The 139,369-nt window shown below is 39.7% G+C and overlaps 16 protein-coding genes and 3 long non-coding RNA genes across 49 annotated transcripts in view; 8 read left to right on the forward strand and 11 right to left on the reverse strand.

The window, feature by feature from the left end:
* The first annotated feature begins 4,727 nt into the window (after positions 1-4,727).
* LOC135672383 (bidirectional sugar transporter SWEET4-like) lies at positions 4,728-6,714 on the forward strand. The gene is made up of 5 exons (XM_065180854.1): positions 4,728-4,848; positions 5,201-5,237; positions 5,304-5,682; positions 5,941-6,060; positions 6,405-6,714. The coding sequence occupies exons 1-5, from the start codon at positions 4,800-4,802 to the stop codon at positions 6,579-6,581; spliced, it is 762 nt and encodes a 253-aa protein (XP_065036926.1). The 5' UTR covers positions 4,728-4,799; the 3' UTR covers positions 6,582-6,714.
* An 8,091-nt stretch (positions 6,715-14,805) lies between these two features.
* On the forward strand, positions 14,806-19,411 carry LOC135644567 (uncharacterized). Of its 2 annotated transcripts, none has more exons than XM_065162265.1 (3): positions 14,806-15,046; positions 16,527-17,475; positions 18,629-19,411. In XM_065162265.1, the coding sequence occupies exons 2-3, from the start codon at positions 16,706-16,708 to the stop codon at positions 19,110-19,112; spliced, it is 1,254 nt and encodes a 417-aa protein (XP_065018337.1). In that variant the 5' UTR covers positions 14,806-15,046; positions 16,527-16,705; the 3' UTR covers positions 19,113-19,411. The 2 variants fall into 2 exon arrangements, with proteins under 2 accessions (XP_065018337.1, XP_065018330.1); XM_065162258.1 differs by having other exon boundaries at positions 14,807-15,046; positions 16,474-17,475.
* A 138-nt stretch (positions 19,412-19,549) lies between these two features.
* Positions 19,550-30,574, forward strand: LOC135644579 (uncharacterized). Its single transcript, XM_065162284.1, has 7 exons — positions 19,550-19,856; positions 20,022-20,145; positions 20,812-21,878; positions 22,821-23,560; positions 25,438-26,247; positions 26,326-26,444; positions 26,532-30,574. The coding sequence occupies exons 5-7, from the start codon at positions 25,797-25,799 to the stop codon at positions 26,985-26,987; spliced, it is 1,026 nt and encodes a 341-aa protein (XP_065018356.1). The 5' UTR covers positions 19,550-19,856; positions 20,022-20,145; positions 20,812-21,878; positions 22,821-23,560; positions 25,438-25,796; the 3' UTR covers positions 26,988-30,574.
* A 6,354-nt stretch (positions 30,575-36,928) lies between these two features.
* On the reverse strand, positions 36,929-38,587 carry LOC103981630 (transcription factor bHLH87-like). The gene is made up of 2 exons (XM_009398377.3): positions 38,454-38,587; positions 36,929-38,295 (listed from the first exon to the last, which is right to left on the reverse strand). The coding sequence occupies exon 2, from the start codon at positions 38,271-38,273 to the stop codon at positions 36,990-36,992; it is 1,284 nt and encodes a 427-aa protein (XP_009396652.2). The 5' UTR covers positions 38,274-38,295; positions 38,454-38,587; the 3' UTR covers positions 36,929-36,989.
* LOC135644584 (uncharacterized) lies at positions 37,543-38,868 on the forward strand. Its single transcript, XR_010498514.1, has 2 exons — positions 37,543-38,274; positions 38,386-38,868. It is a non-coding gene; the product is annotated as an uncharacterized LOC135644584 (long non-coding RNA).
* A 1,551-nt stretch (positions 38,869-40,419) lies between these two features.
* On the reverse strand, positions 40,420-51,521 carry LOC135644590 (uncharacterized). The gene is made up of 4 exons (XR_010498516.1): positions 51,298-51,521; positions 41,563-41,701; positions 41,289-41,485; positions 40,420-41,017 (listed from the first exon to the last, which is right to left on the reverse strand). It is a non-coding gene; the product is annotated as an uncharacterized LOC135644590 (long non-coding RNA).
* A 225-nt stretch (positions 51,522-51,746) lies between these two features.
* Positions 51,747-58,368, forward strand: LOC135644586 (single myb histone 4-like). Its single transcript, XM_065162292.1, has 6 exons — positions 51,747-52,063; positions 53,235-53,431; positions 54,122-54,206; positions 56,824-56,907; positions 57,762-58,038; positions 58,137-58,368. Exons 1-6 carry the CDS (start codon positions 51,914-51,916, stop codon positions 58,166-58,168), a joined length of 825 nt encoding a protein of 274 aa, XP_065018364.1. The 5' UTR covers positions 51,747-51,913; the 3' UTR covers positions 58,169-58,368.
* A 942-nt stretch (positions 58,369-59,310) lies between these two features.
* Positions 59,311-62,047, reverse strand: LOC135644600 (uncharacterized). Of its 2 annotated transcripts, XR_010498521.1 has the most exons (3): positions 61,116-62,047; positions 60,905-60,998; positions 59,311-60,009 (listed from the first exon to the last, which is right to left on the reverse strand). It is a non-coding gene; the product is annotated as an uncharacterized LOC135644600 (long non-coding RNA). The 2 variants fall into 2 exon arrangements; XR_010498520.1 differs by having other exon boundaries at positions 59,311-60,998.
* Positions 62,048-62,118: 71 nt separating this feature from the next.
* On the forward strand, positions 62,119-67,994 carry LOC135644594 (casein kinase 1-like protein 2). Its single transcript, XM_065162310.1, has 14 exons — positions 62,119-62,592; positions 62,713-62,753; positions 63,474-63,543; positions 63,633-63,781; positions 64,196-64,291; positions 64,392-64,462; positions 65,339-65,400; positions 65,569-65,632; positions 65,724-65,808; positions 65,895-66,021; positions 66,150-66,232; positions 66,310-66,370; positions 66,565-66,707; positions 67,620-67,994. Exons 1-14 carry the CDS (start codon positions 62,517-62,519, stop codon positions 67,902-67,904), a joined length of 1,413 nt encoding a protein of 470 aa, XP_065018382.1. The 5' UTR covers positions 62,119-62,516; the 3' UTR covers positions 67,905-67,994.
* A 1,177-nt stretch (positions 67,995-69,171) lies between these two features.
* Positions 69,172-71,613, reverse strand: LOC135672384 (IQ domain-containing protein IQM1-like). Its single transcript, XM_065180855.1, has 9 exons — positions 71,190-71,613; positions 70,986-71,100; positions 70,836-70,901; positions 70,655-70,743; positions 70,461-70,548; positions 70,226-70,363; positions 70,040-70,132; positions 69,813-69,914; positions 69,172-69,617 (listed from the first exon to the last, which is right to left on the reverse strand). Exons 1-9 carry the CDS (start codon positions 71,594-71,596, stop codon positions 69,174-69,176), a joined length of 1,542 nt encoding a protein of 513 aa, XP_065036927.1. The 5' UTR covers positions 71,597-71,613; the 3' UTR covers positions 69,172-69,173.
* A 2,912-nt stretch (positions 71,614-74,525) lies between these two features.
* Positions 74,526-76,492, reverse strand: LOC135672047 (cytochrome P450 724B1-like). The gene is made up of 7 exons (XM_065180501.1): positions 76,284-76,492; positions 75,883-76,210; positions 75,650-75,802; positions 75,305-75,562; positions 75,059-75,224; positions 74,859-74,965; positions 74,526-74,777 (listed from the first exon to the last, which is right to left on the reverse strand). Exons 1-7 carry the CDS (start codon positions 76,490-76,492, stop codon positions 74,526-74,528), a joined length of 1,473 nt encoding a protein of 490 aa, XP_065036573.1.
* Positions 76,493-77,298: 806 nt separating this feature from the next.
* LOC103981634 (putative pumilio homolog 8, chloroplastic) lies at positions 77,299-80,215 on the reverse strand. Its single transcript, XM_018824701.2, has 5 exons — positions 79,215-80,215; positions 78,970-79,132; positions 78,314-78,477; positions 77,501-77,759; positions 77,299-77,406 (listed from the first exon to the last, which is right to left on the reverse strand). Exons 1-5 carry the CDS (start codon positions 80,213-80,215, stop codon positions 77,299-77,301), a joined length of 1,695 nt encoding a protein of 564 aa, XP_018680246.2.
* Positions 80,216-87,245: 7,030 nt separating this feature from the next.
* Positions 87,246-92,058, forward strand: LOC135644602 (UPF0400 protein C337.03-like). The gene is made up of 7 exons (XM_065162329.1): positions 87,246-87,736; positions 88,155-88,402; positions 89,884-90,042; positions 90,143-90,299; positions 90,406-90,548; positions 90,649-90,684; positions 91,131-92,058. The coding sequence occupies exons 1-7, from the start codon at positions 87,661-87,663 to the stop codon at positions 91,929-91,931; spliced, it is 1,620 nt and encodes a 539-aa protein (XP_065018401.1). The 5' UTR covers positions 87,246-87,660; the 3' UTR covers positions 91,932-92,058.
* On the reverse strand, positions 90,885-102,915 carry LOC135644606 (UBP1-associated protein 2B-like). 19 transcript variants are annotated; one of them, XR_010498525.1, is made up of 9 exons: positions 101,397-102,915; positions 100,529-100,702; positions 95,518-95,732; positions 94,497-94,762; positions 94,100-94,406; positions 93,838-93,976; positions 93,675-93,761; positions 92,437-93,122; positions 90,885-92,354 (listed from the first exon to the last, which is right to left on the reverse strand). XR_010498525.1 is itself a non-coding variant. In XM_065162393.1 (2 exons), exon 1 carries the CDS (start codon positions 102,855-102,857, stop codon positions 101,397-101,399), a length of 1,461 nt encoding a protein of 486 aa, XP_065018465.1. In that variant the 5' UTR covers positions 102,858-102,915; the 3' UTR covers positions 100,944-101,279. The 19 variants fall into 19 exon arrangements, 1 of the variants encoding a protein (XP_065018465.1); XR_010498534.1 differs by having other exon boundaries at positions 90,885-93,122; positions 95,518-95,688; positions 100,529-100,629; XR_010498530.1 differs by having other exon boundaries at positions 90,885-93,122; positions 100,529-100,629.
* A 6,380-nt stretch (positions 102,916-109,295) lies between these two features.
* LOC103980991 (serine carboxypeptidase II-2) lies at positions 109,296-114,465 on the reverse strand. Its single transcript, XM_009397552.2, has 10 exons — positions 114,163-114,465; positions 113,442-113,549; positions 112,889-112,984; positions 112,692-112,784; positions 112,513-112,598; positions 112,121-112,387; positions 111,760-111,893; positions 111,567-111,662; positions 110,956-111,061; positions 109,296-109,645 (listed from the first exon to the last, which is right to left on the reverse strand). Exons 1-10 carry the CDS (start codon positions 114,440-114,442, stop codon positions 109,481-109,483), a joined length of 1,431 nt encoding a protein of 476 aa, XP_009395827.2. The 5' UTR covers positions 114,443-114,465; the 3' UTR covers positions 109,296-109,480.
* Positions 114,466-120,383: 5,918 nt separating this feature from the next.
* LOC103980992 (serine/arginine-rich splicing factor RSZ21A) lies at positions 120,384-126,080 on the forward strand. Of its 7 annotated transcripts, none has more exons than XM_065162421.1 (7): positions 120,384-120,504; positions 120,952-121,054; positions 121,611-121,643; positions 121,996-122,084; positions 123,633-123,858; positions 125,376-125,492; positions 125,783-126,080. In XM_065162421.1, exons 2-7 carry the CDS (start codon positions 120,966-120,968, stop codon positions 125,802-125,804), a joined length of 576 nt encoding a protein of 191 aa, XP_065018493.1. In that variant the 5' UTR covers positions 120,384-120,504; positions 120,952-120,965; the 3' UTR covers positions 125,805-126,080. The 7 variants fall into 7 exon arrangements, with proteins under 7 accessions (XP_065018493.1, XP_009395828.2, XP_065018501.1 ...); XM_065162429.1 differs by having other exon boundaries at positions 120,393-120,504; positions 120,942-121,054; XM_065162437.1 differs by having other exon boundaries at positions 120,500-120,621; positions 120,942-121,054.
* A 1,454-nt stretch (positions 126,081-127,534) lies between these two features.
* Positions 127,535-130,770, reverse strand: LOC103980993 (nuclear intron maturase 4, mitochondrial). Its single transcript, XM_009397557.3, has 2 exons — positions 130,076-130,770; positions 127,535-129,917 (listed from the first exon to the last, which is right to left on the reverse strand). Exons 1-2 carry the CDS (start codon positions 130,158-130,160, stop codon positions 127,585-127,587), a joined length of 2,418 nt encoding a protein of 805 aa, XP_009395832.2. The 5' UTR covers positions 130,161-130,770; the 3' UTR covers positions 127,535-127,584.
* Positions 130,771-131,061: 291 nt separating this feature from the next.
* LOC135672385 (fasciclin-like arabinogalactan protein 2) lies at positions 131,062-132,594 on the reverse strand. Its single transcript, XM_065180856.1, has one exon. It carries the CDS (start codon positions 132,414-132,416, stop codon positions 131,208-131,210), a length of 1,209 nt encoding a protein of 402 aa, XP_065036928.1. The 5' UTR covers positions 132,417-132,594; the 3' UTR covers positions 131,062-131,207.
* A 944-nt stretch (positions 132,595-133,538) lies between these two features.
* LOC103981635 (serine/threonine-protein phosphatase 2A 65 kDa regulatory subunit A beta isoform) overlaps positions 133,539-139,369 on the reverse strand; it is a 10,781-nt gene continuing 4,950 nt past the window's right edge. For all 5 annotated transcript variants that reach the window (XM_018825491.2, XM_018825489.2, XM_018825486.2 and 2 more), the window contains 6 exons: positions 137,945-138,049; positions 135,756-135,938; positions 135,461-135,553; positions 134,172-134,311; positions 134,028-134,094; positions 133,539-133,928 (listed from right to left, as the gene is read on the reverse strand). In XM_018825491.2, coding sequence (XP_018681036.2) covers positions 133,809-133,928; positions 134,028-134,094; positions 134,172-134,311; positions 135,461-135,553; positions 135,756-135,938; positions 137,945-138,049 — 708 coding nt within the window. In that variant the 3' untranslated portion in view covers positions 133,539-133,808. The remainder of the gene's footprint in view (positions 133,929-134,027; positions 134,095-134,171; positions 134,312-135,460; positions 135,554-135,755; positions 135,939-137,944; positions 138,050-139,369) is intronic.

Consider the following 139,369-nt stretch of genomic DNA (forward strand, 5'->3'; position numbering starts at 1 on the left):
GATTATAATAATAGTTTAATATATTTTAAAAACTAAAAATATTAAGTTATTTTATTTTTTATAGTGGTACTTCCTTTATTACATTCTTATAAATATCTTTATATTTTTAGATTAAATTATTGTAAATAACTTGAGTATATACAATTTACATGGAAAAAAAATAAAGGATTATATGCTCACATATATGAAATAAAAAAAATAATATTTTTAAATATTTATTTTGTAAATTATCTCAATAGTAGAAAGTGTAATTTACAATTTATATTTATGTTAGTTAAAGGAGCAATTTGTAGGAAAAAATATAAAATAATATATTACTATATTATTAACAATAAAAGTTAATTTTGTGACATGTCTTGATGCTAATAATTAACCTTTATAATTATGAAATCATATATGAAGACTTTGTATGATCAACCATAGTTGATTAAAGTACTTAATTATAAAATACTTTGATCAACCTCAGTTGTTAAGTTATAGTTCTTTGGTATAAAGTACTTAATGATTAAATAAAAATAATTAATATCAATTAAGAATTTGAGTTCTATATTTTTGAACCTTACAACTTAAAGTGTTTGAAAGAATATATTTTTATGATTGAGTTTGTGAGCAATAAGTAAAAGTTCTAGTAAAACATATTTAAGTAGATTTTATAATTGATATTAATGTTTATGTAATTAAAGTTATTTATTTTTATAATCCTGCTAATATTTATATATATACATATTATTATTGAATATGATAACATCTTGATAAAATAAATTATAAATATTATTTTAGATGTTATTATAAAGGGCTAGCAGTGTTATACTACATAGGACGAAATATGATATTGATGACATACAATGACTCATATTAGTAGTCAAACTTAATATGATTTATTATGTTTGTTGGACTTATTTTTTTTATTTTATAAAATTCATGCACACGTGTAAAATATGTTTTTGAAGTTTTAAAATCTAATTAATTAAAAAAAATTAATATTTTTTATTTTATTTATTTTAATTTAAATATTTTTATATATCTTACGAATTAATAGGTCAAATGAGAGAATTTTTTATTACATGATATATCTAATTAGGTAATATATATTATCAATATGATTAGATTTTAATTATAATTATTATTTAGTAAAAAATAAATTATGATATAATTCCTTAAGATATGAATTTAATGAGAGTGACTCTTTTAATTATTTATTATAGATTTTAAGGTTCGTTTTCTGCATATTATCTAAAAAATGCTTCATGCCTTGCTGCCAGAAGTGCCTGTTCATTGGTCTTCCTGTGAGTCTACCTCTGTTAATGCCGGCTACTATGTAGTGGAGACGAAACAATGCTTCGGATGGGACACGTCCCTTGCATCCACCACACCTAAATTGCAATATGTTTTTAGTGGGGAGCAAGCAAACGGGAATTATTGACCAATTGAAGTTGGTGCAATTGACTTTATAGTTAATGGATTTGATCATGATTGTGCCGAGCAATCGTGAAAGCTGGATCATGTATGCCAAGGTTTTGCCAAGACATTTCCAGTGCCACTTCCAACCATAGAGGAGGCCTTCATTTCCTCTTGAAACAGTAGCTACAACCTCGCCGGTAAGACTTCATTATCATCTTGCTAACCTCAAGTTTTCTTGATTCATACTGGACAGTGTGTGACAGTGACCGATTACCTCTTCTTTGCACTTTGCAGAACATGTCGATCCCAATCGATGAGTTCATGAATGGGAACTCGACAAGGCTCTTCCCTGTAGGAAAGCCTCGTCAGACACATCTGTACGTATGGCAATGGACGAGGCCATGCCTGGAATCGTGGGGGTCGGTCCATCGAGGAAAACTACGGAACAAGGTGAGGCATCGGAGTCAACCGACAATCCATCTCCTTCGTGAGCTTCAGGTCTAGAGGAGGAGGAAAGCGTTGCCAGTGGAGAGAGTATTCCTGTGAGTACTCTTGCCACAGTCTCGCACGTAAGTATAGAGTTTTACGTGCCTATTTGCACTACGGCATCCCTATGCATATCATTCTTATACGCATGCAGGTGCGAATGAATATTTTCTTAGCTCGGCACTGTTCATAGAGCTTTACATCTTACATTGATGCGTACGACTTGACTAAGACTCCAGTCAGCAAATCAACTTTACCTCACGTTTCTCTCATCGCACAATCAGCAAATGGACGAGAATACTTTTCCACCACACAAAAAAGAATGTTGTAGTGCTCCTTCCTGACTTACGCGTAACATCCTTTTCTACGATGGTTGAGTCAGCAAATCAACTTAAACATGCGCAGGTAGCGATCCATACATTTTACCTTAAAATATATATATAAGTGCACCAAGCACTTACGGTTACGTCATGTGATATTTAATTAGATAAAATATATTATTAATTTAATTGGATTTGATTATGAGTTAATAAATATTTTTTTTTTAATTATGATATAAATTTTTAAGAGATTATTATCTTAACTTAATAGAGGAACTCTCTTAGTTATGTCACATAGATACAACCTCCTAAAGATGAATCATCAAATATTAAGATTATAAATTTATTCTAATTTTTTTAGTTTTTATTTTTATCATTCGTAGATATTTAAGAGAAGAAAAGCACACGTCAAACTTTTGCTTTGACGCGACTCGATATTCACCCTCGAATGTAGAAGAAAAGCACTAGAGAAGCTGATGCATATGGAATTTAATCACGTATATGATTAGATGATCGACAGCATTGGCATCCCTTCTCTCCGATTGCGACGCTCTTTTCTCGCCTACTGCTTCTGTCGGCTCGCATGATTTAGGAGAATATTCGAAATCTAATTTTCCATCTCTTAGCTTGCCTAATCACATAAACCTATACGTAAATGCAACACGTGTCCAGAATTTGGAACAACATTTTAGGTAGAATGGCTGGCCACGAAAGATAAAGAGGATCCGAAGCGATAAGAGAGAATAGAAAAAGCATTACACAAGGAAGCCATCCTCCCACTCATGTCTCATCATTCATTCGATATTTGCTTTACGCAGATGCCAACAAAGAGGAGTCGATCGGCTCCACTCAGCAATGTGCCACCGGATGAGAATCTAATGGAGTGCCCGAGAACAGTGTTTCTCCGTTTCAGGCCATGCAGGCGCAAGTGTTTCATATGCCCTCCTCCTTCACCAGACCAATATAACGTGAGAGTTTGGAGCAGCGTCGCTTTTAGGTATATAGCAATTTCTGCCATCTCTTTTGGCACCATGCATCATCATCATCACATACGTAAATCTTGCTGTCGCAAATCCCTGCGACGTCCTGCACCCTCCACCCTCATGATATGTTAGCTTAGTGGCCATGGAGTGGGACATCGCAACCACATGCAACGATGCACCACAAAGCCGAACAGTAGCCGCGAGGGACCATGTAAGTCACTACGGAAAGCTGGAGGACTTCTGGCTCTTCTCCAACCTTCCAACATGTGAGCTGACATCACGCGCGGTGCCTGCAGGAGTTGCACGACATTATAGTGCTCTCCTCTGAGGAAAAGTAGATGAACTCCACCTTGTGGAGGAAGACGAAGTTATTCACCCAAATCACCACGTAACGAGCACGCATCTCTGTGTCCTCCTCTTTCTTCACATGTTGCAGCACATCTAGATGAGTGCATGCGACCCAAAGCCTGCCTGCGTCTGTACTCTCTGCGATGGAGAATCGTGTACAGTTCGGAGTTTAGGTTACTGCGGGAACGCACAGTAAATATTCGGCACTTCATTGTACCTATTGGGGATTCGGACTATACATATATATGCTCAGCAATCTAAGAAGGGAACTCGGCATATATTCTTACGCCACCTTCTTTCACTGACGTGCGTCATCTGTTCAGTGTAAGAATTGTGTTCGAGGATCCTTCAACAGTGAAGAAAATTCCTTGAGACGTAATGGAGAGAAGGTTGTATACTATAATGCAATTCAAACAGGAGGAGAATGCAGACAAACATACATTACTGAGTTATCAGAAGGTGCCCAGAAATTGACATGCACCAAATGGGGCCCTTTAAAATGAAAAGAGATTAAGAATTTGGAATCTCCACGAGGCACAAGAGACAGAAGGTATGCACTGTGCATTCATGTACATGCACATGGGTTGGGATCCCATGAGATGTAGCCTCTGGTGGGCATTAAACACCAGATTATATAGCCTTCTGATGGAAAACAAACATTGGTGTTGCAAATATAATTACCACGGAAACAAACAAAAAACTTTTCATCTATACCATCAACATCTCCGCGCTTTGTGCTCGAGTGAGTCGTCGGTTCCTTTAAGGTCTCTGATGAGGCATCATTCTGTGTGTTCGAGTATATGGTGATTAGTATTTACCAAACTAAGAACTACAATAAGGGAAATCTGAACCTTCACGGATCTCATGAACTTTATTGGCATTTATTACGCTGAATGACCAATATGCTCATGGTATTGTGTCACATAAGTCATGGAGACGCAAAGGAATTCCAAAGACCATTGTTGTGGAGATTAAAGCTATACACACCGAGGAGGTAAAACAAGAAGTCAAACAATAAATTAATTCTTTGAAGGCGTCTATCTTACACCGGAGGAGTTCAAGCCGTCCAGGACCACAACTAAAAGAGAGAGACCAGTGAAAGAAGCACAACCTAACACCCTCTCTCTCTCTCTCTCTCGCTATCTTTCTTAATTGACGATAATTAATTCGCGTCTATATATACTGTTCTCCGTTCGGTCTTTCAGATATCGTCGCTATATTAGAGAAGCACAGAAGTTCCTAGGTTTTGGTTCTTCTTTGCATGATGAGGATTTCAGCCGATACAATTCGCACAGTGTTTGGGATCCTAGGTTCGTGGAGTTCTTCATCCTTCCTATTGTGGCAATGGTGGTCATCTGATGATGTTTTCATGCGTGCAACCTTATAGTGCGCATTCAGATATCATCACTGTTTTGCCATCTTTGTGTCGAGTGAACACCCCATTGATTCCATTGGCGAGATAGAGAGAAGGGGAGAAGGCTGTTCTCCACTGTCTGGCCACCATTACATTCGTTTTGTACTTTCCTGAGAAGCAAAAAACACCCCCAGTCACAGTTTTCTCTCCCTTAGCATGGAAATAGCATAATTTGTAGCCTATTTAAAATCGTTTATGTGCTATGCTATTCTGCAGTCATGTAATTGCTGCCTCTTTGGCTTCTGCAGGGAACGGAACCGCCCTCGTGCTGTTCTTCTCGCCAGCGTAAGCACAAGCACTACCCTTATATAGTTTTGTGCCCAGTAACTTGACTCGATCTCTTGTTGTCAGCCCAACATTCCGCAGGATATGGAAGAGCGGAAGCGTGGAGCAATTCCACGCCACCCCCTACCTCGCCACCCTTCTCAACTGCATGTTCTGGATACTGTACGGCCTGCCCATGGTGCACCCCCACAGCACCTTAGTCCTCACCATCAACGGCTCCGGCCTCGTCATCGAGCTCACTTACGTGCTCATCTTCCTCCTCTACTCCGAGAGGAACCAGAGGCTCCGCGTGCTATTGGTGCTGATTTTCGAGATCCTTTTCGTCGGTGCAGTAGCCGCGGTCGTCCTCACCATCGTCCACGGCTACGTGCGGCGCTCGTTGGTCGTCGGTGTGCTCTGTGTAATCTTCGGAACCCTCATGTACGCGTCTCCCTTATCCGTGATGGTATGTCTTCGGAACTGTAATATACGCAGTTGCATGCATCTCCTCTCTCTCTCTCTCTCTCTCTCTCTCTCTCTCTTTCTATATATATATATATATAGACACACACACACACACAAATAGAAGACAGCATAAATGGCTTGCCTCATAATGCATTCTCCTTCTTCCTAACTAATAGATGCCATTGTTGCACTCTCGAGTAGTTAGGCTAATGAGAGGAGTAGGATTTGTGCTGAACTACAAGTGTTTGCATGGGTACAGAAACAGGTGATCGAGACGAAGAGCGTGGAGTTCATGCCTCTCTTCCTTTCGCTTGCTTCTTTCTTCAATGGCATATGCTGGACGATCTACGCTCTCATTCGCTTTGACCTCTTCATCACTGTAACTCTCTCTCCTCCCACCGACACTAAATTTCCCCTTTTGTTTTGCTGAATATAAATATATATTTTCAAGGAAAATAAAAATAAAAAGACCCCTCGTGGTCAACTATCGGTTGACCACTATCCATTTGGATAAACAGCGGGACCCACCTGTGGGGCCATGGCAAGCAAGGTAAGTAGTCGGGTCGAAAGAGTAGCTCAGAACATAGATTTCATTCCAGATTAAGACAACATCATCAGGTGATTAATTTTCACAAAATAACGATAAATTATATACTAATTAATTAAACCTTGGATCATAATGTATTGCATAATGAGTGCCTAAAAAATGCTTGCTATCTTCAGATTCCAAATGGCTTGGGCGTGGCATTTGCAGTCGGTCAGCTGATACTGTACATGATGTACCGTGGATCGACGGTGCAACAGATGAAAGAACGGAAGCAGAAGATGGAGATGGGACTCGTGAATACGAATGGAAGCTTAAAAGACGACCTGGAAAACGGGACCAAGATCGGAAATTGACGAGGCCGGCGATGTCTCCCGATACCAACAATAATAACCCTAAACCCTAAACATGGGCACATCAAGCTGTGTGTTTTGTTAGCTCCACTTAATCCTTCTTCACCTCTTAATATACGAGCGAAAGGTTACTTGATGATCAGAAAAGTTTGAAAGTGCTTTAATATCTCCACTTTTCGATCAAAGCCTTTTGCATATTTCTTATTTAAAAAAAATAAACTTAAAATTTGATTGATATTATTTATTTAAAAAAAATAAAAAAAAATGAAACCCATGACCATTAAGAGCTTTGAATATTGACAAAAGGGAAATCTCCGATGCTGCAAGCCTTTGCAATCAGTGGTTGAGACGATCGAACTTATTGTAGTGGCAGGCCCCCCCCATGCATTCCATTGGTTCATTCTCACTTCCCACACCAATTTTATTTTCTACCAAGACTTGACATGCTTTGACGCCCCACGGTAGAGAATTCTGCTGCAAGGAACACCCGTTTGAACGAACACTTGGTTTGTGATCAATTAAGCATCCTTTGACGCTAACTCCATGGGCCATGATTTGGTTGCACGGTGCCACCGACCCCATTGGATCCTCCGAGTTATGGATTCGGGTCAACTCGAATCGACAAGAGGCAAATGGCCCCTGGATTAATCAACCATCTAGGTTACAATTTTGCACATCCTTAAACCAATCAATTAAGGATATTTATAGCTTTTACTGACGTAATTTCATTTAAGGGTGAATTCTAATAAAAATATCTAACTTTTTTTTATAGAAAACATCCAAAGTTTAAACAATTCAGATAAAATATTTATTTTTAAAAATAATAATTTTACCCTATCGGTCATCACCCCACTCCCTTAGGCACCTATGCCTTGAGTTGGTAATGTTGATCGTCCCCCACCTTTTCCCTCATCACTTGTGTCTTCGTGCATGAGCTAGTTCCATCGATTACTCCTCTTCCTCCCCCCTCCCTTCACGACCTACTCCTTCATGCACGAGTTGGTAGGTAACATCGACATCTCCCCGCTTGCACCTTCGCATGAGTGCCGACGGGCAAGCCAACCATGAGCAAACAAAGGCGCGACTAGGACTAGGGCCGCAATGAAATTTTTTCAAAATTATGGGGATAAAATGATCATTTCATATATTAATTTTTTTCTTTTAAACTTGGGACACTCTGCGAGAAAAATCTGAAGTTAAGAATTTTTTTTTTCAAAAAATCACCCTTCGTTTAATTTACAACACATTAAACCTATATAGAAATCATATTATATCATTAGTGGGGAGACATGTATTCGCTGGTTATATGTCATCCATGAAACATTACTTTGGATTTTAATGGATATTTATTAATGAATATTTATTAAAAAGGCCTTTCTAATGAGTTTTTACTATATTGTCATGAATAAATCTATACATAGGGTATTCGATATAATGTTTCTATGTATTCATATATTTTGGTTTTATTCATGCTTTACATACAATATAGAGGGCTTATAGTAGGCTTGGTAGCCCTATTTGGGTTGACTTTTATAGTAATTTTAGTTATGTAAATCCATGTTATGTGCAATCATAATATAGAGATAAAATTGTCCAAAAATAAGCTATCCAAGCGATCATTTTGGGAGTTTTCTAACTCCACATAGTAGTACAAAATATCAATCAGTAGAATACCATAGAACTACCCGGGTGGCAAATGGTTGGATGGGTCTTTGGTATAGTGTATAAGGCTGGTTTATTGTCTTATTTCCTAATAGTATCATATAAGCATTTGTGGTGACTTTCGATCATAGTGGATATCTTTAGACTTTTTTTTGACTGATTGTTCAAAGTTTACGATTATAATTTATATGGTCTATCAAGTTTTTGCTAAAATATTTAGTTGTAGGATCTCGAGTTAAAGACTTCTTTAAACCCTTCACTTTTAAAGGTATTCAGGGGATCATAAAAGGTTTTGGAGAGGTTCATACTTTACGAATGAACACACAATGGTGTCGCACGACTTAAACAAAAATAATCAAGCCCATCATATATGGTATCATAGTAGAACAAATACATTTGAAAACATTTGATATACAAACGTAGAGGGACCTAGTGGAGCTACGCTATTTGATGGAAATAAGCATAGAAACGTAGGGAATAATCACTCAAAGGAGCGAGCATCTGAAATTGATATTTAGAGGACTGTCTAGACATTCATACAATAGGCACTATGAGGATAAGTGAATTGAAAGGAACACATAACACACAAAGATTAAGATGACTGAGTTCGAGCTATAGCTCAATGTTAGTAACTAAATCCTGATGGTGCTAAAGGTAAGCGGGAGCGCGTAGCAAAAGATGAGACCATATAAAGAGGGATGAGTTTCTCAATGATCGAAAAAGTTACATAAGGCTTATAAATGTAAGAAAAAACTTTAAAAAATTAGTACTAATGCAAGAGCTTGTATGCGAGTGACAACCTATCAATGACCATCCCAAGATGATCGAAACTCTCTATAAAATATGAAAACTTTTTCTTTAGTATAGAAAGGATATGTTTGTAGGAAGCTAAAGTGTACAACAAGTTCAACACATTTTTAGGCCTTGAGAGGAACATAGGAAGCTGTGTTTGTGAAGAGTCGCAATATAGCAAATGCATTTGTAATGATGAAATAATGCATGGTTTATTTAGTAAAGCAGAATGGTCTAAAGAGATGGTAGTCTCTAAAACTTCTAAAGGAAAAGATATAGAAAAGAAAATTGCTCTAGAAGGATAAATCTTAGTTCTCTAGAAGGAGAATCATATTCAACTGACCAAAATGTTGAGGGAGGTACCTCAAGATGAAAGTTCTACAAAGCTTAACAAACTAAGCAAGTGACAAGAAGTTATCACATAATCTAGCATTAGGTAATGCATTGGTAGATACATTGCGAAATCAAATAGGAGAGTGACCCAAGGTAATACTAAACGAAGGTATACTTAGAGTCAATGTGGAGATCAATCTTAATGGAAGATTGGCCGGCCCATGGAGTGGTGGATGCAAGGCTACCATCATCTAAATGCGAATTGAGGAGAGTAACAACTTGGGTGAAACTTACTAAGTATCAAACCACATAAAAGGTGCTAACATAAAAGACAAAACATTAAGCAAATATGCAAAGCTTTCCTTAGACACAAGTGAAAAACATAAACTTTTATAGAGAAGAGTGGAATCATATCATTCTATGAGTTCCTCATTCTGATAGAGTTGGCTCATTTTATATAGTGCCAAAGTCGAGGAGCTTCGAGGCACATGCACTTTATCTTGGTGAATCAATTGATAAAGAGACTAAGGTAACTCAACTTGCAGAGTTGAAGTTGGAGTTAAAAGGCCATAGCTCAGGATAAGAGGATGCAAGAGGCAGATATTCTTTAAGAATATATCATAGTACTATCATTTAAATTATCACAAAGAGAAGTTATACATAACGAAGATTATGCTTGAGGTAAAGGCCTAAGATCCAGACAATAATGCACTAATTTTAATAAAATTGATAGATTTCGAGAGTTGTTAGGTGATAAACTATCAAAAAGCTGTACTTCATTTGTGTGTGATCCAAGAGGGGGTAGACAAAGGTCGACTGCTAAAAGAGTATACATAATTGAATATAACAAAGGCCCTACGATATGTTAGCGGATGCCATATATGAAGCAATCATAGTTCGAGTTTATCACACAAAAATTAAAAATTCAATGAAAATGTCATCAATAGGTGACAAGGTATAGCGGATCATTATAGAATAGTTCGAGGTAATTTAACAACACTGGAGAAGTCTCATAAGAGACTTGTTCATATGGAGATATGATTAAGAGTTATTGGGAGCTCCACTTTGGTGAGCAACAAAAAAACAAGAATGATTATGTATTTAAGGTGTGAATGTCATGATATCATAAAGATATGTTTTTTGTATGTACCATTGAGGGAGAATTTTACGTGCAAATACCAATGAGTTTCATTGGGGGACTTGATCATACATAGGTATGATCATAGTGGCTATAGCATTGGACTACTCTATAACTCATATTCATTTGAAAAAGTACAATAAGTCGAAGGACAAGGCTAAGCGAGTGAACATTTCTACCAATGATGTAAAGGAGAATAGAATCAATACTAGCCCTACAACATGATGGCATAGGCAATGCATGAGAGTTAAATACATTTTTTCATCAACCAAAGGGAATTACTTGGAAAACACAAAAGTGTTGAAGCAAGTGGTTGAAAGAGGCAAGAAGGTAATGATGAGTCTAGAGGAACTTAGTTGTCCAAAACTAAGTATCGGTTAGAATGAGCATGTATTCAAAGAAGGGACATGACACCATAGAGGTAAATTTATTGAGTGCAATGAAAAGGAAAACGGATGCGAAGTAACGAATAGTAGAGCCATAAGTATAGAAGCACTCTGGTACCATAGAGATGAGACTTCCATGGAGTTATCGATCTCTTGTTCTCATTAAGGGAGAATATATGGTTGTGAAAAGAGTTGAGGAGGTGAAGAATATAAAGCAAATACTAAATACTAAGACAAAATAAAAGGGTAGAGGTTAAGAAACTTTGTAAGATTGGTGTTGGTAGACTTCTCATCAAAATAATCGAAAATGAGGGACTTTGGGTTGATGCACGAGTGCTCGACCAAGAAACGAAATAGGTAGTATATGGTGTTGTACCCTTTTTTCTTAGAGGAGTAGATAATAAAAATAATAGAGAATGTGATATGATCCTATGTGTAACCAAAACCAAAGAGACTTGCTCCAATCAAGGCAAAATCTTACTCTTTTGGAGTAAAATTCTTGCATTCTAGAAGTTTGATTGTAATGCAAAGGTAAATACTAGTAGCTAATTTACACAAAGAGTGCAAAGATTTTAAGTGTGAGCGAAGAGTAAGTGAATACTAATAATTAGCTTGATACATGAAGTATAATTCTCGAGGAGGTAAGCGAAGTCAAGTCACATTTATCTTTTTAGCTCTTAATAGAATGAGTGAGCTATTCACTTGTCAAATACTCTTAGTTATTTGGCAGAGGAGCTATGTAATTATTCAAATACTCTTCGAAGAGACATAATGATAGATAACAATTATCAAATCTTTACCAATAATAATTAGTTCTATCGAAAATATATTGTTCACTTCATTTTCAAACATAATATCAATCAAAATGAATATTAAGCATAAAAGAAATCAATGGACAAATTTTATGGAAAAAAAACTTTAAAACTTCAAAGTCTGCAAAACGAAACTCGTAAAACTCGAATAGGCACCCATCCTGTTTAGTCGACAAAGATGTTTGAGGAATTAGTACATGATAGGAAAAGTATTTTTCTTTATCTAAGGGATTCATAAAGAATCAACAAAGATTAGTATAACTCAATCAATACTACATCAAAATTAGAGTCACTTGTGAGTTGAAGCAATGTTGACGAATCAAAGTTTGAATTACTCAATAACAATGATAAATATCAATTGAGAGTCTAAAGGCACGTTATAACTAGAGCAGAAGATTAAAGGTAAAATGAGGTAGCATCCTTAAAGACTTCAACGAAGATATTGAATGAATAAGTGAGGGAAAATGGTATGGACAAGTTTATACACAAAGTGTTCGATATAATATTTCTGAGTATTAGTGTCTTTCGATTTTGTTTATATTTTGCACAACATGTAGAAGGCTTGTAGTAAGCTTAATATTCTTATTTTGGTTGGCTTTTATGGTCGTTTTAGTTTTATAATTATAGGTTATGTGCAGTCATCGTATATAGGTAAAACTATTAAAAAATAAATTATCCAAGCAGTTATTTGAGGAGTTTTCTAGCTTCACAGAGTAGTATCAACCAATACAACACCCTAGAGCTACACAGGTGCCACATGACTTGATAGGCCTTTGAGATAATATCTAAGTTTGAATTGTATATCAAGTGTTTGCTAAAATATTTCCTCTAACTCATCTTCTCTTTTACAGATCCTTAGGGGATCATAAGAGATTTTAAGAAGATTAATCATTTGTGGATAGATATAGAAGTGGATCGTATAACTTAGATAAATATCGCTAAGTCCGTGATAAGATAACGCCTCCTTATTTGATTGTTACTAAAAGGTACTCTTTTTTAACTTTGATCAAAATACCATCAATAAAATCATAAAAAGATGATGATTATGTATCTATCGTTTAACTCAATTTTTTAGAAATAAACTAAGTTTTTAAAGATGAATCATACCATATCGATTCAATTAAACACTAGCTATTCAATTTAATTGAGCAATAGATTGCCCATTGAATTTTCTAAATTATCTCATACATCCTCCTCCCTCATTGGTTTTCACCTCCTCACCCTCTCCTTAAGTTTTCTTTTCTTCCATCTCCACTTCTCTCTTGGCTTCCTCCTCCTTCGCCTCCACTTCTCTTCCTCTCCTTTGTCAACCCCCTTCACCCCCTCCTCCTCCTCATCAACATCTTTTTTCTTCTTATCCGTTGCTCCTTCCCTCCCTCTCCTCTTCCTCCTTCGCCTTCTCATAGTTTTTCTAGATTAGCCATTACACTTAAATTACATTTGCATTTGAGTTATGCTTGAGTTACATTTATTTATAGAATATATTAAAAAATATATTAATTTTTATATAAAAAATATCTTAAATTTATAATAAAACTAAGAAAACTCAAGTTATCCTAAAAAATCTATTAATTTCTATATAAAATTATCATAAATTACCTAAAAAAGTCATCACACTAAGTTAAAATCAAGTTATACAATTTCATAGAATATATTAAAAAAATATCATTTTTATATAAATTTATTCTTAATATATAATAAATTAGAAATATATCTTAATAGTCGGAGAGAAGTTTGGATTTATTTGATGAAAATTAACTCAAGTTACACTCGATTTACATTCGATCATATATTCAACAAAAAAAATTTCTCAAACGGATGGTGATACCATCCACTAGGTAATGTATTCAGCCAGGCATCCAATACGATTGCCTAGGAGCGATTGTATCACATTTATTAGGAGGCTAATATTCTATTTAAAAATTTTAATCATTATATATTAAAAAATTGATGCTAAATATATTATAATAATGTGTTAGTAATTTTGGAGAAGTTTGGATTGGTTTAGTAAAGATTAACTCCAGTTATACTCGATTATATAGTTCATCCAAAACTATTCTATTTAAATTTTTAGTTATAAAAAATTCATAAGAAATTAAGAGGAATGATGTTATATATCTCAGAATCATTATTAGTAATTTCGGAGAAGTTTCAATTAGTTTGATAAAAATTAACTTGAATTATATTCATATTATACTCGATCACATATTCAACACTAAAATATCTTATTTCAAAAATTAATCACCCTAAATTTATTAAAAAATAAAATAATACTAAATATATTAGAATGTCAACCTAAGAGTTCATGATAATTTTCGATAGGTTTGGTGAAAATTCAAATAATTACACTCAATCACATATTCAACTAAAAAATATTATATTTTAAAAATTAATACTAAATATATTATCATCTCACCTTAATAGTTCTAAATAAGTTTGGATAAATTTGAAGAAAAATTAATGACTTATACTCATCACCAATTGAACCTAAAAATAATATATTTAAAAATTATTCACTCTAAAATCATAAAAAGTTAAATAATTTAAAATTATGTTAGTAATTTTAAAGAAACTTGGATTGATACGATAAAAATATATTAATTATACTCGAGTTATTCTCACATTACACTCAGATTATACTTGTTTACAGATTCAATAAAATTCGATCTAATATATTATAATTGGACTCGATCCAATCAGAATCGATTGAATCTGAATTGTGATGCTTAGATCAGATTGAATTGGCTCAGGTCGTGCTTAACTCGATTCAAGAGTATTATTAAAATTAAAAAAAAATATTTTTTTTCTTAAAAATTAAGGTACCAGATAAAAGTTCAATACTAGATATTTTTTTGATAAATAATTTTTTTTAATTCCTATTATCTTATTGTATGCTGCGTGGCATTTGGGGAAATTTAATCTCAACGTTATCTACAGAAGATATCATTGGCGGGCCCACCACCGAGTAAAAATATACGTCTGGCGGGGCCCGCGTGAGAGGCCATTCGAGCGACGGGTGTCCTGTTGGCGCGATGTCGAGTAGCTTAGAGGGAAATGGGTGGTTTTGGCCGGTTAAAAAAGGGGCATTAATTAGAAGAAAAAGAACAAGAAATAAAAGAATAAGGCTGGGAGAAAGCGGAGGGCGTTTGGAAGTGAGGAGGCCGATCATTCCTCGTGTTTCCTTTTTAATCACCACCGTCTTATCGAGGCAGCGATGAATCCGAATTCATCGAGGAAGGATTTTTATCTCCTCCTGCTCTCTGAGCCTCCGCGCTCGTGCAATTCTGTAGTACGCCTCTTGGTCCCGACGATCCCTGGTCATTAGTTTCCGGAATTGCTTGCCTCGTAAGCTTCCTTCTTCTCTTCCTTATTTTTCCGGTGAAGATTTCTGGTCTCGATTTCTTGTTTGTCTGGTGGTTTTCTTGAGATTTAGAGGTGTCGGCTGTGATCGTAGCCTCTGTGTTCTTTTTCTTGTTGGAATTCTTTGGATTTTGTGTTGTTTCAATTGGGCAAGATGTCGATGATTGAAAGGTAACTAACTTAATCTGGTAAATGATTCTGTTTTGTTGAGAATATTTTGTTTGTCTTCTTAGCTTGTGTCCTCCAAATTTAGTTCATTATTGCGTGTTCAATTGCCTGATTTAAATGATTGCTGAACGTTTTTTGTTTCTGTTCTGTTGATCACTGAAGCTGCTAGTCTATTAGATTTCTAGGGTAATGATGTTACATAGTAGTCTTCTCCTTATTGTTTGTTGTAGTATCTTGGCATAATATTTGGATGTCATCAAGCTGAGGAAAACCTAAACCCTTTCTTGACAAGGGAGGTTTTGGACTATATCGTTCTGTAGATTAGTCTCTTGAGTGTGTACTTTGGATCACTTGTAATGGTAGGGATCTTTTCTAAAATGAATATCTTGAAAGAAGGAATATCTATGTACCTACATGTATCAATAGAGAAAGAGAAATACAAGAGAAAAAATTAATGAGTGTCCATGAACAAATTGAGGCATCTAAACCAAGATTTCAATGAGAACATTAGTTATAATCTAAAACCATGTAAAAAATTATATGATTTATTACAGTACAAACTTGTTCCAATCAAATAGCTCTGCTCTTGAAACTGACAAAATCTAGCTCATATATTGGTGGCTTGGTGAAAAATAGATGATTCATGGTGAATCTATTCGGTCTATGATCAAGTATTACGAAAGTGGCCCAAATTTGAGCTATACTGGTATTAGTTTAGCCTAAACCTGTTGTAATTCCTAAATCTATATAATGACTTCTGAACTGCACAAGTTAATAAATTCATGTGTGAATTTAGTATATTATGTTTAAGTATGATTGAACCAATTAAATATTTGACTAGCCAATTTTTATTTCACCTGACCTTTGTGTAATTAACTTGAACCAGACTGAACTGCGATAGATAGGATTTGCCATATTAGTCCAGATAGGTCAATCTGAATTTGTTGATCCAGCCGATCTTTAATTGGGATTTGTCTTTTCATTTTGGTTTGGACATGTTATATTTTGGTTTGGACATGTTATATTTTGGTTCATTCTTCAAGCCGCCTAAAATTATACCAAGGATATTATTTATGGATCCCTCTAAGAAAATTTCTTGAGTCTTTGTCTTACACCATTCTGTTGCTTTCGCCTGTGTTGTATAACATGGAGAATTTGAGTTCTGCTGATAGACTTATTTTTGAGAAATTATTCAATTTTTCTCATAAATGGAGACATAACACTGACTTGTTTGCCTATGGCAGATAAATTATATAACAAGTTATTTGAGGTAATTAGCCACTAATGGCAGCTGCAGAAGCGAGGCATGCTTGGCAGCGCACTTTAAACCGTTGCCTAGTCCAGGAAGATGCAAAGCGAGCTCCAAAATTAGCTTGCTGTCCATCATCAACACCACAAACTGATTCAAGCAATGGGAATGCAGCAAGCACACATGATTGTCCTGTCGCCAATTTCATTCCTTTAAACAGGAATCAAATGAATCCTAATTTATCACCTGAAACGAAATGGTGGCTTCAGATCCAACCCAACTATGTATACCACAAGGATTTTATCTGTGAGCAACTTTGCTTCTCACGAGATGAAGTTGATGAGAAGGACATGAAAACTACAATACCAACATCAAAAATGGATGGGGACTCTTCACCAGTTGACTCTATCAACCTTGTTCTAAAAAATGAAGAGAGTTCTATGGAATCTCCTTGGATTGTATCAACAGCTTTCATGAAGCATGGACCTGAAACAAGTGTCAAAGAGATGAATATTATGGCCAGTTCTTCACAGCATCCACTGAAGCGGAAGACAGATATGTATGATTATCTCTATAACGAGGAACAGCTTCTTGATTTGAAGTTAGTTGATCGATTAATTTCGAAGAGGTTAGAGAAGGATTCTTTGGATCTTGAAACACCTCGGGCTGGAGTTAATAAGTCTGAGCCGTGGTGGCATATTGCTGACAAAGATGAATTGGCTTCATTGGTTGCCCAAAAATCACTACAGCATATTGAAAACTGTGATCTACCTAAACCCACCCAGACCGTTCATGTTGCTAGGGACCCATTTTCTTCTCCTGATAATTTAAATACTCGTGGAAGACTTCAATCATCATTTAGTGGAAACATAAATGCTGGCATATGCAATGCCAATGAATATTCTGATAATACCTCTTTTTATGGGATCTCTGGCAACAAGAACCTTTCTTCTGACGAAGGAGACCATATGTGGATTGATTCAGACAAAATGTCCAGGCAAGACACTGTGCAGCTTGTTCTCTGTTTTTATCATTCAGCTGAACTTTGTGATTGTTTTGTGACTGCACCATGTCATTTTTCTGTTTGCATTAACCCAAAATTTAGTCACTATTTGCTATGGTGTTGAATTAACAGTTAGCCTTAAGATGTTATCTATTTCTGATCAAAATGGAAAAGTTATATAGAGTATCTGTTGTTTGCAAAGAACATTGTCTTGATTATGTGCTTGAAGTCTGGATAACCATGACCGTCGTTTGAAACTAAGTTTTGCAAATTGTGGAGAATGATCAACCATATAAATTGCAACTGTAGCAACATCAGTGGCAGTATGGAAGGCATAATTTGACTTCAGTCTAACGAGTTAAAAAAACATCAGTGGCAGTATGGAAGGCATAATTTGACTTCAGTCTAAAGAGTTAAAAAAACGCTATTTAATTTGTCACTAAAATGGAATAGGAATGGGAGGTTGATGAAGACATGTTCATAAAACTAAAATGGAATAGTCAAATGGAGAGGGGCATTTAAAGTGTGACATTGAAGTGACCTTATATTTAAACTATAAATTAGAAGAGTAATCGTGAAGGAAAATCTCTTTATGATAGTTAAGGGTGGAAACACTATGGGTTAGGCTTGTTTCTGCAAGATTGAGATGCTTATACAAAGAAAATTCTTTTCCAAACTCAGTCCTTATACAAAGATAATTCTTTTCAAAAATCAATCTTTTTATGATCATGTCAATACTTTGAACCTATACACAACCCACCTGATGTATTAGTCATATGCAGATTAATTTGAGAGAAAATCAATTAAGACGATATGATCATTCCCAGATAAGTACAAGTTCACTAATATAGCATATTGAGTTAGCTCGTCTTGGAGACTCTGGATTATTTGATTGGAAACAGTCTCATGGTTTTTAAATTTCCTAATTCCATTATTTTTTATCAAGCTCAGTTGTCAGAATCATCAGTATAGCTAACATTCAAAAACTTGGAAACAACTTGTCCTTATTTGTTTTATTAATTTGGAACAAAAAATAAGTTTTTGTTACTAACTACAGCAACTTTTGTTGTGCTTTCTGTTTTGAATAAATGTTTTTGTTGGTAACAATGCTTACTGAAGTATCTTCTGATAAAGCAATCTTATGCAGCCATGCACAAGGCCGTGCAAATATGGAACACCATGAAATCAACCAGCCATCCGAGAGTGACCGTACGAGAGCTCAGCTGCTGGACGCACTTCGCCGTTCCCAGACCCGAGCTAGGAAAGCTGAAATGGCAGCTCAGAAAGCATACGATGAGAAGGAGCACATAGTCAAGCTGTTGTTTAGAGAGGCATCTCATCTATTTGCATACAAGCAGTGGCTACTGATGTTGCAGCTCGAGAACCTCTGTCTGCAGCTCAAGATCAAGGACCATCAGCTGTCGACACTTGTTCCTGTGTTGCCACGGATGCCATCGAAGGAGAAATTATTCAGCAAAGATAAGATAACCAGCAGGAAAGTGAGGAAAAAGCAGGACTGCAGTATGTGCAAATATGCAGTTCTTTTTGCTGTCGGGTTGGGTCTGGTTGGTGCAGGGTTGCTCTTCGGCTGGACCATTGGCTGGTTGTTCCCACTTAATTGCACTCTATAGTTACATGTAACCCGGATTTGGATTGGGGCAGGTAAGATCACGTATTAGGCCCATATTTTGTGGGTTCATGTGATAGCTTGGGTTCCATGGAGTGGCACAGATCATGTTCACCGGGGTCATTCCTTATGCAAGACAAGTTTTCTGCTGTACATATAAAGGTGTTGAGACCAAGGCTCACGTGCAATTCTTATGTACACGAAGGCTGGTGAAACTCTATGGAAAGTATGAACAGGAAAAGAAAGAAAATATCTTCATTCCTGCATGCTATTAATTTAATCATGCATGGGGGGATCTTATCAGTTTGGCCGTGCTTTCTTTTATACATCAAGTTGACAGTCTGCAGCGGTTGAGAAGCGCAGAATAGTCGCCAACTGAAAAGTGGTTGTTGTCAAGATACAAAAGTACTAATGAATATTACACCGGTAATCATCCATAACATTAAATAACATTGCCGGAGGGCCAGAAATTTTTTGGAGACTCGGATACTCTTAAACTGGACTTGGGTATCTTTGGAAAGCCCGGCTCGGCCCACGCTTTGTATTCACTTGTTTCTTCGCTCGCTCGCGGCCTTGTTCCTTGATTTCTTGCTTCCAATCTTGTATCGAGGGTTTGTAGGCCACCTCGTCTGGCATCGATTCGGTCGATGTGGGAGTGGCAGATGGAGGGAGGGCATGCCTCTTACGATGCTGTTCGAGGAGGCCTCGAAGATTCCACTCCATGGCTTCCGAATCCTCTGTCGATCAGGTTCTTTTCTTTTGTTTTCCTTCCTAAAAATACATCGATTTCTTTTCCACGGCGTCGGTTATTTCTCCTCTTTCGAATTTGGAATCTTGGTTCATTTTTTAGTGTTACGGTTGGTGCAATGTTTTAACACCTTTTGATTGAGAATTGGAATCATTCGAATTGCAGGAGGTTCTGAGGAAGGGAATCCAGGCGTTGCGGCTCTGTGACGAGATGATAAGCAAATTGGGATTGTTCTGGTCGAATGAGGCGAAGGGTGATGTTAGCACCTCTTAACCTGAAGTACTTATTGGTAAGTGTTCCGTTCAGGTATATGACTTAAGCTTTTGGATGTGTTGGTAGTGGATAAAAATCTAGGCCATTCAGCCCATTGATGCTTATTGCTGCATGACATCCGAACAAAGCAGCCCAATGCACGAGATCCTCGTCAATGTTGGGTCCATGGGGAGTCAACGTATACAGCTTTACTCTTTAAGCAGAGATGTTGTATCCATGATTTCAACCTTCATCACCCAGGCTGCGAAGCAGCAACCTTACCGTGACACTATGGCTTGTCCTATGATGCATCATGTGTCTTGATGACCAAGATATTAGTCACTACCTAGATTATCATCTGCATGTTAACAGTCACATATACGTTTTCTCTAAAGATAGACTAGTGAAATTTATGAATCTTTTATTTCAAGGATTTTATGGTATTCTCTAGGTCCCATTTTTTATTGGAAAACTGACAGAAAAAGTTGCTGAAGATGACAGAACAATGGTTCTCAAAATTTCTAAGAATCATTTGAAGGTAGGACCCAACTTTCTTAAGTGCTGGTATTGGAGACCTTATTAATGAACATTCAGATACAGCGTCAATTTCTTTTGCTTGGTTACCATCTGCTTGTTGTTAAGGTAATACCTTTTTTCATATTCTGATGCTACTTTGATTGTTATTTTGTTTATGCAATCGAAGGAGTTCATTTCAATTTGTGAAGCTTTGGAGCTTGTCCCTGAAAAGGAGTTAGAATCTTCTAGTCAAGGAGGTGCTGACACTTGAGCAACTCAAAGGGCAAAAAAGGTGAATCATTGCCATTTCTAAAAGTGGAAGATAAACATGTCTTCACCCGTTGCAAGTTAGAAACAATATGATCTGCTGGCTTATGATTTCCTTTTTCTCTAACATTTGCTTCTTTTACCAAGTTATTTTCATGTACTGAGCTATGGGTTATGAAACTTTTGAAGCTTTATGATTTTCTTTTCCTTTACATTATCCAAAATTAATTAAATTTTGAAAATTGTGGAATGAAGGCCATGATGAATATTTATATAACATTTGTGATTTCACCACTTTTTAATTATATTGATGACTTTTGCCCAAAAATGTTTGTTTATGCCAATAATTTCCTGTTTCCATCTTTCCAAAAAATGGAAATTTATCAGATGTTATTGACTTTGTTTTTTTGTTACTCATTTGTGCATGTGTTTGACAAAGGGCAATTGTGAATTAGGGCAGGCACATTAAACTACTTGTTCCTCCTTGTACAAACCTTTATTCCATTTCTTTAATGATCTACATTAAACTTCACAGTCGATTGTTTGTTTCTTCAATCACTCGTTCAGTCTAAGAGCTCTTACAGTTGTGGGAAACATTATATATCATTATATCTGATACTGCAACAGGTTGAGTTTATAATCCAGTTGTTCACCATTCAGCTTGCAAATAACATTGCAATCATTTATATGTAGCTTAGTTAATATGTTATATAAACAAATGATATTATACACAAATGAAAAAGTCCCTGCCTCTCCAGGTCTATCTTCCGATGATGCTGTTTCTTTTTTCTTTTGATCAAATCAATACTAGAATGCTCATTTCAAACTCCAGAGAGGTGCAGAAGCAAAGCTGCAAGAAATTAAAGAAAGAAAGGAGAGGCGTCAGCAGTCACTGAGGGAAGCAAAACTCCAGAGAGTTGATTGTCTTCACCCGTTGAAGCTAGGGAGGAAGATGTACTTGATGATGATGGCGAGGAGGAAAGAGAGGTTTAATTCCTTGTTTGGAAAGTGAACTATTCAAATTTTCTTTAATGTTTCTTTGACAATCAACAAAATCAGGTTGATGTCTATTATAAGCTTTTTATCTTGGTTTGTTTGCTTTCGCACTCTTACAGACTCTTCATAACCATGAAAATCTTAATTTCTCGAGATTGGTTTTGGACAATCTATTTTGAGATTTAAAATCCACATGAAATTTATTAAATGACATATTCAAAGTTTAGGTGTTATTACAAATTATTGTCATACTAGCTGTATCCTTGTGGTTTAATTACATGTTCAAAATTAGTATTTAATTGATGCCTTATAATTTGTGGTTTATACATAGTTTGGGCTGTATTTGATGAAGCATGAATCTAATTCTGGATTAATTAATTACATTTTTTCATTAAACAGACACTAACTAGAACAGCATCGGTGTAACATATTTCTCATAAGTGTCTGATGTTTGCATTTGCATGTTTAGTCTTGTTAGTATCTTTTAAATATTTAAAATTTATGTCATTGGAGAAAACTTCTTTGAATTTTTACAAGAAACCATGTTTTTTTTTTCTAGATGCAAAGTTGTTTACGTGCATACGTGCTTCCAGGAGATCACATCCCTTTTTAGTAGTCACTCATTGTTTGCTTCAGCCGGCACTTTTCTTTAGCCAACGAACTGATTTAATATTTAGGTTGCTGTTTTGGAGCCTTTTAAACAATCACTATATCATTTTGAACTGTTGCATTTAATCAGTACAATTGATAAATTAAGAGTATCAATAGAACTGATGAAGTAAGAATACCAGTAAATCTGATAAAATAAGAATGGCAACATAGTTTTCAAGTGTCACTTAGAAACAGTTGAATTTATATTCTTTTAATTATTATAGCTGGGATTTTTCTCATCTCGTGAAAGGACTGACTTCACTGGTCTGCGCAATTTTTCAGCTTTGCTTAGGGAATTACATTGGATGGCTTTCCAAAATTTTGTCTAGAGGATCATTTTGGACTACTTCAACATTGAGGCAGCTTCATTCTTACAGACTTCTCAGTGGTTGCTTTAATTTTTAAAGCAGCATCTCAGATTATTTCTTAGTAAAACTACAGTTATGCTTGTTATATCTGAATTTAAACATTCATATTATTTTGCTCCTGCAGCAACACCATTAATGCTTCCACGAGTTCTAAATGGTTGTTAAAATAAGAAATTAGTAGGTTCTGTAATATCTATATTTAATGGTCATTATATGTAAATCATTGTAGGTGGTTTTCAAGTTTCAACCATTTTCATTTTTCATATATCACCTGTATCTGGAGTCTCCAGTGCATTTTTCATCAGTCTACTGGTTTTTATGCATTTTACCTCAATGAATTTGTTGAAAAGCTGTTAATAAATGATATAAGCAAATACCCTTTATATAGCACCCAGATGTTGATTCTTTGTATTAACTATTAAGTTCTGAGTATCAGTTATGTTTATATTTTCAGGCATGACTCACGAGTTTGGTCAGATCAGAAAATTTCTTTATTTTGTCTATTTTGCAATGCCCTGTTCCTGTTAATATGAATAGTTGATCTTGTATTTATGGATATTTTTGGAATTGCCTTACTTTCAGGCTTTTGATCTCTTATACATGCTGAAGAAAGAGGAAGCAATGCTTATTGCTGCAAAAGAGAAGCAATCAAAGGTAATATCATGCAACAGGCACACCTCCTAGCTGGGTATAATTGATATGATTTGTTTATTGACATGATCAGTGATTGCAAAAGGCGCTCGGGCGAGGCGAGGCCCGAGCGCCTCGCTAATGTCCCAGGCGGCGCGCTTCAAATAGGCGCCGCCTGGGCACTCGCCCGAGCCCAGGCGCTGGGCGCTTCGGGCGAGCGCCTGGGTAAACCAAGGCGACCGAACCAGAATTTTAGGTCTGGTTCGGTCCTGGTTCGGTTGTTAGTTGGTTCAATCGAACCAACTAAACCGATATAACCCAAACCCTAACCCTAACCCTAACCCAACACTAACCTGCTGCCGCTGCCGCTCTCGATCCCGATCCCGATCGCGATCTCGTCGCTCGCTGCCGCTGCTCCCGCTGTCGCTGCTCGCGCCTCCCGCGAGCCCTCCCGCGAGCTTTCCCGCTGCTCGCGCCTCCCGCGAGCTCTCTCGCTGCTCGCGCCTCCCGCGAGCCCTCTCGCTGCTCGCGTCTCCTGCGAGCCCTCCCGCGAGCCTTCCCGCTGCTCGCGCCTCCCTCGAGGCCTCCCGCTGCTCGCGCCTTTCGCTCCCTTTCCCTTTCCTGCTGCCGCCGCTCGCCGCTGCCGCTGCCGCCGCCGACGCTGCTGCCGCCGCTCGCCGCTGTTGCTTCCTCGTTTCTCCTCAGTATACTCTTAATATTAAGTTTATTTAAATTTTGAAATGATTAATTTTCTGTTAATAGATTAATAATATATTACTTTGATTTTAATGTTGTTAATTTTTATTTATTTGAAATTATTGTTAGGTTTCAACAAAAATGGCAAGTGTAGAGAGCAACTCAATAGAGTCTCCAATGGTATCAAAAAAAGATCCTGCATGGAAGTATAATTATTTGAAGGATCCGAAAGATCCTAATGCAGTGACTTGCATATTTTGCGATAAGACTACCAGAGGTGGTATTTTTCGTGCAAAACAACATCTAGTAGGAAATTTCAAGAATGCAGCAGCTTGCAAAAAATGTCCACCTGAGGTAAAAGAAGAGTTGCTGAATTATATGAATGAAAAGAAGACACAAAAGAATGAATCTTATGAGAATTTACCAGAAGACAATGTTGAACATCTCAGGGATGAAGAAGAAGATTATTCTGCAAGTATTAACCCAAGTGAAAAAAGAGTATACGACAAAAAAGGAAAAGAAGTTATGAGTACTAAGAAAGGTAGAAAAGGACCGATGGATCTATATATGCTTCAAGGATCCCAGAAACAACAAGGGCAAGCAGGAGGCTCAAAATTGAGACAAACAAATATAAGTGATGCTTGTGATAAAGAAATAAGAGGAAGAACAATTCAGCACATTGCTCGCTTCTTCTATCAGGCTGGTCTTCCCCTTAGTACAACTCGTTTAGACAGTTTTAAGGATATGATTGAAGCTATTGGAAGATATGGTGCAGGATTAAAACCTCCAAGTTATTATGAGATGCGAGTTCCATTGCTGCAAAAAGAGTTGAATTATACAAATGACTTACTAAAGGATCATAAAGAATCATGGGCAACACATGGTTGCTCTATTATGTCAGATGTTTGGACTGACAGGAGGCGCAGGAGTATAATTAATTTTATGGTTAATTGTTCTTTAGGGACTATGTTTGTGAAGTCAATAGATACTTCATCTTTTGTAAAATCTGGAGACAAGATATATGATTTACTTGACAACTTCGTGGAAGAAATTGGAGAACAAAATATCGTTCAAATCATAACCGACAATGGAAGCAACTATGTTTTAGCTGGTAATATTCATCGTTTGATTTTGTTAATTATTTTATCTTCAATTAAGTGTGTTAAACTCTTAAGTCTTATCATTTTTGTTATCCTTTGTCTCAGGTAAATTGCTTGAATCAAAAAGACAACACTTGTATTGGACTCCATGTGCAGCACATTGTATTGATTTAATGTTGGAAGATATTGGAAAGATCTTAAAAATCAAGAAAACCTTAGAAAGGGTAATTTTTGTTGTTGGATTTCTTTATAATCATATTGGGGCTTTGAATATGATGAGAGAATTTACAAGGAATAAAGAATTAGTGAGACATGGTGTTACCTGATTTGCTACTTCATTCTTGACATTACAGAGCGTGCATCGTCAAAAACATACTCTGAGAAATATGTTTACCTCTGAGAAATGAGTGACAAGTAAATGGGCAAAAGAAGCAAAAGGCAAGAGGGCTGCTGATATCATCTTAATGCCATCCTTTTGGAATCATATAGTTTATATATTAAAGGTAATGGGCCCTCTTGTTCGAGTCCTTCGGTTGGTGGATAATGAAAATAAGCCTGCAATGAGATATATTTATGAGGCTATGGATAGAGCAAAGGAGACGATTAAAAGATCTTTTAATGAAAATGAAGAAAAATATGAGAAAATTTTTACGATCATTGACGAAAGATGGAATTGTCAACTTCATCGTCCCTTACATGCAGCAGGATATTATTTGAACCATGAATTCTTTTATAAGATTAAATCTGTTGGATTTGATGCAGAAGTTTTGGGTGGGTTATATCAGTGTGTTGCAAGATTAGTTCCCAGCATTGAGGTTCAAGATAAGATTATTCATGAATTATCTTTATATAAAAATGCTGAAGGTCTTTTTGGAATTCCAATTGCCGTTCGATCCAGGACAACTACCTCTCCAGGTATTAATAATTTGATATAATTAATTTTATATATATTATGTTACTATGTTATTGCTAATAATAACATAAATTTTGCAGCTGAATGGTGGAGTCTATTTGGAAATTCCACCCCGAACTTACAGAAATTTGCTATCAAAGTACTTAGTTTGACATGTAGTGCTTCGGGTTGTGAGCGAAATTGGAGTGTCTTTGAGCATGTAAGTATTACTAAATATTTTTATTTTAATTAATTTATTTATTTAGATATATATATTAATATATTTTTAAATTATATGACATGACAGATTCACTCGAAGAGAAGAAATCGGTTAGAACATCAACGATTGCACGATCTTGTTTACATAAAGTATAATCAAGCTTTGAAGACTCGTCATGATTTGAAAAAAAGATTTGATTCAATCTCATTGCAAGATATTGATGATTCAAATGAGTGGTTAGTAGGAGAAATGTGTGCTAACTTGCAAGATGCTGAAGACAAGCTTGTATTTGAAGATGATAGATTGACGTGGGGAGATGTGGCAAGAGCTTCAAGTGCTGGAGAATTACAAACATATACAAGACAGATGTCAAAGAGAAAAATGAGTGCAAAAGCATCAAGCTCGGCTCCTACTATTGTTGAAGACATAGAGAATGAAACATATCTTGATGAAGAGGAAGGAATCGAAGAACAAGAGGAAGAAGACGAATTCAATAAAGATGATTTGTGTGAAAATGACGATAATATTGATTATGATGAATGACTTTGATGTAAAATTTTAATGTTTTGAATTTTGAAACTTTTTGTTAATGTGACATTGTGATTTTGTATCTTAGATTTTCTTAATTTAATAGTATATTTTTATTTAAAATTTTAAATAATTATATTTATTAATTATATTATATATTTTTATATTTTAGCGCCTCGCTTCGCTCGGGCGAGCGCCTGGGCGAGCGCCTAGCGCCTCGGGCGTTTTTGGACCTTGGCGCCTTTTGGCGCCCAGCGCTTTTTAAATCACTGGACATGATATGAGTGAGTGAGAGCATTGAATTTCTGTCCTGTGTCTGTTATTATATCTTTTCAGTTGTCTTTGAGAATTAAATCCATCCTGATAGCAGGCGATGTCTGTTTACCTTAGCCTTTGATCATTTCTTCCTTTAGTCTAATATTAATCCTGAGCCATGGAATCATGCTTACCGCCTGGATCAATAATTTCTGTTTTTCCCAAGTCATGTTTAATGCCTGCATCGCTGACTTGCTGAGTCATGATGTATTTTAATGCTTCTCATGATGCACTTCTTAATATGTTATCTGCTTGTACAAAACAGTTCTGGATCTCTTTAATTAACTTTTCATTAATTTGATAGAGCAAATTATCGGTGATATGGCAAAAAATGGTAAACCCCACTCCCGGCAACGCCCCCCGCACGTGGACAGGCGCGGCGCCCCAGGGAGAGCAACGAGGGCAACGGTCTGCGTCCGGACGTCAGCCTCACTGAGCCCACAGCCCCTCAGTCAACCCAGCACAGTAGGACGAGACAGAAGTAGGTAGCGGTTGAAGCTCGCCCATACCCTGCGATTCCCCGATCCCATACGCAACATCCTCGGCGATGTCGGACGCCATCAGAGATACGGCCCCGACCGACGGGATGGCGTGCCCGATAATGCCGAGTTCCCCTATAAACGTCCTCGAGCCAGAGGGAAGAGGGCAGACTGGACGCCCAGAACAACCGCCACATCTTTCTCTAACTTGATCGTCGGAGGGGTCGGGTCGAGCTCCCGGCCCGACCTGTGTGCAGGTGCGAGACGGTGTCGCCTCTTCCCAAAGCTGCAGCGGAGCTGTCTCACGAACCGAACCACCGACCCGACCTGCCGAACCGACCTCCCGACCCGAGCCACCGTGAGCGGCCGCCGGGAGACCAAAAAGGGCGTCTCCAGAGATCCCACCGTCATCCGAGCTCGAACCAAGCCGTGTCGGCCCCGAGGCCACGGCTAAAAAAGTTACTTTCCGTAACATATTGGCGCTAGGAGGGCCCGGAATGACGGTACGTTGGTCTTCTCCTTGGTTGCTCCACTGCAGCCGACCTGCACCAGCAGCAGCGACTTCTGGGGTCGGTCTCGGCTTCCTGGCCAAACTCCCCTCTGTCCCACGCGCGCGGCCAACCCGCGCGCCTCACGCGCGGCCAAACCACCCGCGTGCCTCACGTCCGGCGAAACCGCCCGCGTCCCACGTGCGCGGCCAAACCGCCCGCGTCCCATGCGCGCGGCCAGCCCGACCGCGCCGAGCGTCTCGGCTACTCGGTCACGCGCGTGGCTCGGCGACAAGCACCTCGACCCCTCGGTCCCACGCACGCGGCCAACCCGCGTGCCTCACGCGCGGCCAAACCACCCGCGCGCCTCACGTGCGGCCAAACCGCCCGCGTCCCGCGCGCGCGGCCAAACCGCCCGCGGCCCATGCGCGCGGCCAGCCCGACCGCGCCGAACACCTCGGCCACAGCCTACCCGAGACCTCCCCGGCCACGGCTTACCCGAGACCTCCTCGGCCACGGCTTGCCCGAGACTTCCTCTATGCATGCGCAAATAGCTCCTCGGCCGCGGCATGCATGAGGAGAGATATGGCGTCGCTCGAGAGACTTGGCCCATGCGCGGCCAGCACGTAGCCTTGCTGCCTCGCTGCCTCAGCCACTCGGCCTCGTGCGCAGCCAGCGAGCAGCATCGCTGCCTCAGCCACTCGGCCTCGTGCGCAGCCAGCAAGCAGCATCGCTGCCTCGGCCACTCGGCCTCATGCGCAGCCAACACGCTGCCTCGGCCACTCGGCCACATGCGCAGCCGGCAAGCAGCATCGCTGCCTCGGCCACTCGGCCACATGCGCAGCTGCCTCACTGCCTCGGCCACTCGGCCTCGTGCGCAGCCAGCACGCAACCTCGCTGCCTCGGCCACATGCGTAGCCAACGTGCTGCACGCTGCCTCGGCCCCATGCGCGGTCTATCCGCATACACCGAGCACCTAGGCCAATCCCTATCGAGATCCACCTCGGCGCGGCCCGACCGTCTGTCGTGTTCCTCGGCCGCGTGGTGCCCGAGGCCACGTCCTCGCGTCCTGCCTGCCTGATCGTGCTACTCGCTCGCATGACCCTCGCGACCACGCCTGCGCGGTCACCCCGCCTGCGTCGTGCTCCTTGGCCCCATGTTCCCGAGACAGACCAGTGCCGCCAGTACGCCCGCGTCGTTCCCCTCGGCTCCATAAACCCCGAGACACGTCTGCACGGCCAGCCTGCCCGCGCCGAACTCCATGGCCCTATCCACCTGGTTCACGCCCCTCGGCTGCGGCTTGCCTGCGCCGAACCCCTCAGCTCCATGCTTGCCAAGCACACCACCTCGGTCGCAGCCTGCCAACACCGAGCACCTCGGCAACTCTCTGCCGAAATCCCACCTCAACGCAACCTGCCCGCCTGAGCGGTGTCCCTCGGTCGCAGCCTGCTTGCACTGAGCACCTCGGCCAATCACTGCCGAGATCCACCTCGACGCGGCCCGACCGCCTGTCGTGGTCCTCGGTCGCGTGGTGCCCGAGGCCACGTCCTCGCGTCCTGCCCGCCTGCGTCGTGCTACTCGGTCGCATGGCCCTTGCGACCACGCCTGCGCGGTCTGCCCGCCTGCGTCGTGCTCCTCGGTCGCGTAATGCCCGAGACCACACCTGCGCCGCCAGCCGCCTGCGTCGTGCTCCTTGGCTCCATGTTCCTGAGACAGACCAATGCCGCCAGTATGCCCGCGTCATGCCCCTCGGCTCCATAAACCCCGAGACACGTCTGCGCGGCCAGCCTTGCTCGCGCCGAACTCCTCGGTCATATCCATCGCCTTGCCCACCTGGGTTACGTCCCTCGGCCGCAGCCTGCCTGCGCCGAGTGCCTCGGCACCATGCTTGCCGAGTCCACCACATCGGTCGCGTAATGCCCAAGGCCACCACCTCAATCGCAGCCTGCCTGCACCGAGCACCTCGGCAACTCTCTGCCGAAATCCCACCTCAGCGCGACCTGCCCGCCTGAGCGGTGTCCCTCGGTCGCAGCCTGCCTGCACCGAGCACCTCGGCCAATCACTGCCGAGATCCACCTCGGCGCGGTCTGTCCGCCTCTATCGTGTACCTCGGCCGCATGGTGCCCGAGTCCATGTCCTCGCGTCCTGCCCGCCTGCGTCGTGCTACTCGGTCGCATGGCCCTTGCGACCACGCCTGCGCGGTCTGCCCGCCTGCGTCGTGCTCCTCGGTCGCGTAATGCCCGAGACCACACCTGCGCCGCTAGCCGCCTGCGTCGTGCTCCTTGGCTCCATGTTCCTGAGACAGACCAGTGCCGCTAGTATGCCCGCGTCATGCCCCTCGGCTCCATAAACCCCGAGACACGTCTACGCGGCCAGCCTTGCTCGTGCCGAACTCCACGGCCCTATCCACCTGGTTCACGCCCCTCGGCCGCTGCTCGCCTGCGTCGTGCTCCCCGACCTCCGGCTCTCGGGACACACCTGCGCGGTTCACCCGCCTGCGTCGTGCTCCTCGGCTCTTCGGCTTTACGCCACCGAGACCACGCCTGCGCGGCCAGCCCGCCTGCGTCGTGCTCCTCGGCTCTTCGGCTTTACGCCACCCGAGACCACCCCAGCGCGGCCAACCCGCCTGCGTTGTGCTCCTCGGCCCTCGGCTCTACGCCATCCCGAGACCACACCTGCGCGGTCACCCCGCCTGCGTTGTGCTCCTCGGCCCTCGGCTCTACGCCATCCCGAGACCACACCTGCGCGGTTGCCCCGCTTGCGTTGTGCTCCTCGGCCCTCGGCTCTACGCCATCCCGAGACCACACCTGCGCGGTCACCCCGCCTGCGTTGTGCTCCTCGGCCCTCGGCTCTACGCCTCCCGAGATCACGCCTGCGCGGTCACCCCGCCTGCGTTATGCTCCTCAGCCCTCGGCTTTACGCCACCCGAGACCACACCTGCGTGGTCACCCCGCCTGCGTTGTGCTCCTCGGCCCTCGGCTCTACGCCTCCCGAGATCACGCCTGCGCGGTCACCCCACCTGCGTTATGCTCCTCGGCCCTCGACCCTCGGCTCTACGCCATCCCGGGACCACACTTGCGCGGTCACCCCGCCTACGCTGTGCTCCTCAGCCCTCATCGGCTCCATCGGCCCCGAGTCTAACCCTGCTCGGCTTCCTGACTGAGTTGCGCACCTCGGCCCCATGTTGCACGAGACACACTGGCGCGGTCGGCCCTCCTGCGCCGAGCTCCTCGGCCACAAACCGCCGAGCCCACCTCAGCGCGGCTTGCCCGCCTGCGTCATACTCCTCGGCAACATGTTGCCCGAGACCACCTCTGATCGGCTTGCCCGACGGAGTTGTGCTCCTCGGCTGCGTGTCGATCGAGACACGCCCACGCGGCCACCCGCCTCAGCTGTTCCGCTGACAGTGTAACCCGCGCGCCTCGACCGCTCGCCCTATGCGCGGCCAGCCTCGCTGCCTTGGCCAATCGGCCTCATACGCAGCCAACACGCTGCCTCGGCCACTCGGCCCCATGCGCAACGAACACGCTGCTGCCTCGGCCCCTCGACCTCATGCGCAGCAAGCAACACGCTGCCTCAGCCACTCGGCCTCATGCGCAGCCAGCACGCTGCCTTACCACCTTGCTGCGTCGTGCTCCTCGGCTCTTCGGCTTTACGCCACCCGAGACCACGCCTGCACGCCCTGCCCGCCTGCGTCGTGCTCCTCGGCTCTTCGGCTTCACGCCACCCGAGACCACGCCTGCACAGCCTGCCCACCTGCGTCGTGCTCCTCGGCTCTTCGGCTTTACGCCACCCGAGACCACGCCTGCGCGCCCTGCCCGCCTGCGTCGTGCTCCTCGGCTCTTCGGCTTCACGCCACCCGAGACCACGCCTGCGCGGCCTGCCCGACTGTGTCGTGCTCCTCGGCTCTTCGGCTTTACGCCACCCGGGACACGCCTGCGCGGCCTGCCCGCCTGCGTCGTGCTCCTCGGCTCTTCGGCTTTATGCCACCCAGGACACACCAGCGCGGCTAGCTCGCCTGCGTCGTGCTCCTCGGCCCCTCGACTCTATTCTCCCCGAAACTGCATTCGTACGGCCAGCCCGCCCGAGACGTGCTCCTCGGCCGCATGTCCCCGAGACCACCTCCTCGGCGCGACCAGCCTGCCCGAGACGTGCTCCTCGGCCGCATGTCCCCGAGACCACCTCCTCGGCGCGGCCAGCCCGCCTGAGACGTGCTCCTCGGCCGCATGTCCCCGAGACCACCTCCTCGGCGCGGCCAGCCCGCCCGAGACGTGCTCCTCGGCCGCATGTCCCCGAGACCACCTCCTCAGCGCGGCCAGCCCCCCCGAGACGTGCTCCTCGGCCGCATGTCCCCGAGACCACCTCCTCGGCGCGACCAGCCCGCCCGAGACGTGCTCCTCGCCCACATGTTCCCGAGACCACCTCCTCGGCGCGGCCAGCCCGCCCGAGACGTGCTCCTCGGCCGCATGCTCCCGAGACCACATCCTCGGCGCAGCCAGCTCGCCCGAGACGTGCTCCTCGGCCGCATGCTCCCGAGACCACATCCTCGGCGCAGCCAGCTCGCCCGAGACACATTCCCCGGCCTCATGCCGCACTAAGCACCTACGCAGCGTGGCCTACTTGCCCCGGACCTGTGCCTCAATCGTGAACCACGAAGAACACCGCCGCTTACCGATCAAAGCCACGCCTCGAATCCCCACCGTCCGGTGCCGAGCCATGGCTTTCTTTGGGGGGGGGATATGATATGGCAAAAAATGGTAAACCCCACTCCCGGCAACGCCCCCCGCACGTGGACAGGCGCGGCGCCCCAGGGAGAGCAACGAGGGCAACGGTCTGCGTCCGGACGTCAGCCTCACTGAGCCCACAGCCCCTCAGTCAACCCAGCACAGTAGGACGAGATAGAAGTAGGTAGCGGTTGAAGCTCGCCCATACCCTGCGATTCCCCGATCCCATACGCAACATCCTCGGCGATGTCGGACGCCATCAGAGATACGGCCCCGACCGACGGGATGGCGCGCCCGATAATGCCGAGTTCTCCTATAAACGTCCTCGAGCCAGAGGGAAGAGGGCAGACTGGACGCCCAGTACAACCGCCACATCTTTCTCTAACTTGATCGTCGGAGGGGTCGGGTCGAGCTCCCGACCCGACCTGTGTGCAGGTGCGAGACGGTGTCGCCTCTTCCCAAAGCTGCAGCGGAGCTGTCTCACGAACCGAACCACCGACCCGACCTGCCGAACCGACCTCCTGACCCGAGCCACCGTGAGCGGCCGCCGGGAGACCAAAAAGGGCGTCTCCAGAGATCCCACCGTCATCCGAGCTCGAACCAAGCCGTGTCGGTCCCGAGGCCACGGCTAAAAAAGTTACTTTCCGTAACAATCGACATATCTTTTTTTAATGCATTATTTTTATTAGTTTATTTGGCAACAAAATTTTGAAAACCAAAATTCTGTACTCCAACTGAACTGTAATACAGGGAGGAGAAGATTTTGATCGTGAGATCCTTGATGAGCAGACTAAACAGGCTGAAACTTGGCATAGGGATGCGGCAAGTCAAGCAGCATTTTCAAAACCAGCAGAACCTATCACATGCGCGACCTTTGCTCAGGATGTTATTGAAGGTAGAGTGAAGCTTTCACAAGCACGAGCACAAGCACCAACCGCTGGTATTTGGACCAGTGAGCCTTATTGAGAGAAAGAATGACAGCCCAAGTCTTCCAACCAGGTCATAGGTATGCCTTGTAACCTTGAGATATAATTATTTATTTCTTGTCTATTCACTATTCATATAATGTTTACTGGTAAAAATAGCCAGTGTCATTTAATGATGACCATGAAAGGTATCAGGTTAATATCACTAAAAGGAAGCATGTGGTTGTTCTTGATGGGATCCATCTAACAAAATGTTTATTGGCTTGATAGTTAAAGGAGGGAGGACATTTACTATATAAAGAACAGCCAATAGGTTGTGCACCTTTTTAGTGTGTTGCTGAGGGACAATATCTTGAAGAACATATAGGTCCTATTTTAAAGCAAGGCTCTGTTCAACTATTAGTATTTCTACTACTTTTCGTTTGAAAGCTGGTGAATGCTTTATGTGCAACTTTAGCTTAAATCCTATTTGCTTTCTTTTTCATTTTAGACACATGCGCCGCAGAATTTGATATGGTTTAAATCTTTGGTTCTTTTTGCCGGTTCATCTTTGATGTATGTCATATTGTCACGGACAAAATTCTAAACAGAATGTTTGATGTAATACTTATGTATGTTTGTGTCTTTTGTTTTGTTCATGCTTTGCACGACATGTAGAGGGACGATCGAAGGCTTAAAAGCCTCATTTTAGTTGGGTTTGGTGGCCTTCTTAGGCTTGTAAATAAAGGTTATGTCATGTGAACATTTGTGAGAGATATTCGGTCTGTAGGGGACCATTTTGACCTTTTGTTGTGCAACCGTTCAGAGTTTGTAAAGTCTGTTTGTAATTCGTATTGTCTATGAAGTGTTTATTGAAATGTTTGCTTATGGATCCCGAGTGAGACATTTTCTCTAATTCGTTTTATCTTTTGTAGGTCCTAAGGGACCATGGGAGGTTTCGGAGAGATTGACCTTTACGGACGGACACGCAAGGGTGCTGCACGACTTAGGCAAATCAGCTAAGTCCGTGACAATATGTCGTAAGTTATGATATTTCTTATGTTTCTATATCATTTACAATATGTGATAATCCTGGTATCAGTTGGGTTTGGTGTGGTTAGTGTGTACATATCATCTAGAAATGCTTCTCAATCGCCGTGAAGAACATGGGTGGTCATCTAACTCCATTTCATGTTTCCATATGGACAGATTACTGACCATGAGTATCGAAAAAGCTGGATTACACGAAATGGAGATGATGCAAAAATGGCAGGAGAGAAATTCCAAGTTCACGGAGGAAGCAAACTCTTTCCTGGCACAAGGAGGGCGGGCACCAGGCCGACGGCCGAGGACGAGGTTGCAGAGGTAGAGAAAGCAAGAGCATGGGATGATCGGAAAATGACCACCGTCGTGGTGCAGGCAATAGGAAACTCACCTTGTGGGTAAGTTTGAGCACTTGCTTCTTACCATGTAAAATTTTAGCATAAAGTTACACCTCTGTAGACCAATGAAATATTTTGGGAAATGCTCTACATGGATCATCTTCAAGTTTGAGAATTTTAATTCTTCAGGTCTTTTTGTCCCAGCATAACCCATTGCAAACTTGAATATTTTATTCTTTAAATAACTTGTCCTGTGAGCATCTTATTTCTGTTAAAGAATTAAAAAATATATATTTGTTAATGGGCTTGCAAGGAAACAACCCAACATTCTTAACATTTTCTGAAGTTTGAACAGTGGTTTCATCGCAGAAAAAGATGAGGCCATATCTTATACCAAGTTGAAGTTATAATGTAAAATACTGCAGATCGCACTATCGTCCATAAATAAATAAATAAATAATTCAAAGCAAATAACCTGTAGTTCCGTCCTTGTTATTTGCTACTAACATGACTTCTTCCAACAGAACTCCCAAGTCCCGAGAGAGCCGTGAGGTTGCCAGTGTCACTTCCTCATCAGTAGGCAACAGTTGGCCTCACCCGATGGCTGCGTTCTTCCGTGTTCTCGTTGTTGTCTTCTCTGCTCCAATAAGGTGATTCATTTCAAGTTATTTTACTGTACTCGCAAGCAGCAGCGGTTGAGGATGAACTGACATCATCGTTATCATCATTGATGAAGACAGGACAAAATAATCGACGCCTTGAGATAGAGACAAGCAAAATAACAGTGTCCAAACCTACACATGTTTTCTGGAGAAGAAAGGGGCACATAACACACAGTACTACATATCCAAATAGACATACCTACATCAAAGTGCCTCTGTCAAGGAGGATGGAAGAGAAAGACAGCCAGTTGAGATGGGAGGAGGGTGACTACTGTAGAAAGGCATGTCCTTTTTCTCTGCACCATGTGCCTGCCAAAATGTGGTGGCCTTCTCAAGGGCACGCCTGGCTCGAATTTAGGGGGACAGTCCCCTCTGCCACTTGGTCAGAGGCCCAAAGGGAATGTCTCTGCCACTGGGCTCCAAAAATTCGACTAAAAGAAAAGGGTTGAGATCATGGAGAAAGCTAAGCATAGGGTTGAGCAACCCAAGAAAAAAAGACAGATCAGACAGAGTTACAGCATAATGCAATTTGAAGTGGTGATCACATCAAGGTACTCTTGGGCTCTTAATCATAGGTGTCATGATTCCTGAACCCTTTCTGCATCAAAAGCGCTGGATTAAAGCTCACCGCCATGTTCCCCAGAAACACAAAAGGAGCACTCATGACTGTATGATAATTTGCTTTAGGGTTTGCATGGGGAAAGGCCACTGAAAGAAGAGAGACTTTTAGGCTACGACTTAAAGCCAATGATGAAGGGATGATGATGATGATGATGATGATGATGATGATGATATTACTGGCTGTTGGAACAAGACTGCTGCTTTACAAGCATGAAAAGAGACCTTGGCAAACTGGGAAAGGTGGCCAAGATAAAAAAAAAAAAAAGGCAGGAACACACTATCACTTGATCGATCAAAAGGTTTTAACTTTATTTTCAGTCTTTTGGTTGGGAGAAAGCATGTTTAAACCAGTAACAGGATTGAGTTCACGAGCCCTAAACCCCAAGCTAATGATGAAGACAATAATATGATGTGTGGTGTGCCTCACCTTTTTGACGCATGTTAGGGTTTTGGGTGGAGGAGAGAGTTCCGCATGGGAAAAGCCCGGTTTAGAGGCAGTGGAAAGGATGCTGTGGTGCTACTGCTGTTTACCGGATGGAACCTGTTACCTTGGGTTTCCAAAGCCTTGACCTGCGACTTGAGGAACTTGAGGTAGTTGGCAGCCTCATCGAGCATGGTTGCAGTGTCCATTTTGCTGCCCCCTGGGACCAGCCTTTGCAGCACCCTTAGCCTCTCACTGATCCTTTCCCTCCTATGCCTTGCAGCAACCGTCTGTGGGTCACTCGATATCCTCACATTCTTCCTCTTCGCCTTCTCTTCTGCCCCCTCCGCCACCAAACTCACCGGCCTTAAAGCCGCAGCCCTGTAGATCATCTCCTTCACTTGCGCGATGGCCTCGTCGTCCGGCTCGTAGTTGCCTTCCCGAACGAATTCGATGGTCGAACTCTCTGAGTGCCTTTCTGATCTCAGCTTCTTCGACTTCTGCGCCCTTGTGAAACTGATCTGAAGACCTCCCTCCTTAGTCGAAGAATTTGGTTCGAGGAGGAGGCTGCAGATATTGTTGCTTTCTGCTCTCGTGGACTCCACGAATTTTCTCTTTGTGCTCCTTCTTCCCTGAAGCGATTCGACTTGCCGAGCGTCTGACTTTGAGGAACCCTGTGAGGCCACATCTTCATGGCGCGATCGATGGTGATAGAGATAACCATGGCGCTCAGAATCCCCAGAAGAAATGTTACCACTGCAACTCAAACCATCAACGTTCCAGCAGCTAGAAAAGATGGTCGAGATGCCATCCTGAGCATCGAGGACGTTGCTGATGACTCGTTCTTCTTCAGATGCTCCAAAGTTCTCGGTGACTGGATGGGAAACATCGGTTCTATCAGTGAGTGAAGAAGAAGCATATGCTTGACAACAAGAAGCATCCCCGGAAGTGGTGTCCAGTACTGATCTCATGAGACCAGAATCAGCAGCCGACATTAATATCGCTTCCTGATACTGCAACAAATCCAGATCCAAACTGTTGTTCATCGAACCCAAAGCGGGAGTTGAGATTCCCACTGTCTCACTGTGTCCACCAAGATGCGAACTTGCTTGGCATGCGTCCAGAATCCCCTGGAGCTCTAAGCTTGAGCTGAGGAGAGCTTCGTCGAGTGCAAACTTATCGTTGAAGGCGGTGTAGCCTTCGCTGGAGCCTGTGAAATCACCATAGTGGTTGCTGCATCTACTTGGCGACAGGAAAACCTCGCTTCTGATGGCCGCTGGATTCTCCCAACCAAAGCTATCCATGGTAAGCTTGTTTCTTCCCGATCTACGTATCACAATTCCAAAGAACAAAGCTTATATACTTGAGTTGTAGAGCAAAAGAGAGAGATTTCAATCTGACAAATGTATTTCTCAGGAAAATAAACAAACATGACGTAGAACAACGATATATATCCAGATTTATCTACGACATATAATCTATACCTTCCGCTGATCCAGCTATTTAGAAGCCCAGAATCTGACCGATGCAGGACCCTTGATTTCGTACCCAAAGAGTGTAGCCAAAAACTAAACGTAGTAATCCTGCCTATCTTCGGTCGTCAGTCATCACTCGTGAAGACATTTAGTGCATGGAGGAGATCAACTACGACAACCTCTGCCGACTGTATACCAGGAGGCAAGGCATTACATCCCGGAATCTCCGAGTAATGCAGGATCGCATCTACAAGGAGTACAGAAGAAGTGGAAGGGCAGAGAGGTAAAGACGACGATGTATATAGATGTGTTTTCTCTATGTCTGGGTAGGCATGAAGAATGTATATGCTGCTGTGATATATGCCCAGCTCCTGTAAAGTAACCTTAAATAGAGTAGGGCAGAGATGGTCCTCGGTTGGAGTTTCATAGAGGTTCTTTTATTTAAATTTAAGCCTTCTTCTTCTTCTTCTTCTTCTTCTTCTTCTTCTTCTTCCTGTTTGGTTTTTTGGGATCTTATGGGAATTTGATGAGGGAGGGAGAATTTGGAAAGCGTATGGAACTTCTGAACAGGAGACAGAATATACAATACAACACTATATACGTATTTGATCAAACATTTGGTTCTATCAACCCTTTGAAATCCTAAGGAAGAAGAAATGAGAATATACACACACATAGACACAATGATATGCCAAAGAATATTAGCTTCTTTTAGGATAAATAAAGAAAACAGTAATGAATTCTCTATTAGAAGACAGAGTCAGCAACAAGTGGTACTGCAGTATGGGTTCCGCATGCACACATATATATATTTGTCTATGAACAGCTGAGGCGGCTTTCACATGCACGCACGCCATGGCTGCAGCTCTAAGGACTTGTGGTCTAACAGAAGTGAGATGGGTGGCTCTTTTACCTTCCTCCCATCTTCCTTCTTCTGATAGCACCTTAGCAGTCTCATTCATGGATCGATTCACCGAGTCTGTGTGAGCCCCCTTGTCGACACTGTTCTTCCTCCCATGGATATGATATGAATCCCTCGTCAACGGTGTGGGATCTAAGGAAGATCTACTAGGGTGCATTCAGCGATTCATGTGTCCGAAAGGATACATGTCGGCTCAAGAGAAATTTGACTTTTCTTTAACTCATCTCGAGACTTATTTTCGTTCGGGACACCAACAATTTCACCCTAGTGGGCCATGCCTCTGTCGTCGGCGTCGGGTGAACAAACGGGGACGTTGGGGGCGGCGAGTGAATGCCGACATGGCGGGCCGGCCCAGCGGATGGTGTGGGTCCGGCCTGCCACCGGCTCACCCATTGTGTCCTGCCGAGCGGCACGTGACTTGAAATCCCCTCGGGATGGCGTGTCGCTCTCCCATTAGTCGTTTTAAGATTCTTACCCCGTGGGATCCAAAACAATTGGGACCATCTCAAAAGGAGATCCATATAGAGAGGAATTTTGGGGTCATTATTTAGATGGTTTTATCTCGAGTTGGGACCATCTCAACTCTTTCCTAACGACGCACTTCATGCAATCAAAACAATTAGGAATGAAAGGCTTCCGATCGATGCATCTTTGAGTTTACGTGCACTTTGCATGCAAGAGATGGAAGTTTAATCTCCCAAAAAAGAGGAGGAAAAGAACAATGTCGGAGAAGATGGCCTGCACTTGAGTCAGCCATTGGCCCCCGGCTGCATTTATTGTGAGGGCCACCGGGCGATTGGTCCATAGGGTTGATAGGATCTTCTCGCCTACATCACCACTACTAATTGTCCATTTTCTTGATTTTTCGTGGATTTTTCATTTGTCCCTTTGTTTGGGTCATAATTAACGCATCTGTTTCTCGGAGCAGAAACTATGTTGTTACGATAAGAATCATTCACGAAGATCGTCTTTGAAAGGAAAATAGAGCTGATTAGCAAACATCTGAACTGTTATTTTCCAATGCAACAAATTTATTATATTAAGATTCGAAGAGTCATACTAGAAAAAAGAAATGATAAGTCTCGTTGGAATCCAAATCTAAATTTGATTACAGATCCCCGGAGAGTGTTGTCATGATATCAGCCATCACTGACAGAAACTATGCAATATGACTGCAGAGAACAACTCTCTATTTCCACAAGACAGGTGACATATCAGTATAGTTGCTAAGTCCTGTGACATCTCCATGTTCACATCTGGTGGTGATGGTATCTCTCTCTCTCATCTTTGTTCCAGCAGCCTGCTATGGTGATCATTTCCTAGGATGGATTGCCAATCACCCGATTGTACTTGCTTCGAGGAAGAACACTCTTCTTTTATGCTTCCATTGGGTCTTCTTGCATGAGTGCAATATCGATATGTCTCGAGATGCTTCTTGAGGACCACTTCTTGGCTCGAGCCACCCATGTGCATTGCTTTCCTCTCTATTCAGCGCAATCGGTCATCCTTCATGGATTGCTCATTTGAAGATCTTTATCTTGTTCCTTGCCTTTGTACACATCAATCCCATATCTTCTGTCTCGTTATCCTGGCCAGCATGGTTGTGTCCAGCCGGCCTTTATCCACCAACCACCATGGCTCCACCTGCCTCCTGCAAATAAACAGATGGCCTCAATCATCACCATTGCCAGAAATATATGTCCACCATTTCAATTCACATTTTAGTTTGAAAGAGATGTAGAAGATAAAGACAGAGACTATCAGATGATCCATGCTACTTCTCAGTAGATAATACACTGACAGGATGATATCCAACAACACTTTTACCATGATTTTGGGGTTTATTTTATTTGAATACTGAGAGGATCCAGGAAATATATTCTGTAGGATGGTGATTGAGATGGTCCTGTGACAATGCATACCGCGATGGAGGCCTCAGGCCCACTATATCCCTCCCGAAGAAATTAAAAGATTTGAGAGGTCCCCTATGCTTGAATGCTCTGTCACAGCAGATTCAGAAACAGTCACTTCCATGGCCCTGACGCTGAATGCAATCAAAGCCCAGCTCTTGCGATCTTCGCTTACTTAGCAGAGCCAGTAATTCTCCTCTTGTATTTTTCTGCATTTCCACTTGCAATGACATCTTCACTGTTACGGTATAAGAAATTATGGTCAAAATCACATGTGCAGACATACCTTATTTTCTTAAGGAAATATCAGAAGGCATGGATACATGAGCTTCACAGTCTAAATTCCACTCATGCTTCATTCAACATTAGTCTTTTGCAGCTGTGTTGCTGCTTCCAATTTGGGATTCATGGTTTGATCTGGTAAGCTACAATTAGAACATAGAAAGACACCATGTTAGATTCTTTTCACTTAAGAGCATATGCTTCTGTAGATAACAATAAGAATCTGAACATTGAGTGTACCATAAATGTGTAAGGTAAATTACGGAGAAGTGACCACAGAATCACATCTAATGATTAAGTTCATCAGAAGATATACTGTCTATCATCATTGTGAATCAGGCTTTTTTGTTTAAATCGACAAAGCAGTTATATAACAAGACAATATCTTATACAGACTTTCTTCTTGGTTTTTATACAGACTTGCTGGAACTGCCTTGCCACAAATAATTGTTATAGTGGACCACATATCTCATTAGCATGTAATAAATTAAATGATCTTGTGCAGTATATATTAATATAAAAATGAAATTTAATGTCAGAATGTTGGACCACATTTCAAACAGAACATTGAAGACTTGCATACTGCAATTCAATTTAGATGGATGACAACATGCAATTATCTTGGGAATCTAGCAAGTCGTCTTAAGTAATTGTTTTGAGTTTCCTCACCTGTTTGACAGGCCCAATTATGAATAGTTATGCTATGGGAAAGAGTTGCTGAGAGTCATTTGTCCACTTAATAACTTGTATCATCATAACTATCATTCAAATCAAAGACCAAATAAACAAGATTTCTTGCATGATATATTAGCCTCCGATGCTCCAATTGATTTCACATAGACTGAAGACAATTACTCGTCTTCTATACATTTTTACTGTTGCATGCATTCCAAATCCATCCTAAATTAGAGAAAACAGGAAATATTATGGAATAACAATATGCTCTGATTCTGTGTATTTCTTATTGTTCTGCATTAACTATATAACGTATGTAGCTGTGCTCCAAATCTTAAGCAGCTTGGTTCTTGCCACAAACATATTGAGATGATCCAAGATTTCTCAAACTCATTGCAATGATGATTTTACAGATTGATGTATGCATGTGAATTGACAACTTAAGGTGGATCACCACTTGTTTCAGAAATGTAAATAGTCAACATTAGTTTCAGAAAAGAACAAGTGAAAAATGAGCAATGAGACTTGTTTCATGATGCTAGATCAGATTTTGGAAGAAAGTATTCCAGCAAATGCACGAGTAGCAATAATCTGGGAAACTGAAACTCCATGTAATGACTCTTAAAAGACTTAGCAATGCTTCAACAGAACTCCTTACAACTACATAATGGTAATTAATGTTTGAAGATTGGCTAGTTTTCAAATTTGTGACCTTCATGTCTACTTCCTTTGCTCTACTGGTGCTGATAGCCAACAACACCTATTTTTTGAATGCCCGTTTTCCTTGAAAGTATGGGAATCCCTTAAACTGAAATTTAATATTCAATTCCAGTCCTTTTCTTCTTGGGTGGATGGATCCTGGTTAAAGGAAGGTTTTTTCTCTCCTTCATCCAACCATCTGGTTATCTTAATCGCATATAACCTCTGAATGATTTGGATGGCTCGAATGAGGCTGCATTCCATAATACTCGGATTCCCCATTCAACAGTCGCTTATCGGGCTATCTCATACTTGTATGACAGTACTTGTATTAACCAGCCTGAGGATGCAGTCCCTGCAATAGGTCATAAGCTCTATTCAAGTGTGTTGGATATGGCCGGCAGCAGAGTGGATCAAGCTCAACTCTGATGGAGCTTTCGAAGCACATTCAAAGATGGGCGGTGTGGGTTTTGTGCTAGAGACAGCACTGCCAGATGACTCTTTGCAGGATGCAGATTTATACAGGATGGCAACTCTTGGGCGAATGAACTATTGGCAGTCAAGGATGGACTCTTGGCTGCAACCCAGCTGGGTGGAAATAAACTCATTATCGAAACCAACTCGGAATGGATTGTAAAAGTTTTGAAGGAGGAACCTCCTCCCTGGTTCCTTAACTTTCTTCACGAGATTTTTGTTCTACTTGATTTGTTCATCGAGTGGAGGGTGTTACACACCTTTAGGGATGGTAACCAGTGTGCCCGCTGGTTTGCTTCTTTTGCTAAAAGGTCCAAAGAGGATTCAGTTGGATGCAGGATTAGCATCCTGACTTCTTCTCTATTTTGTGCTCCGATGAGCATGCTTTTCCTTGTAATCGCTCTTTGAGTTAATATAATTTTTTCTCTTTTTGAAAAAAAAAAGAAGCGTTTGACGTACCAGGCCCCAGAAAGCTTGAGTTTCTTTACACATTTTAGATTGAATACAAACGAAATAACAGAACCCAATATTTGTTCGACATAATTTCATTCAAGGCATGAAACTTACATGCTGAGGTTATCTACATAACCAATAGAAACCAGTTTTCAGCAATAAATCAATGTTTTATCATCATCGTATATTGCAAGCTTAACATAGTCCAACAAAAGATGCAATCTTGCTTCCAATTTTACACCTATTTAGAATATGTTATTCAAGAATAAGATATACTATAGGTTTAGAGAATGTAAAATTTTCTGATTGTATTCGATAATGATTCTTTCAAAAATTTTAGTTTATAAACTATTTAAGATAAAAAAATTTATACTTTTACATTAATTTACAAGCAATCTTAGATCATTTAGCACATTCATGTCCATCACTGAATTCAACCAACATTTTTGTCATTTGTGGATGTACATACTGGGCATTGTTTTCAGGAACATATGATTTAATACTTATGAGCAGAACAAAAATGGTCATGAAACTATCCTTGGACAGGATCATATTTGACCATAACAAATAAATCCCTGTTATGATTGATTAAATAACTCAGTTGTAACCTCCAACTTGATTGTCCTATGTAAGGTTCACGATTTCATACCATACCGGATTATCGAGCTCAGTTCACTATGGTACGATACGAGTATACCGAGCGATACGTTCTAGCGTACCACTCGAGATATATATATATATATATATATATATATATATATATATATATATATATAATAATAATAATAATAATAATAATAATAATAATAAAGTAAAAAAAGGGCGATGTTGGTTCGTTTCTTCTCCCCCGAAGCCTCGGCGTCGCCGAGGCTTCTTCTTCCTACGCGGATGAGGAAAAGTCACCGATGACGCAAAGGCCTCATCGCTTCAGACGAGGAGAAGGTGACATCTCATCTGCGGCGTCCGACGAGGGAGGGAGACGATGGATCGGGATCATCGAGGGAGAGCGGCACCGGATCTGTAGATTCTCCCTTTTCTTCTCCCTCTTCTTCCTTCTCCCTCGGCTAATACCGCCCCGTAGCAGGTGGCGACGATCAAAATCGACAATCACCGACTGATTTCATGTGGTAACGGGGCAGAAATAACCCCAATTGATGGTACCGCCCTGTCACGGACTTAGCTGGTTTTGCCTAAGTCATGCGGTACCCTTGCGTGTCCGTTCGCAAAAGTCGACCTTCTCGAAACCTCCCAGGGTCCCTTAGGACCTACAAAAGAGAAAACATATTAGAGAAAGTGCCTCACTCGGGATCCACAAGCAATCATTTCAGGAAATACTTCATAACCAATGCAAATTACAAACAGACTCTACAAGCTCTGAACGATCGCACAACAAAGGATCCAAAATGGTCCACTACAGACCGAGATCTCCCACAAGTGTCCACATGACACAACCTTTATTTATAAGCCTAAAATGACCACCAAACCCAACTAAATTGGGACTGTTAAGCCTTTGACTGTCCCTTTACATGCTGTGCAAAGCATAAATAAATCGAAGGATACGGACATACATGAGCATTACATTAAACACCATGTTGACAATTTTGTCTATGACATTCTCCCCTACTTATTCCTTCGATGTCCTTGTTGAAGTCTTTGCCGACACTGCAACTCCTCGCCTTTGCTGAGTTTTCAATCTTCTGCTCCAGTTGCAATGCGTCTGTTGGCTCCCAACTGCTCTCCGCTGCTATTGTTGAGTAGTCGAACTTTTAATCCGTCATGCTGTTTCAACTCGCCGATGACTTTGACTCTAGTATGGGGTTGGTTGAGTTGTGTTGATCTTTGTTGGTTCCTGCGGATCCTTCAGATGAAGGAAAAGATCATTTTTACTATGTGCCAGTCTCTCAAATGCCTTATGCTACTTGAACTAGGTGGATACTTGTTGGAGCTTTAACAAGCATCGCCTCGCAAACTTTTAAAGTTTTTGGGTCCTTCCTCCATAAAATTTGCCCATCGACTCTTCTTTCACTTAGTTGTCACTTCCAAGTAGGTTCGCATCACTTCCCTTTTCGACTGACATTCTGTTGGGAAATGAAGTGGATAATCTACTCTCAGTAATACTGATCACCATTGGTGAGGATTTGACAACTATTGTCTTCTATTTTGTTTCTTCGAAAGGTCTTTGAACATGTGCAGAGCTCCTCTGCTGGATAGATAAGAGAATTAAGGTACTTGGTTTCGCCCATTCTCTTAATAGTTGAGAAGACAAAGGTTACTTGACTTCGCCCACCTCCTCGAGTATTGTACTCCATGCATCAAGCTGATTACTAGCCTTCGCTTGCTCTTTCTGACACTTCTGAAGCACTTGAAGTGCTTGCACTCCTTGCGTTGAGTTAGTTACTGTGATTCACCTTCTCAATGCCATCGAACTTCTGGAATGCAGGAAGTTTTCACCCCAACTTGAAGTAAGTCTTTAATAGTTTTGGTCGCCTCTAAGATTGTACCGTCTTCTCCATCAACCCTGCCACCGTCTCCACTGAGTAGCAAAGGTACAACACCACGTACTGCTTGCTTCGTTCCTTGGTCGTGCACTTTTGCATGACCCGAAGTCCTTCACTTTCGGTTATCTTGACGAGAAGCTCATTGACACTGGTCTTACGAAGTTCCCTAGCCTCTACCCTTCAGCCTTGTCTCGGTACTTGGAGTTTGCCTCTGCATGCTCCACCTTCTCGGCCCCTTTCATAACCAAGCGCTCTCCTTCGATGAGAGTAAGGGATCGATGGCTTTACGGAAGTCCTACCTCTACGGTACCATGGCGCTGCCATGCCCATGGCTATACTATCCGTCGCCTCACATCTGCATCTCTTTCTTCACGATCGATAGGTATATCTCTGTGGCACTCCTCCGAGTCCACCTCTATTCTAACCAATGCTTGGTTTTGGATAGCTAAGTCCCTTCGGACTCGTCGTCACTTCCTCGCCCCTTTCGGCCCCCTGCTTCAACACCTTTGTATTCTTCAAGCAGTACCCCTTGGTCGATGGAAAGACAGACTACAACTCCCATGTATGGCCTCTGCCATCATATTGCAGGGTTTGCACCGATTTGTTCTCCTTAGCTTCCTTGGTAGCAACGTTCGCTTACTCGACCTCATCCTCTGACTTGCCGGACTCCCTTAAATGAATATGGGCTCTAGAGCAGTCCAACTCTCCAACCGCTCTGATTATACCTCTGCATGATCAAGTCCCTCCCATGGGACTCACTGGTACTTGCATTAGAACTTTTCCCTCAGTGGTACATAGCCCCCATATGTTGATGACCAAGGCTTTCATTCGATGCAAAATTCGATGCATGCATGGAAGACCCGCCTCTACAGTACCATGGCTTTCACTCATTGAATTCATAGCCCTTCTTGTCGTCGCGTTGTTCACCAAAGTGGAGCTCCCAATAGCTCCCGATCATACCTCCGTATGATATAGTCCCTCACGGGACTAGATTCGTGTGTATCATATTGTCACGAACTGTTCCACCACGATCCGCTACACCATGTCGCCTCCTGGTGACATCACCATTACATTCTGATCCTTGTGGGATGAACTCGGCTTGTGATCCCTCCATATGTGGCCTCTGCTAACACATCGCAGGGCCTCTTTCACATTCGATTGTGTTCACTCATTTGGTAATCAACCTTTGTCCACCCGCTCTTGGGTTACACTCAGACGAAGCACTGGTCTAGGATAGTCCGTCGCCTAGTAGCTCTCGAAATCCACCGACTTCGCTGAAATTGGTGCACCATTGTTTGGATCTTGGGCCTCTGCCCCTACTTACATAATCTCCGTTGCACACCGCATCCTTCATTGCAACTTGAATGGCAGCACTGTGGCATATTCTTCAAGAGTACCCGTCTTCATGTACTCTTGCCCCGTGCCAAGGTCTTCTGAACCCAACTTCGCCTTCGCAAGTTGAGTCACCTCAGTTCCTCCGTCAAATGTTTCTCTGAGGTAAGGTACATGTTACTCAAATCTCTCTTCGTCTTTGGCACCATGCAGGATGAGCCTGCTCCATCAGAATGAGAGACCCATGGAACGATATGATCTCGCTCTTGCCTCTACAAGAGTTCATGTCCTTGACCTCTATCTAAGGAAAGCTCTATGCTTCCGCTCCATATTCCATCTTCTATGTTAGCTCCCTTCATGCGGCTTGGGTACTTCACCAAGTTACACCCAAGTTACTTCGCTCCTCGATTTGCATTGAGTTGATAATGGTCCTCATACCTACCATTCTACGGGTCAGCCATTTATTGAGTCTAATCTCCATATCGAATCCAAGTGTGCCTTCATTTATGTTGCCTTGAATCGCTCTCCCACTTGATCTCGTAATGCATCCCCCCAATGCATTATCTCAAGCGAGATCATACGATGACTCCTCGCCGCCCGCTCGGTTCGTTAAGCTTTGTGAAGTTGTTTTTTAGGTACTCCTCAACATGTACAGTCCGTTGCACATGGTTCTCCCTCTAGAGAGCCGGGACTTATCCTTCCTGGAAATCTATCATATTGGAGCAACTTTTCTCTTCGCTTCCTTCTCTTTGAAAGTTTCGGAGACCACCATCCCCTTGGACTACTTCGCCTTGCTGAACAAATTGTACATTGTTCTGCCTCCCGTAAACGCACTTGCTAGATTGTGACTCTACGTCAATACAGCCCTCGCTGCACCCCTCGAGGCCTAGCAACATGCTGAACTCGCTGCACACTTCAGCTTCCTACAGATGAATCCTTCTCATGGTGAAGAGAAAGTTTCAATGCTCCATGGCGCTGAGTTTCGGTCATCGTGGGATGGCCACGAACACTCCATCGTTCGCATACAAGCCTTTGCATAAGTACCAAATTCTTCAAGTTAGCAATTCCCCTCACCTCTGTGAGCTTTGCATAACTCTTTCAGTTGCTGAACAACCCATTTCACCTTACATGGTCTCATCCTTTACCAAGCGCCTCGCTTGCCTTGAGCATCATCAAGTATAGTCGCTAACGTTGAGCCGTAGCTCAAACTCAACCATCCCAACCTTTGTGCACTACATATTCTTCCCAGCTTGTTTGCCCTCGTGGTGCCTCTTGCGCGAATGATTGGCCATTCCTCTGAATGCCAATCTCAGATGGCTGCTCCTCTGAGTGACTCCTTTTTCCCTACATTTCCATACCCACTTTCCCCCAAACGGTCGCGCGTGCTGGCTACCCTCAACGCAACCCCGCTAGGTCCCCTACGTTTGCATGTTAAGTGTCTCTATGAGTGCTTGTCCCACTCTGATACCATCTATCATGGACTTAGCTGGTTTTGCCTAAGTCGTGAGGCACCCTTGTGTGTCCATCCGCAAAGGTTAGCCTCCTCGAAACCTCCTAGGATCCCTTAGGACCTATAAAAGAGAAAACGGGTTAGAGAAAGCGCCTCGCTTGGGATCCACAAGCAATCATTTCAGGAAACACTTCATAACCAATGCAAATTACAAACATACTCCACAAGCTCTGAACGATCGCACAACAAATGATCCAAAATGATCCACTACAGACTGAGATCTCCCACAAATGTCCACATGACACAATCTTTATTTACAAGTCTAAAATGGCCACCAAACCCAACTAAATTGGGGTTGTTAAGCCTTCGACCGTCCCTCTACATGTTGTGCAAAGCATGAATAAACCGAAGGATACATACATACATGAACATTACATTAAACATCATGTTTACAATTTTGTCCATGACAGCTCGGTACAGGCAGTATTATTCGAAATTAAAAACCTTTCCTATGGATCTGCTAATGAATTATGCATAATAGTTTTTCAAGAAATCTCCTGTTGTTAGAATAGTTATTTCTAATAAGCATAGATGATGTCCCTTGTAGATAAAAATATCCTTTTAAGTGTAAGCCACATAAACTAGCATTGCATCTAGATTTATGATGCTTTGATATCGAAACTTATTCAAAATTAAGTTCATACATTTAGTAATTCTACAATCATCTATTGGTTGATATTACAAAGTACACATAATTCTAGATGCCTATGTAAAGGAATAGTAGGTCGCCAAAGTTTATAAAACTATATGTTATTCAGTAACTACCCATGATGTAGAAATAATTACGAGAAAATCAGTAAGTTACATGTCTCTGTAAAGGATCAGTGCATTTCATATGCAACTAGTTGATAAAAAATTATCTGTACAAAGAAATTACAAGTGATAAATGTCCATGGAACACTAATTGAATTTATAGGCAACTAGTGAAATAAAGATTGAAAATTAGTCTTGTGCCTAGAACTTCAAAAGTATTATAATTCATATTCATACTGTCAAGCTCTGGTTTATGCTTTATGACTGCAAAAATCTTATCACACAAACACATGCACATTTTAACAGGTAGCTGTTGCAACAGTTGCAAAACATAGCTACATGAATGAAAAGCAACTGTAAGTGAGAGAACAAATTAATTATATAAGTCTCCTTTTGTCAAGGCCAAGAGAGAACTGCTAAGTCAGCTTGTTGATTTACCAGTTGAGAGAGTGTATTCTTCATATACATCTTGTGTTTATAAAGGAAAAATAGAATAAATACTGCTGATGTCTGGATATCTACTGCATTGGCTAACCTAATTCTATAAATGAAAAATGCAAAATGTGACAAGTTTGAAGTGCGAATACAATATTAGTAATCAGAAAACTATGAAGAGCATTGGAAATTAAATTATGTAGAATTTTGGCAAAAAAAAAAAAAAGAATCACACAGATATTTGTCATTCCTTTTTACTATTTTGGATTTGACTTGATCCATATAGACTTATACAGTGTTTTCCCATCCTCAATAGCAAAGTTAAGTTAACCATCAAGGCTTCTGAGCCGAACATAATAGAACAAGCAAGATGAGCAGAAGCAATGACGACTACTAATCATAACCCTTCAGATTTTGATTTGCATAAAAGACCAATTTTTTACAATAATTGTTTAGAAGAGAACAATGACAAATTATAAGAGAATACTAAAGAACAGTTGCAAGTAAAGTATAATTTAAGAGTGAGGTGAAATAGTGTAAAGCCAACAATAATCATAGATAAGAGACAATTGCAACTATGATAAGATTTATGCAAAATACAAGTTCCATGTGGTGTTGTTGGTTAAACAAAACCAAAACAAATGACGATGCATCACGGGGGAGCTCCAAGATTGTAGAAAGTCATTTCATCTTTCCCATGCAGGATGAGATTTTTATGTAAGATGAATGCAGTTCAAATAAAAAGAAAACTAACGATTTTTTCCAAGGAAAAAGACAGACCAAATATTCGCAGCCGAAAAAAGAAAAAGAAAAGAAAACGTCAGTAAAGAATCAAACTCCAAATGCGAATGTTGCTGGTGTTTCAGGAGGATCGGTCGCAAGCAGGAGGGAGGGGGATCACGAGATGAACCTTGGCTCCTCCTGGCAGCTGGGGCTCCTCTCCAGTCTCCAGAACGCCGTCGACGGCCCCGGTCCAATCGCCGTATCTGAACCCTCCCATGTCCATCCCTCGACACTCGTTCCTTCGGGTATCCGGGAACCACCAAAGCTCGAATCTTCGGCCGTCTATTGATCTTTTCCTCGAATCCTGGTCGTCCATATACATGATGAGACACCCACTTAACTTGCGTCTCACTGCCGTGTCTTTGAGAATTCCCAACCACAGCCTTTTCAACACCGAAGAAATGTGGCCTCTGTGATTGGAGGGGATATGGGTCCCATCAGCTAGGAGACGGTGCTGGGCCCACGGGGAGGAAAGTGGACACGACTGGTGGGTCCAATCACACGTGGTCTTCTACGAGTTTTAAGAAATTAATAAAACAATTATATTAATAAAATTGAGTTTTCCCCCCCGTTTTCGATCCAGTGTCATCGTCTCGGCCTAAAAGAAAAGAAAGCCCTAACCCTAAAAGGGGAGCGAAGGGAGGAGGAGGAGAAGACTCGGGGGTTCGATGTGGACAGAAGAAGAGGAACAAGCGAGAAGTCGAATAAGAGCGATCTGAGGTGAATAAGGAGGAGGGCTTGCGATGGGAGCTCCGAAGCAGAAGTGGACGGCGGAAGAGGAGGAAGCGCTGCGTGCTGGCGTAGACAAGCACGGCGCCGGAAAATGGCGGACCATCCAGAAGGACCCCGAGTTTAGCCGCTGCCTCGCCACCCGCTCCAACATCGACCTCAAGGTCCTCCACCACGTCCTTTCTCTTTCGGCACCTTTTCCTTCGTTTAGGGTTTTGCACTTCGGTTATCTTTTTCCTTTATTGCCTGTCTTTTGTCTTGGTGAAGATTCTTCGAGGTACCAATAGTGTTGTTTAAGACTCCTCTCGTCACATTCTTCGGTCTTGGAGGTGCAAGTTGATAGCGGGGGTGCGAAAGTTCAGGTGTAGGTCAGGAGTTGGGATGAGAGGGTTTAGTTGGTTGGTATTTTCCTTGGCATGACAGCTACATCAATGACTATGAATCTGCCTGAAAATAGCAAAAATAATAGATGATATTCCCTGGGGGAGAACCCAAACCTAAACTAATTTAACCATGTACTGCATCAATTGAACTCTAAATCTAGGTTCTGATAACGTGGAAACAACTGCTGCTAGTTGCAATCCATTCCTTGTCATGCCTGTTTCTACCCCCTTTTGTCACTTTACATGATTGACTGTCATCATTACAATCTCACTCTTTTCTGCTTAACCTAGACAATGCTGACTACACAATAGTCCCTGTAAAGTCCATAGGTTGACTTCCCTTCCCATATCTACCATTGAGCTATTCCTTTGTATTAGAACACTCCTGGTTGTTACCATAGTTCTGCTAATCCAACTCATATATTTATTTCATAACACCCCAACTTGCTCGTTGCATTTTGCTTCAGTGGCACCTGGGGCATCCATTCTCTGTTGCTTTAAACTGCCATGTTAACGTCCTAAAAATGTCCTGTGTAGGGTCTATGGACATGATAATTGAGAGGATTATTAATGCTTTAGGTCCCTGCGTATTGTTTGTAAATGTGTTTCTGTTTATTATATATAGTAATGCCAACGGAATCTTGACAAATGGATCTAGCAAATATCTGGAGACATTTAGGTGGGGTTTTTGTTCACCTTTATCAACCTGTTCTGTTTGCCTTGTCAGAGTGCATGCATTTGTCACGTTACACTGTTAAGTGATCCTCTTTTTCATACAGGTTTAATTTATACCTACTTAGTTTTGTTTAGGTAATCATGATTTGAGTATATTTCTAGTTCATGACTTTGTAGCAGAAGTTTTCTATTTACTCTCTACGATACAAATTCTTTTTTTCCTGCTAATGTTAAATATTTTTATCATCACTCCTATCAACACACTCACCACATTTAGGACAAATGGAGGAATATGAGCATTAGCGCCAGTGGCCAAGGTTCTAGGGAAAAGATAAGGACACCGAAGGCAAAGGTTCTTCCAGTCATCCCACCATCTGGTTCTCAGAGCCTTATTGTCTCTGCACCACATAAAGATGGAGTATCTGCAACTGCAGATCCTACAAAAAGCTCACAAGAGGCAAAACTCCCTCCTAGGTGGGTATCTTCTATTTGACAACTTTTTCATTGTGATCTAGTGTTTTCCTCCCGGATTTAAATAAGGATGCTATCCAAGTTATTTCTGAATAATAATGCATTACTTTCTTATGAGTATGGATTTCCACATTGCTGCAAGTTAGAAGACGAGATAATATATGAAAACATATCAATTGGGCAGATGCTTTGTTTGGTGTGCTCGACTGCTTGTATCAAGTTGTTATGTATATTTGCTGTTGTGACAAGACCTCTGATGCAATGTAACCAATAATGTTGTCATGGTGCTGCAAATAGTATTTAGTTATCGATTTTGAGATATAGACACTTTAAATTTGCCTGAATGCTACTGTATTAAATTCCCATCTACAGAACCAATGAACATTTCTCGTTGTTTGTTCTTTTCCTTTTCCTTTCTTTAGATGTAATGTGTTCTGTAGCCATGAATTGATCTGTGGCTATAATATCTGACAATGCATTAACTCTATGTGCTAGCTTCTTTATATTCTGATTGCTTTGATTATAATCTCTCTTTCTGACCAGAATCTCAGTGGCTTATTTTGTATTCAAGATTTTACATAGACATTAAGTTTTATTCTTCTAGATTGTGCTTATTATTGATTGATATTCAGCACTTCATTCAGGGCATACGAGTACTTATTCTTACATCATGATCCAATTTTTGTTTATCAGGTACACTGTCATGATAATCGAAGCACTTGCAGCAATGAAAGAACCTAATGGATCCGAAATTGGTGCAATTTGTAGTTTCATAGAGGTTTGTGGGTTTTTTTTTTTTTTTTCATGTTAATTGGTGAAAGAAGCATCCATGATATTTTCTCATTTTGTTTGGGAGAAATGAAAGAAAAATTCACTTGTGTGGAAGAATTTTTTATCCAAACAGTTCATGTTTGTCATAGTTGGAATCTCAGATTTTATATGATGATCCCTCATAGTATGTCTGAGTTGTCATGATTTTCTGTGGTCTAAATAACACCAGAGATTGGAGGCTTCACTTATGTGCATTACATTGGTTTCCAAACTGGAACCGGAACCGCCAGTTTCAGTTCTGGTTCGAACTTTCAATTTTTTTTAGTATTTTTAATCAAAAATAATTTAAAAATAAAAAAAAAAATCATATTTAATTTTTTTAAAATCATGGAACCGGCAGTTTGAATCGGAATTGGAACCACCAGTTCTGGTTTCCCAAACCCAAGAACTGTACTTGAATCGTCCAGGTCCAGTTTTGCTTCAATTTGGAACTGGCAAACCACTGATCAGTTTGGTTTTGGTTCCAACCTGGTTCGATTCCGGTTCAAACCAAACCATGGTCAGGGCTAGCATGACTAATCATTGAATCATGTGCCTTTAATTTTTTTCCCCCTCCTTTTTTCCTACAGTAAATTTGTGCCTTTTCGGTCACAATGGAGGTGCTAACTCACGCATTCTTGAAAATAGCTGACTAACTATGTTTGATTTTGTTGGGATCAAATGTTCTACGATGCATGTCAATGCTAGACCTCTAAGCATCCAAACTTCTACCACCTACATCAATTCTGGTCCCACATCCTCCTCTCCATGGTTGCATTGTTATTTCTTTCATGAGTTTTTGTGTCATGTGTTACTTCTTTCGATAGGTAGTCCTATTGGATCGCTTTAATTCCAAGAATAAGGAAAATGCATTGTTCATAGTCTGCTTGAAAGTTCTGAGTGTGACAAACCAAACAATTTGTCTTTGTTTCCCATTTATTTGACATTTGATGAAAACAATCCCTAGATTCTATTATTTGTTGGTGCGTATATAAACTGAATCTTGGGATACATTTATATTCTGCTTGTTTATCTTTTTTGCTTCACAACTAGACTAGTTTTTGCTGCTCTACTTGTCAATTTCACATAGTTTGCTTATATGCTTCTGTTGAGCTTTAATCTTATCTATGACATTAGGTTTGTCCTACCAATTTCAAGTTAAATATGAAGACTCCAAAATGAAGCTGTAACTATGTTAAACATGATTTGCAATATTTACAAGGTGAGGAAATAAGAAAAACATACAACTAGAAACCTTATGATCTACTATCAATTAGATGAAAAGTTGGTACAGAAATTGAGCTTATTTTCATTTGATAAAGAATCTAGAATCATTAAATATTTCTATTTTTCTAATTGATAGATCTAAAAGTTTTTTGACCCTCCTTGGACCATGCTTTGGCATCAGCTTTGCCACATCTTTGATTGAAGTGGTCTTAAATCAAATTTAGTGCACGCATGTCTTTTGCACATAGAAAAGGTCCTTAAATTGTTTGGATTTTCATTTTGTGTCTAAATTGAGATTGTGTTTAACAGTGTTGATCTCCAACGGTGCCTCCACATTACATTTTAATGGTAGAATTGAGATCTGAATTTTATTGGTAGCATGCTTGCTCAATTCTGTATCATCTACCTTTTCTTTCTTTCTTTAAATTTGTTGAAGGAAAATTTCTGAAGTTGATTACTAAGGGGAGAAAAGGTTCTCGTATGTTAACTCTGATTTAAAGTATCTTGATTTGTGTGTGGACCAATATAATGATTTGGACTCGAAATTAATAGCTGAGCTATGTAGATGTAGGGTAGTAAATCCTGTAATGGATAGTTTTCAAATTCTTGTTATAGATGATGTTGTATTTGCACAATAATCATTTTTGTTAAGTATTTAATTACAAACAGAACCTGCAATAAAACAGCTTAATATTTTTTAATGTTACCAAAATTACTTATAATGTTAGCTTTTGCAATGTGGAAGACAAACTTACTGGAATAGATTTGCATTTTATTCTGATTTTCTTGGTCGTATATATTAAGATATTATTAGAACCATTAACTTACAAATAAGCTGTAGAATTAATAAACCAATGAATATCTCAGAAGATCCTTAAAGAAGGGAAGGTATATCTGTTGTATACTTACTTTCTTTTGGGCTTGTGTGGAACCACTAGCATTTCCTATGTCTAGTTTGCCTTTCTCTAGTATTATGTCATCTACATTTGTGGTAGGTTTCATATGGTGACTGGTTCTTTTTTGGCTGCTGAAATAGTTCAAATCTCGGCACTTGTAAATATGTCTTTGACTTGGATTTTTGATTGAATAATCCTGGGACATTGTCTACATTGTCTATGTTCTCATCCCTTGCACTCACATTATTGATTTGCACCTACTTCTGATTAATGTTGGGTGGAGCAATATAAATTCCCCTTGTGCAATTCCTTTATGTTGGAAATTGATTTGCACTTGTGCAATTCCTTAATATTGGAAATTTTGGATATTTTATTTTATCTGCAATCATATCTTGCCAGGATTGATTCCTTCCTGGTGCTATGTTCCTTAAAGTCTGTTGACTTCTTTGATATTTTATGCAGCAAAGGCATGAGGTGCCACAAAATTTTAGGAGGTTGCTCAGCTCAAAATTAAGGCGGCTTGTTGCACAGAATAAAATAGAAAGGGTAAACAGTTGTTCCAAATGCCAATCTCACTTTTTGATTGTTTGATATCACATATGATGGCATACATTTTATATGCAGATTATTACATTGATCACAATTTATGTTTGCATGAAGTGGTTGTATAATAGTTCTTGTGAGGCCCAAAATGATGATTTTTTATGCTGTGAAATGTCAAATAAATTTTTTTGCAAATGATAAGTGATGAGGACGAGATTCAAACCTTGGACCTTGTTATCAAACATCAAATAAAATTATAAAATTGTTCTATGAAAGAATAATATGGATCCTGTGCCCGACGTTGTTTAATTATGATCGAGGAAGGTGCAAGTGGTTGTTTTTAGGCAGTTGAAGTGAGAAAGGATATATATTGGTCTTATTTCTTATTATTATTTCAGATCCTATGCTTTGTTGTGCATATTGAGTAGAGTCCAGTTTGTGTTCAAGACTAATTTTTCATGGCTGATTCGAGGTGTTGAAAAGAGGACAGCTCCACATGCAGTTGCACATTCATATGTGGTGGACAAATGACTATGCACATGCTATATTTGGTGCCAGTCCGTGGTGAGATTGCATGCTCAGCCCACATACATTAGATATGGGTGCAGTTTTTATTAGAATCGGGATCCAGCAAATAATATTTTCTCTTTTTTTTCCTCCTTGGTGAGTGGATTGGTTATTTGGTGGTCTGCAGGAGTGCATCAATTTATTTTATTGCAACATATCTTTTGTTTTTATTGAGGTCAGAACTTAAGTTGGTTTAAGGTGAAGAAATTTTGTTGCTGCATATACATATAATTTTTGCACTTTAGCTGCTATCAAGCTGGTATGTCATGTTGTTTGAACATGAAATGTAGGTCCAGAAGGGATACAGGCTCAAAGAATCCTCTTTTTCAATAAAAACTCCTACCCCAAAACAAAAAGATCCTGCAAATCGTGCTAGGGTACATTCTGGGTCGGCCTACTCCATAGATTCAATAGAGGAAGCAGCAATAACTGCTGCTTACAAAATAGCAGATTCAGAGGCCAAATCATTCTTAGCTTCTGAAGCGGTCAAGGAGGCAGAGAAGATCACAAAGATGGCTGAAGAGACAGAGTCACTGTTGCTACTGGCAAAGGAGATTTTTGAGAGATGTAATTCAGTGTGATTGATTCCTATGTTTTATATATATATATACTCTGAAGGTCCTCATTTACCGATTTAATGCCTAATTGATTATCTAATGTTACAGGTGCACAGGGTGAAGCTGTCACCGTTGCTTGAGCTGCATGTTAGAGACTTGGCTGTATCTTCAAGACATGCTTCTCGTTGGCTTGTCAAACCTTGTTGCAAGCCTGGAAATTGTGGCTCATGCTGTAACATGAACAATCTGACATGAATGCCGGATAATACATGTATATACTCTGTCTGTATTAAGGAGTAGCAGATTGATCGTAAATAAAGAAGAACACAAGTTTTGAGCATTCGTTGGTTTAATCGGTTTACTGGAAATGTGATTTTTCTTCAGTTAATCAATGTTTGAGATGCTGTTTGATGTTAAATGTTCCATCAGAATCAAATGGAATGCGCATTGCCAGGCTCCAAGCTTGTTTTAGTTTCCCGCGGTTTCAATTGACTATTAATACCTGGCAACAAAAATTGTAGGATTTCCTGATTTGGAAAAATCAGGAAATGCCAATTGCGGTATGCTTCGATTGATCATTACTTCTGTCGGTGTTTGACCTTTGCCAATTGCGTAGGGCTGGTCAGCCAATTGCGGTATGCTTCGATTGACCATTACTTATGTCGGTGTTTGACCTTTGCCAATTGCGTAGGGTTGGTCACGTCACATTGATTCCGTGTGTTATTACATATGGCGTGTCAGGAAATGTTTGTCGGGTGTTCCTAAGGACTTTTTTTATACCCTTACGTTGATATACTCTTTGTTCCCAAGTCTCCAACTCTGTCCAAATGGTGGCAATCTTATTAGAAGTTGCCATTGTGTTTGGGTTCTACACATTGGTAAAACGGCCAACCAGAGGATAGGATTCTGAAAGTGTCATTTGTCATGTTTACTTATCCAAGCTATATTATGATAAGCGCAAGGGCATCCCCCAGAGGAGCTCCATGGCCACAACGATGTCTGTAACCTGAATGAATACCTTATAGACATTGCTCGCTCCAGGGCCACCATGTCTGTAACCTGAATACCATATAGGCATAATTTTAAAATGTGAATAATAGAAAATTTCTTATATCACGGGTTATGTTATTAAATAATTCTTTTCAGCTAAAAGATGGAAAAGAAAGAAACATACTCCAGGATGGCAAAGGAAAACAGAAAATGCCGAATGAGGAGCCAATTCCATTTGTTGAGTAACTCCATTGAAACTGAAATGTGTGAGCGCAGGCTCAGATCCAAATAGTTATAGGGCCAAAAAAGCAAAACGGAACCAATTAAAAGTACATAGTCAAGATACATAATATATGAGAGTTGGACAAAGCTTGACAACAGACTACCATAATAAACAGTTAAAATTACAAAAAATGTAATCATATAGACAGACATTAAACTGATGGTGTAAAATCTTTTAGGGTGCCGGAAGAACACAATGGCAAGCATTGTGTTGATGCCACAAACTTAGAAGAAACTTTCCGTAAACAAATTGTGAAGCAGTTAAAAATGAACAAATGAACTTTACTAAAACCTGGTGGTGTGCAGACCGTGGTTCATGTTGTGAATGGCATGCAGGATTTTCTCCGGATGAGGCTTTTGTGTGCCACCTCAATGAGACCACCCAATTGTGGTGGCATATTCAGGCAGGAATGATCAACGGATCAGACACACAGATAGGAGAAGACCAGCATCGGCAGCAATCCAAGCGGTAGCAAGAATCTTCGATGGTGGACCAGTGGTCAAGCAAGCACACAGCAATAGGGAATTCATTCTCTTGGCAGGTGTCTCATGATAGATATGGGGTAAAAGGCGAACAATGTGTCAGTTTGAGCATATATCTATAGTTGCATGAACTTACTTGGTCATCATCGATCAGTAAATCTTGCACCGTGCATGACTGTTTATACTACAAACACATTCACCAGATAGCAGATTCCAAACTGATAACCTGGAACCAGTATCACAAGCCTCTAAGGGGAAATCTAATACATAAGACTACGATTTTTGTTATTTAAAAAGGAAAGATTGCAGCACAGTTCAGAAGTAAAACAAGATGCGTGCCATATACTACTTTAGTGTGAATTAATGAATCCAAACAAAACTAGTATATTCTTAAGGGAGATACATATTGAAGCAGAATATTCCAGAAAAAAGGAACTCATTGACATCCACTAGCAGCATTAATTATTTACTAGATAATTATAACATCCTGAAATACTTTAAAATCATTCTGAGATAGCGCTAAGTTTAACCTGATATATTGTTTCTCTGAATTTCAACCCAGAAAATTGTTTTGGCACCACTTTTCAAAGAAACTGAAAATGCAACCCAGAACTTGAGGCTCCATCCAATGTAGAGTTTGTGTGTGGTCAAAGGTACACCTATGAACACGGACACGCCAAAATTTTCATTGCATACCCATCAAAGTATGACACTTGTTGGATACTTCATAACATACTCTAAGACACATGTATGACCAATGAAACATAAATCTTTCAAGTACTTATCGTATTTGTAAAGGATGGATGTTAGATACAATAGGCTCCTACCAAGATGGGGCTTGGGGGAGGGTCACTATGTACAACCTACCCACATGTGGACTGCCCCATTTTGGTGGTTCCTATGTGGTACAAGACCACTTGTGGACCGCTTTCGGTTCATTCTCGAATCAATAAGTACCAGTTGGTGTATACCATCTAAGTAAAATTGCATCTCACGGTTTAAGATAAATTAACGTACACAACCAACCAAGTGATGCTCTTTTTAACAAACAAAGCAAACCAATCAGAAAAATGAAACAACTGACATGTGTACCAATCTCATTTTTGCATTCAGGTTTATACCAATATGGGATCCGTGTTAACCAGATGCAGAGCCCTTGTGTCCCAAATGATACAACATGGCTCCGCCAGTAAAGGGCCACATATAATCCTGACACTGGGAAAGTAAAGAATGATTTCATCAAGAGCCAACACTGTTGTGATTCAGAAAAAGCAATGTTATCAGCAGAAAAAAAAAAAAAGATACTTTTGGTTGAAGACCCTATCTATCCACCTGCTTTAGAAAAGAGCAATGCCATCAATGCAAGAAATGTCGCTGGATACTTCCTGTCCTCGCATGTTGAGATGATTTCTTGTTTGTTTTTACCAAACACTATCCAACCACAAAACACAAAAACGGTCAAATAGAAAATCATGAGCATCATCACAATATCGCTGGTGATTAGATACTTGCAGATGTGCCGGATACAGACAAAGATGTCCAAATGTAAATCCAATGTTAATACCCTCAATTGGCATCCGGCAAGACCCATATTGCATGTTCAAATAGAGGTTCTAGGAACTATTGCATTAACAAAGAAGGAAATCGATATTGATCTTTCCTTCTACTCTTTTCCATTCCCTTCTGCCCTTACTTTTTGTCTTCTCTCATCGAGTGAGCATAAGCTCACTGCAAATTAAGGTAGAGTTCAGCAAAGACATAACCACAAACCCTTCAATTCCAAGAAGAAAGTCTAAGGACGCGGTGATTACCTGAGAGGGTGGCGATGGAACCGTCGCTGGAGGCGCGACGACGAGGGTTTCAGGGTTAGGGTTTTGGGAGGGAACGAAGGCTGTCCGAAAGACAGTTCGAGATCGGAGCTGCCACTCCTGGAGAATGCTCTTACTGCATCCTTCTTCGTCCCAAATCCCTAGCGTCGCCGTCGCCACCGCCGCTTCCATTCGCCATTTCCAGCGTCGCCGATCACCTGTCTGAGAGAATGTCGAAGCGGATTCTTTATATGTTATACGTATACAGTGATAAGCAATTCGGGAGGAGTAATTCTTGTACATACACATTAATAGTCATGAAGCATATTGAGACAAATACATAACGGTGATATATATATATATATATATATATTTGATACATGCGGGTCCCGCATCAGGATAAAATTGAGTTCCACGTCGACCACGAGCGACTCCCAGCGGAAGAAGCTATTCCAAGGCGACAACCGCGGACCCCTCCTTTTAACTCGACGTTGGAAAACCGACACAGCTAAGCAAAGCTATTATTTCGTGGGGGAGGGAGCGAGCGAGAGGGGCGGATTGTGTTGCCCGCTATCGCAACCGCTGCTTCGTTTGGATCAAAGCGTGCGCGAACACGACATCGTAGGATCATGACCCCTTCTCCTCCCCTCCTCCCCACCTCTTCCTCCTCCGGAACCCTAATTTATCGAGCCACTTCCTCTAATTTGGAGACCCCAAGGCGCCGATCGATGTCGGGTTTCATTCCTACCGCCACCGATTGATGGGCGTCGGTCTCATCTCCATTCCCCGGGTCGTCGATTTGGTGGGATTTTCTTGTCTTTGGTGAGACCTTGCGGCTTCGCGAGATCGGTGGAGGGGGTGATTTTTGTTGCCAGGACTACAGCTTGAATTGGGTGCGTCTCCTGCTTGTGATTGCGGTGGTCGGATGGAGCCTCGCGTCGGGAACAAGTTCCGCCTCGGTCGCAAGATCGGGAGCGGGTCCTTTGGAGAGATCTATTTGGGTCTGTGGTTGCTTTATCTTTGGATTGCGTCTGTTTTGGAGCTGCTTTCTGTGGATTTTTTTTGCGGGAACTCCTAAAGTTTGCCTCTTTGGGGATTTCTGATTCTTCTCGTGCTTGCAGGTACTAATATCCAAACGAACGAGGAGGTTGCAATTAAGCTCGTAAGTATAGCTTTCGTTGTTTTGGATTTGCGTTTATTATAATGTTCGATTAGATTGTCATGCTAGATTGGATGATCAGATACTTTCGTTTCACTTATATATTGTGCTTAATGCATTCTTATTTTGAGCTTTATATACATATATATTATAGTTTTATGAACATTCCTGGAGTCTCCTTTTTCTCCCTTGAATTTGAGTCATGTTAGCTGAAAATACTTGTACGGATTTTTCTTTAAAATTCAATATAATGGTATCCTCTGTCAGCTGACAAATTAGATATGTTAAACAAAACCTTCTTTTTTTAATAAATCGTTCACATGCACTGCATCCATAAGAACTGATTCTGTCTGAAGATCACACAGTTTGCGTTGGCAACCTTAGTTTTCCATGTAGATGTCCTTGCTTAGGTCCGGGATAAGAACAAACTCCTTTTGATAATGTTTTTACTATCACTTGGAACTTTTCAATCACTTTCTCTTGTATTTTTTTTGTTCTCCTAAGTATGTCACAGTTTTCTGGATATCACTTGTGTAATGTGTGTGCTTTTATGTTGTCTTGCGTCTCTCAAGAGAGAGTTGAAATTTGAAGTTGTTTTGATGAGTGTGTATGAGGTGGTCATTTATAGGTTAGGCTTTGAACATTTTATCCTCTGGATGCATCAAGTACTTGTAATGGCTTTGATAATTTTTCATGTCTTTATGTGCTGTCCTTGTTTGTTAGGAAAACGTCAAGACAAAGCACCCGCAGTTGCTATATGAATCAAAGCTCTACAAGATCCTGCAAGGAGGAAGTAATGAAAATTTTAAACCCTTTTGTTGTCAGGCAGTTAGGTTAAACTTTTAAATTTCTTACTATTGTTTCCTTTTTGTTTTGGGACAGCTGGAATCCCTAATGTGAGGTGGTTTGGTGTTGAGGGTGATTATAATGTCCTTGTAATGGATTTACTAGGACCAAGTCTTGAAGATTTATTCAACTTTTGCAGCCGTAAACTCTCTCTGAAGACTGTTTTGATGCTTGCGGATCAGATGGTATGCTATTGCTGCAGTCTCCTCTCTGAAATGACATGATACTTTTCAACTTTGAGAACATGTTGGATTTATCCTTGCATCTGTCAATTTAATATCTTTTTAGCATGCATCTACTTTCCATACTTAGTTCTTTCTTCTAACTTCCTTTCTCTTGTATGAAGGCTTCTTTTCTTTATGGATGGCCACCATATTCTTTTGTTCAATTGATTTTCATTTTCCTTCATTTCATCAACCAAGTAATTTCATGCTTTCTTGAAACGCCTCTTAGCTTAACCTTTTTTACCAAATGCGTTCATACTTTCTACTTTACTACACTAATCATGGGTTTCGTATTTTTACAAAATTGATAATAAGGTTGTTCTGAATTGCCAAGTTATATGGCTGTACCTGATCTTTCAAGATTTCTCACTTCAGATTAATCGAGTGGAATTTGTGCATTCTAAGTCCTTTCTGCACCGGGACATCAAACCAGATAATTTTATTATGGGTCTTGGTAGACGAGCTAATCAGGTGTGCTTCTTAAATTTATTTAGTTTTTTGTAAATTTCTTATCTGCTAATGACTATGATCATAATTTGCTTCATCGAGTTGCTTTTGCATTTCCATATAGGTTTACATAATTGATTTTGGTCTGGCAAAGAAGTATAGGGATACTTCAACACATCAGCATATTCCATATAGGTGAGATATAATCGACTAAGCAATGTGAAGAAGTATTTCTCTTGTTGCTGTTGTATCTGATGTTTGAAACTGACAGATCTTTTGTTAGCAAATTGTTGTGAAATTTCTCTTTCAAAAATTTCTATAAGCTGTGCTGTTGTTTTTCAAGGTGAAGGCATATGGAGGCAGTTTTGTGGTTTATGACTTTTCTTTTTCACTTTTTAAATAAATCTGTGGCCAAAATATATAAAGATTGAAGATGTTTAGCTTTTTGTTTCCTGTTTCAGTCTGTTTAAATCAATTTTCATATTACTTGGCATAAGTGTACTTTTGTGAATCAGTATTATTTACAATATCCTTTTTATATTAATTAACATTCGTAGTTAAAACTGAATTTGTAGTTTCTAGGCACATCATATACAACATGCTAACGAGTGTTGGTTTTTTTTTTCACATCCAAATTCTCTGTTACTGATTTCAGATGGAAATTATTAAGGGCCAGATACTGTGTCTTCGCTTGCAATTAGCCCCTTTTATAGTTGATATTCTCTTCATGGTTTCTTGAAGTAGTATGAGTGTCTTGCTCTCGAGAATACACTCCTACATGGTGTGTTTTCATATTCATATTCTTTTTATTATGCTTCCATATTTAGGCACTTGCGGCTGATTCTTTTTCCAAATCTTGTGGTTTGCTGTTAAGTAAAACAAGTGTCTATTTTTCTGAAGTTTGCATCTCATATATACTCATGAGTACTTCCATCCTAGTCCTTCATTGAACAGTATGTTTGAATTGGCATGACAATGCTAGAGGCTTTTTAAATCATATGGAACGTTGTGCGCCATTTGCAGGTTGCAAGAAGTTACCATCATTTTTAATGTTCTTGTAATCTATTGCAGAGAGAACAAAAATTTGACTGGGACAGCAAGATATGCGAGTGTGAACACACATCTCGGCATAGGTATGCAGAGTTTTTTCCCATATCATCTTTTTTTCACGCTGTTACAGATCTGATTGTATAAGTTGATTAGTTTTTTTTTCTTAAATATTCTAACCTGTATTTCCTGTATCTTTTTATGCCATTCTTTTGTTCTTTCTTGATTCTGACTTTTGTTTTACTTCTGCTTAGAACAAAGCAGGAGGGACGATCTTGAATCTCTTGGATATGTTCTTATGTACTTTCTAAGAGGAAGGTTTGTTAATTTAGTAGAACCACCTGTCTCCCTTTTTGTTTTTAATTTGGTATCTCAAATTGTTAACTGTAGGTTCTTTATTCTTTTTCAGCCTTCCTTGGCAAGGTCTAAAAGCAGGAACCAAGAAGCAGAAGTATGAAAAAATTAGTGAAAAGAAAGTTGCCACATCAATTGAGGTAAACTCTTGTTTATGTTATTAAATTTAGCTTTTCATGTCTTTTCCCTACAGTTTCTATAATAGAAATTTTTGTTGTACCCTTAGGCTTTATGCAGGGGATATCCTTCAGAGTTTGCTTCGTACTTCCATTATTGCCGTTCACTTCGATTTGAGGATAAGCCTGATTATGGATATCTGAAGAGATTGTTCCGTGACCTTTTCATCCGTGAAGGTTTATTTTTCTTCTTATATTTTTCTTCTCTTTATGTAAAATTCATGATTAGTTTTCTGTTAATTAATGAAAGAATGACAACTAATGAAAGTGCATGTTTTGCTCATTGATTTATCTGTTCTCTTCAGGTTTTCAGTTTGATTATGTATTTGATTGGACCATTTTAAAGTATCAGCAATCGCAGATAGCTGGTGCTCCTGCACGTGCTATTGTTAGTCAAATGAAGATATTATATATGTTTTATTTTTATTTCCTAATAAATGGATAACCTAATCTACTATCTCCTAGGGTGCAAGTGCAGGACCAAGCTCTGGCTTGGCTCCTGCTGTGGCCAATGATAGGCAGTCAGGTGATTCTCTCTCTCTCTCCCCTTTTCCTCTGTGGATCTTATTCTCATTACTACTCTTTATTGGTTGTTATATTTGCATTGCATGACCTGCAAAGCACATATGTTCTTAATCTATTACACATACTAGCATGTTCAAAAGAATTTACTGATTCCATCTTCATAATTTGGAGTGATAAACTTATAAGACTGCACAGGTGAGGAAGGAAGGGCAAGTGGTTGGTTGGCTATGGACCCTTCTCGTCGGGGACGAGTTACACCTCCACCTGTAAATGCAAGCAGCTCGTCAAAGCAGAAGGCCCCTGTGGGGAATGATACATCTGCCAGTAAAGATGCTATGGTGAGTTTACAAATCTGGCTTTTATGTTTAACATTCAGCATCAATATTGATGGAATCAATATTCATAAGACTTCATATTGAATCTGATTCAGAGATCCTTATTTATATGTTGCATAACAGAATCAACATCCCATGGAATGTTTTAAAAGTAGTTCAAAATGTTTGCTGCTTCTTAAAAGACTTTGTTGAACACTCTGTCAGACATGTTTTTTATGATAAAGTGGTTAACTAGTCATGCTAGGGTCACCAAGTATTGGGGTTTTTGAAGAGGGAAGTGACCCTCTGATATTTTGTTGTTAAAACACCCAGATATTATGGGCTAACTTTGTACCTGTCGTAGTAAGCAACTAAGCATACAGTTTCTATTTTAGTTAAAAAAAATATTCATAAGGCTTCATTATACCTTTATTCTTCCAGACATGTATAGAATGAAATTTTAGTAATCATGATGGGTTTGTGATCTCTAAATAATCAATTAAAAGGACAATAGCATAAAATATTTTATAACTTAGAAATGGTGGGTTTCTCATCTAAAATTGTAGTACATGGAAAATAATGAATTTATTACTGTTAAATGTTCATAAGGTTTTTTAGTGGTCTGCTAGCTTTAAAATTAGTGGTTATGTTGCCACTAGCTGGTCTTCTATTTTTCATCATAATGCACGAACGTGTCTATGATTCTCATTTAGGCTATTTGATCTTGTAATTTCTATTTAAACTCTTTGATCAACAATGGAGATTATCACTCCAGATATATAATTGATTTGGGGTTGCGTATAGCTTTATGATTTTAGCTTGAAAATATTGAATCAACTTTTTGGTGCATGGAATCACAGATGCATGGATATAGCTTTGCGAGATATGGTTGATTATGTTTTGTGTAATTCCTGATCTGGAATGTGTGCATATTAGTTTTCCAGTTCAACCTTTATGGGACGATCAAGCGGTTCATCAAGGCGAGCTGCTGTTTCTAGTAGCCGAGACATGGTGGGCCCTGACACAGATCAATCTCGCACTCGTACTGCTGAGGCCAGCCCAGTGACTTTCCACAAGGTTTTGAGTGCTCAAAGAAATTCGCCTGCAGAGCACAAGCATACTTCATCTGGAAGGAAACCATCTGCAATCAAGAATTACGAGTCCACGCTCAAAGGCATCGAGGGCCTTAATTTTGATAGCGAGGAAAGGAACCAGTTATAGAAATTGCAAGTCCTGCTGCGACTTCCATCCTTGTTCCTCTGTAGACATCCATTAACTAAAATGAAAGTACAACTTGGTATTTTTCTTTCCCTTTGTTTCGAGTCGCAAATGAAAAGCTAGTATGTGCCTCTATGGATGTGAACTGCTGATTTGAGTTGCCCCAAAAGCTGCAAGGCACTGACAAGAAGGTGGGTCCAAGCGTCCAAGAAGCTTCTTGTGGATTTGTCTAGGATACATGCATTTGGTTGGAACATCTTGGCTTGTTCCTGTTGTACATGCCATGGATGCTCTGTTACCACATGGCTGTCCTTGTTATTTCATTATTATTCTTGAATTTCTTATGTTTGCTTGCACACTAAAAAGATCACCCTTTTAGATCTAAATCAGATTGTCTGCGTGAGGTCTTCTATTCATGTATTTTACCCGGTGGAGTGTTAGAAGTTACCATATGTGATATGATATGATCAGCATTTTTTTTTTTCTGATTTCTATCAAAGAATAGGGATTTGATATCTCTTGATTTATCATTTTATGAGATTGATTAGATTCTTTTTTTATCCTTTTATGATCTGTCCAGAATTACAGTCAAAGTTCAATTTCTTCTTTCTCTTTTCTTTCTAACAAGGGGATTGAAATGATCTCTGGGTTTTCTGTGCCTGGGCAATCAAATTAAGATGATCCATCAATTCATATGAAGATTGACATGGCACCGAAAACTGTCTGTTGCTTTGTATGGTTGTCCTCTCTTTGATGAACTATGCTAAATGGGCTGTTGGCTTCTATTTCTAATCGAGTTTTCCTTGTTGGTTAGTCCGATCATTATTAAGTTTGAAGTCATTTGAAGATTGATACATTTTAGCCTCTTCTTCCAGTAGCTTAAACTCAAACTCAAACTTGAAGAGAGCTGTGCTTATACAACTAAAAAGGTCTCTGTGCTTACACTTCTGAACTTCCATAATGTAAATTAATCAGATTGATGTAAACATCAAATTACAGGCAGTATATATATTACATAAACCAGCAAGAGACGAAAAAAAGGACCATAATCTACATCTCTCTCTAAAAGTACAGGAAGAATATCCTTCTTTACATTCCTTTTGGGATTTCAGAATCCCAAGCGGAACGAAAAAATATAGAGACAGAGAGAGAGAGAGTGAAGAAAAAAAACTAAGATTTGTTTACAGTAATCTCCATAAAATAGTAGAAAAGGAAAAAGCAATTGGTAGCTCACTCGAAGCTTTGTGCACCAAAGCTGCGTGTGCCGCAGTGTCAGCATCTCCTCCTGTGGTTGGGTAGAGTGAGGGAGACGGTGGGCCTCGGAATGCCCATGTACTGAAGCCGAGGCGAAAGCCTCACCTTGGGGCTGGGTCGAGGAGATGGCACAGGGGCTCTGTGGCCGCTGGGCGACGCAGCAACCCTCGGCGAGAGGTTCACCTGCTCCAGTGCCTTCGATTGGAGGTCAGTCGGGTAATCCCGGACGCACCCAATTCGAGCCCCCGCAGCACTCGTCCACTTGCATGGCAAGCGTTCCCCGAGCTCCGACGCCTTCTCCCCGCCCATCGTTTCCTCCGTACCGCTGCTTTCTTGCTCGCTGGATTCCTGCAAAGCTTCCGCAACCGCCGCTGCATCCCGAGCCGCAGTGGAATCCACTGCCATCTCATCGGCACGTCTCTTGAATGACGGATGCTCATCGTCGTCGTCAATGGAACATCTCTGCGAATCAAACACATCGTACGTGTTACAGACGGCAACAGTCTTTGCATGCATGGAGGAGGAAGATACCATATGTTCTGTTCTTTTCGGTCATTAAGTCCGTAAAACATTCTTTATAGTGTTGCAAAGTCTGTAAGAGAGTTTTCAGAGAACAGAAACAATTCAACCAAGAGTGAGAATTTATCATATATTTACCTTGACATTACTGAGGTCTACGTTGTTGCGCCGAAGGAAGACGATAAATTCCTTGAAGTTTTCTTCTGTTGGGAGGTAATGACCACTGTATGGCCATATGGCCTGAAGAACACCAGAACAGGGGGAAACAAGATTTAATTAGAATGTGTTCCTCCACCAATTAACGTCATCTACTATGTAGATTCTGGTGTCGATAGCTTCTCTTCCCCATTAGAGAACGTGCCTACCTTTAGCACCCCTTCTACTGCCACCAATCTTCCTGCGGATGTCGTTGCTCCCCCAGATAAGAAACTCGAGTGCTGGAACTTCCCCTTCTTCTTCTGCCCATAGTAGGACATAAGATGATATCAGACACATCGAGAATACATACATGTAGATGCTCCAAATGCTGGTTTATGGTGCCTGACATTTACCTGACCCACATATAACACTCTTGATGTGCTGAGAACAAATATCCACTTGGAACCTTCGGCGGTGGCCACAGGCATTTTACTTTGTTTGTAGACAAGCCTTCCATCCTCCACGATGACTTCATATGTTTCCCTCTCTTTCTGCATACAGAACACTTGTTGTTGTTAGTCATCATCGTGAACTCATGCATTGCATATAGCAACTTGAGGAGAAGAATGAGTTGAAGGCGGTGCATACAGGTCCGAGGTATTCGATGCACTGGTTTTGAAGTTTGTTTCTTGAGCACTTGTCAAGATTTATTTCCCTTCCATCACCAACATCCAGCCTTCAATATGAGTAAAAGAAAGAAAGCGAAGGATGTTAGCACTGAGAGTTCAATCAACAGAAGGCAATAATCTCCTAGTAGAAGCATGTATGCATTCCATGCTCACCAGTAAAAGAATGGCTGGTTGCTCTCGCTCTTGAACCAGATATCGTAGTAGAAGTGCAAATTGTGGCCATACCGATGTCGTGGATCGATCTGCGCAGCAGAATTACCCATCAGAGGACATGCTTAGGCTGTAAGATTTAACGCAGAAGAATATTGTTGGAACAGGTTGATTCATTTCTTACAGCTTCCAGCCAGTGTTGTAGTGCCAGCTTCTGAGCCTTTTCATCTTTGGACAAACCCTTCCCGACCTGAAAACATGATTGGATGAGCAAAACGAGCAGTAGAGGTTCAAGTTCAATGCACGGATGGATTGGATGATCTCACTTCATTACCTTGGCTGCTCTGGTTCGCGCCCTTGCCCATCGGGAAGCTGCTGTCTCTGGCTTTTCGACTTTGAAGAATGACACCGAGCTATGCTCCAGCGATGCAAAGTCTAATGCCTTCCACCTGTAGAGGGAGTAACAGTATCAGAGAGTGAGGTTGCAGAAAGGTAGAACACAGATTAACCAAGAATTATGGTGCCATTGGAGACTAACCATAGCTCCTCGACCACAACCGCGCAATCTGCTAGATTTCTTCTGGTTCGGTAACTCCTGTACATCTTCTGCAGCTTGGTAGCTGCTGCATCAAGCTCACTCGAAGCCCTGGGTGAGGAAAACTCAGGAAGGCACCTCGAAAAGCCAGCGTCGTGTTGGATCACTTCCGGTTCCGAGCTCTTGAAGCTTGAAGACTTCTCCATGGCTGTGCCGTTGGGTACATCGGACGCCATCCTTTTCCATGAATCGCTTCGTCTGAAACCAAGTGACCTCAAGTTCACGTTGATGTCTCTCTCGCCAAAGCTAATCGATCCGAGTAAAGCATCTTTTGTCTCTGCCAGACCAATTATTTTGCTCCCCATGCATTCGATCCGAGCCCACGTAAGCAAGGACAGGGACAGACCCATTGTTACGATTCCACTAGTATGGCCCTGTCAAGAAGAACGTACACAAACTATGAGGGTGAGTTCCGGAATTCCGTGACGAATTGAAGTCATTGTAATGTAATGCCACATAAACGGACTCTTGGGAGGAAGCTTTGCTACATATAATCCAAAAGAAAGAGAAAGAAGAACTGAGAGTATTGTATTTGCCTAATCATCGGTTTTTCACGGCATTGGGTGCACTTGTGACGGCTGAGGACTACGCCGCCGGTTAACTGGTGTTAATTAATCCTCATTAAAGAACTGGTTGATTAACCTGAGTAGATACTTCAAACTAGAACACATTTCTCTATCTCTGGTCAATACATAAGAATGCTGAGCGTAAGCAGCTGGAACATGATCACCTCACCCGAGGGATCAAAGTATGCATGTAACAACTGAAAGGGTTTCTCCCAAACATACTCATCGCATCTCTTTTTGCTAGTAGATTACAGAAACCATTTCCAAACTGCAAAACACAAGGCACAAAAGTACTCCAGAAAGGAGAGCTCCTGCAGGAGACGCAACATACAACAAGAGCAGACGCAAGAGAGGGATACCTGACGGATCCGAGGAAGACGAAAACCAACGCTTGCTTGTGGGAGAGGAGGACAAAGGGTAAGCGAATGGCTAGCTTTGCACAATTTCCGACGACTTCCTACGCTTAATTTATAGTGTCGCATGTCTTGATCAAGCCGTGCTGGTTCCTACATGCCCACAGTACGGAGTAGCAGCCCTACGAACAGGCTTCGATCAACCTGACCGCGGTATCGTAGACATCCGCGAAGGGTTGACAACCATGGATTTCTTTGGTTCGACCGGTGAATCGCCACCCGTTTCCAGTCGGAGGGTTCAGATGTATCGCCTCTGGATGCCACTACACGTTCTCAGAAGCTCGGCCGTTGATAAGTCAACATGCGGCGAAAATTTCCGTTGACCATGGATTACTTTTCTGATAGCTCATCCTATCTATTGATTACACCACAAACAAGTCTAATCGTGTTCTCTTTTTCGCAAAAAACTGTGTTATATAAATAGAAACTAATATTCAAACTTTGCTGCGGTAATCAGATGACGATAGGTTGGACGGTGAAGAAGCGTATGCGTGGTTTGCAACAACGTGTGTGTAGTAGTGATAGTTTCATGTTTCCCTTCGTCATGCCCTTCGTCATACGGACGGTCAACCTCCCACGCGTACAATCCATGAATCAAGTCGCCTCTCAATATTTAAGTGTTTATACATGTGAGAATCATCAGATATGCGATACAAGTCGCACATTCTTTCTCGTACGGACAAAATCAAACCGTAAACAAAACCACAAAGCGGCATGTGAAATGGAGGACGTGCCCTCCGCTCTGGGCGTTTGACCGTTGACCGACATGCGCCGCGTAGGATGCAGACGTGACTCACGAGCGTGAAAGCGTGACGTTCATATTGGCAACCCCTCTTCGTCTCCATTCGCCCGGTGATCCCACCGTCCCGCGACACGGTCGGTGATTCTTGAAACATGTTTTGGAACGACGACGGCGTCGATCAGCATCTGATCCATGCTTTTCTGCAGATGTGTGGACCATCAAAGAGCGTTCACTTGAGAAAGATACCGTCAGGGGTGACACTGCCCTCCCTGCCTTCAGCGTACACGGTTGCCGGCGTTAGCGGATAACTCCTAAAGAAGGTGAGTGAGACGCAAATGTAGAGGTGACAGATACGCACATGAAAAGCCGGTGAGGAGACAGACAGATGGTTGGCAAGGAAGGGGATTTGACCTTGTCAACTGCCTTGGGACAGCAACGACACGCTAATATAGCAGAGCAGAAGCTCCTATTTTAACCATATCGATTTCCATTAGAGCTCGTCCTCCGGATCCTTGCCTCCCTCCTCCGTCAGCAACAGGTTTCAGCCTCCGCCCACCCACGCTCCTCCTCCTCCTCCTCCTATCCTAACCCTCAAGAGGAGACGAACACAAGAGAGGATCGAGGAGGGGAAGTAATGGCTTATCAAAAGGCGACCACGGCGCTCTTCATGTGCGCGTTGCTGTTTCTTTCCTTCGTCGCAAGGATCGAGGGTAGCCAGAACTGCTACTGCGAGTGCATGAAGAAGTGCATTCCTCTGGGGATCGTGAGCGAGCAGGAATGCTCCAAGGAGTGCGACGAGGCGTGTATGACGCTAGGGTTTGACGGGAAACCGGAAGGAGGGATGGACTACTGTAGAAAACTGGAGAGTTAGAAACACTATCCTCGGATAAATAAACGCCCCCATCATTTTAACCAAATTTTATATGTCCTCTATGTTATGTTTATGTGTGTTTACGATGATGATGATGATGTCTTAGTCTCTCTCTGCAGCTTCATGTTTTCTTTCTCTGCAATATCACATGTTCGTTGTTTTGCATGCTTATATTCCTCTTCGCGCAGATCACGATGACTTGCATGGCAATGGCACGGTGTACAGCACTTGTTATTGTGTGCTATGTTTCAGTTTCTTGGGGGTACTTATGGAAGACCAATTTTTATAAGGTCAACTTTGCATTCCCGAGTTCTCGGGGTGACCTTTGACCCATATAAGCCAATGCCCGATTCTTAAGATCGTAACATGGCCTAAGAGATGAAATAATATTAAGAATATCATTGCTCGATAAATCGGTTAAAATAATACAAAATTTCAAAGAAGATATAAATCTGATTAGACTCAAAACCCGACCGCGTTGCCTGCTAGTCAAAGTCGTTAGATCTTGACCTAATTTCCAAGAACTTTCTTATAGATTTTATATCGACCATCCATACAAAGACCCACTGGGAGAGAAGCGAGAGAAATAAAACATATTGTTCTCCTTATTATCTAATGATATTGAAATTACCCAAATCTCACATTAGCAGTCAGTACACTAATATTACTGAAGAACTAGTGGATACATCAACTTGTGGCCTGCTCCTGAGAAGGACATGGATCGCTCAGAGGTTGTATGGCAATCTTAAGTCCTTTCTTGAAGTCGAGGAACGGGAAGGACATGGGCCAGTCATCCTCCTCCTGCGTCTTCCATGAGTACTTGAGGAGCAGATGATGCAGAAAAATGCAGGTGTCCAACCATGCCAGATCAGATCCAGGGCACAACCTTTTCCCTCCACCAAATGGCATAAAGTTCCTTGCGATCTCCACCTCCTCGTTCTACGTGACCATGCGACGGTGCAGTAAAGATCATGGTCTGATGATTCATGGTGAGTGGGAAAGAGGAGAATGGCTTCGTACCTGCCATCTCCGTGGGTCGAACCGGAAAGGATCATTGTGGAGAGAACCGTCCAAATGAACACCGGAAAGTATCGGCAGAACTTTCCACCCAGCAGGAATCTCGAACTCTTGATCACGACATAACGCATGCAGGAAGAATCAAAGTTCAGTGATTGTTGTTGTGATTCGACAAGTAGAACAAATCACGAAGACATTTATACCTTTGTATCGGACGGGCTTTATTGCTTTGCGGTGAACAAACTTCACCACGTTCCCCAGACGCAAAGCTTCGTTTATGAGGCACTGAGTGAGCCGCATGTCCTTGTAATCCTGCCATTTCAGTGGCTCATCTCCTGCTTTCTTCTTCCTCGCTGCAGCATGCTCTGCCTGTCATCACGCAGCACCGATGCATGCACACGCTCTTGAGGTCTGAATCAGCCTGGGTCGAGCGACAGAAGAAAACTTACCCTGAGCTCGCTCAGAATCTCCGGATCGCTCCCTACAAATTTGACGATGATAGCGATGAGCATGGCGGTGGTCTCGTACCCTCCGATCAAAAGATCGATCACGAGGCCAAAGATCTCTTCCTCCGCCAGGCCACCATGGGACTCCAGCAAGTCGAGAAAATCTTTCGTCCCTTCCACCTCCGGCGCTCCTGCAGCAATCCTCTGTCGCCGTCGTCGATCCCGGATTTCCCCCACTATTTTTGTAATCTGAAACTTCGCCTGCCGACGGAGAATCGATCTCAAACATCGTATCCATGAACCTGTTTCATGTTCCTAGCACCGAATACTATATATAACATGTCTTACTCGTCGAGCTTTGACAAAGGCCGTGCCGGGGAGGTTTATTGGGGCTGACACAAACCCTTTCATGAATGTCTTGTAGTTATCGAGGAGCTGCACGGTCTCGGGGTCTTCGGGGCTCAAGCTCAGGGTATGCTTGACTATCACACTGAAAGTGAACTGAGACAGAAGCACAAAGAAACGTCATCAGCTTATTTCTATCTTCTCTTGCAAATGTTTTCGAAAGGAAAGCTGAAAACCTTGCGAGTCTCATCGCAGAAAACCAAGGTCTTTTTGTTCTTCCAAGAATCCATGAGCCGGACGACGATGTTGTCGATGTCGGAAATAGTGGCAGCCTCGTGCGTCTTCATGGAGGAGAAGAGGCCGAGAGCCACGCCGCGAATGCGCTTGTGCGCATCGCCGGTCATAACAAGCATCGTGAAATCGCCAATAACTTTTGGGATGCTCGCAGGATAACTGGCCTCGAATAGTCTACCCTCGTTCTGCATGATGAAGTGATTGAAGTCCACGTCGCATGATACCACGGTGGGGTGACCGAATAGATGCGATCGGAAGATCTTCCCGTACCTTCAAAAAGCAACGATGAACAAACAGCTAATGCATACAAGTACACATGGTACGGAAGATGATGCATGCATACCGCTTGATGTTCTCCTCCAGGAATTGACCCGTCGTGCACGACAAATGGGGATTGATGAAAGACATGGTCTTGCCGATCAGTGGGAGCCAGCCAAAAGAGCCGGGTGGAAGCTTACAACCCTTGGGCTCTCCATAGGCGTGCCGAAATAAAGGGTACAGAAACAGGACGGTGAGGAAGAGGAGAGCGAGAGGTTGCAGGAGAAGAAACATGTTGCCTGCCTCCCTTGTGCCTCCACTCGGTCACTGCAAGACAATACATATAAATAACTTGGATTGGTTCATTCTAGGAGATCGAAGCATATTTTCGTCTTCCATCGCATGTGAGGATACAGAGGGAGCAAATCGTACACAAATAATTACTTGCGTGCACAGAAGGATGCAGTGATTCGGGGGGAAAGAATCTGACCGTCTTCGAAGACAACTGTAGCAAGCATCGCGATCCAGCTTATCGGGAGGGGGGAACTACTTTCCCTGATCTGAACATATCAAGCAGGTGAATGCAAGCTCTACCAGCGTTTCCCTACACGTTGTCTCATGTTAACGCTTCAATACATCTGCTTCTGTCATGTTCATCCGCTAGCAAGATTAATAATATATATCTATTCATCCGTACACCACCCAATGATTTGACGTCTGTGCCAGCATTGAATCCGAAACCAGCTTACACGTTTGCAACCATTCCATGCAAGATTAATAATCGAAAGAATCTCAAAATTAATTTAGCACAAGAGGAAAATGGTAGTCCACACAATAATAAGGATCAATTATTCTCGAGGAGAGGGGGGCGAAAACCACATTACACCACTAAACAACTACTTCACAGGAATATCTAAGACACTACAGAAAACTGCTTCTTCCTCCTACAACTCTACAGACTCATATACTACTTAGAAGATCAGATAAAACGCGACGCTGCATGAAATCAATCATCTCCTTTCACAGACGGGTATAGCGACAAGCGATGAGTTACATGGTATGATAACAACACCGCTTCCAAGCGTTCGTAGTACACGTCTTCATCGATGTTTGTTCAGAACCATCGAGAAGATCCTTTTGCAGTACGGATTGAATTGAAGGGTTACATGCGGTCGGATTGCCTCGACCAGTGCATCATGGAGACGCCCCTGAGGAGGAGGAGGGAGTGAAACATGAGTTAGAATCTTCACCATAACAAAAATTGTCATCTACTTACAGATTAATTCTTCTTGTGATAGAGACCTTTGGAAGCTCGAGGGCGGATCTGATTACATAATTTGCATATGGGTCTTGCAGTAGCTGTTTAAACTCGGGCGACGACGCCAACTCATATATGATCTGTGCCTGGTGTTCTTCTTCAAATTTCTTCAGGCATTTCTCCACCACATGACTGCTAGACTTGTGTCTTGAGAGTTCTACATAATTTCCTCGAAACTGTGATGCTAGAGTTGTATTTATCGAGGGATCTTTGAGATCTATGAGACACTGAACCACATAGTTACTGAGACAGAGAGAAACAACTGTTAGTCTGACAATACGATAATGCAAAGTCAACACGGAGCTTTGGCAATGACATCAGTAATCTCATAGAGCAGAATCTACTTTAACAAAACCAAATTTCTACATGTGAAAAAAGCATCCAAATTTACTCGAACACAATGATGCAAAAGTCAACACAGAGCTTTGACAATGATATCAGTAATCTCATAGAGCAGAATTTACTTTTGACTAAACCAATTTTCTACATGTGAAGAAAGCATCCAAATTTACTCAAACACAATGATGCAAAAGTCAACACACAGCTTTGACAACGATATCAGTAATCTCATAGACAAAACCAAATTTCTGCATGTGAAAAAAACATCCAAATTTACTCGAACACAATGATGCAAAAGTTAACACAGAGCTTTGACAATGATATCAGTAGTCTCATAGAGCAGAATTTACTTAAAACAAAATTTACTCAGGTAGAGCAGAATTTACTCTACCTAAGTATGTTACCGGTGAAACTTGAATTTTGGAGAACAGTAAGGAAGGCCGATGCCGAGAAATTACCCATAAGCATCCATCGAAAGGTGATGACCATAAGCAGCTGTTTGCTTGAGCAATTCTGCTCGAAGCTCTCCTGTGGAGTACTTTATGCAGCTTTGCAAAATGCAACATCCATGTTGATGAGTAGCCAGTTGATAACAGTACCCGGCAGCAGCAGCAAAAAAGATCTGCCACAAAGAAAATGGTCGACTGATTAACTCCATGCAAGCATTACACACAGAAGAGTGCTTTGTATTGATCGGATTTGAGTTGTAAAGGTTTTCAGAGAGAGACTTATATAACTCTAGTTTGGAATCCATAATGAAACATAAATTTCAAAGTGTTCTGTACAGATTTCCATAGCAACTCAATTCACAATCAACCCAATGTTTGCAGGCCTCAATGTGCTAATTTTAATCCTTCTATTACTATGATAAATATGCAGGTATATTTCTGTGCTGTTAGATTATGGTAAGCGTCTCTGCTTCAGTTATTAGTATGAGCATCCAATTCAGAACAAGATGTGCATTCAGAACCTATCATTCACTGTTAACCAAAGAACAAAAGCTACTCAGTATCTGGATATGAATCCTTCTCCTCTCATCAAAAGGAACATGTGAGAGAGAGAGAGAGAGAGAGAGAGAGAGAGAGAGAGAGAGGGAAGAAAAGAAGGCAAGTACCTGATTGTACTCAGGTGGAAAGGATGTTAAGAAAGTATTGATCACACGGTTGCCATTTGGATCCAGAAAAAGATCAAGAATCCCACTGTAAAGTGAATAAATTACCAGTGAAATTTCTTTTGGTGTTCTGAGCATCTTAATTAAACTTTGTACTGCCTTTGTCCTGAAACCAAAACTTCAGTGAGATGCAAGGCATGATCAAAGAGAGACTGAAGCCAAAATGCACATCATGATAAGAGCAATACCCATGAGGATTCAGAGAGATTCTGACAAACCGATTTGGATCGGCTGCGAGCTCGACGATTATTCGCTGCGTTTGTTCTTTGCTGCAGACTTCGAGCAGCTTCAGCATGAGATTATTTCCGTAAGGGTGAACCGTGAGCTCGTCGACATGGTCGATGACCCCATGGTATAACAAGTCCACAAGCTGAGGCGCGTCTGCATCAGCCAACTGCAGCAATTTCTGGCATTCCCGCTTATCCTTCGCCATGCAGTAAATGCACTTGCCTGAAGTCATCAAGCTTCCATAGCTTGACGACAGAATAGACAAGCGATGAAGCTCCCGGAGGCAGAGGTGATTCGCGTCGACAGCAGTGCGTTGCAACCTACTTGGCAACATCCAAAATTCACGCCTGTTCTGGCCGACATATCGCGAAGCGTAGACGCCTCCCGTGGGGATAGACCGAGTAGGCTCCAAGTAGCACGGAGCGGGCTCGGGCGCGGGCGGGAGCGCGAGCCGCAACCGACTCAAAGCATCATCTTCATCATTGCGCATCGATCCAGACCAATCTGGCTCTGCTTCCAGAGCAGTCGTCCTCTGAACGGCACCAGGCGCCAAGAAGAGCGGAGTATAGGAGCGGCCGAACCGCCGCGGCACTCCGGCGTCGCCGTGTCCGTTCTGAAGCGTACGCGTACGCGCCGGAGCGCCACCATCGTGGCCCCCGACATGCATGGCGGCCATCCGCACGACGAGGTGGCTCTCCTCCGGGAGCCATTCATAGTACGTCGACGGGCTATCCTCGGGGATAGCAGGTGACGACGACACGTCGCGGCCATGGAAGCGACGGCGGACCTCGGCGGCGGCGCCATGACTATGAAGGGATGGGCGACGGAGCGGTGATCGTCGTCGTTGGGGCTCACGATCGGCCAGATTCGTTATCTTCTCCCTCTCCTCCGTCGAAGAGTCCCAAGGAAACATCGACTGTTGGTCCGGGAGGGAGATCGAACTAGCTTCAGGGGATTCCATGGTTCCTGAGGAGAGAGAGAGTTACGAGGAAAGAAAGTGGGGTAATCGACGATATATGGCGATGATATATATATATAGAGAGAGAGAGAGAGAGGTGTGTTAGGAATCGGAATTGGAATTCGAGTGATATGAGAGAGAGAGGTGTGTTAGGAGTCGGAATCGGAATTGGAATTCGAGTGTAATTGAGCGTTTAGATTTTGTATTCATTTATAATTAGATAAGATAGATGATATATATTGATCAATAGATCGTTCTCTTTTAATTATGATTCCTTAGTATGATTCTTATGAGATAATCAAGAAACTCTTTTAATTATTTATTTTATATCGTTATTTTCCTATAAATAAATATGACCTCAAGAATAAGAGAATAAGAGAGGTTACTCATCTTAGTTGAGGGATTACAATTTCTCTCTCAACTCTTTTCCCTAACCATCAATCTAAGTGGTCCTGAAAGAATATAAAGAGAGCAGAAGGATCTAGTTCTCTTGCAGATTGACAGCGATCTTAGACCTAAAGACGATGCCCTTGCAGATCAAAATAGAGAACTCCTTTTCAAATGGCATCAAAAGGTATGCATCATAAAACTATATCTAATTATTTGATTTCAATCCGAGCGTAAAAGATTGTTTTCGTATTTAATATAGCATATTATAGATTTTATACAAACAATTAGTATTGGAGCCTAAGTTCTTGAGATCAAATATATTAGATCTATTATTTTTTATTTATGATGTATGAATGATCCCAATTCTCTAATGATCGTGAAGCAGCAATGGTCGTCGCCGACCTTGCTGCATACAACCAATGAATCTACTGGGGACAGCGGTTGCGTTGGGCAACGTGCGTATCGTAGCCCAACAAGCGGCACACATAATGTCACGGACTTAGCTGGAATTGCCTAAGTAGTGAGGCACCCTTGTAGCAAAGATGTAAACTAAGCTTGCGTTGCCTAAGTCATGCTTCGCCCTTGCGATTTGCATCCGCAAATATCAGCCCACTTGCAACCTCTCGTAGGTCCCAAAGGACCTGTAAAAGAGAAAGTTGATTAGTTCAAAGAACAAGTGACGGACAAGTCCCGACGTTTCGCGAAAAGGAAAAACTTTACAAGCAATTCAGCGAGTACCTTACATGCACAAGAGAAAAGAGGGAGAGGAGGAAAATAAGGACTTTAGAGAGTTGAACGAACAGTTGCAAGTTCACAAACAATTGCTCACCGGGTGTCGGGCGCGACAACAAGTTCTCGTCAAGGTAACATGCGAACTTACAAAAGATTGTTCAATGCCCTACACTATACCGAAGCCCCATCCCCTATAGTGCCACCCGGGTGGTTCCAAGGTGCTAAGATGGCTGACGTTTTGTGTGCAGCAGTAGGTTGTAGAAAACAGCCCATGGCACGTGAAAATGGAGCTGTTTTGGGGTTGTTTTGCTTGGTTCGATGAATGATCACACTATAGCGCTATAACTTATTCGAACGTACATTTTTACAAGCAAAAGGACTTAAAACCAAGCCAAAACATGTAGATGAGAGTGACAAACGGTTCGTTGAACGGAGTTGTTGTGGGTGCGCGACAACCATTCATGAGAGTACGCGGGCATCCAGCGCCCTTGCGGCGACTGCACACAGGCAGAACATGTGTCCATGTGGCGATTGTGCGCTAAAAGCAACCGCAGCCAACCATGCACAGGTGACGATAGCCGCGCAGGCAGTAGTCGCACCTAGTCGACAATCGTGTGCTGGCAGCAACTGCGACTAGCCGTGCGCAAGCAGTAGCCACATGCGCGGGCAATCACGCCTAAGCGACGGCCACGCACCTGAAGGAATCGTCGAAGCGGCCACGCGTGGGCAAAGGCAACCTTATAGCGGCTGTGCGTGGGCAAGAACTGTCGCAACGACTGCACGTAGGTAAAGGTAGCGCCATGGCGGCTAGGTCGCACATGGGCAATGGTAGCGCCGCACGTACAGGTGGCGACGATGCTACAGTAAGTTTTTAGCAAAATTATAAGGATATATACTGAGATTTGAGAGTTACAAGGAAAGAAAGGGGATAAACAAGGATATATATATGTGTGTGTATGTGTTAGGAATCGAAATTCGAGTGTACTAAGAATTAGAAGGAAAAGTTCGACGTGGAATAAAACTCCGTAACGAAGTGTAGTATCACACTTTTTATCTTTTTGTATTGATTTGATATAGATTGAGGCAATTTATTTATTTCGACATAGATTAAGTAGAGATGTCAAATCTAAGTAGTTTGATGCATATTTATTTTAAAGGACAAATCTAAATCAATAATTACGTCTTAGATTTAGAACTAAACAAACCAATGACTTTTGTCCTTTGTAAAAAGATAACTCATTAAAATATTATGATCTAAAACAAATCCTATAAATCAACAAAATGATTCTCAAATTTTAAATAGATGATAAGTGAGATTTTAATAATTATATCAAAATATTAATTAAAAATATTTTGTTTAGAAAGATTGATTAAATCCAATAAATAAAGTTATTTTATGAGCTCAAGTTAACTTAGTATTTTGAGTTCATAGATCTATGTTTGCATTGGTGAAATATAGATTAGAGGTATTTGAGTTCAAAATCTCCTATTTTCCATAAGATTGATCCTAACATTATCAAAATCTTATCCAACTTTTTCACTATATAAAAAAGAAACCTTTTGAGTGAATCGAATTGTGAATTTTTCATCAAACTAAGCCTTTGATTTTGCTTGATGAAAAAATTTAACTAAATAAAAAATGAATTTACTAAGAAAATTAAATAAATAAAAATATTAACTACATAAAAATGAATCTAAAAATAATAACGAAATAAAATAAAATTTTATAATAACATATAAAGTTTAATTTTTAGATTTGAACCAATGATGGCTAAACTCACTACCGATCTCAACTCTATTAAAATCAATTGTTATATTTATTCTAGATATAGATGACAAAGGTATATATATTATTAGCTATTTCGTTTCACATTTTCTTTTTTCCTTTTTTTTATATGATCTTCTTCTATATTAGTCCTCGATTCGGTTATTGAGTTTGAATCTGAACTAAATCAACCTGATAAAAATCAAAATAAGCCTTAAGTGGTTCAGATGATATCAAAAGGTACGCATCGTAAAGCCAGATCTAATTATTTGATTTCAATTCTGGTATAAAATATTGTTTCTGCATTTAATATAGCATATTACAGATTTTATGCTAACACTGAGGATTCGAGAGTTACGAGAAAAGAAAAGGGATAAACAAGGATATATATATATATATATATATATATATATATATATATATATATATATATATATATATATATATGTGTGTGTGTGTGTGTGTGTGTGTGTGTGTGTGTGTGTGTGTGTGTGTGTGTGTGTGTGTGTGTGTGTGTGTGTGTGTTAGGAATCAAAATTCAAGTGTACTAAGGATTAGAAGGAAAAGTTTGACACGGAATAAAACTCCGTAATGAAGTGTAGTATCACGCTTTTTATCTTCTTGTATTGATTTTATATAGATTGAGGCAATTCATTTATTTCGATGTAGATTAAGTAGAGATGTCGAATCTAAATAGTTTGATACATATTTATTTTAAAGGACAGATATAAATCATTGATTGCGTCTTAGATTTAGAACTAAACAAACCAACGACTTTTGTCTTTGATAAAAAGATAATATATTAAAATATTATGATCTAAAACAAATCCTATAAATCAACAAAATGATTCTCAAATCTTAAATCGATGATAAGTGAGATTTGAATAATTATATCAAAATATTAATTAAAAATATTTTGTTTAGAAAGATTGATCCAATCTAATAAATAAAGTTATTTTATGAGCTCGAGTTAACTTGGTATTTTGAGTTCATAGATCTATGTTTGCATCGGTGAAATGTAGATAAAAGGTATTTGAGTTCAAAATCTCTTATTTTCGGTAAGACTGATCCTAACATTATTAAAATCTTATCGACCTTTTTCATTATATAAAAAAAGAATCTTTTGAGTGAATCGAAAATATTATTGATTTTGCTACTTTGTTAATCCTTTGTGAATTTTTCATCAAACTAAACTTTTGATTTTGCTTGATGAAAAAATTTAACTGAATAAAAAATGAATTTATGAAGAAAATTAAATAAATAAAAATATTAACTACATAAAAATAAATCTAAAAATAATAACTAAATAAAATAAAATTTTATAATAAAATAAAAAAGTTTAATTTGTTAGATTTGAACCAATGATGGCTAAATTCACTCCTGATCTCAACTCTATTAAAATCAATTATTATATTTATTCTAGATATAGACGACAAAAGTATATATATTATTAGCCATTTCGTGTCATTTTTTTATTTTTTTTTATTTTTTTTATATGATCCTCTTCTGTATTAGCCCTCGATTCTGTTAGAATTGAGTTCGAATCGGAACCAAACCAACCTAATAAAAATCGAAAGCAACCTTAGGTAGTTCGATTATGATTCTTGATTTTGAAAAATCAAATCAATGGTTTCAATTCTAAGTTTAACTAAACTAAGTATAGTTGTTAAATTTTTAAATTTAAAGCTTATTGACCTATATTATTAACTGAGATGATTTGAATATTGATAGAATCATTTAGTTTTTTAAAATTTTTAACTGAGATGAGTGATCAAATCGAAATCAAAACTATATCTTCGATTTGTTTCCGAAACTAAAATTGGAATTGAAATAACTTGGATTCAATTCCTAGATTGAAGGTTATTCCATATCATTTGTATATCGTCCTCATCGTTGTTTAAATTGCAAAGATAAGGAATCCTCATTTTGGGGCAAAGAACCCAAGTTCTTCGTATTCTCATAATTAATCTAATTTTATTTTTTTATTATCAAGTTTAAATTAATAATATTAATATTTTTTATAAAATAAAATTAATAATAATTTTATTAAAAAATATATATATATATTATAATAATACTCAAATACAAAGATCTCCTAACATAAATAATAATATTTATTAATATTACATCATATGGTTCAATGGAATCAAACGATTGGCACTTACTCACAATCAATTCAATCCCAACCTAATTCGAATTAGGTACATGGTTGACTCATTAAACATCTAGACTTACTATCTCAGTCTACATATTAATATGATAATGAGTCTGAATACAAATACAAGATATAATAAAAATTAATCCCTATCCTCATTTATGCTTCCATCCTCACCCTATTTTGGATGAATCCTATGGATATAATAATACCTTAAGATATATGTGATATTTTATTTAGAAAGAAACATTAAGTTTCATTACTTAACTGAGAAGAAAATTGCAACTATTAAAGGGTAAAAAAAAATCCTTTCCAAATATACTCGATACTAAATAGCTTGAGTTGGGCTGACATTATTTAGAAACATCTTGGGACCCTCTTTGCCGTACCAACACCTCTCACCAAACTAATGAAGATGAAACACTGCATTTATCTTTATCATTATAAATATGAAGGGTTGAGGGAAAGAAAAATAGAAGAATAATCCTCACAAGCAAGACAAGACAACTAAATACAGCAACTCTCTGTGGACTATCCACAATGGTACAGAAATATGAATGTTCAGAAATATTAGATATGATGAGGGATGAAAAGGTTGGATTATATTTTTGAGTTCAATTAGATATCAAAGAATCCCCCCCCCCCCCCCCCCCTTGCAATTAGATTGACCCTAACATTGACAAAAGGTGCAAGAAAAAGCTTGACTCTAAGTGGAAGACTTCCTTATATGATTGACAGATGAAGTTTAATCCTGTGTTATACCTATCATATTATTTAGATTTGGTATAGGTTTAAGTTAACTCTGGGTGATCATATTTTTTTTTTTATTAATTATATATAGCATGTTTATGGCAAAAAAGTAGAATTAATTATTATAGAATAACAAATATTTCGCTAATGATTTTAATATACAAGTAGAGATGTGAATTTAATATATGGTGTCCATTGTTGGGGAACAATCCTTAATTATATAGTGATATTACTACCATATAAAACATGAGTAGTATTGTGCACATTTACCATAAAAATTGTTACAATGGACAGACCTAAATTATATCATTCGATTAAGATCCAAAGAAACCAACATCTTAAAGAATAACTCATTAAAATTTCAATCTACCCAATGCAAAATCAATCCTATAAATCAAAAAATTATTTTCAAATCTCACGTAGTTCATATGTGAGATTTGTATGATTATATCAAAATTTAATTAATAGAAATTATCATTTTAGAAAATAATAATATTTATTTTAGGAAAATAACAAATTCAACTCAAACTTTGGAAAATAATCTAACATATGAGTACCATAAATAGATGAAAATTATGAAAGTTTTGTCATACTTCAAAATAATAACAACTTTTCCCATGAAATTTCTCAATAAAATAAAAAATAATTAGTTGACTAATTTTCTCCACAAAATTAGACCGAAAAATCGTCCGTTAATATATACCCATGTAAAGCCAAAAATATTTTTGTGTATCCTTTTAATTTATCATTGATTGTTAGTGAGACTCTAATTTGTGTGTTTTTTTTTATGATTCATTATGATGCTAAAAATATATAAATTATTTTAGGATTTTATATTTCATATGAGTCTTTAACTCAAATAATTACTGGTAATCATGATGAAAAATGGTTAGACATATGTAGAAGGCCCTTATATTTGGAGATACATATTCTCCATGAAAGACATATATATATATATATATATATATATATATATATATATATATATATATATATATATATATATATTCCCTCCTTTTGTTGTTGATCATATTCCCTAATAATAAATTCCCTATTTTTCCAAACATGCTTTGAAGTGCGCACCTTACGATCCAAATCCGACGGTCGAAAAATACTGATCGAATGGGACCAAAAAGAGACCGCTTTGGGCGGCCGTTGATATGCTTGCCGATACCGATATAGACTCCGGTGCGCGTAGCGCTCTCTGTTATATTCCTCCCGTCCGTTCCTAAAATGGAAGATTATCGTTAAAAACGCGACCAAAGGGGAGAAGGCAAACGTTAGAGCAACCCCCAAACCCTAGCTAGGATCTGTCTCCTCGTCCCATTCCCCCCACTTCTTCCGATCTAACGCGAGCGGGCTCGACAGTGCCGGAGACCAGACGCGGTTTCGCATTCGATCCGCCCTCCTGTTAGGGTTTATTTTGCTTTCTACTGGTGATGATTTTGTTTGTTCGGGTCCCGTAATCGAACTTGCTCCGGAAAATTTCTCCTCTTTCTTGTTCTTAGTAGCTCAATTGGGCGAGTTCGTTGTGTTTAAGACTCAAGGTGGAATCTTGTGGCCTTTCCGGTGCTCGAGTTTGCAGATATTTCTAGGGCTTCTACTGATCCGAAGTGTTGGTGGGGGTTTCTCGGTGGGATAGACGGAAGGGGTGGGATGAATAGTGTTTTCCATGAGCAGATACTGGCGGATAAGCTTTCGAAGCTCAACAGCACTCAGCAATGTATCGAGAGTATCCTTTCCAATCGGTTTCATGCATATTTTAGTCAATTTAATACGCTTGTCTCCTGGCATCTTCAAAAGTAGGTGCAGCTTTTCTTCGCTGTGCATAAAGCAGGAAAATTGGATGGATTGCTGTTCTTGTCAGTCATGAACTTGTGGTGTTTCAAAACATTTATTTTTTGTGGCTTCAGTGCCCTATCACTAATGCGGAGTACAATTTTCTATTTGAGCTGATCTTTTAGCTTCTGGTTCGTGGATCTTGATTTTCCATCTTACCGCAGGCGAGAAGTTGCATTTTAGTAGTTACTGTGACAATATTTATCTTTTTCTGACTGCTCATATTTGGTTGATCTTTTGTGGTCTTCTCCTTATGTTTGGCTGGTGATTACAACAACTGAATGTGATACCTTAACTTGGTTCATTCATAGCTTTGTCGCATTGGTGTATTTTTCACCGAAAGCATGCAGAACAGGTTATCCAAACTTGGGATAAGCAATTCCATGGTTCACAAAAGGAACAGAAGGTTCCTTTTCTATATCTTGCCAATGATATCTTACAGAACAGCAAGCGTACTGGAACTGAATTTGTCAGTGAATTTTGGAAGGTTCTTCCGGCAGCACTTAAGGATGTTCTTGAGAATGGTGATGAACATGGGAAGAATGTTGTCTCCCGACTGGTTCGTCCTATTTACTGATTTGGTTACATACTTGTTATGATTGTTCTTTTAAGATTTCTTTTTCTCATTTGCACAGCTTGTCATCCTTTCAAATGAAGAATTATATCTCCTTGATAATATGCCACCTTCCATTATCTTCGTTTGCAAAGTTGTGATGTAGTGTTTCTTGCTGCACCTAGTGAAGAAAGGAACACCTGAATGAACATGCTTACAATCTTCATGTTATAGACTAGTCAAGGCATGTTGGGCTTTCTCGTATATCTATATGATATCTCTCTGTCTCATTTTTCTAGGGGAGCACTAGTAGCAGAAGCCTTGAATGATGACTGTTTTCTTCCTGATGAATTGCCTTTTTATGCTTACTGTTCCCATGCTGATTCTTTAAAGTGGCTGCTAGTCTTTGATGAACACAGATGTAAAAAGAAATAAAAAAATATATAATAGATTATGAAGACTGACAGTATCGAAAGTTATATCCAGCGAACTGAACTCAAAAGAGTAGCCCAGTGACATCACAGTAATTATGGAACTTGCTTACAGGCTGTTCTGCATCTGCTGTCGCAGATTGTGGTAGAATGCATTACCCATATGTGTTTAAGCATTTCCATTTCTCCACATAATCACCTATTTTTGCCCAATATGCTGTCAAGTGTCTCGAACAGTTTTTTTGAATGCTGGTATATAAAGCTTAATGTAGTAGACATATTCATCTGCTCAAGACCTGCTATTCCATTGGTGGAGTTAATTGCATATTGTCCATATGATGATAGTTTGTTGAACACTCAAATCCTAGTTTATTTAATTTCCTTTGACTTCTTCTATTTGTCTGTACACCTGACAAGAAGATAATTGTATTGTAGCCAACTTTCTAGTTCATTGCTATCTGCGATGTGTTCAATTAATGTGTTGATTGTTTGTGCCGATGTCTCTTTTTTTATATAAACCCATGCATTTTAACTAGATAGGTACATGCATTTGTTTACGTTGATTGTGTTATTGATCAAGCATCTTATGTAGTTCACTTATTAGTTCATGAGGTTCTCCTTAAAAGGCAAGGTACACTTTCTTCACCTATACTACCAAAGATAGTGCTTTTTCAAGAGCTTTGCCATGAAACATAAATGCTGAAACTTTAGAAGTAGCAATTTTGCCTAGCTTGGCCATTTACTAGCCATCCTTGTAATTTTAACAGTGACCTGAAACATCTGAAACTGATAAAAGTATATGGCATATGCTTTGTTTTCTGTAAACTTTTATCATTGAGACACTATGGTAGTGAAATTGTCATCATTACATAGTCAGAAAATTTATAGCTTGGGCCACTGATGGACCTTATATATGAACTAACAAAGAATTTAATGTTGTAAACATATGACGAATGTCATGAATTTCTGCATTTCTAAAGGTGGAATTCGAAGTATGTTAAGATTGCCAAATTGAATGTTGCTACTGATACATGGCTGGATCATTAATTACTATAGGTTGATATATGGGAGCAAAGAAGAGTGTTCGGGTCACGTGCACGCGGCCTGAAAGAATTGATGCTTGGAAGTGAACCTCCACCTACCTTGGAATTGAACAAAAAACGTTCACGTAGTTCTGTCAAAATCATAAGGAGAGACTCACGATCTGTAAAGATAGTAAGATCAAAGTCCTTTGTATTCTATATTGTAAGTATTTTTATGTACATGATACAAATTGAGAAGAAAATGGCTAAATATGCAATTGTTATGATACCAGAAATTATCTGTAGGAGGGACAGCAGAAAAAATTGTAACTGCACTGCACAATGTACTCAGCGAACACTCCAGTGAGGAGTTGGACTTGAACAAATGCAAGGCTGCTGTCAGGCATGTTGGAAAATTGGAAAAGGATGTCGAAAGTGCCTGTAATCATGGTAAATAATTGCTAATGGTCATGCATGCAAAGTTTCTCTTATTTGGTACCTTCACAATTACATTATATTGATTCTCTTGAGACCATTTGTTTAAATTTTGCTTCAGAGGGAGATCCTCGCAGGGAGTCATTGGCAAATGAGTTACAGGTGGAAGAGGCAACATTGAACGAATGTGTTGAGAAGCTTAAGCTAATTGAAGCAAATCGTGCAGCCCTTGTGACTCACTTAAAAGAAGCACTATCGGAACAGGTTTGTGAGTATTCAAATAGGAACTTTGTCAATTATGCTTGTCTATTGAGAAAAGGACCTGCTTTTGAATTTTGTTTGTTGGTTTGTGAATTTCGTTCAGGAATCTGACTTGGAGAATGTTCGCACACAGTTACAGGTGTGTAATGTGGTTTTACTTTCTTGAATTTCTTGAAAAAGAAATGATAGGAATACCATGTTCTGCTGTAATTTATGGTCATTGTTTACTTGTCAATGTTGTTGATGATGTGTGTTTGTTTAAATGTTGGGTTGCATTTCTGAGCCAACATAGTGTACAGGTGATATGGTCTTTGCTTGTGGTCATTTGCAATAGGGTCATCACATAATAAAATTCTCAATTAATCTTCTTGTAGCCTGCAAAACATCAGATGGTTTCTTTGCAGTAGTGAAACTGTGGATAGCATGGAGCTAGACCTTCCCTTTACAACAATTCATCCATGGCTAGTAGGAATAGTGATGATTCATGGAAACCTGCTCTTGCAAATGTTGTTGCACATGCTCCACTCTTGTTTAGTTGCACTTCTAGCTTTCCTTTTACTGATGAAAAGATCTGTCCAATGACAGCTAGCCCAAGCCATGGTTGACGAGGCTGCCAACATGCAGAGGAGGCTTAACAATGAGCCAGTTGTGATGACGACCAAACCACCATCCACAATGGAACCACGAAAGCCAGTTTTGAATAGTCCACCAGACAAAGATCCAAAGAAGACTGCTGCTGCAATTGCTGCGGAGGTCGCCGATAAGCTTGCAGCTTCAACTCATTCCCAGCAAATCATGACCTCGGTTCTTTCCACCTTTGCTGCAGAGGAGGCCAAGAATGCAGGTCTGGCTGCATCAACTACTACTACGTCTAATTCCTTTTCTGCAGCCCCACCAGATAGGAGGATAAAAGCCGAGAAGCCCTTGCCAATTTCCGATACCACTGCCACTGCCTTCATACCTGTTCAACCGATTGTTGTTCCAACGCCCCATCAGGCTCAAGCCGTTTTGTTGCAGCAGAATCCTGTACAAAGCCAAGCTTCGGCACCACAGACACAGTACAGTATGTACCCAGTTTCAACACAACAGTACCTGCAACACCCTGGAGGTGTCATGATTGGACTACCCTACACCTACAGTGCCCTACCTCCACCACCACCACCTCAACCTCAGATGATAAATATGGGAAGGCCATCACCTTCAGCTCAGCAGCAACAGCCGATGGCTTTGATTCAACAGCCACCACCTCCACCACCACTGACCATGAACCAGCCAATGCAGATAACTCAACAGCCACCCAAGTTTGCACTTCAACAGCCAGCACCCCCTAGTTATAGGCCCCTGCAACAGCCTGGCATAACATTTTACCATGCTCAAACACAATAACCCGAGCCCAAATTCTATTTGTGATGTACACACTTCCTAATTACCACAGCTAATTTATTGTACTGTTTCTTGTGGAATGATTTTGCTAGATGAGCTTAATGTAGAGGTGGGATCTTTTCCTGTGTCATATCTCATTACAGAATAGTCGGTATGTGAAATAAACATTTTGCAGTTCTCTTTCAGAAAAGAAAGTTTCAGTGACGTAGTTGCCATGGTACGTCAATATCAGGATGGGCAAAGCACAGGTTTCATGAATAAATCAGGCAATTGTCCGAAGTGTTTCGTGTTTGGCATGTATTCATTTTCCAGTTTAACTTCAGAAGCATTTGCTTGTTTCAAGATCAGCCGAAATATAGGCTTCTGGGATTGTTTTACGATCGGAATGAACCCGCGTTGTGCTACTGAGAATTCGTGATTTGGTGCCTGTGAATAATTAATTATTCTTACTAACATGTGACTGGGAAAAGCCAATATAGTCTGTGGATATGTAATTATGTTGCATTACCTGCCTTACATCGTAAGCACCCAAACTCGAACAAGTTGATGGCTAGCAAACATTTCAGCTTTGCCTAGAACATCATCTTCTTCATCTTGCTCGTGGTACCAGGGTAGAAATCTCTCTCGCCAGCTTAGTACCAATATTTGCCAATCTGGACATGGTAATCACAAGGCTTCTCATGAAGTTCTAGAGATTTGAGGGAACAGCCTCAAGCACATGAGATTTCAGCTGAATTCTCAAACTGAAACAGACCCCGCCGCCAATAATGTAAACGACTGATGCTGAAAACGACTCTTTGAGGAAGCAAAATCTGAAAGCTGCCTGTGTTGCATCTTTTTCTTCCTTTAGTGAACTAAAACCTCGCTCCACTGAAGAATACAGTACCTTATATGTATGCTGTCCTGGCATCAGAAATGAGTTCTAACAAAAATCCAACTGGAGTGTTGTTCTACAGATGATCCATATTACTGCTTTACCAAAATGTCGTGCTCACAAGATCTAACTGTAAGCCAGGCTCCCTGGGTTTGCACAGCTAATGTAGTTTTTTTCGTGTCAGTTGAGTTGCAGTAGCTTCTTCTGTCTTCGACTTCTAAAATATGACAGTTCAATTTTTCAGATCCTTTTAAGACTTGCTGCAGCTCAGGTTGGGGAAGACATTTGGACAGCTGGGCTTCATATGGTGATATATTGTCCTGCAGCAGTTGTTACTCGGAAGATGATGAAAGATGCCAACAATATCACACTTGCTTAATGAATTTAGTTTTTTAATTTTTTTTTATGAAATTATGAGTATATAGCTCTTTTTTTTCAAAACCACAGAGACTCCCTTTTGGACAATATTGTTCTTTGGCAAGTGAAATTTCATATGACGTCCAGCCTAGTGACATGGGTGAGATTTCGGTTTATGCTTGGGAGAAAAGGAAAGAAAAATTATGTACAAAAGTTCCTTCTGGTTTCTGACAATTTCCTTAAAAAGCCTACGGCTAATAGGGAACATGAGAAGGTCGACTACTAAACAAGTTTGCATCCTCACCGCGAACATATAAAGTATAATTTCAGCATGCACAAATGCAGCATTAGCAGAATGGAAAACACTAGTTACGCTGATGCAGTTTAGAGGCACGGTTGTGTAACCGTTATTCACCCCCATGGTATCTTAGTAGGCCTGATCATTAACTAAAACATGATGCTGTAAATAAGATAGCACTTTGTAAACAAATTGCAGCCTTTCAGTACATTTTTACCTGGTTGATCAAACACAATGAGCTGCTGCAAAGCAATGATTCCCCAAGTGGACAACCTTTTTTACATGCCAAGTTCTCTGTAAAAGACTATCAAACAAAAACTTGTTAATCAAAATATCCTTTACCGAAGTTTTTTGTGGTGAATTGGAAATTTATCTTGAACCTTTAAGCAAGAGGTTTCAGCTCAAGGATTGGTGGTAACATAGATCAGGTGGCGGCTTATATTGTGGAAACAACTGTCATCAATGGAGTGCTTGCCTCACGGATCGCTTGATAAGGAGGCTTGCACCAGGGGTGACCTGCTGTCACCATACATGTTTGTGTTAGCTGCTATGTTTACAACATATCAAAAGAAAACAATTCTTTGCAAGGCAACAAGCTACAAAACTCAAACTCGACATGGACAGGTCAAAGGTTTGCCTTACTGGTCCAAACCGATGTGACAGCCAATCGACAACACGGTAAGTGCCACCCCATGCCGATGTGCCAAGTGTCACCATGACAGGGCGTGCCGACGACACAAAAAAAAAGACCAAAAATTGCTCTAAAATTATCTGAAAATAAAAAAAAAATTAGATTAAGGTTTTTAAGTTGGAAATAAATATAAATTTAGTATAATTTCATCAAAAATATTCTAAATTATGAAAAAATAGTGGTACATATCTTTTTTTGAGCTTTGAGGAGTAGCTTTGTGACAGATTTCAGACCATCCTTCTGTTGATATTGAATTATCTAGAAAGAAATGATTTGAATTGTTAGATTATGAGTAAACTTTAAGATTCAAATGAATCAAATAATAAATGAATCGATCAATGGATATACCTGGTTCTACCACCAAAAAAAACGATAGGATTCCTCGAGTAGGGGATTGACTCTCTAACGTTGCCACCGTCATCGGTTGAGGCACTGTTGTCCACGTCGCTGCCACATCTATGGACTAAGCAGGTTGATGAATGCGATTGAGAAGTTGTCTCGTCGCCCAACTCAATTCTTTCCAACGGATGAATTGAGGTAGTAGAAAGGGTTTACAACCCTTAAATCTGGTTCAAACGATCAAATGGACCGTTTGAATTCAACAAATTCTAACCCTTCATTGATAACAAACCCGTCAAGAAGATAAAAGGAACAATGAGTACTTTCAATCCGTAGGCCAAAAGATAAAGTACAATTTTTTTAAAATATTAAAGAAATCAACGATGAGTACTTTCAATCCGTAGTGCTTTGGATTCATCTAAGAGCACATATTTATATTGGCCAAAAGATAAAGTATAAATTTTTTTAAATAATGAAGAAATCAACCATAGCCCAACAGATCTCCTTACCCTCATTTATTTATCTTAATTTAAATCCTTAACTTTTGTTTCATCTAATCCTAACTATTCGGAAAAAAATAAATTTTTTCTTTAGCCAAAGCTTTAGTAAAAATATCGACAAATTGATCTTCGATATTACAGTAGTTCATTTGAATTTCTTCTTTATCAACTAGTTTACAAATGAAATGATGTCAAACTTCGATGTGTTTGGTATGCCCGTCGAAGATAGGATTTTTCGTCATTGCAATAATTGACTTGTTGTCGTAGTAGATTTTAATTCGTCCATCTTGCTTTTTTTCGTCATTGAATTAATCTTATCACACCCTCTTGATTCAAAATAGTTGAGATTAGATGAAACAAAATATAAGAATTTAGATTAAGATAAATAGATGAGAGTAAACAGATCTATTAGGCTATGGTGGATTTCTTCATTATTTAAAAAAACTTATACTCTATCTTTTGGCTAATATAAATAAGTGTTCTTTTATGAATCCAAAGTACTACAAAAACATTAAAAGTTTCTTTGTTACCTTCATTGGAGTTCCTCTGACTCTCATTTGATTGACCTCGTCCCCTTCCTCGAGCGTCAGATCGTCCATAGCCTCTACCATTTTGATCTCTCCCTTGAGATTTGATTTCTGAATTTTTCTTTTGATCCTTCTAATCTATCTTCATTTGAAGAACATGTTCTGACGTTTCATCTGAAGATATGTTCACTTTTTGTTCATGAACTAAAAGCGAGCCCCTTAATTCATCAAAAAACAATATACTTATATCTTTAGCTTCTTATATAGTAGTAGAAATTATATCAAATTTTGGAGATAAACTCCATAAAACTTTTTTTATAACTGTTTGATCTTTAGGTTCTCACCATAAGACCTCATTTGGTTCACAATAGAAGAGACTTTAAAAACAAAAACCAACAATAGATTTAGAATCTTTCATCATAAGAATTTTGAATTCATGTCAAAGAATTTAAAGCTTTGAAGTTTTTACCTTATCTATACCTCCAAACACACTTTAATGGTTTTCAAGCTTCAGTTGATGTTGATGCCAACATCAACAGACTTACGGGCAATATAGAGTCTATACTGAGTGAAACGATCAAAATCCGACCGTTATAGACTAGTACAAGTTAATAACGATTGAATTTCGTTCGTACCGCCCGATAGAGACCACAAATCGCTCGATACAAGGCCCCCTATTATGGATCGCCCGTTACAGGGCAGTCTACGTGTTAATCCCCTATCAGACTGGTCTATACCGCCTATACCACCTGATACAGGTCGACACGACGAACCTTGGACAAGTCTACAACTTACAAAAAGTACCTTGATATTCTCTCGAGCTATGATGCAACAAACTTGAATTTCCAATTGATTTTGTTTTGTTTGTACAAATAGCATAATTGACAACAAATTTTTTAACATCTACAATTAACTAATTCGGTGGTATTCCTGGTAGAGCTTCCCAGAGTGCTATCGTGTAACATCGGACTTCCCCCTACAAGTATTTGTGATGTCTGATTTCTCAGATAGGCTCAAGAGTGGTGATTGGTGACTTCTCATTGCCAAGGTTGCCAATCACTGGGAAAGCTAGCACTATTATCTCTTTCCTCTAGTTGCACAAGGGAAAGAGGCTGATCCGACTATTCCATCACAAAACCCATCAGATCAGGGACATGAGAAGTCCATATAAATATATCACTATCCCAAAGTAGTGAAACCTCATACCTTACTTTGACATGGCAGAAATTATCTTAATATTCCTAAAACTGCTTACAATGACCAAGTTATGGGGGATCATCTTCCAGATTACTTTCCTAGTTAAACATGCTACATCTAACAATATCAAACAAAACAGCATCATAACTAGTGAATAAGATTGTGATGAAATAATTAAGGTCAATAGATTCCAAACCAGCCCAAAAAGTTTTTTATTCTCTAATGAACATTCAAAAATGACAAAACACACAAAACACAAGATGGTAAAAAGACTGAAATATCATACATCACATATGGCAAACTGATGGTTGCAACATTAAGGCGCATGAAAACCATTATATTAACAGCAACAAAGACTTCGAAAGTGAAATAATTCGATTATTTTATTTCTGGTATGCACTTCATTTGGAATTCAAAATTTATTCAGTCATGAGTTCTTCCAGAAGACCTCAATTCTTTAAGATCCTATCAAACAATTTATGTCAGCTGAAATCTCCTATCCAAATCTTACATGGATCACCTGCAAGAATCCTTTTTCTATCCTATTTTTATCATAGATGGAAAATTGTCAGGGTACCACCACAGTTTCTAGACACAAGTTAGCATCTAAAAAGAAAACTTATAGCCAAATTATCAAACTAAGATTTTGTAATACCCTAATTTTAAATAGGGTATATATTATAATCTCACTTCATAAGTGGAGCCTAGAGTTAGGAGTAACTCTCTCCCCTTTATTTGCAGCCTTCATCCCCCTCCCTAATCATTAGGGAGAGGGCAACTATCGAGAAGGAGAAGATGATGACATTTGGAAATCACCTATAGAAGACAAAGATAGAGATATGAATCTTTGGTTGTTGCTATCTTCTCTAGATATTGTGATATAGGAATCCGAATCCTTGGCTTTCCCTATCATCTCTAAATGTTATAATATAGGGACCGTTCTTTCCTCTCCTTGCTATCACTTGATGTTAATCTTCTTCTTTTTTTTTATGGATATTTATATTGCATTGATCAATATGAATATCTTCCACAAATGAATTAATATTATTATTTAGTATCATAGTATTCACAGTTCCACAGAAACATATCAGCCCTCGAATATTACAACCATATCCATAGGCTTTATTGATCAATCCTCCAGTATTATAAATTAGATCTCAAGAAAATATAGATCATCACTAACATAATTTGGATCAATTTCCAATATTTAACAATTCTTTATAATTAAATTGATATTTAATTCATGTGAATAAGTTTAGTGCTTAACATAAACCTTTCTATCAAGCAAATCAAATTGTCATGTCAAACTTATAAGGATTATAATAACTTCTACACATGACTACATACGATAGAAACTAAGATTAATAAGAGTTACCTCACCAACTGCAGAAACACTTGGACTAATAAACAAAATTGATGCAAATATCTTATGTTCAAAATCCTTTCCAACATAGATTTAGTTTTAACAAATAAATAGGTTCATGCGTTAATCGGATGACTTGTGTCCACTATGACTCTAAATAATAATATTGATTCATTCGTAGAAGATATTATAATCAGTCAAAGCAACATAAGCATCAATAAATTGAAGAAAAAAATAAAAGATTAACATCAAGGAGATAGCAATGAGAGAAGAAGAGGGTCCCTCCATCATAACATCTAAAGATAAGGAAAAGTCAAGAATTTGGATCCCTACATCATAACATCTAAAGCTAATGAAAAGTCAAGAATTTGGATCCCTACATCATAACATCCAAAGAAGATAGAGAGAGTCAAATATTTGAATGTCTACCTCTATCTTTTGTAGGTGATGCCCTAACATCATCCTCTCCTCGATAACTTTTTATCATGATTAGGGTGGGAAGATGATGACTACATATAAAGAGAAGTGGGGTTAATCCTAACTCTGACTTCCACTTATGAAGTGATAATACAAAATTGCCCCTATTAAAATTAGGGCGTTACAACTCTAGCATCTTTATATATGATAATTAAAACTACTTATCACTCCTACCAACTGAATAATGTGCCACCATCTAATGCTACATTTCCCTCCCGTCGTCATTAAAAGCTCATATTGCTTGAGAAGGTAAACATGGCTACATGATAGACAGGACATGGTTTGAAAAACTGGTCAGACCAATCTGTACCGACTATATTTAAAAACCACACAATTTTGCTTGGTCAGTTTGCAACTGGATTTTTTTTTTTTTTTGCAGATAGTGACAACTGTCTTTTTAGTTTATTTTCCTACCACACTCCTCTCTATCCCAATTGTCTTTTTAGTTTATTTTCCTCCCACACTCCTCTCTCTCGCCTTACAGTCTGTTCCCTTGTGTCGTTCACTACCTTGCTACCGCCACTTCTTCATCTCTGGTATCTTCGCCTCATCCTCTCTTCTTCTCCTACTTCACTCATCCTCCTTTATTTCCAAAAGGAGATGCAAGAGATTGAAATGACTGTACCAAAAGTAGAAGAATGATGCCAGTTGACTAAGGATTTTCATATCACTAAATATGTTGTTACATATGGCTTTCATTATTGTTGTTATCATTTTTCAGGCAACTTTACTTTAAAGTTGCATCAGGTATATGCATGCTTGTAACATACTTCTAATTTGTTGGTGCTTTTGAGGAGTTACTGCAATTGAGGTTTAGAAATGTGACAAATGTTTGTGTCACTATATTTTTTGAGACTTCATATCGTTTATTCTAAGGAAGCTTTGTTTTATTTCTAAATTTCATAGATAAGTTATATTAGAAAAATAATTTGGAGAGCAAACACGCCTGGCTGGAATCTTCTTGACATATAGATGTTACCCTCAATAGTGACAGTATGTATCTTTTTTATCCATAGGCCTCCTTCCCTCTTATTCTTAATTTCTTTAATGTTCTCTTACATTTCTATTTCTATACCTCTTCATTCATCATGATTGGCATAAAGACAATAATTATTTCTTCTAACTAAAATGCCTAGCAATGATCAGCGCAGCCTTCAGATCTATGAATGGCGTCAAGATAAAAGACCGAAAAAAAAAAGGTTAAAATATTGAGAAGTGGCACAAATTTTTTAGCTTTTCAGTCAACTCAAACAATAATAAAAACAATAACAATAACTAAAGACAACCCTTCGCTATGATCACAACCTGCAGCCAGAAGATTTGTGCAAATTATGATGCTTTAATTCAGCATGCAACATGATAGGTCTCTACCATCAAGTAGAACTTACAACTATTTGGTGGTCATTGCAGCTAGCAAACTAAAACAAACCAACTTAAAGATTCTTTCATGGCACATAACAGTTAAGAGACATGTGACTGTGAATCTAGTAATCTCAAGTTTCAGGAAGCATGGGCACATATTCTGTTGGAAGAAGCTACATGACCTCCACATAGAAAAAGAACGCTTACAGTAACCTAACAAAGAAAATATAGAATGTTATTAATATTACTGAGACTCTTGTGACATTTCAAAAAAAAATTTCAGAAAATAGAACCCAAACATATTGTTTGACTTTCCTTCAGTGCTAAAAAAGTTGCAATAGTAAGCATATTATCTATATGTCTATGTGGTGAAAGCATGTCAACTTAAAATAATCTATGTCCCAATAATATAAGCTTATTAATTTAAAATGATCCCAATAATATAAATCATCTATCCTGATTGACTTAATTGCATTTCTGTAGAGCAAATCAATATTCAAATGCTTAAAAAAATTAATAGAAAGGACATACCAAAGGTAAAACAAATATTTTAACAGAATAAAATAATATTACTAAACAAGCATGACTATGGAATCAACAACACAAGAGATCTACCTTACAGCTTAAGGATGTAGGAAAAGCATGTTGCGCATCCACAACAGCCTCATCATTGTACATGGTCAATGATCAAATGAGGACACGTCCCATTCTCGAACCTATTGATTTTTGAAAATGTAAACGCCAGCAAGAAACTAGAAGGCAATGCTGTACCAAACCTCAATCGACGACCTATTTAAAGAAACAAAAATACAGTCTAGATGTTTAAAAGAACCATCTAAATCAATCCCGAGTCAAGTTCAAGGTAAAGAGTGCATCTAACAATATAAACTAGTAATGGCAACTCCATCAAAACTTCACTCCTTACGTAGGATTCTAAGATCCAAAATAAACACGTCCAAGACATAAAAATCTGAAAGCAAAAGCAACGCAGAATGTTAGCAACAGCAGCATAGTCTACAATCATCACACCTCAGAGAAGTTATGAATAACTCATTAAGCTCCAAAGAAAACCAATCCCTGAAGCCCACAGATCCAAACTGGCAATCCATAAAGAGAGGAACATTTTTCAAACAACATCAACCACTACAAGAAACAGAGGACCTGAGTTCCAGTGAGAGGAGAAATATTAAAATGAAAGATGAATCCAAAATCCGTACATCCATAAACAACAAGAAAACTAGATAAGCAGTTCCACTGTTTGAACAACTGTTGCATTGGAAGCCTTTCTCGGATATCCAGCGCCAATAGATACTGAAAAGTCATGCGATCTTTAAACAACATGAATAACCACGATCTCGGTGCGAAGCTAGAACAGAGGGAAAACCAATTAGCAAGAAAATCCAACAGCAGGAGATGAGAATAAAAAAAATTTAGTTCCTTAGACTAAGATCAGCAATACAAGTGAAATGAATACATTGTATACCTAAAGTGGACCGTATCCACCCATTGGTCCAGTTGGTGGCCTTGACATTGAACCTGGCGCTGTAGGGTAAGAGCTAACACCTCCTGCTCCTCCTTGTTGAGCAGTTGGATGAGTGCCCTGAAGACCTGGAGGCCCTTGAAACCCTGGCGACCCTTGAAAACCCGTATGCCCCTGAAACCCTGAAGCCACCTGATACCCAGCACTTCCCATTCCATAGCTGGCCATCTGTGCTGTCTGGGGTACGGCTGAAGGAGGTACAGCTTGCTGGGTCCCCGTTGCACCAAATGCAGCAGCAAAAGCAGGATTCAGTGAAGCAAGCATGGCCGGCGTAACTCCAAAAGCTGCTGGATTTTGCCCAGCTGTCGCTAATAGTGTTAGCAACGCAACATTTGGCTGCATTCCCTGTCCAAAGGCTTGTCCTCCCCCCAGGCCAAGAAGCCCCTGTCCCAACATCGCAGCTTGTTGTGCTAACCCGATATCTGATGGTGGCAATGCATAACCAGGCCCATTGAGAGTTCCTGTGCTCGGCACCACATTGGGAGAAGCTGCTGTGTTCTGAACCAGTGCACCCTTACTCTTATTATCAGTGGCCTTCTGACAGTGGAGCAGGTGGCCTTCAAAATTCTTGCTCGGCTCCTCGAGGGCTCTCAAGGCGCCCTCCACCGTCTTATAGACAAAAAGGGCATACCCTTTTGGCTTCCCGGTGTGTCGATCAAAGCCGATGGGGCCCTCCTCGATCTCACCGTACTGGGAGAAGAAGGCGAGGAGGCGGCCACCATCAATGTCGGAATGGACGTTCCCCACGTAGATCTTCCTCGAGATGTTGTCCTGATGCGATGCGGGACCAGGGCCAGGGTTAGGGTTAGGGTTTTGGTGGTGTTGCGACGCGGAATTGTGGTGGTGGAGGGAAGCGGAGGGGCCGGCGGAGGCGAGCTGGCAGGAGGTCATGCGGTTGTCGATGAGCTTCTGGGGACGGCGGAGAGCGCGGCGGGCGGAGCTTCGGTGGCGGAAGAGAACGAAGCCGTAGCCCTTGGATCGGCCGCTGGCCTTGTCGACGATCACGCGGCAATCGTCGATGTCGCCGTAGCGGACGAAGGCGGCGCGGAGGCCCTCAGCGGTGGTGTCCCAGCCGAGGCCGTGAACAAAGAGCTTGCGGTGGACCGGGTCGAGGTCGGCGACGCGGCGGATCTCGGCGAGGGCTGCAGGGTCGGAGGCTGCAGCGAAGCGGAGGAGGCCGACGAGACGGTCCCTGGAGATCGGCTCCAGGAGATTCCCCACGTCGTCGTCGTCGTCGTCCTGGTCGCTTTCGCTGCCTCTGCCGCCGTCCTCGTCGTCAGAGGCCGGCGCCTGGGTGTAGACGACGGGCTGCTGGTGGAGTTGGGGGAGGGGATTATCGGCATGGTTTGGGGCGGCGGGGAGGAGATCGTCCTCTTGGTCGACCTTCCGCTTCTTGGTCGCCATGGACGCGGAATGCGAATTGTCTTAGGGTTCGGCTGCCCCTTTCAGGCTTTAAAGCGACCGAGAGAAAATGATATGTTAGCCGAAGCTTCTGTTTTATACAACAAACAAAGAAAAACATTTGTTTTATGTTTTTCGTTTCCAGAAACAATTAAAAACACAGAAAAACTGATGCCGATGGACGGCAACACTTCACGAGGCGTTTGAAGTTGTTATTTTTATTCTAAAAAATATAAAAATATTTGTTATTTTTCAGAAAATCTGATAGTCACTTATTTCTATATGATACAATTAGTTGTCAATCTAACATAGCGAAAATGATCCAACCTGACTCGTTTTTAATTTTTTTTTATCCCATAAAAAGATTTTTTTTTTTTAGAGTATGTAATATATGAGTTACAATTAGAGGAGCATAAAAATATTTATTATTAGTGTAATGTCTTTTTGGAGAATCCGTTTTTTGTTTTTAGTTTAGATGGATGCATCAAGTGTTGATAAGAAACTTTAATTTATATGTTACTAATGTCCCAAGCTGACACTTTGAATGCTTTGATCACATTGTCGATTAAGATGTATTAGATGCTTCTATGTTTTTGTACCCCTGGCAAATACATAATGTGCAAGAAGATGCTTTTGATGCCTTAATGCTTATGTCTTATATAGATGCATCATTCATGAAAATATATATCGCTCAGTCACTACTCACATATTTTGAAGCTCGTATATTAGATAGGATGTTTTAAGTCGTGAAGTGCTTCAAATATTATTGGTAAATGTATTATGCATAAGAGTAATATTTTAAATAGTGTTGGACACTATGAATATTTTTTTATTCTTTACATATTCATCATGTGTAAAAAAACATACGTTATATACCGAGACGTATCGATGTATCATATGTTGGTATATTAGTACATAACGAAAGTATGCCAAAAATTACTGTAAATAGCTCTAAAAATATTTAAAAATTAATATATATATATATATATATATTAGGATTTTAAATTTAAAAATAAATATAAATTTTATATTTTTATAAAAATAATTTAAATTAAGAAAAAATAGGGACACATCTTTTTTATTCTCTAAGGACTAACTTTATTATATGGACCGTTATTTCATTAATATTAAATTATCGACAAAGAAATGATTTGAATTATTAGATTTTTTTAAATAACTTAAACCTTAATGTTCAAATGAATTAACTAATCGATCGATGGAGATACTTAGTTCTACCAAAAAAAGAATGATAGGACTCCACGGATGATAAATTAGGGTCCTCGATCCTTTGTATTTATATATCAATTTGATATATTTATCAAATCCAATCTTAAAATTGATCATACGATATAGTATGTTAATATATTGTATGCTATTATTGTATCAATATGGTGATAGTCACAATCTGATCGTCATGGATCATATGTATCTAAGGTAGTTCTTGAGACAAGTATGATTGTGGCATGTATTGATGCAAACTATGAAGAATAATATCAGAACTTCTACTTTCGCCACTGATCTACTGCTTCATATCATAAAATTGATCATTGTACTATTGCTTGAAGAAGTTTGTATTGCTATTGGTCATAAGATTTCTATAATACAATGATTATGAATACGATGAACTTTGCTCTATGTTTACGTCATGTAGGCTCCGTCGCATCCGCTCAAAATCATTCATTGTCTTCCCCTTCTTATTATATGTATAAATTTGATTAGTATCCCATCGAGTTCCATAATCCAAATCTTAGATGGCATAAATAAAATATTACTCATCGATCCATACACCACCCTTAAATTATATAAACGGGATCATCGACTCCCCAACGTTGCTGCCATTATCGATTAGGACACTACTGTCTACATTACTACCATCTATTTGGACTATTAAATATAATTGAGAAGGTATTTTATTGTCACACTCGATTCTTTCCAACAGTGTAGCTGATGCTACTATCTTCCCCTTTGCTTTTTGCTTTTGCAAACTGGGTGGAGGACTGTAATTATTGGGTGTCTTTAGTTACTTGAGTAGTCTAACTCGATATTGTCCAGCTCCTTCTTATAGGTTCTAACAGAGGGGAATATTCATCCTACTAGGAATGTGCTTCCTCTTCTTCTATTGTCTTAGTGATAAAATGCGAAGGACGTTGAGGATCTCCCACCTCATCAAGTAAAGGGTCCTCTTAGTTCTCCGTTGCATTGACTCACTCTAACATCGGCTTTAAATCTTCAGTATAGAATTGGAAGTCAATGGAATCAATCTTTGTTTCCTCTGGCTCCTTATCTAGTTCGGCTTTTTGCAACCTTATTCGCATATTATAATGGACATATACCAATTTCTACAACTATCTATGCGATAATCTATTGTGGACCTTCATGTGAATTAATGTGAACATCGATCAATTATATTTACAACTACTAGATATCCTCATCTACAAAAGTACACAAATAGTAATCTTTCTTAAAATTTATGCATTTCGTCTAAATTATAGCCGCCACTCGATTGTAAAAAATATATAAATAGGATTTTATTAGTATAACAAATAATTAATATTAAATATAATTTATAATCAACATTGTATAACTTTTTTTCATTATGATTTATACTATCATGACACATGATATAATTAAGAATGAACTAATTATTTTTTTAAATAATCAACCCTCTATAATAGCATCGATAATGTTTGATAAGAGTCAATATATAATATTTCTTAATACCGATAATAAATCTGACCAAAATCCAATACTACATTAAAATTAAATGATCATATTTAAATAATACACTACAAGATAAATATTAAAAATTATGAATTAAATACATTAGTATTTTAAAAATTAGATAATAGTAAAAAAATATTAAATATTAAAAATATAAATTAATTATACTAATATATGAATCTATTTGCATTATTAATATCTTGGTCCATATGAACTTTAGTCCTGCACTCAATGATCAATAAGTATTACTCGGTCTTAAAAGTATTTTTAAATACTTTCTTAACCTCCTCTCTTTCTGTAATTAGCATATGTCTAAGATAAGACATTTAGGAATGCTTGTCTATATCAATTTTATAAAAGACAACGTAAAGTGGTTTTACTCCTGTTACAATTTTTTTTTCATGATATCCTAAAATCTAGAAGAAAGAATATTTTTTTTATCTTTTTTCATCACTCAATCTCGAATACTTGGAATTGGACAATTCTTATGAGGTGACAATTGCCTTGGCCCTACCTCTTTTACTATATTGATTTTAAGATAATGAAATTTATAGCAGATCAAGTAACTTTTAAGTCCGAGTATCTCACTATTTATATATTTTTATATTAAATAGTTGACTCAATGATGATTATATAAAAACTTTATGATCGTTGAGCTACTCACTTATTAACTAGTAGTAGCTCACCAATATCCTTTAGTATTAAATCCATAAAATGAGTTGCACATAGAGTCTAAAATATTTTTTTTCATTAATTGTAAATCGATCTTTTTGAAATTGACTCCATTATCGGTGATTGTCTAGATAATATACCATAGTCTAATCTCCTCTATTACGGTGTTCATTAGTTTTTCAATATAATTTATATATTGAATCCTATTATAAGTATTAACTGACTTATGAAAAGTCACTCATCTATTGTAATAAACAAGAAAATCGATGATAATATTCTTGTTGGCCCTGTTCAACTATCACACATCAATATCACCCTATATTTGTCTTATTATCTCTTGAATAATTTGATCTGATCCTTCAATTCTACCATCTCCTCATCTAAATATGCATTGTGGATATTGTGTTAAAGGTTGAATCCTCATTCCAAGACTTTTGAATATACGAAATCATGCTTTAATAATATAAACCTTAGTTTGTGTTTGCTATAATCATATGAAAGTTGAATTATTTTATAATTATCTTCCTAATATCTTTTTTTTCTTTTATATAAGCATCATCAATCTGTATATGCTTAGTTATTTGTAGAAAATAGGCTTACAAATCAATATCAATAATATATGGTGTTGACCTCCTACCAAGTCCACTCATAAAACCATGGATTTTCACCCTAACTCATGCCACCAATTTAACTTAATTGAGGAGGGACAATTAGTTGTCTTATGTTGGCAAACCTTTGGATTTCTCGTGGTATATGCTCACTACCACCATCATGCTCTCATAGTGAGTCAGGTCATAAATGCATCATTGCTTCCTCGTATATGTATTAATGCTCCAGTGATGCATGAATACTAGCTTTGATATCCCAGTTGATTTTATCATCATGACCCTCATATTCATCATAAATGGACTCATGCATAGTCTTATAGTGTTCTTTCTTTGCTCTTGTCTTCCTTTTTTTTTTATTCTCTTTTTTATTATAACTTGTCTTGAAAAGATTTACGAGCATCCATCAAAACCTTCTTGTATTTTACAACATTGGGATACCCGTCGGTCAAATACATCTTCACCTGTGTGATTCTTCAATTATTGTCGATGTAGTTACAATAAATACATCGCGACTGATGATCATTCTTATCTATCTTTCAGACATGTTCTCAAGCATAATTGTGTATTTGTTCTTTTAATGCAATTATACGAAATGAACCCTACTTTATTCCTATAAATATGCCAATCAACCTATTCAACATTAAATACGTAGAATTAGCTTAATATTATATTTTTTCATTAAATATACTAATTATAATAATAATAATTTAATTAAATTTTAATTAATTTTATTTTATCACTATAAATATATCAAATATCCTAAAAAGGGTTAAATACATATATTTAATTAATGGATATTAAATTATAATAAAATAATCATTAAATATAATAATTATACTATTAATATAGTTAATTACTCACTAATTATTTCTCTTTCATCATTATTAATATGTCAAATACTACATTAAAGATGTTTAATTAACCTTAGGGGCAAATTTTAATATTATCATAATTAAATAAAATAATCATAATACTAACATTAGTTAATTAATACATAATTAATTCTCTTTCATCGTTATAAATATGTTAAATACTCTAATAGGCATTAATGATATTGAATTGACTCAATATTGATTAAATTTTGATTAAATAATTATTAAAACTATTAATCATAATATTAAAAATTTTAACTAAAACCTAATTACACCTATTATATCGACAAATACATAAATCACCTTAATACGCATGAAATATAAAGATTTATCCCATTACGTATTTAATTTTTTTTAAAATATTAAACATACTAATCATAATATTAAAAGTATTAATTACTCTTTAATTAACACTATTCTATCATAAAAAATTATCAAATAATATATTAGATATTAAGTAATTAACTACATAGAATAGATTTAATCATGTTATAAATCAATAAAAATCTAGAAAGAGAATGCATACCTCTTGATTAGAACGTTCTTCCTCTTAATCCTTCCAAATTAACCTTCTCAATAGACTTAATCCATAAATTATAGCTTTCTTGAGTTTAAGATAATGAAAATATTAGAATGAAAGAGATATGTGTGAAACAGAGTTTGAGAGAGTTGAAGAGATTGAGAGAGTGAAATAGGTTGAACGAGAGGAGAGGAAAGGATTTAAAAACCCTTTCTAATGGTTTTAAACGGTCAATTTGACTGTCTCAACCCTTAGATGGTAACGATTGAAAATTGACGGTTTAAATCACTCAATATTCTATAATTTATTATGAATAAAAAATATCGATAAAAAATTTGATTGTTTATATCTAGCTCAATTACTTTGAAAGAAACATACTTAAGAAATAAATATAATCAATTATAGAATATTGAGTGATTTAATGATGGAATAATTTTCTTTTACGTCGTACTAATGTGTTATTCTATTTGACTCCCAATTGATCGAAAATAAAAAATTATACCACCATTATATATATATATATATATTTTTTCATTATTATTAATTATTTCTCATCATCAAAATTAATTGATAACCCTGATATTTTTTTTCTTTTTAAAAATATAAAATAAAATATCACTTTTGAAGCATGAGGAAAAAAATTGCAATAAATAAAAACATATGTATAAGCATTTAGTTAATCTTTTCCTTTTGAGAACAGAACAAAAATCCTACTGCTGTATTTCAGTGGATTGCTTATGGTTTTTGTGATTGATGTGCGTCGATTCTTCAACTCGGACCAAAATGTTCTTGCATACCGGAAGAGAAAGGAAACTGTGCTATTGATGAATGTTAAGGATAATGCTGATGAATGGACAATTGAATGTTCCATCTAAAGCATGGCTATTTTGGTATGATTTCAACAAAACTAGACCAGTTGAACTGACCAGTTTTCTGATGAACACACAAGCAATAAACACTCTGATGAATTCAGAACAAAGAACATTGTTGGCTGATCATTGACACACATCATGGCAAGTGAAACACATCCACATCAAACACTGCAAGATCAAGAATGATAAAAACCTTTATTTTGCTCGCATAATCTTCCGAATAACTGGCAGAATAATTCGGTATGTTACCAAATAACACGAGATTCATAGGTAAATTAATTTTTCTTTCCTTGTCGCTCTCCTGCTGGTTTAGCTGAAACCGGAGCATCTTCCATTATGGCAGCCAAGTTGTATGGTGAGCTCAGGAATCATCAAGCTCGGGGAGGGTAGTAGGCATTGGATTCCCAGACAGGAATGCCTTGATAAGAACTAATGCTGATTTTGGTCGAAGCAGGGAAATCTCATGGCCAGCTCCCCTCACAGTCACAAATGTGAGACCTTTGTATACTTGAGTCCATCCTCCGACCTGCTTGGCACAGGAGAAATTGTTCGCTGACAATGCAATTGAAGAGGGTGCAGACAGAGATGGGAGTTAAAAATCACCCCCAAGAAAGCAGCATGTAAATTTTAGTATGGAGTCATGGACTATAATCTTTGCTGTCAGATGAGAACAAGGTGGCTTCCTATTTGGAAATGCCCAAACTACATGCGTAATTAGATGTCAAATCCTCGTTTTATTCTTCGATATAAAAGCAGACTGTGCTTGTCGATTCGACTTGTAATAGCATATAAAAAACCAGCTAGGTGAATCATTGCCTGCACATGAATGTTTATCTTCGAAATTCTGGTCCTCGGAGATAAAAATGAGATGCTTGAGAGGGGCTGTAGGTAACTATATGCACTCTATTGTGGCAAATTAGACCTTGAACAGTGTGCCCTTTGGATTCTACATGTTGTTGTTAAGACACCATAAAAATGTCAAGAAAGAATATTATTGCACCAACCCTCCTTTGTGGATTAAGGCGAGGTTAGCTCTGTTGATCTACATGCAGAACCAACAGAACAACAAACACTTAAGGCAGGATCTTATGATAGATCTTCGATGATAATGTCTTGGTTAAATTTTTACTAGATTTTGAGCGTAATAGATACCTAAACAGAATAGATAGAAGGGGGAATTCTTTTCTAATAGAAAATTATGTGAGTAATTCTCATCTGAGGCTCAGGACCATGTGAGCTCCATGGAAATAGCAAACTAGAAGTTTTAGACCCTTCCCATTTCTAACATCAGTCTTAAATCAATGGATGTAATTTCAGGACTGGACCTGGATCGGTCCATGGCAGGGACTTTACGGGTCCGAATCTGATCGATGCCGGTGTACCAACATATAATGATTAAATAGCTGATCTGGAACAATCAATCAATGAGGACCATCTATATTCTTTCACTAATTGAGGGGACAAAGTGTAAATGGGTGATGAGGCTTCGACCAGAAGGGTAGACAAGGAGCTTAGATCTTGGATCAAATAGTACAGGTAACTACATACTGAACTGGGTATGTGCATTGGAAACTAAACTTAGACCACCCAAAAAATTGTCCCTACTTTTGGTCAGGCACAAAGTTGATATTGATCAAGTGATCATAGAATGCTGCTAATCCAATCTTATCAACTCAATAGTCCATTGTACATCCAAGTTCAATAACAAAATAAGATTCCACCATTATCAAATGTATTATTTGAGTGTTTCCATGACCTTTCTCTATCATTCCATAGTATCTTTGGTAAACAGGCATGAGTTACTAGCCACTAGAATGTTGTATGAATATTACATACCTGACCATCATCATACCAAGCATGCCATGGGGTCACCGTAGGAAGCTTAAGTGCGTCAATATTATACCGTGTTGATGCAACTGGAATAACGGCGTCTGTGTCTCCACTGAAGAAACAAAAGCAATGTCAATGTCACAAAGACATGATTTACTATCTGCTTTAAGAATTATTAGGATTGTCACTACAATTGATCCTGCAACCAGTGTTAATTATAGGTGAACCTGATAATAAAAAACCTCATGCAAAGTACTGTGGAAAAAGGCTTATCCAATGAAGAATCCAAGCAGCCTGAGAATGAATATACTTTTGGTACAGATCTTAGCGTATACCACACAACATGTTCGGCAGGCTACAAGAAAGGCAAAAAAAGGAAAATCTGCAAAATTGGGGTCAAAGAACTTGAAAATACAGTTGCTTCAATTAGAATCTTAAATGTATAATGAGGTCTCTAATGCATGTACTTAACTAGAAAAAGTATGTGCGTAGAATGAATTCTAATATGCAAGCTCGTAAGGCCTAACTGATTATGAAGCATCTAGACAGGCAGAAGTATTTTACTAAAACAAACAATATTCAAAATGCCTACAGTCACATCTGAATATAAGAATCACCTGAACATCCAGATGCGAAGCCCATGGCTTATAAGCTCACGGTAAATAGGCAGCACTGACCTTGAAGAATCCTTGTAGTTCTTATCCACAAAATCACTGCATGACAGAAGAGGCAAAATTTAAAACAATACACAACTACATTGAGTGTATGAGTATGGAATTGTGGAAATATTGTTTTCATGCAAAAATTTACCTGCAAGTTACCCACTTAGAAGGAGCAAATGCTGGATTAACATGGAGTACTTTTTGGACCTCAGGCAAATTAAAATAAACCATAGAATGTTTTTCAGTGCACGGATCATACTTTTTGCCTATTCTTCCAGCAGACTGTCAAAATAGAGCAACTGGTAGTCAATCATAAAGTTCTATAGCAAATGCAAACACAATCCTAAGGGCTTCTACAATTCATCCATCATTTTAATGTCTTTCTTCCACATTCTAATAGTCCTATAAAACATAAAATAATCATAGAGAAAAGGTACATGAAGCTTCCAGTAAAATAATCATAAAAAAAGGGTCTTTCTTCCACTTGATTATAAAATTCAAACACTTACATGCAATCTTTTCAGTAATTTATTTTTTGAGAGCGTGAAGCTTCCAGTACAGGAAGGAGTAAAGATACTGTATGGGTCAATATTCCCAAGTTCGTTGCTAGCAATGTCAAGAATCTTTTGGCATTCAGACGATGGATGTTCAAATGACTGGGAGTCACAGAAAATGTTTAGCAGCTTGTATGTTTGATCTGAAATTAAGCCAGTCGTCCACATGTATTGGAAAACTCCATGATAGTCATTAAAATCATCAGTCAGAGCATTTCCCACCTGCACATTCTCTCACAAGTCAATGCTATTCCCTAATTTATAAATAAATAAATGAATTAGGCCCTCTAGTCACCACATGTTCATAGAGAAACACAGACATTACATCATATATCCAATGATCATACCATATATCCCTTGAGGTTAATTGATTTCGCTCCTGTTAATTTTTGGGACTTAACAATAGCTTGAGCCAATTGCGGCACATAATGCCCTGTAAAAAGAACAAGAGCTATATTAAGTATAAAATAAATTTAGCATATTTGATGAAATTGGCAAATAAAGAAGTTTTTGTAGTTCTTTGAACCTGCATAACTTTCTCCAGTTATATAAAAATCTCGTCCCTTGTATTGGGGAAAACGTTTGAACCACCTCTTCAAAAATGTCAAATTATCTTTTGCTGCAAGTAAAAGGCAAGAGAACCATTCTAAGATTCCCAGATGATATCAAAGCAAAAGCAAAATAAGGAAAAAAAAAAGAAGAAAAGAAAAAAGACAGTGGCACCAGTTCTTTTGTCTCCGTTGGTCAATACATCTTGAGAATTGTTTGAATAGGCAAAGCCGGCACCAACAGGAGAATCCAGAAACAGTATATTTGCCACTGCAAAATATTTAGAGATATCAAATAACTCACTGAGATATCATGCTCAATATTCCTGAACCTACCAACACATGGTGCAATTTAGTAGATAATTTCGAACACGAAGTGAAATTAATTGTTCAATCTGGATCGAACCAGTATGTAGTACAGATTAAAAACAGACTCTCACTTTACTGTATATAAGGATCATCATAAAGGACTTCTGTATGATGAGACAAAATGACAGTTACTTCATTAGATTGCCTGAAATAGATTAGAAACATGAATGTATGTGGAATTTGAATGCATAGGTGGAGAGATATATATCAAGATATCAAATGAATGAATTGCAGAATCTGCATATCTTTATCCATCTGGGTAACAAATATAGTAAAGCCCATCTTCCACATGACTACACACTAACAAGAACATAATAGAAAGCAAAAAAAAAAAAAATTTTTTTTTTTTTTTTGCTTACCTTGATTCCAAGAATACGGATTCGGATAGAGACTTTTCCCATCTGCATTGACGTGAAAAGGCCCCACTTCCTCAGCCAACCCTAATCCAATAGAAGAGCAACCGGGTCCTACAACAAAGTTTTTTGAGGATCCAAAGTCAACCACAGTCTTTGCACTTCCATAACTAGCAAATTCTGCTCAACAGATCCGAATTTATCAGCTTCATCCATCAAGTGTAACTTTTTCTTCAATCAGGGAATATATATGAAAAATGATCCGGATAAACTCTGGTCTTTCATCTTATTAGGAAATATTAGAAAAAAACATGAAGATTATCTTAAAGCCCATTCTCCGATGAACAAAACATGAACATTAATGTCTATGCCGTCATAACTCTTCTCACTTTCTCCTCAATGCCACCGGGAATGAAATAGAGGGTTCATGCGAGTCCAAGATTATCTCAATAGCATTGAGAACACAGCAAGAACCAATTCAGACAACAGAAAATTCCAATTTTGATGAAACTTTAAATCCAAGCCAACCAACCAAGACTAAAACTGATCCATGAAAAGATTTAAATATTTGCAAATATTCAATCTTGTGTATACAACAACGAACACAGAACAGTGTCAGCTTCATAAGAAAAATGTGAACTTTCATGACGATCTCAAAAAAAAATTGGATCTTTGACCGAGACCCATCGAAACAGAACTCGAACAAGAAAGATTCTCAAGGCCTCACCTCCATTGAGCCAAAGTACGAGGGGCTTGGATGCGGGTTCCTCGGTGGCCTCAAAGAACCAGTAGAAGAAAGCCCTGCCGGCCTCTTCGTTGACGGTCACGTAGCCGGAGTAGTGGGCGAAGCTAACGTTGAAGGATTGCCCGGGCAAGCGAAGCACCCGTTCCCTCGCTTGCTGCTCGAACACGCTAGCCTCCAAAGAGGAGGCCAATACCAGAAGAAAGAAGAAAGGGCCGAGGAGAGAAGGCAGAGAAGGTACCCTTCGCCTTTCCACCCTCGCCATTGCTCTGTTCTCCGGGGTTTGGCAACCGGCCGAGGAGTTTCTCCCTTTATAGGAGGCGTCATCAGCTACTGTCCGACATATATATATATATATATATATATATATATATATATATAGTTTAAAATTTAAATTATAAATTATTCTTAAAATTCTTACTATAATAAAATATATGTTATGAATTTAATTTTTTTCAAAAAATAAAAAAATAATCTATTTATAGATTTTTTATAAAACAACCTCAATTGTAATTATGATATTTTCACACGATAAATAATAATAATAATAATTTCATATTTTGCCAATAGACAAAGATGAGTAGGAGCTTCATAGTGTTTAAATTCTAAATGTAATATGAGAATTCGAAATTTATATATATTTTAGTCTTATCCTCGTGCTACATGCGCCAGTATTTTAATAAACTATATATTATTTTTCTCACCCCATCCTTCCATGAGTTTGCATGGCGTCTCATGTGATGAACTCGGGAATCAATAAATGATCTTTAATGAAATTTGTGGCATATAAACAGTACAAAGAACAAGAAGATAACCTTGTCAAGTATCTTATTTATTGTGGTTCCCAATAAATAAGTCCAAGATAAAAAAATCTTAGAAAAGACGACGACTTTCAGGTACTGTAGGTAGTAGGAATGAAAAGCTCATCTCCAAGTGCATGAGATTCCCTTGGCCCACATCTAAGTAATAATTATTTTATTTTATTTTATTTTAATTATGATTTGAATAATGATATTGTGGATCTCGATGATATTAAGATTAATATGAGTTTTTATTGATATATATATGTATAGGATTTTTAATGTTACTGCACCAGAGATTCATATATTCGTTCCGTGAAGACCGAGATTAAATAGAAAATTTTATATATTTTAATTGATTATAGGATGAAAAGTAGAAGTTTTTGATTTAAAATTATATTATATATTTTTGTGATAAATTTAACGAAGACGAATATTTTACAATATAATTAAAAATATTTTTTTAAAAAAAATTAAATTATATATTTATGTGATTGAATTATCGATTGAGACTTAGTTAAAGTTGTGCTTCAGAAGGTGGCTCTGCTGCCTCTCATTTGGCTGTGGAATTTCTATTACAGTCCTACTTTGAGCTGAAAGATGAAGACGGTGGAGACACGAAGGGAATCGCTTCAGTAGGTGACCTGCCTTCAAGAAGAGAATACTACCTATAGATGGCATGCATGGAAAGGAAGTAAGAGTCTCATGTGGAAACCGTGACGGACCTGCACATCTTCTTGCAGGCTATCACTGTGGCAGCTGCTTGCTCTTCTGATCTCAAAGTAGTCGGAAGAACCCCAGCATTCTTCCACAGACTGCTTGTTTGAACTATTACGATATTCTTCTTCGGTATCAATTTATCTAACAATCTTCAGTTCACTGGTTGAGATTTCATCTGCTTGCACATCGTTGAATGGTACTTCACCTGTTTAGAAGAAACAAGAAGAATGTTCTTGCGTCTGGTAGTGAAGTGTATGAATCATAAACTTGTACTTATCTACAGTGATGCATCTGTTCATGGATTAAGGCATTGACAGAACAGCAAGTGCCGTCGTGCCTGTCTCCAGCCAGCGACGATAACTCCACCACATAAAGGACTCTTCCTCGATTCTCGAGCGACTAGTCCACTTTTGAGTCAGACAGACAAAACCCTCTCTCTCTCTCTCTACACGAGCAAGATGACAACGGCATGGATGCGTGTTAATAGCTCGTCTCGATGCACAGCTTCCTGCGTACCACCTCCTCGTTTCGGCATCAGCAACAGTTCCTTCTGTTCTTTCACCAAAGGAGTCCGCTTCTCAGTGCGCGACGACGATCCATTTCTTCTCAGAAAGATGTTCACTTGCGCACACCGCCTCCTCGTTTCACCACCAACAACAGTTTCTTCTTGTTCTGTCACCAAAGGAGTCCTCTTCTCAGTGCGTGAAGACGATCCAAGATGTTCACTTGCACAATGGTGAGCTGAGCTTTTCTTTTCTCCTGCTGACATTCCCATGGCTGATCCTGATGTGGTCCTTGTGGTGTGCGTGCCATGTTCTCCAACCTCTCATCTCTCTCTCTCTCTCCCTCCTTTTTCTCTTTTCTCTCCTCCTGGGAAACAGTGCAGCTGGTTGTGTCTACTTGTCATGATCACAATTACTTTGCGTTGTTGTTGAGACGACTGCAAGCCTGCATGATTGAGACAATACCCTCATCATCATAACCTTTACAAATCCACCAAAGTGGAGTAGGTCATAGAGGATTCTCTCTGTGTGGTTTGACCAACAAAAACGAATGCTAACGCATGATCCGAGTGATAAGATTATACCTTAACACAGCTGTTAACCCACGGAAATAACTCCGGCGAGGTGATCATAGGAAACACATCGGTGGTCCAAGAAATATACTCATGCTCTTGTTGGTTTCTGGCACATGGGAGAGCCAGCAGACTGCTGCCGCTTCAGCCCATGTCGTTGTCCAATTCATACAAGAGAAATGAGCACTGATATAGCAACAAATGACCTTTCAGTCTCGGATAATGTTGGAATGTTTTGGCCTCACGATGGCTGTATCATCTTGCTCCCTAAATGTTCTCCTCCGCTTGCTGCTCCCAGCTTGCTGGTCGGATTAAATACAAGACTAGAGACAGAAAGAGGTATCCTAAGAGGTAATTTATGTGTCTTCTCCCTTCTCGGTGGGTTTGGCCTGCCGCAGCTTCCCACAGGAGTGTCTTGGGTACGTAAAACCCGGGGGGCAGAACGTTGCCGTGGTTCTTGCGTTCCCAGACTGCCCTTCTGTATGTGGTCGACAGATGCCTCTTCGCCTTTCTCATCTGTCCCTGTCACCTACAAATTTGGTAAGGCCATTAAGGTCATTCAAAACCCTGTAGTAGGTATTCTGTACAGGGAGTGTATTTATTGCCTACTTGGAGAGTTGGTGAGAGGTGAACGGAGTAGATTCAATGAAGGGTTGTGGAAAATAGAGAGAGAGAGAGAGAGAGAGGAGAAGGAAAATAAATGCAGTTAGTGTTCCTTAATATCTTACTTTCCGGCACAGGGAGAAAGAGAAGAGTGATGAAGATAGAGGGGGATGCAGAGTGCTATGCAGGAAGAGATGTTGCCTCCTGCTTCCACAGGAGGAGAAGAAGCAAGAAAGAAAGAAGGAGCTGCAGTGGAAAAGAAGGAAGCTGCAGTTGCTACAGCAACCAAAAACTAAGATGTGTTTGGGAGTTGATGGAAGGTCAGGACACTGCAGATGCAGACGCAGATGAAGATACAGAGAAGCTGGTGAAGGTTTTCTTACCTTAAGGGTTTTTGTGCGTGTGCAGTGCGCGATATTGGCGTCGTCGGCTCAATCACTTCTTTTCCTTCCCTAATCTTTGCCTCCTGTGCTACATTGTAGATACTATCTACTATTGTTGTTTCTTTGGAAGCTTGTTCATCTCCTGCTCTACATTGCCCAGCCATTTGAATGCAACAGTGTTTCAGGTGTGTGGTGAGAGAAGAGAAAGACGGGAGTTGGGACAGCAGGCTGGTTGGCTTGGTATGCTTGTCTTCTACCACTCCTACAACTCTCTCATTCTCTCCTTACCTCCCTTTTGCTCTGTGGAATGTTGTTTTGGTTTCTTTCACTCCTTGTTTCTTGTTTCTGTTTCTTCCCATTGATTCGGATGCTCTGTTTGGTCACCATTTAGGAAAATTTTAGACATCACATCACCATCTCTGTTAATTCTATGGGACAACATTCTAATCGGTTCTTGCATAGTGCCGTGCTGTAGCCTAGCAGGAGCTTGCAGACACACTCCTCCCCCTCTTATTTCTTCCTCGGGAGCTAAATGCATTTGCTCAGTCGTTTGTCTCCTTTCAGTATCACCTACCATTTGGAGTCTTGTCCAACCACAACTAAAGATCATAGGGTAGAGATGCATCAATGCAACTCCTCCTCAAACCAAGATTGCTGTGAGAAATGTTAGTGTGACCTCCATATCTGCGGGCGCACAGAAGCTGCACAGCTTGGCCACTGGTGTGACTCTTTAGCTGAACCTTCAGCATTCAAGAAGATGACAGAGAAGATGGGACTAACATGGTTGCAAAACTAAACCGAGAGATTCTCGCAAATGAAAGCCTCACTTCTTTGGCTTTATCCAACAGATTCAAGCCTATTTTATTCTGATCATTCAAAGTTCCAAAGTTAAAAGGATTATTTGTGGACTTTTTCTTTGTTACTTGAACCCAAGTCATTTTCTTTATATTTGTAATCCTAATTACCATTTTATCATTTAATCACTTTTATTAAACAACACGATTATTTGTAAGGTCTCCACCTCACATGACCAATGTGTCTTTTTGTGTGATACATCTATTCATGACAAAAAGACATTCATGTAAAAAGATAATTTAAATGATCAATGCAACAAATATGTCCTGTTTACAAGTGACATTCAAAGTGTGTCTTCTTTTGTGCATGATTTTATGATCAATGCAACAAATATGTCATGTTTACAAGTGACAGTCCACCTATGACAAAAGACATTCGAAGTGTGTCTAAGTTAAATAAATATTTAAAACATCTTATACTATTAATATATCTTTTTTACTTATGATGTGCTCATTAAAATAAAAAAATATCTAATACATTGAATGTGATCAATGTGTCTTTGATGCTTGATAGAGGATATTCTGGAATCATTTAGATGGCAGCCACGATCGGTCAAGTCCACGTCGTTCGAAATCGAACAAAGTGACACTTGCCGGTGAGAATGCAACCTCGTAAGACATGAGGCCTAGAGGATGGTTTCAGAACACATAAGCTTGAAATATCAATAGACGTCGATAAGCGAGAGAGCTGACTCCCTATCAAAGGTATAAAAATCACCTAAGATAGATGTTAGAGGGCAAGATTTACTATTCACAAAATTTGACTTAAGCTTCAGAAAGATCAAGCCAGAACTCTCCTCTCCGACGTTGACCTATTGTGTTGGGACTCAGGACCATAAGCCCGTCGTAGATCTGTCAGAAAACACCTTAAAGACAATGATCTCGATTCTTCATCCCTTTTATATGAAGCTTTTCTTTAAAGTAATCATGCAAATGAGCTTATATTATCGGGACTTAATCAAATTGTGCCCCTTCCTGAGCCACGGCATAAAAAATCATAATATTTTAAGTACTAGAAGGAGAGCCCAAGGTTTATAACTCAATCAAGCAAATCCGCGTCTGAGCCATGCACCTCAAGAATGAGCCATTGGCTCTCCTACGAGAGGGAGCACTAATTAGACCATTTAATCCCATATTAGTTGAGGAGTATGGAAATCAAGAGCTCTTAAGTCTGCCAATTTCTTTTACCCTCAAAAATATTTTTTGGATCTCATAAATTTCGAAATGATAAAATTATATAGGAATACCGTAATTCCTTAAAATATCATATATGATAAAAATATTATATTTATGTATAATGCATGCATTTGTCTAGGATAAATATCACATCTCTTTTATATATAATGTATTCATTCAAGATTAAAAAAAAAACATTCGAAATCCTAATATAATTATTTGCATGATGCATCCATAAAACAAGAAGAAGTATTCCTTTTTGTTTTGGATACCTTGGTTATTATCGAATGTACGTAACAAAGGGGCGGAAAAGTGACAACTCACGTTCCAGATCATCCATATTTAACCCCACGCGCGACACATGGCACCACAGAAGAAGTGACAACTCAGGTTCCAAGATTATGCAAATCCTTCACCCACACCATTACCTCGTCGAGATCAACCATCGGTACATCATGTTGTTCATTTCGACGGTCCAGATCGAGCACCGGCAACATACTTGCCATCAAAAGAACCCACGATTGGTGGGCCATACTAGATGGACGCTCTAGATCGAGCACCGGGTCCCTCCAGTATGTATACCCATCTCATGGAACGCACCTTTTTTTAATCGAGTCGAGGGTTGCAGGCAGTGCATTCTGCAAAACCCTCGAAGCCCGTAGTCCGAAGCCCGAAGCCCGAAGCCGATCCTCCAGGTTCCTCGATCCAGGTTGACGGTAAGGACCGATCCGTCCTTCTTGCCATTGACTGGCCTCACTTGTGTTCGGATCTATTCGTCTTCTTCTTCCATCGCTTCGAAACCCTAATCTTTATTCGACTTCGGACTGAGAAAGGTGCGATTTCTCACTAATCCTTTCTGGCGTCCACCTTTCCCTTGAGAAAACGTTCGTCTTGCGAGATTTGTCGGGCCATTTAAGTTCCTATTTGTGTTTTTAAGAAGTTGCTTACGAATTCGGGTTTAAAGAGGGAAATGATTTCTTTGAATCTTGGATTCTGAGTACTCAGTTGTTTCGGGAGTAAATTTGTCTTGGGTTTAATGATCCTGTCACTTTTTTCGTAAGATTTGAAGATAGTCGAAGTGGAAATGGCTTGTGATTTTTGGCACATGAAAATTCCCAACCTTGTTGCTGAAGCGATCAATGAATGACTATAGATAATTGCAGATTGGGGATCCGTGATGGCTCGTCTCTATGTTGGCAATTTGGACCCCCGAACTACTGCCCGGGAACTTGAAGATGAGTTTCGAGTATTTGGGGTTCTGCGAAGGTAAAATTTCTAACATTCTTTCTTGATATTATGATGTTATTATCTGATTGTTGGGTTTCTTTTTCTTTGTTTAGGCTATTTTCCTCGAGCAGTCCATATTAAGACATAACAAGGAACCTATGTTTTGATGTAAAATGTGCTGCGGAGCTCTTTGGTTGTGTACATCATTTTTCTGTAGTGTTTCTAAATGCAGAAACTTAACAATTGCACTCCACGTTTGGTTGGTTTTAGAGTATTAGGTGAGGGCGAAAACTTCATGCCATGCTCAATTGCAATTCGTCCAATTAAAAGAAAAGGACTTCAGAATTCACAACCTTTTTGGCTTTTGTTTTAGTTTCAGAATTTACTGTTGTTAGACAATTACCAGAAGAGAAAGAAAGTTATGTGAGTAGTCAGTGTTTCTAGATGTTGTTGAAGAAAAAAGGTCATTGAAACCTTAGGCATGCATGTGGAGAACTGGACTTTCTGTTGTATGTAAATTATATAATAGCTATAAGAGTGCAGAATGAAAAAGCAAAGTTAGAAATTTTCTGAGCGGCTGATCTTCTTTGGTCAGGGAATTTGAAGTCAAGTCAGCTATTACTGTAAGGTTACTGCTAAGGCACTTGTTCCCACAAAAAGGAAAGTCATTTTTTCAATGGGAGGGGAGCCTTCATCTTTATATCATTGAATTAAGATGTTTTAATGGATATGATAGTGTGAAGCTTGGGCGAATCTCTTGGAACTGTTTAGGTGCATGATCTGCATGAAGTTGTCTGTTGCTTGCTACTGCTCCATCTGTGTAACATCTGTATCCTTCTTGCAAAAAGCTTGCTGGTTATTAATTACATTCTCCAAGAAATTGTTAAATATTTTTTTCATTGTCACTGCATCTGACATGAAAGCAAGGAATAGTAAAATAACCTTTTAAGCAAAAAAAAAAAACTCTTTTTTGGGTGCAGTGTGTGGGTTGCTAGAAAACCTCCGGGCTTTGCTTTCATTGATTTTGATGATCGGAGAGATGCTCAGGATGCAATTCGTGATCTGGATGGTATGTACCATTGTTTTTAATTCTTTTCCATTTCAAGTTATTTATGAGATAATTTTATTTTTTTAAATATTAAATTGAAGCAGGTTGTATACTTTGGTATCAGATGATGAGTTATGTACCTGTGTAATCATCTATGTTACTTATGTATTTTGTTCTCATTTCATCTTAATAGTTTTTCTATCTTGCATTTCTTATAAGTTGTACCAGCAATTGTAGATATCATGTATTGTTTGTTAGATTTTAATTCTATTGTTTCTCTTCCTGCCACATGCAACTGTTTCACATCAGTTGATATCTGCTACAATCTATATGTAGGTACTTAAAACATTTTGATTTTTGTTGTTAATTATATACTACATATAATTCCCATAGACTACTCTGACTCACTTATGTTAATTTTTGCTTATTTTTGTAATTGCTCACTTTTGGATGTGAACTGTGAAGGATCATGTGTATGGTCCATTTACTTGAAATTATTTTTGAGGTTTTATGATGTTCCTTCTCTTGCAAGGATTACATCACGTCATGAAGTATTATTCATTATCGACTAATGAAGCAGTGTATATGACATGCCACACTTACCAAAACCTTTTTGGAGAATCTTGTCAATTAAGCTGGCATCTTTAGAACTGGGCCTATCTATTATTATTATTATTATTATTATTATTGTTGTTGTTGTTGTTTTTTTTTTTTTTGACAAAAGGTAAATGATTCAGTTTTTACTACTTAAGCTAGCTAGCACTTTCGGTCTATTATATTGCATTTGACTTCTCAACTTTGAATTTGGAGGTTAAAAATTCAAAAAGAGAGAGAGGAACAACAGATATTGTTGTTTGTTGCTGGATCATGTATACTTTATAGTCTAAGAACAGCTGAACTGTTGAAGGATTTTGTATTTTGTCTGTAAGATGGGATTGGGCTCTCTTATGTTTGCAAAGTATATTAAGTTTGGGTCATGATTGAAAATTACGTTAGAAAAATGTTTTCTTTGTAACCTAGGATTACTGGAAAAGAAATGGGATCAACTATTCTCATTTGGCATCACATGCAAACTAGTTTTTAATCTGATTGGAGGGATGGATGTGGATCAGTCCGAGTTAGGCTGCCACCAGTCTGAGGCTATGTCTGAACCTGAAGATTTCCATAGAGTGAAGGCCTGAGCTTTACTGACTTCCCTCTGGTGTTGTCCCTTTCAGTACCAACCCTTGCATTTCCAACTCATCAAATTTGTTATGGTGTAGTTCCTTAACTGCAGCAGTCCTCTAATCTTTTTTGTACTTTTCTCACTTGACCAACCACTAACTCTTATCTTCCTCTTTTGTCTAGTAGAAGTTATGAACAACATTTCTTTGGAAGTTGCCTCTTTTATCTTAATAATTAAATAAATAAGTATTTACAATGAAGTGTGCTACTTTATCTAATTGAATAAATGTTATGCTATTTCTATTTCTGATTTCAATATCTTGATATACATATGATTTCTAAAAAACTGAATCATATCTAGCTTCCATGCCTTTCAATAAACTTTGCTCTGCCATCTCCTTTTAGGCAAGCATGGATGGAGAGTTGAGTTGTCCCATAACTCTAGCAGCAGCCGTGGTCGTGACCGTCATGGAGGTTCAGATATGAAGTGCTATGAATGTGGAGAGCCTGGTCATTTTGCTCGTGAATGCCGTTTGCGAATTGGTCCCGGAGGATTAGGAAGTGGAAGGCGCCGGAGCCGAAGCAGAAGTAGAAGTCCCAGATATCGCCGAAGTCCAAGCTATGGTCGAAGGTAATTGAAGTTGTCAAGCAGTCACCTGGTTGGGTTCATGGGTTTTCATCAACTTCCAAGCTACTAATTATAGACAAATATAGGAATGATAAATTCCTAAATACTATTTATATACCTCAGAATACTAAAAAATGGCATTCAAGTGCATGAGGCACTTGAAATTATGGGATTTGAAAAGTTTGAGTTTATGTTTGGCAAGATAAAATATACTCCAAAGAAAAACTGCAATGTTGTAAAATTGCAGCAAATGAATACCTTGGAATTTAATTACCGTAGTTTCTTGAAAACTTGTATGTTTTATACCTACAGAAGCATACTTTGGTAAAAAGAATTGAATATCAAAAGAAAAAGATATTTAAAGATTGAATTAAATACGTCACGTCTTGAAGTGCAAACAGCAAAATCCCCTTATAAGATGATTTTGATAAAATGATTTTAGTACTTAAGCATGCTAACTGTTTCTTCATAATGGCAACGTGATAATTGCCAGACTACGAATGGAAAGCATGGAAAAGACCTCTCTGGTATCTGAGTGTGATATTATCAAAATTTTTGATTAAAAAATGAATGAACTTGAGGATATATGTCTGCAATTTTACTTGATTAATAGGTCCTAGTTCAAGCATCACTAGGCAAATCATGTCCACTATAAGAAAGTTATTTCATCTAAGGCCATCGAATTGAATGTTCCTGTCTTTTCAGCATGATTTTATTAGCTATATAACATCCTACAGTGGTCGTGACCTTTTCCATTCAACTAACATCATCTTCTTTTCATGATCCAATGCAAGCATGAAGAAATTCACTAGATGTGCTTATCAAACACTTATTTTATAGGTTTGTGCATTGTTATGTATCGATTGATTTTTATCATCTTGATAACTCAATATTTTCAAATAACAATTTTTTGCAGAGGTTACAGGTATATCTGTTTTTACATGTTTTGATTTTTTTTACCCTTGCTAGATTTTGTTGTTGCTTTGTATATATTGAAGGGATGATCATCTTTTGGACAGCTAGGTCAATTTCAAAGATATTGAAATGCCTTATTGCAGGATAATTTATGATGTCCACTGCTCCAATTAAAAACCTTTTGGTAATTTACCTATATTAACGAGAAAGTTTTGAAAGTCATTAATATTTAAAAGATTTGTATTGAAAAATCTAGGATTATCTTGTTTGTATAAGTTCCAAATATTGATTTCTGAATTGTGGCTTTATGCCAGTTAGAATCACTGCTGATACACACCTATCCTAAAAAAAATTGAAGCAACTATTAAAAGGAAAAATATTTTATCCCTCATATGTGTTCTTGTTGTTACTACAGTTAACCATTTTTGCTATTGACTACTGGTAAAAGATTTACCTGGGATCAAAATGATAAATGCCCTTTTACCATTGACATGTTAACTTTCAAAAGTCAATTATCAAAGCTGATTTGTATCAACTGATTATTATTTTATTGTATAATGAAGCTGGTAGACTTTATGATTTATTTGGTTAATTGCTTTCTACAGAAGTCATAGTCCTCGTGGCCGTTCTCCAAGACAGCGCAGTCCGTCACCTCGTAGGCGCAGTTATAGCAGGTCACCTTCTAATGACAATCGTCGTTCTGAATCACCACATACTAATGGGTAAGCTGCAAAACCTTCTTGTAGATTGAGACAAGTACTTTTGAATACATAGCAGTCGTAAGGTTTTAGAGGGTGAATCTTTAGTGCTCCGGTAAAATTTCACAATTGCAACTTGGGTGACCAAAATTTGAGCTGGGAAAACAACAATTTCTTTAAAGAAATAAACTTATAGGAGTAAATTTGTGTCCCCCCAAAATTTTATATGGGTGAGAGTCCTTGCTGGCCCATTCTTTTTTAGTGACAGTTATTGTGTCTTCTAGTTTATTGTTGCTCTCTCTTTTTTATTTCAGATACAGGCGTAGCAGGAGCTGAGGACTGTACGTGGTCATATGCCTCTCTTTGTGAGCGGTAGCTCCCTGGGCTAATGTCGAAATGAAATGTCTTCTATTTGATCAACACTCGACAACTTGAATTTGGATAAGTCTCTTTGAACTTTATTTAACATATACCTGTCTTTCATAAAACACCAAGAACTAATGGTATTTGGTTATGAAATAGACATTGATGCTACTAGGATGGTGAATTGCAACTAAGCTCTATGTATTCTTTTCTTTTGTGTGTCGAGGAGGCGTGATCCTGCTTTAGTGACTTGCCCGTCTTCGGCATTCGTTGCTTTTGTGGTTCTCCTCCACATCACGTCGTTTTGTTCTTCGCTCGCTCACACCATCTTCGACGATTTGAGAATATCTTCGTTCTTGATTTAGATGCTTCTTCATGCTTGATACTCTTCGCCAATGATGCTGCTTCTCGCATAGTTGTACAGCCCATTCTCCTAGACGTAATGAGGAGCTACATACCCCAATACGCTTCTGAAGCAATTGGGTGGTTGGGATTCTTACTTCCTAGAAGTACAATCTGCTGAATAGTTGCTGATCTGCAATGCTGAAGGTCAGACAGAACTAAAACTTCAACTAATTGGAGCTGTTATCATCTTTTTCATGGTCAATATGGATTACAATGCTTAAAATGTTTTCTTTTCTTATATATTCCTTTGCTAATAATTTGAGCTTGAGAAAGCTTCTCTTTAAGAAAGAAATTAAAATGCTGCTGGTCTTTTGTGGAGGACTCCAGGTTTAATATTGTTCTCGCTATTTGGTTCTTGGCATGAGTTTTTGCTCAACTTTCCATTGTTTGGCTGAAGGATTTTTTTGACTTGAAAGAATGGTTCATTAACTTCCTTTGTTGATTATGTGGGATCAATTCCAGATTCTCTGTTTCAAAATTTGATTTGTCTGTTTATTTTCATGAAACCCGAACAAGCTGAAGGCCTTCTACTTGCTTTTTTGCTAGACTTGTTATTTGTTGGCCCTACTGCTGCTGGTAAAACTGGGCCAAGAAAAGAAGGGGTAACATCGCTGCTCTCATGGATTTTTTGTTGCACAAATCTGTGGAGAATTCTTTTCTTTGGATTGGTCTCCATATAAGATGTCCATATTTAAGTTTTTTGAGTTTTACGAATTAGTTGACAGTCAAATTATCTAATCCACAGATTGAAATCTCTCATGCAGTGAGTAGTCAATTTTATCTAATGACCCAATGGTCAGTGACCCCATTTTCCTTTCCATCTGTTCTACCCACTTAGATGGAAATTTCACATTCTTGCCGCTTCAGTCTTTCTTCTTTCCAGAACAGGGATATTTATTTTGTCCAGCAATAGAGTATATCCTGCATTTCCATAGATGCTGGTGTTCCTGAAGTCGAGTATACTGTTGCATGGACAGGTCCTTGTAATTTTGAGTCCATAAATATACTGTCACTGGATTTGTGATCCTCGTTGAGATTGTTGAGATGACTCATTTTGCCAGAAATAAAAAAAATCATATATAAATTTGATGATGACAGAGGGGTTTAGAGGCTTGATGCCAAAGGATGAGCCTTGGCTAAGGATTTCTTGCTATGGGTAGAGCTTCTTTGTCAATAGTAGGGATGGAAAGATTAACATGCTGATGAGGATAACAATAACAATCCGAACTGGTCTAATCTGATGGTCCCATCCTGTGCCCTGCTACTGGTGTTGTACTTTGCTGATCAACTCGAACATCTTTGAGCAAACAACCCTAAGAATTCCGAAAATCCGAAATCCAGAGGGCTTCTATCTACTCAGAGCACCAAACTCAACATTTTGAAGTGATATGTTTCCTAAATACAAATCTTTGACGTGCTGACTGCACAAGCCAATACGTCTTCCATGCAAACTAGGATGAATTGATGTTGCGAATCCAGTCCTCCATCCCGGAAACCTTTGCCTCTCCTTGACATGAAGGGTGTACATACTCGGAGATGCCATGGTGCATCCCATAACAAAGCAGTTGAACACCCGAGCTGGGACTTTCACTCTGGACAATGATAGAAGACACAATCCGCTACCAGAGATCCCAAACATCAAAGATTCATCGTCATCAGATTCCATCACTGTGTTATCGGTATCCATGTCTTCTGTCAACGGGATCCCATGCTGCTCCAACTCGAACTTCTTCTCGACCAAAACTTCATGCATCCGGTGCTTTGCTGCCAGAGTCCGAATGCAAGATTTTCTGACACATTCCACCATCAAGAGCTTAATATCTCCGAAATTATCGAGCTTGGAATACCATTTCAGCCACCGCCGAACTAGACCTGCGAACCAGCTGATGATTAGTTCATCATCTTGTAACATGAGCATGCATACATGCCTTGGGAAGCCTTCGAGGTTGATCAGACCGTATCGATGAAGACTTCTCTTTATGGAGTTCATGGGAGCTTCCAATCTGGTGACTGCTCCCTGAGTGGAAGGTTTAGGGTGTGAGCAAGGACGGTGCAAAAGCTCAACAATGGCAGCCGTCTCTGAGGAAACATACTCGTTGGCTTGCTTCTGGAAATCGTAAAATGCATCGCGCAGATCTTGTGGCAATGCCGGTTCTGCAATGTACTTGGAAAGAAGTACCTCCTCGCTAGATTCAATCTTTGCATTCACATCCTGCATCCAGATCTTGAGCAAGGACTTGAACCAATGATCTGTTTTCATGCCATCCTTACGAAATTGGGAGATGTGATCCAGCAATGGAGTGCTAAGACCAAGCTGCTCGATCTCCGATTCTTTGATCCTCCTCAAACCATATGCCAGCCACTTCTTACCGATTCGAAGTGTCATAGCGTCCCAGATTTCCTGCTTCTGAGAAGCAAAAAGCCTGACCTTGTCCTTCAATTTGTGAACTGCCCTCAGTTCAGCACTTGCTGGAGTGGTCAGCCTGACCACTGTCCCAACAAACTGAATCCCGTGAGAATTCTCTCTAATTGCTGAAAGATCCATCCGATCTTCTACATCTAAATTAAGTGTGTTCTTTAGATAACTCACAATCTCAGCCTTTATTTTCATTGCAGTATCTTTCGAACCTGAAACTGCAACAAAGATTTCATCCATGTATCTGCAAGCAGAAATTCTTGTCCCTGCACCATCATTCACTTGGTCAACACTTTTATCGTCGCTCTCTTTAATTTGTTTTCGTATCCAACTGCGCAGTTTTGAGCTTTGGGCATCTTTCCTGTCACCAGTTTCTGTACCAAGCCCCTCGTATCTCATGCACATCCCAAACACTTCATGATCGAAGTTGTCCAGATATATGTTCATCAGAATAGGTGAGAGAACTCCCTCCTGAGGAAGACCATGGCCCTTGGGGAAGCTTCCGAAAACAAGATTCAGCACTCTAGCATCGAACATGCTCTGGATGAAACTCAATAGCTCGGAATCCTCGATCTTGTCCTTCATTTCAGACATAAGCTTAGAGAGAACTCTCTGATCAGCCTCCTTATTGATGAACAATCTAAACCACCAATCACGTACACCGATTTCTTTGCCGACGTAATTCAAAGCTGATATCTGCCCTCTTCCACTACGACAACCATGGGATATTTTGGAGAAATGTGGTCTGTAAACCACCTCTAGCACCAATCTTATTGCCTCTTGCACAATTCTCAGCTTCAGCTTAGGAAGGACCAAGCAATCTTTACACTTAGTCTTTGCTGCGATCGACAAAGCGTTTGATTGCACTTCAAACTCCCCACTTGCTAGCTGTTCTGCTAAAGAGCTGAAACAAATATCGTCCTTCTTCGATGTCAACATGATATTAGAGTTGAGTCTAATCATATCATAGGAGTCATGGAGGGTGTCAGCATTAGCAACGACTTTACTCATTAGCCCGTGATATTTTCCATTGGAGTACTGTGCTTTCACCCTCTTCTTAATGCCAAGTTCGATATGGCGCTTGTGCTCCATCCGAGTCAATGGCCTCTTCTCTTTGGAGGCAAGGAATTCGTCAGGGAGGCAAGCTAAGCTCTTTGCCAGAGACATCACCGAGCTCTTTGTTTGGCTCATACTCTCACCAACATCTTCAAGTTCTTCAAGCATGAAATTTGCCGCGCAATTTCTCCTTGTTGCAGTAGACATTCCTGTTGCACAGGTAACGAATAAGCATCGTGAGATTTTAGCCAATCAACAAAATTGTAGCCAGAAGACGTACTTTGCATCAGTATTACCGAATCAACATAACGACACAAAACCAACAAGTACCAAAAGCAAAAGGGAAGAGGAATCAGCTGTAGGATACCATGGAGCATGGCCGTCTGGCTCGGAGAAACATTGATTCTGCGGAGCAAACAGGCTGCACCTCTCCTGCCCGCTCCGATCCACATTGCAGGAGATTTCGCGGAGATGTTAATTGAGATGGAAGGGGAGTCGTGTAATGCGCCGGCAACCGGTGCATTTCATCGAGCACTTGGTGCTCAAATTCTAAATGTGGAACAGCTCGACCGGTCCTCCACTTTCGAAGACGCACTAGGCGAACGGTCTCCTGCTCGCTCCAATCCACATTGTCTCGCCAGGAGATTTCAAGGAGATTTTAATTGAGATGGAAGGGGAGACGTGTAATGTACCCGCACCGGGGCATTTCATCGAGCACATAGTGCTCAAACTCTAGACGTGGATCAGCTCCGGTCGCCACCCGATCTCCACGACATCACTAGACCAATGACTCGTTTTGCAGATGCGACTCCGAGTCGCCAGTGACAGAGATCGTCAAAGTAATAGGGGCGGGTCGGGGCGAGCAGCAGCAGCAAATCGGTTGTATTGCCGTCTCCCTCTTTCTATACACAGACGCACACAATATGTGAACCGACACTGTTGCTTCTTTTATCTAGTCCTCAGGGTGTTCGATCAAATGCTTGACACAGTGGGTACAAAAGCACTCCTCCATCCTTGCAAGTTGACTTGGGTACAAGTCCCCGCGGAAATAGATGTGTCTGGCTTTGCATAGGCGCTCCATGCGGACGCCATGACCCTCACTTGCAGCAAAAAGGCACGCTTCCCTTTCAATATGATATTTATTTTTCCTGATATAAAAACAAGACTTGGCAGTGAAGAGAGTAAACGCGCGCGCGCACACAGACACACACAGAGTCCAAAGTCCATATAATAATATGATTGGGTCAAAGCAGGCACAACGCACGGGACAAACCCATCGAGGGAAGAGAGAGACTCCGTATTATATAATATATATATATATATATATATATATATATATATATATATATATATATATATATATAAAATATCTCTCCTCCTTAACTATTCATCCATCCCAAAGCATTAAACTAAAACATCGGAAGAGAAAAAAGAAGAAAAATTTAATAATGGAAATTAGAAAATAGGGGGAAAAAAAGAGAGAGAAACGGGGTAGCTAATTAGACGACGACGAGGAAGGACGCCGCGAGAGCAGCGGCGGTGGGCTCGAGCCACCGGCCGACGGCGGTGGTCCTGAAGGCTGAGTTTGCGAACGTAGCCTGGTCAGCGGGCGCCTCGTCGGGGCCGGCTGGGGCTGGCGGCGACGCGTGCTTGGACTTGTTGGAGCCGGCGGGGGCTGGGGCAGGGGCGTCGACGACCTCTGCGACCTTGAACAGTTCACGGGGCTCGAGGACCTTGTCGACGGCGTAGACGGCGTCAGGGTCCTGGTCGATGAGGGTGGAGGTGATGGTGGCGGTGACGACGCGGGTCTCGAGCGTGACGTCCGTGCCGTCGTTCTGCACGGTGTAGTTGAAGTTCTTGTTGGAGCCGTCGGTGGCGAGGGTGTTGACGACGCCGTTGTTGGACTTGAGGAGCTGGGGGGAGTAGTACACGGGCACGCCGTGGTAGAGGAGGAGGGAAGCCTTGCCGTCAGCGGTGAGGTTCTTGTACTTGGCGGCGAAGGCCTTGACGGCGGCGTCAACGGGGCAGAAGACGGTGAGCCCGCTGTCGAGGTTGTCCTGGAAGGTCTGGAGGATGTCCGGGCGAGCGAGGAGCAGGTCGGCGAAGGCCTTGCAGCCCTTCTTACTCATGAGCTCGGTGAGGTTAACGGGGGCGGGCGCCGCCACGGGGGCCTCTGCCTCGGGAGAGCTAAGGATGGTGCTCACCTGCAGCACGGAAATGTTGTAGGGCATCTCCTTCACGGACTTGACGAAGTCAACAGGCGGGGCGCCGCCGTCGTCCTCAGCACTGAAGGTGACCTTTCCGGCGCGGTGGTCGGTGATGTTGATGTAGCCGGTGGTGCCGGGGGCGTGGCCGGAGGACTGGAAGACGGAGGAGGCCAGGGTGGAACCGCCGGTGAGCTGATGGAGCTTCTTGGCGCCGTAGTAGTCGGTGAGGATATGGAGGGAGAGGACGTTGCGGAGGGTGAGGAGGGAAAGGTGCCTGGCGAGTAGGTCGGCCATGCCGGAGTTCCCGACGACCAGCACGGTGATGGTGAGCCGGCGGTTGATCTCAGCGGCCAGGTGGGTGACTGTGAGGTAGTGGTTGAACGTGGAGAACTCAAGGTGCTCCGCCAGGATCTTGGTTATGTTGTGACCTTGCGCCACCGGCGCTGTGGCTGCGGCCAACATCAGCAGTGAAGCGGCGACGAGAGGAAGAGCTCGCTGCATTGTGAAATGCTACTATAATTCCAGCGGTGGGATGGGAACTCTGAGAGAGAGACAGAGAGAGAGAGAGTGTGGCGTTGCGGAGGAGGGAGGCCATGAGTTATAACCACGGTGGTGTGGATGAAGAAGCTACACAAGACAAACTAAATGCCCTTAAGAGTTGGAGTAATCCACAGGACAAACTAAATGCCCTCAGAGGCCATCGAGGATCAATCAGACGCTTGCGACCAGCCAAACAAAATCCCCATGCTGTTTCCGAAGACCGGCATCGACGTCGACGACATGCCTCCTACTCGATGGCAGACACGCAAGACGAAGCATGGATTCAATGCTCCGGGTAGGTTCTACATGCGACTTTAATTACCAAATCGTGAACCGACGCCGTCGTACTCTGAAGAGAAACCCCCGACGGCGGGCGACGTGAGCAAATTAAGAACATATTTATACGATTCATTTAGTCCTCGTTGTCCGCTACTGGAGCGGTAGCTGAAAGCAGAGTTCATAAGGAAGGCTGTTTTCGTCGCGCTTCTCACGTCAGCACTTCCACCTCCAATGGGGCCCAGTTTTATATTAATATTTCTTTAGATCACATATTTGCTGCAAACAAGACCGCAAGTTTAATTTTCTTGGGTTCATTATAATTTCCTGTCATTTATCATAGAATATTTCCTGTCAAGTATTACACGACATACAGTTCGAACAAGTAGAGCATTTGTAGATAGTCGCACGAGCTGAACTAAGACGTATGAAGCCTCGCTGGGCCACAAATATAGAAGCATATTTGGATCTAGGTATGCATACGAGCGATAAGTACTGGTCCGATGATATATCGATACGTAGACCGCTCGATATCACTACAGTATTACAATATTACATTATACCACTGCTATAATGCTACAGTACTATACTGTAACAGTATTACAATATAAAAAAATTATAAAATAATTAGATACATCAGAATGTATCGCTCGATACACCATGATGTACCTCTCGAAACACCGGTATCGTATCGTACCGAGTCAATCTCGAAACACCGATATGGTACGATATTGCTTAATTTGGATGATCATACCATCTTAGGTAATCTTGAATGTATGATATGAAGGATGAGATGACATCAAAATCTTCAAATATGGCCCTGTTGGATTATTAGTTTCCAACAGGAAATTAGAAACATTTTAGACAGATACACAAAAAGGCAACAAATAAATCTCCATCTATAAGAAATACAGCTTAGACAATCGCAAAGAAAATAATATTAAAATTCCTATGCTCACAATTGAACTATATATAACCTAGAAAAACACGGGATTGCGAGGCGTATAAGGTGGATGAAAAGGATTTGGTCTCCCTGGAAGCATTAGCTGACACAGATTGGATTAATAGACTGCCTTCCTAGCTGGACATCATAACTTGATCACAAGCTTGTAGTGCTTGGCCTGCAAAATATCTTACATCCACATCTGGATCCTCACCGAGATCAACCAGACACGGCCGAATTGTTTTCTCCACCACCTGCAATAGGATTTTGAGCAGAGTCAAGTGAAATCGCAATGCACCAGAAGGATCGAAGATTGGCATGGAATAACAAAGCCGTGTGAAGCTACTACTCACAGATTGGTCAACTATGGGTATAAGCAACTGTAAAACCTTTGCAACATTGAATTTGATGTTGGGTACCCTGTTGATCAGAATTTTCCAAAAAAAATTTAAATGGCTGTACATGATAAATGGACTGAAAAAAAATGTTGAATTTACCTGTCCTTCGAGAAGGCAATCACTACAGGCAAAAGCTTTTGACATGTGATATCAGCACCCATGACAGGGGCTATCAGAGATATTGCTTGTAGAATGGTCATACGATACAAGTAATGTGGATTATTGATCTTCTCTAGCACCTGCAAAGAAAATAACCATGCTTACTTTTCAGATCACAGATTTCCTTTATTTCAGACCCTGTGACGTCTCTCCTTCACAAAAATGTTCATGCTTATTCCTCTAGCATCGTTCCACTTCACGAGTAACATTTTCTGAATGACAACATTTAGAATGCAGTGATTCTGATTTCTCAATATCAGACTAATGACTTTGGAATTAGAGACAGCTTTGAAGTTTGTAATGACATAATAATAAAAATATGTTTTGCAGATTTCAAAATCTAAATTAAAACAAAAGGTCTGCTTTAGGTTGGTTTAAACATGATCTTAATTGCTCATCTCCCATGTTACAGGAACTCCCATGGATAGAGCAAAATGTAAGTTCCTATAAAATTGACCAATGAAAAAGCTAATTACCTCTGGCCTGTCCCATGCAAGCTCATAAAATTTGAGCTTTGATAAAGATCAAGTCTCAGGACACAGAATAAAAAACTAGTGCCGTGACATTCTGGTAACAAAGCATAGTCAAGCACAGCTCAAAAGAGAATTAGGTTTTGGAAAAGCAAAGATTGATTATAAAAAAATGGGAGGAGACTGGAACTATGAATCAATTTGTAAAACCTTTTTGGTGGTGTTTTATACAATAAGCTCATTTCTGCTAAGTGGAACGAATCAAGTGCAGTACAATGCAAGAAAATTTGTCTCTAGTCACTATTTAGCCTTTTATATATTCAAAATTCTATGTTGCATTTGTTAAAGAAGAACGCTTGCAAATTATTTGTCCTTTGCAGGGTAGAGCATTACTTGCCACAGTGGAAACCAGTGAATCCCACTCAATAATTCACAAATATGTTGACAACATTCCAATTTTTCCCTTTGCAAAATCATAATAATCGAATGATGCATATATGACACTTGGATGAGTGAGGGGAATGACTGTGGATACAAAGATCATCAAAGAGGAGCAATATTTATACAGCATAGGTTTTCAGGTTTCCAGCATGTTCAGGCAATATATCAGTCCATGATCATGGACTGGAAAGAGGTGTGCCAGTCACCATGAGCATTTTATCAGCTCACTGTCCAAGTGTCATAAATACCATGCCAGCCGACACAGGTGGCTGGCACATGCAATCCTTGTATATCAAGACTTAACAATCAGAAGCAAACCTGTGGAATTATGTGCTGCATTGCCCATTCTGGACCGAACTCTTCTGCAAGAAGTTTCAAGTTATTCGCAGCTGCATCCCTGATGGAGAAGACCTGCAGTTTGCTTATAAGTTTATTTTAACCAATTGATAATGATACCTTTCTAACCAGCACTTTCTTAGAAATAAGTTAGAATGATATATCATATTTAAAGACCTAAAGATCAAGTATATCCATGCAATAACCGTAGGTAGAAAGAGTTTGCAAGAAGCAATGTAACTGACTGTCGTAAGTGATCAAAATAGAACTTGAATACCTTATCTTCCAACCATTGCATGCAAAGGGAACCAAGTTTATCATCGAAAAAGCCAACACCTAGTTGACTTGCCAGTAAAGGGATATATTCAATTATGGCAAGTCGAACTCGCCAATGTCTATCCTCTGCAAGCTCTACGATGGCAGGTAAGAGTGACTGTGACAGCAAATCAATTCCAATAACCTGCAACCAGTTTGAACCCAGATTCTAGGACAATCAGAAAAACCAACTAGTTACTACAAGGACACCACATACAGATTATATCTGGTTGACACTACTCATGATACAAAATGCATGCTGCATAGCATCAGTAGAAGTTCAGAATTAAAACATTTGTTAGTTACATCAATATAGCAACAAAAATTCATTAAAGGAGAAATAATACCAACATCTCAAAAGAAGTGAAAATTCAATGCCTTATTTCATGCCAAATACATTTTCTGACAACAAGAACAAACACCTTCCCACAATTGAATAAAATTTTCATATTCTTACACCTACCTATACTCTTTTCAAAGGATTATCGTACATGTGTTAGTATGGTTCAAGACATACCATGCCAGAAAGGTATCAACATGCGTCTTGCCGACCTGTCACGAACAGTCGTCGCACACTCGCAACAACTTCGTTCAATGAACTGTTCGTCGTTTTTGCATGCTTGAACAGAGAAATGGCAGCCTGTTTTGCCTTGGTTTTGTGTATTTTTGTTTGTAAAAATACATGTTCATACAAGTTGCAGTGCACAGTGCGACCGCTCACCGCGCTGGGCCAAAAAGCCCCAAAATGGCTTCGTTTTCGCGTGCCGCAGGTTATTTTCTGCAGCCTGCTGCAGCGCGCGAAATGTCAGCCATCTCAGCACCCTGGAACCCCCCTGGTGGCACAGGGTTGGATGGGGCTTCGGTATATTGTCAGGCGTTGAACAATCTTCACAAGATCACACGTTTTCTTGACGAGAACTTGCCTTCGCGCCCAACACCCGGTGAGCAATTGTTTGTGGACTTGCAACTATTCGTTCTACCTTCTAAAGTCCTTGTTTTCCTCCTTCCTCTCTTTTCTCTTGTGCACGTAAGGTGCTTGCTGAATTGCTTGTAAAGCTTCCCTCTTTGCGAGACGTCAAGACTTGTCCGTCGCTCGTTTTCAATCTAATCAACTTACTGTTTTACAAGTCCTTCGGGACCTGTACGAGGTTGCAGCTCGGCTGAACCTTTGCGGATGCATATGTCCCAAGGACTCCTCGAGACTTAGGCAATCCCAGCTAAGTTCGAGAATTTGGTGCAAGGGTGCATCGCGACTTTGGCAACTCAAGCTAAGTTTGCATCTTGATCGCAAGGGTGCCTCACGACTTAGGGAATTCCAGCTAAGTCCGTGACAGACCGTATTGGAAGTACTGACATATGGATTCTGATATCAACATACTTACTTTCCTCATAACAGTAATATTTGATTCTTTTATCATAGTAAATGGTTAGTTATTATATATATCATAGCAACTTCGTCTAAAATGTTTCATTCCAAAATTGAAGCAACCAAGCACAGATATGTAGGTGGTAGATGTTGAATTTAATTGACATTCACTTGACTATTCCATCCATGATCCATGAACAGACATTATATATATATATATATATATATATATATATATATATATATATATATATATATATATATATATATATATATATATATGTTTGTGTGTGTGTGTGTGTGTGTGCGCGCGCGCACCATAACAAGGTACTCTGGTGCATATTAAATCTGGTTAGGTCAGTGAAGTAGGAAAAATCAATTTCATTACAATCATTTAATCATGTAAGCAGACCTTTGCCAACTAAATATACATCAAGATACCAAATAGATTTCTCAGGTCTAAGAAAAATACAACTAAAATCACATTTGAAGTTATTCTGTTGCATATCAACATTAAAACAAAAGCACAAAATAGACTGCAAATAAGATAAATTAAGTTGATGATAACAAAGACTCTGGAGAGTTTTTCATGCCAATACCATAATAAGGGACTTGCAGTAGATATTAACAAACAACATATCAGAAAAATGCACTAGTGTACCACGTTTAGTAAAGAAATATGTTTAGGCATGAGTAGGTATGCCAAGCATATGAAATTGCATGAATAATAAGTAGAACAGCAGGATGAGGATGTAATTGCATTTACATCACAAAGAAAACCATACCTGATTTACTTGATCAAGTTTGCTAATTATATTGAGTCGAACATCTGGAAACTCATCTTTTAGGAGGGAAAGAAAAATTGGAAGAAGTTGTTCTATAGTTGCATCCTACGGGAAAAAAAGGAAACTCTGGTAAGCTTGCCAATAAGCCATAATAAGGGTGAAAAAGAACCTAAAGCTGTACCATTTGACAAGTTACAGAACATAAAATATCAGACATAGTACTCTAATAATGCATACCAGTATTTAAACACATCTTATAGCTTACAAATAAAACCTTATCATTTTATTCCTTCAAATATACTGACTTGCAATTATCTTGATGCAAGCAGTTCATTTCATGTGGACATTGGATAACTCGAGCATAATAAGATGCTTGAAGCCTTGAACTATAATGTAGAAAAAGTAACTAGAAAGAAGCTACTAAAAGATTGTTTTGTGGATATTTTAGCTGTTAACTTCAATAAAAGTGAAAGGTCTGAAAACATATCAAATAATTGGTCTACCTTTACTCCATGAACAACAGATGACTAACACTAACCCCCAAAAAAACAGTAGACCTAATATTACACCACAGCATGTGCAATTGTGCACTACCAACAGATGAAAAATAACTGTTAGTTTATAACTCTCCATGATAAAAAAACAAATAATGACATAAACCTACCAGAAGAGCATTAACAAGAATTGTACAAAATTTAAAACACTTTATATATATATATATATATATATATATATATATAATAAGAGAAATAATAATGAATAAATACAGGACATCTTAACAAATATAATAACAGATGGGAATCTACTTTAATTTACCAGCATAGGAATTCACAATAACTCCTGAAGCAAGCATTTTTCTATTGGTTATGATTATTTATGGTAATAATAATCATGCTATGCATTTGCATTCCCCTCACATACTGTAGCAGCAGGGACAAACATAGCAGCAAAAGTGATACAAATGAACAAAGTAAAGCAAGAAATCACTAATTAAGCCATAAAGAAAAATGTAGCATAACGAAGAAGGAAAACTTTACAAATTATTGTGTTGACCAATTATAGCTGGTACAACAAAAACTGGATAATTGAAAAACATATGGAAAATCAAGCTAAAAAAGTTAGCCCTAGTACAGAAGTCTGCAACCAACACAGGATCTAGGAAGGGATAATGCACATAGCATTACCCTTGCAAGCAAATAGATTATTTTTGTGGTTTGAAACTTAATCACCTAAATTGCAAAGGAAGCAGCTTTATCATGACACCAAGGCTCACACCTATGGAAAATCAAGTTCTACAAAACAATTTTGCTTGCTTGTGACTGGTACAAGAGTAACTCAAAAGCATCATGATCTACTAAGATCTGCAAGAGGTTATGAGATTCAATCATCCTCCTTATAGTTGTATGCCATCCATGCTTGCATTAT

The sequence above is a fragment of the Musa acuminata genome, chromosome BXJ1-4, assembly GCF_036884655.1.
Source record: "Musa acuminata AAA Group cultivar baxijiao chromosome BXJ1-4, Cavendish_Baxijiao_AAA, whole genome shotgun sequence".
NCBI classification, from domain to species: Eukaryota; Viridiplantae; Streptophyta; class Magnoliopsida; order Zingiberales; family Musaceae; genus Musa; species Musa acuminata.

Excerpts from the sequence above, each read along its gene's own strand:
- LOC135672383 (XM_065180854.1), top strand. The coding sequence starts at position 4,800 with ATGATGAGGATTTCAGCCGATACAATTCGCACAGTGTTTGGGATCCTA. Across the intron at positions 5,238-5,303 it reads GTGCTGTTCTTCTCGCCAGC|CCCAACATTCCGCAGGATAT; the intron begins GTAAGCACAAGC and ends TCTTGTTGTCAG. Across the intron at positions 6,061-6,404 it reads GCTTTGACCTCTTCATCACT|ATTCCAAATGGCTTGGGCGT; the intron begins GTAACTCTCTCT and ends TGCTATCTTCAG.
- LOC135644567 (XM_065162258.1), top strand. The coding sequence starts at position 16,514 with ATGGCAGCTGCAGAAGCGAGGCATGCTTGGCAGCGCACTTTAAACCGT. Across the intron at positions 17,476-18,628 it reads GATTCAGACAAAATGTCCAG|CCATGCACAAGGCCGTGCAA; the intron begins GCAAGACACTGT and ends AATCTTATGCAG.
- LOC135644579 (XM_065162284.1), top strand. The coding sequence starts at position 25,797 with ATGCCATCCTTTTGGAATCATATAGTTTATATATTAAAGGTAATGGGC. Across the intron at positions 26,248-26,325 it reads CAGGACAACTACCTCTCCAG|CTGAATGGTGGAGTCTATTT; the intron begins GTATTAATAATT and ends TAAATTTTGCAG. Across the intron at positions 26,445-26,531 it reads ATTGGAGTGTCTTTGAGCAT|ATTCACTCGAAGAGAAGAAA; the intron begins GTAAGTATTACT and ends ATGACATGACAG.
- LOC103981630 (XM_009398377.3), bottom strand. The coding sequence starts at position 38,273 with ATGGATAGCTTTGGTTGGGAGAATCCAGCGGCCATCAGAAGCGAGGTT.
- LOC135644586 (XM_065162292.1), top strand. The coding sequence starts at position 51,914 with ATGGGAGCTCCGAAGCAGAAGTGGACGGCGGAAGAGGAGGAAGCGCTG. Across the intron at positions 52,064-53,234 it reads GCTCCAACATCGACCTCAAG|GACAAATGGAGGAATATGAG; the intron begins GTCCTCCACCAC and ends CACCACATTTAG. Across the intron at positions 58,039-58,136 it reads AAAGGAGATTTTTGAGAGAT|GTGCACAGGGTGAAGCTGTC; the intron begins GTAATTCAGTGT and ends CTAATGTTACAG.
- LOC135644594 (XM_065162310.1), top strand. The coding sequence starts at position 62,517 with ATGGAGCCTCGCGTCGGGAACAAGTTCCGCCTCGGTCGCAAGATCGGG. Across the intron at positions 65,401-65,568 it reads GAACACACATCTCGGCATAG|AACAAAGCAGGAGGGACGAT; the intron begins GTATGCAGAGTT and ends ACTTCTGCTTAG. Across the intron at positions 65,633-65,723 it reads ATGTACTTTCTAAGAGGAAG|CCTTCCTTGGCAAGGTCTAA; the intron begins GTTTGTTAATTT and ends ATTCTTTTTCAG.
- LOC135672384 (XM_065180855.1), bottom strand. The coding sequence starts at position 71,596 with ATGGGTCTGTCCCTGTCCTTGCTTACGTGGGCTCGGATCGAATGCATG. Across the intron at positions 70,744-70,835 it reads TACAACACTGGCTGGAAGCT|ATCGATCCACGACATCGGTA; the intron begins GTAAGAAATGAA and ends TCTGCTGCGCAG. Across the intron at positions 70,549-70,654 it reads AACCAGCCATTCTTTTACTG|GCTGGATGTTGGTGATGGAA; the intron begins GTGAGCATGGAA and ends CTCATATTGAAG.
- LOC135672047 (XM_065180501.1), bottom strand. The coding sequence starts at position 76,492 with ATGTTTCTTCTCCTGCAACCTCTCGCTCTCCTCTTCCTCACCGTCCTG. Across the intron at positions 75,225-75,304 it reads AGATTCTGAGCGAGCTCAGG|GCAGAGCATGCTGCAGCGAG; the intron begins GTAAGTTTTCTT and ends GCGTGATGACAG. Across the intron at positions 74,778-74,858 it reads TCGACCCACGGAGATGGCAG|AACGAGGAGGTGGAGATCGC; the intron begins GTACGAAGCCAT and ends ATGGTCACGTAG.
- LOC103981634 (XM_018824701.2), bottom strand. The coding sequence starts at position 80,215 with ATGGAATCCCCTGAAGCTAGTTCGATCTCCCTCCCGGACCAACAGTCG. Across the intron at positions 79,133-79,214 it reads ATCTCTCTGAATCCTCATGG|GACAAAGGCAGTACAAAGTT; the intron begins GTATTGCTCTTA and ends TTTTGGTTTCAG. Across the intron at positions 77,760-78,313 it reads CTTTCGATGGATGCTTATGG|TAACTATGTGGTTCAGTGTC; the intron begins GTAATTTCTCGG and ends TCTCTGTCTCAG.
- LOC135644602 (XM_065162329.1), top strand. The coding sequence starts at position 87,661 with ATGAATAGTGTTTTCCATGAGCAGATACTGGCGGATAAGCTTTCGAAG. Across the intron at positions 90,549-90,648 it reads AAGAAGCACTATCGGAACAG|GAATCTGACTTGGAGAATGT; the intron begins GTTTGTGAGTAT and ends AATTTCGTTCAG. Across the intron at positions 90,685-91,130 it reads ATGTTCGCACACAGTTACAG|CTAGCCCAAGCCATGGTTGA; the intron begins GTGTGTAATGTG and ends GTCCAATGACAG.
- LOC135644606 (XM_065162393.1), bottom strand. The coding sequence starts at position 102,857 with ATGGCGACCAAGAAGCGGAAGGTCGACCAAGAGGACGATCTCCTCCCC.
- LOC103980991 (XM_009397552.2), bottom strand. The coding sequence starts at position 114,442 with ATGGCGAGGGTGGAAAGGCGAAGGGTACCTTCTCTGCCTTCTCTCCTC. Across the intron at positions 112,785-112,888 it reads CAACGGAGACAAAAGAACTG|CAAAAGATAATTTGACATTT; the intron begins GTGCCACTGTCT and ends TTTTACTTGCAG. Across the intron at positions 112,388-112,512 it reads TTAACCTCAAGGGATATATG|GTGGGAAATGCTCTGACTGA; the intron begins GTATGATCATTG and ends GAGAATGTGCAG.
- LOC103980992 (XM_065162421.1), top strand. The coding sequence starts at position 120,966 with ATGGCTCGTCTCTATGTTGGCAATTTGGACCCCCGAACTACTGCCCGG. Across the intron at positions 122,085-123,632 it reads TGCAATTCGTGATCTGGATG|GCAAGCATGGATGGAGAGTT; the intron begins GTATGTACCATT and ends ATCTCCTTTTAG. Across the intron at positions 125,493-125,782 it reads GAATCACCACATACTAATGG|ATACAGGCGTAGCAGGAGCT; the intron begins GTAAGCTGCAAA and ends TTTTTATTTCAG.
- LOC103980993 (XM_009397557.3), bottom strand. The coding sequence starts at position 130,160 with ATGTGGATCGGAGCGGGCAGGAGAGGTGCAGCCTGTTTGCTCCGCAGA. Across the intron at positions 129,918-130,075 it reads CCAGACGGCCATGCTCCATG|GAATGTCTACTGCAACAAGG; the intron begins GTATCCTACAGC and ends CCTGTGCAACAG.
- LOC135672385 (XM_065180856.1), bottom strand. The coding sequence starts at position 132,416 with ATGCAGCGAGCTCTTCCTCTCGTCGCCGCTTCACTGCTGATGTTGGCC.